This window comes from Haliotis cracherodii, unplaced genomic scaffold, assembly GCF_022045235.1.
Source record: "Haliotis cracherodii isolate W230 unplaced genomic scaffold, xgHalCrac1.p SCAF_1, whole genome shotgun sequence".
In the NCBI taxonomy this organism is placed as follows: domain Eukaryota; kingdom Metazoa; phylum Mollusca; class Gastropoda; order Lepetellida; family Haliotidae; genus Haliotis; species Haliotis cracherodii.
The window spans coordinates 49,460,158-49,604,336 of record NW_027266264.1 but is presented as its reverse complement, the minus strand read 5'-3'; the positions used below and the strand labels follow the sequence as shown (position 1 = coordinate 49,604,336).

Below are 144,179 nucleotides of genomic sequence, written 5' to 3'. Positions count from 1 at the left end.
ACAGACCCATGGACTGACTAGGTTCATTACATGTCATGAAAGTGCCGGGACATAATGTGGTGGCAATTCATTCTCTAATCAATACCTGTCACAAAGGGACGGCCCATTTGGGTTTGTGCTCTGGGAATGTGTTACGCAATATGTGTATTCACGAAACAACATTCAACAAACTATTTACTTAGTCCTGTGATGTTGGCATTAATGAACATGTAAGTAGATACAACACGGGTAGATGAATAGGTGAATTACAATTCGTTCTTAACAGTGTGCGAAATACGCATAATGTCGGAAAGCGCAAGTTAAATCCCCAATTACTCACTTCGTTCTTAAATAAATCACAACTCGCCATTTATACCTGTATTTCTGTCTAGATTCTTATATATTTTAATGATGTAAATCACGAAAAATACGTCACTCAACCAGTTCATGTACTCAAGCTTCAGAAATACATACCCTTTACATGGAAATTGCATCCTTGATGTACTATTCTGTATTAGATATATGCTCCACTAACGCCGCTGGTGGTTTAATTTATGAGAAATAACATAATTTGGTTTGCACCCAACTGGTTTGCGCCTGTGACCAGCATTAGGGCTTTGTATTGTATTCTGTCTAGGCGCCTCAAGACAGTATTTGATGCTGAATGAAAAGCCTCACAACCATAGTCAATTTTTGATCTGATAAGAGATTTGTAGAGGTCCAGCTGAGTGTCCCTCGATGTGCCCCAAGAAGTGCCTGAAATTTCCCGTAATACGTTCAGGTCTTTTTGACATCTGTTTTCCGCCAAGTGAGGTGTTGATCAAGGATCACCCCAAGAAATATTGCAGATTTTTCAAATTTAATAGGTTTGCCTTTTATGGTGACACGGGGTATCATAGCATCTTTCCCCCGCGTTCGAATAGAACTCCAACAGTTATTTCACTTGAAAGGGTGAATCTCCATTTATTGCACCATTGATCTACTTCGTCCAGGGCTGACTTGAGTTTTTTGTCTGATTTGTGAAATATCTCTGTGCTTTACCCATATTGCTCCGTCATCAGCGAATTTAGAAGTTTGGGTAGGAGAGTTGAAATGGTCAAAAAGATCATTGATCATGATATTAAACAGGGTTTGGCTTATAATGCTGCCTTGTGGCGTGCCATTGTCCAGTGCCATAGGATCAGATCGATTGTTCCCTATTTTAACTGATAGCGACCTGTCTTGCAGGAAGCTGTCTATGAAGTTTGCCATGTTCCCTTCTACTCCATTTTGTGCTAGTTTTGAGAGGAGCCCGTCATGCCATACCATGTCGAAGGCTTTGCTGAAGTCCAGAAATACTGCGGCTAGATATTGTCTGTTTAATTGAGCTTTTTTTATTTCATTTTCCAGTCTTAGAATATGATCTAGACACGAGTGTCCCTTCCTGAAGCCACTTTGGTCACGTTTTGTGTCGTTGCCAGTTTCAAGGTGATGCATGAGCCTTTTGTAACCATGGCTTCCATGGCTTTGCACATGTTTGAGGTGAGTGAGATCGGTCGATAAGAGTTTGGTAGGGCTTCGTCTTTCCCTTGCTTTAGCGGCGGGATAACTGCAGCATGTTTCCATGCTTTTGGGACTTCTCCTTTGGACCATATCGTGTTATACAACTCAGTGAGTAAACCTTTGGTTTGATCAGGTAGGTTTTTCAATATTTCGTAGCTGGTTGTGTCAAGACCAGGTGCTGTGCCTTTTCTATGTTGTATCGCATTATCAAACTCTGTCACAGTAGCTGGTATATTGTATACCAGATGCTTGCTTTGCAGCCGTTTTGAGATCTTAAGCATAAGCATTTTTTCCTGTTTGAATTCTTCGCTGCAATTTGTGTTGCTGCTGACAGATGAGAAGTGCTCAGCTAGAATGTTGGCCTTTCCTTTGGCTGTATGGGCGTTGGCTAACTTGGGAATTTGTGTGGGTTTACGCTTACCCCTGATTGCGTGTATTTTGCTCCAGACTGTTTTAACATTTGTTTTCTCATTGAGGGCTTTGCAGAAGGTCTGCCATGACTCTTTTGTAGAATCGTCTATGAGTTGTCTTACTTTTGTCCTGGCTGCTCGGACTTGGGCGAAGGCTGATTTATCCCTTTTTGACCTATTTAGGGCTTTCTTTCTCACTCTCCTAGCTTTTGCTATTTCCCTGTTCCACCATGGTACCGGAGTTTTGCCAGTTTTGTGGTCTTTTTTGGGAATTGATTTTTCAGCTGCGGCAATAATTGCTGAGGTGAGATTTTGGCAAAAAAGATCAGGATTATCCGAGGCAATTTCTGAGGACTTGAATGATATACATTCCTTCCTGAATTTAGGCCAATCAGCCTTTGCATAGTCCCATGTGGGCAGAGGATTGGACTGTTCCTCTAATTGTTGTGGGCTACTTATGTAGGTGAGTATAGGAAGGTGATCGCTTCCCCAAGTATCGCCATGGACTTGCCATTGGCAATGTGAGGCGAGGTTTTTGGTGGCAATTGTGAGATCAATTGAACTCCATGTGTTGTGGACTTGGTCATAACCTATGTGACTGCCGTTGTTGAGATTGTCGTCCTCAACCCATTTCTCTACCATTTTGCCGTACTTGCATGAATCATTCCTGTCTTCCCAAAGAGGGCTGTGGGCATTAAAGTCATTAAAGTATCGTGTTGCAGTGTGGAATGTTAATTTATGGTGACTAAGGCTAATCCCTTACTTCCATATATTAACTGACATGTCTCACCAACAACTCACAGGGGATCAATCCTTGTTTAAACGCGAAGAGATACAGTATACTGCAGGTTAACTATACTAATTAACTAATAGTAATTGAGGGTTAAATGACATTGTTTACTTAGTGCTTACGTGGTTGGGTGCTTAAATAGTGACACATAAATAAACTATTCTTCTTCTTTTTGTTCATTTTCAAGATGCTGTGTATAACTTCCTAAAGTGCTAACATATGTAATTTCTGAATTCTGTTGGAACAATAATTTAATGTCTAATTTAGAAAATATTATATAAATTATCTTCCCTCACGCAGAAAAAACAAGCATGGAATTCTCCGTTCGTTTTCGATAATTGGGTTTGCATAAAAGAGGCGGTTAATAAAATACGAAACGAGCCTATGTTTAATACCATGTTTTACGAACCTTGCGAAACCAAACAGTTGACACCAAACTGTTCACTCGTTTCCTAAAAATGGTACGGCACGGGGGATCATTTAGCGATACTGTTGTTCTCTCCCCTTTTTTCATCATACACATTATATATCTTGAAGCTGCCAATGAAAGCATGAACTCAATTACTGTGCAAGAGTTCATTTTGTATGAGTATAAATATGAAGTTATCATTTTTTAACTTCAAATACTACGATGTGCCCACTAATACCGCCATTATGTTGACGGCCTGATTGTAAACAACCATGAGTTGCGATATGTTATATGATTGCTTTGGTACTTTCATTGGTACTGGATTCTTCTTTGCGCAATAACCAGAGTATTATTTGTTTTAAATGTAAGCAAGTTTTGTACCTTGTGGAATTGTAGATGAAGAAACACAATAAATACAATTCGCATTTATATAAGTAAAGCAAAATATCAATTAAATCTGAATACGCCAATGTGTAAATTTTATTGTTCTAAAAAGTACAGGTATTAGTATTCATATTCCACATGTTCATAATTTGGATTTGTAACATCTTTTCGTTATGAGTTTTTGGAAGCTAAATAAACATTCATAGTTTTTTCACATGAACAACTGTAAAACATCTTATTCATTTATAAAAGACAACGTTATCATAAAAACAAGCCATGATCGGAGTATTTACACTTTCTGTGTGATACCACACCCCTCGTTTTAGTGCAAGTATTCGTGATAGAAAACGTATGATGTCCGGAAACTTAAGATCAGACAATAATAGTATTGTGTTATGAATAATAATAAAGGTATGTTTGGTGCTGAAAGCTCTTATCAAAAACAGGACAACCCGCGACGGTTTTTCGGAGTACTTTTAAATCTTTGATTATTTTTTTACGCGTAGGATGATTTTCCGAGGACTACTGTTTTAAAAAACGCAATTTTCCGCTGAGATTTTACATTATAACAATGTATACCTTACAATTAAACCGTACAAACCAAATTCAACACTTTTAAGTAATAATGATATAGCTTTCATCCTCTGTGCAATCCACTCAGTTGGCTAATCTGCTATGCGCACGAGAGCATGTTACAAATCACTTCGCGACATCCCGTACAAACCAATCTGAGCTCAGCACAAATCGATTTCAACACTTTCAGGTGATTATAATAAAGAATGCAATGCAATCACCCCCGACTGAAAATGAGAACCTATAGAACATTTAAAACAGCTATTTATACAGAGCCGTATGTCCTCCTTCCCCGTTATAAAAGGTCGGTTTTATCATCTTTAAGATGCGGCTCAATGAAGCGCGAGATTGAATTGGGACGTTATTCTAATCCTCCTGTGCCAGTCAACCAACGTTTTTGTAAATATTGCCCTGGATGTGTAGAAGATGAAACTCACTTTCTTCTCCACTGCTCGGTTTATGATGATATTCGGGTTACCCACCTTCCACAAGTATTTGACCCCACAAATGGCAACTTAAATGATAATATTGAGCTTGTATATATTCTAAATGATTATAATATTATTTCAACACTAGGTAGTATGTGCTACAAAATGGCTGTTCGAAGAAAACCTCACTACCAATAACACCATATATATTTATACTGCTTTTTATTTGTTTTAACTCAATTTGTTTTACTGTGCTTGATGTATGGTCTCTTATAACCCACATCGTGGGTGGCAGAGATACTTTATAGTGTACCTTTATAATAATGTATATGCCTACAACCTGTATCTCCGATGAGACAAAAATAAACAATATGTCAGTTGTCACTTGTCACTGTCACTGTTAATCCGCTCTTTGCACTTGACCATAAAGTCTACACACATACTTGTTCTGTTTTTTGCAGTGTATCTAATATACTACACACAACACTCAGGAATAAGAGACATGTAATATGGTATGATGTGTGTGTTTTTTTTATTATTTGTTCCAAATATATTTTATTGTCCAAGGAGACAAAGGGATGGGGCACAAGTGCCATAATTATAGCGTGGAAGTGGCAATACACACACACACACACACACACACACACACACACACATAGACACGCGCGCACACACACATACGGTGCTTCACTCATCACAGAAATCGTTTGTCTCTTTTCCTCATTTGCTTGTAAATATTGTGTTGGAATATGGATGAATATTTTCCACTGTCTGGGAAATGTGGCCTGAAGATACTTGGATACTGAAATAGCACATATTTAGTACATGAGGGGACTGCTACGTCATGCATTTCAAGAACTAATATCCTGAGAACTAAATCTAACAATATAGCTTATCTCATTCACAAACAATCTTTGCACACTGTAGCCATTGAAGCTGGGGTCCCAGGCAGTGTATTGTGTAGTAATTCAAGACTGTGAGTTCAGATTGTTTCATAACCTGAGCCTTATCACCATCTCATTAGTAATCTAATATGATCTCTGTTTTTAAGTAGTAGTTAGCACCTCCTCTCCCCAAAAATCACATACAAACGTCGATCAAATGGATAGCGCGTATTTTTGTGCTTAAGTCACTTGGACATTGTTTAGCTTCATAAACTGTTCATAAGAAACATGTCAGACAGCTTTGACATAATTGATGACTTAGTCCTATGAGATGATGTAAACATTAGGGGAAATGAGCTCAAGTAAATACAGAAACAGAGGGTCTAAAATTGCCACAGTGTTAGGCCCGAAAGTCTATTTAGGATTTAAATTGTGATTAAGGAAGTAGAGGGTAGAGAGAGAACAAGATAACAAATCTTAACAAAACCTACCTGCCAAACAAGTGCTAGTTCGTCCGTATCCGTAATCCGTCACAAACTATGATGAACGCATAGTGTGTTCGATGAAGGAAATACAGCCCTTCACATCTTTGTTTACTGAATACACCTTGACCTATGTTCAGTTTTATAAATTATTAAGATATTGAAGCTACATGGCCGTACATAGTTTCGAGGAAATGTCATGGCTACACTTCATGGTTTCGTGCTCAACAAATATATATGAATGTATATGATGTCTCATCTTGATGTACTTTAATGATGCAATTCGACAAAGAAGATGTAGAGATGCCTCGACAACATTTTTCACATGCGTTCAACTTTGGCAGTCAAGTAGTACAGGTAAACATGGCTATTAATGCTCATGTGTGTCAGGTTGCCCTAACCTCGCCGTCACATCTGTACACAAAACAAGTGCATAGTCTAAACTAGGTTACATATGCATTTTTTCAGCCGTTTCAATAATGCAGTGCACCGTCACACCATGCTGCGTAGGTCTGTACAGCACAATGTATTTTATAAGTAATTGGTCGATCCTTCATAAATCATATTTTTGCCATTCATTTCACATATGCCTCGGTAGAATTGAGGTAGGGGAAGGACTTCTGGTCAGTTAACAAGGTATTCAGATATCCAGAAACTCGTATATCCGGACAACATTTTAGAAAAAGCAATTGTCCGGATAAGCGAGGTTCGACTGTATAGCGCGTGATACATGACAAAACAGATGTGTTAGGACCTGATTCGCACTTGCTGAAGGGATACCAATGGACCCTGATCATAATACATTGGTTGCTTATTATTATTATATAACATATGGTATTGTCCAAAAAGACAAAGGGATTGGGCACAAGTGCAGCACTTATTACCACCTTCTCCCTATATACAGTTATACATAATATTGCATAATGAAAATGAACAATTTACAGTTGAAGCATCACATTGTGGAAACATAGTGCGCAATATAAATTTATATACAGTGCTCATATGAAGGATATGTACAATGTGCTGGAAAGTGAAGACAGTGTTCATCTCATACAAAATTATGCTAATATTATACATGTACATGTCAGTGTTGTATATAGATTTAACAATATTAATGATTAACAGTTTGGAAACAATAATATGCTAGCTACCGAATCTGTTAGTCGTTTCTATAAATTTGTGTACAGACAAGAATATTTTTGTATTCAGGAAAACATCTAAGTTTGGATCACCAAAAAGAATACTATGCAGAGTTTTTTGTCCCCCAAGATTATCGATAGCTGTCAGTAATGTCTCCCTTATATCATCATATAAGGTACATTCGAAGAAGAAATGGAACAAATTTTCACAAGGAGCTCTGTATTTGCAGGAAATAGTATCAGATAAATTAACACGAAACAGGTTGGAATTTAGTGTGCTACAATTGTGTCTCAATCTAGAGTGCAATATGTTTGTAGATCTCTCACCGCAATTAAAGTGCATAGGTGGTGATGTAGGCTGCTCAGATGCGACAGCTTTAAAATAAGATATTGACGGACTATCCCTGATTCCTGATGATAGATTATTCCATTGACCTAATGTATCTATAATATAAGACCTTTTAAACGTAGATGTCCGTGCAAATGGAACTACAAAATCATGGCGGTTTCTGAGATTATAATTGACCTTCTGTGACACAGCTGGTGGTATAAGATCAGTTACATATGAAAGACATTGCTTATTTATTATTTTATACATAGTTACAAGTTTGTTGACGTCACTTCTATATGCTTATATATATATATATATATATATATATATATATATATATATCCGAGTCACACACACCTAGAACAAGCACACTTATTTGAATATTACTAACATTACATGAATGTTACTGAGCAGTCAGTTAGAGTTTATATCTTTGCGCTTAATCAGCAATATTAAGCCTTTCACGTATGTTACAACTTTGTAAGTTAACCTTCCTTTCCAGAAATACCATAGAATGGTGACAGAGATGAACTTCTACCCCAAGAGATGTGTCATTGACTAAAATCTGTTTTGTTAATTTGATTTCAAGTGATAGCCTTCACATGGAAGGAATTTATATTTGTATTATTTCAATTTTTCTTTTCATAAATATCACTCTGAATTTTGAGTTTTGAAATAGCATGTCGCAGAAATAACTCCAGTTGGACCCTTAGACTTGCAAGAATACTCTAATCATTGCCGAAACATGCCCCATTTGTGCTTCTTGCTTTGTCAGACCAAACCCATACAGTTGAATTTTTCAAAAGCTTTAAAAGGGTTAAAGCTATTTTTGGAAGTATAAATGGGTTTATTGGTGACTACGACAGAAGTAGCAAATGGAGTTATGTACGATGAAATGCCCTGTTTTGACTTGGGCCAAACGTTTCCGTGTTTTTCGGGTTTAACAACTAACTTTACATGTGTTTGTTCCACCGGTGGTGCAGGATACGCTCACCTCTATGCAAACACCTGTTATCCTCACTGTTTGATAGTAGTTTATACACGTAAGTATGTATAAGTTGTATGTCATCTTAATATATCACTTGTGTAATCCCTTTTTTGGGGGTGTACTACAAACATAAATTAAAGTTTCTTTTGAGCTAGCATGAATATCATAAAATACTTAGCAAGTCTATGCTTATCATTCCCTCTACACATACCAAAGGCTCTAATTGTGGCTAATTGTTAAATATTCTTCACGAATACTGTACATCATGAAACGTGTAACCAAATTAATGCGAGTTTAGACCGCTGGCTAGACTAATATCTAGTTTCTGAAATGAACATATTTTACGAAAATAAAAACAATTGTTTGAGTATATTAATAAAATATATAACTGCAGTAATCTAGTCTTGCCAAATATGATTGACTTGCATCGGCTGTATTGGATATATTAGTTTCAGGAACTGTATGACAGGCCTAAAATGCGACACGAAAGTAATGCGATTAACTTTGCTTCTGACCTGTAAAAGCTAACCAGCAAACGAAAACACCAAGATTGTCGACATAAAATTCTATGATGTAGTTTTGGTGGCAGTTCGATCGAAAACTACCATTTGCTATGCTCAAAAACTTGACTTCAATTGTTGATCTAACTTCTATTAAATCAAAAGCAGGAAAGTTTATCCTCATCTTTCAGGAAATGAAATATGAAAGACTTCTAGAGTTAATAGCCGATTTCATATTGAATACACTACAAAGGACAACTTTATGACGGGGGTGGTGGGGGTGGGATGGGGGGGGGTGGTTTGGTGTCATATGAGCCTTGATGACAAAGGTATCAACATATGTGAGAATAAAGAAACGCGAACCCAATATTTCAAATGTTGGAAAAAAGGAGAAAAACAGTACAGTCACGGTCTAGTTACCGTACCGTTTCCCTCTCGCTTAATTGTCTGGCTTCCGTCACCATCTGGCAAAGTCCGGTGGTCGTCGTTGTCCAGTGTCTTTACATTCATTGTAAGACACGTAAATTTGGTGTCCTCTCATCTGTCAGACATCCCACTTGTTAGACACTTTTAGTAATGGTTGATTCATTACTAATACCATGCCTGATACCTACGGTTTAAGTGGACTCAGCCCTTTCTTCACCCATTTGTCAGCCAGTAAGGAAAGAACACCACAAACTGTTACTCATATGTTTATTTACAGCACTAAAAATTCAAATGACATGAGTCATATCAACAAAATTAAATCAATGTCAGCACTAAAACACGCATTACAAAGTATGCAAGGTATTAATTTGATATATTTATCTCATACATGGTTGCTACCTTGAGGAAGCGTATTAGGGCCACGGTCTAAGAAAATGTATCATCTACGTAGATGAGAGTAACATCGACGTCGCGATCGATGGAACTGTAATCTACGTAGATGATGCTTTGCTGACTTTTATATGCCAATTAGAGTAGGCTGGTGGCAATGTATCCTACATAATAAAATGATATGCCTTTATGTGGTTTAAAAGACATCGGTGACGAATACCAATATTTGTGTTTTTGTGTTCTACATCTAATAAAACAAGACGTAGATTGTTGACTCATGTCTTCATTAACCAAAGTTCTGTTCTGTTAGAGCGCCTCACTTCTAATTGACGTATAATGGCTGCATTATTCAGTAAATATAATATCTAAATTCGTGTTTGGTTTGTTGTGAATGAGAATGTCTGGCAAATGATTCTCATGTAACAGTTCTCTTAACTCACCAAACAACAATGGGATTATCCTCTTCTCTATCTACTGGGATAGAATATGCTCAGTTTCTTTTGTAACTGCTTCAGTGTAACAAGTTATCATTTTGTCTGTTTGCAAATACGGAAGTTGTACAGCTATATGCATTTACCAAGGGTACAAATCTACGCTTGTACATAACTTCATAAAACATTGATGCATGAACATTTCCATTGGAATTAAACTATCTGAACAGAATAAGCTGTGGATAAAATGATGTTCATGAAATCACCTTCATATAATTACTTAACATTTGTTGTGTTTTCATGTAGTCTATGACACAGTATCATAAACGATCGTATAGTTCATATTATTTAAGTATCTTAACAGACAACATGTAATTGTGAAATAAGGTACGGCGATACTAATGGCAAATCCGTCTTGTCAATATGGAGACCCATTAGAAGATACTAAACTTTTTATGCTCGAATGTATAATATTTCCAATTTTTAGTGAGTGAGTGAGTGAGTTGGGTTTATCGCCGATTTTAACATTATTCCAGTTATATCGCTGCGTGTCAGCTTAATGTGGGAGGAAAGCCCAAAGTGATGCAGGTCTCAGACATTTACCTCTTCAGTGAAACCCACGAGCACGGGTGTGGTGCTAGAAACATAATCAGGGCGAACCGGGATTCGAACCCACGATCAGAGGTTTCTGGTGTGCCCAAGGGACGTAACTCTGCACAGCGAATCACGGCGCCTTAGACGACTGGGCCACCCGTGCCCCCTCCAATTTTTAGAACTGATGCTTACTTTAATCATGATTTTACAATTGGTGGCATTCTTTAATGTATATATGACACATATAGGATTTCCTATGTTAGTTATCTTATATTTATAAACACCAGGAGATTTGTGATTAAATAAATCTTCATTCCATTTAAAAAAAAAATTGATACTAATATCTAAATTATTTTGATACTAATATAGCAAGAAAATCATTCTGGTTTCGATGTGAAAAGAATAATACCTTATATTACCATACGATAATACAATAACACGTTGTCATAGATCCATATCTGACTCCAAGACACGTATTATTGATATATCATATTCTTCCCCCACGCCACTGCTTTGAGGCCATACAAACTAAGACCTACAATTTTGAAAATACCGGTCATGGTTTGTTTCATCCGAGGCTGTAATCTATCCCAGTAAGCAGATGGGCCTTGTGATAACATTGTCTCAATTTAAGTAATGATATGATAAATAAGACAATTTCATTATTGGACAGAGACAAGAAAACTATTTTTAAAATATTTACGTCATGGGGGCTCCTCAACTTTGAAAGGATAAAGGATGAAACATTTCATTTTGTTCTGAGGTAGTTTATAAATTAATTGTAACTGTGAATTGTTCGGTAGGCTTGACCGCCTTTCTACGGATAAAGTACATGTCTATCTGATACGAATATGCATCAATATAAAAGGAATTATATCAAACTTTAGCAAACTAACACTTCTCTGCAATGTGATTGTAGTCGTCTATGGGAATTTCGGGTGAACGACCTGTGCTCACTTAATATATGGATATAGTTAAAACTGCAATCGGGATCTGCCAATGGTGCTGTGCTATGTTCGAATTCTGGTGTGTATGTGCGCGCGTGTATGTGTTTGTTTGTGTGTGAGAGTTTACAAGAACCTTGTAAGTTTTAAAAAGGAACACGAGATTGAATAACTCTAAAACAACACTGGGATATAATAATGATCTGTTGAGTTCATGCTGTGATACAAATCCTCTGTAACAACTTACATAAACACCGATACTACAGATGCTGACATGGATTACTCTTCCTATATTTGGCTAAAATGTTGTTTTTTTGTCCTTATGACAATATCTGTGATGTATATTAATTATCTTGGAAACAAAATCCAGTAAAATACCTCTTGTTCCAAATTAGTTTACCCTTCACAACGCCTGACTGATTATTTATATTTCAGTGTCCTACATTCATAACTACAACATAGACTTAAAACCTAAACAATATCTGTGGTATTATTTAAAATTGCTTCAGTTTAACTGCACACATATAACTTGACGATTTTTCATATCATGGTGACATGCAGTTCATACCGAAATAATCTTCCAGATATGATTTTGTTTCTTAAATGCGTGTTACACGAATATGTAGTGGTAGAAACATCTGCACACAAGTTGCACGTCAAGGTCTTTGCAGCGGGTGTTATTCTTTAATCAAGGACTGTCTCCTTGTGTATGGTCTTCATTGTTAACACATGAGATCTATCTATTGTGGCCCGAAGCTTGTAAATTATAGTGACGTAGTCGTCCTTCTTCATAGGACAAACATATTTTAACAGAATGTTAACAGCACACGACGGCGATACAGACCGTGACGTAGTTTGTCTCACGGTCCCTGAACCATATTATTTTCCCTTCCGCCTAGGTCTTACTGCAATGCTATAGCCCCAAATGAAACAAGCCTGGGTGATCAACAGGTTCAGGCTGAAATTTCCATCTCTCTCTTTTAAATTTAAATATAGTTTCTCGTTGAATAGGTTATATGCGCACGTCAGCGTCGATCCTATAATATCCTTTTGCGCAAAATGCATATATACTGATAAATTAACGTAGTAATACTACGCAAATATATGTCCAGATGTATACATCAGTTTCATCTCGTGATTTTATTCGTGCTTTTAGCTCTTTTTCTACAGGAGATTATGGGGTGTTACATCACACCAGAAAGCCAAATTCAAGTCATAATTTCATGGCCCATCTTGTATGTTGGACACCAATATCGCAATATGGCTGAATATTGCTAAACGTGGTATTTACCCGATTACTCACATAATTAATCCATTTACTTCATGCACGTTCTACAATCACCTACGATCACTACGTATAAGGAGGTATATCTCAGGTATATTCATCCAAATGTCCATACATATATGTCCACATACATATGTATTAAGCATTTTCCACATTCTTCCTTAAAATATGAATGCTGAGCATTTCCTCTGTATGTATTTATATATGTAAATATCGTTTTTATGTCAACGCTGATAGAGTGAATGTATCACAGACCTGATGCTAGAATAACATCTAATCTCTGAAATGAACATATTTTACAGAAAAAAACCCATGTGTTAAACAATAGTTATATAATATAATAAAAAGGAGCCAAGAGACTTTCTTCATTCTGCAAAACAATTTGGGCTGTATTTGACATATTTGTTTCGGGGTCTGTATGACAGACAAACCTAAATTAATGCTTTTAAGTATAAAGATAAGTAAGTATAGCTGTTGTATATATTCAAATATGTTTGTGATTAACCCGACCTTGAAAATTATTGAAGGATGAGTGATAACTATTTATGTCATTATTTCAGATTAGAATGCTAGCACATCACTAAAGCATAGCACTTTAATATACGTACCTTGTTAGCCCAATAGTGTTTTAAGTAAGAGCAACATGTATATATATGTTTGGTGCGTGACTTATCACACATTACTGTCAGAAAGTGTGCATGTTCTGTTTATCGGCAATACATGACATAAGGCGATTCATGCGGATAAATACGATTTACTTCAGAACCAGTATAGATTACTTTAGGTTAGGGGAAAATGTATGTAACTAACAGAACTTTGGATTTCGGCAAGCTTCGTGCTCAGGTGGTTGTTTGGGCGGGTTTAAAGGATTCGGGTCCTGGCTTGGGCTTTGTGTTGGACGTGTAGACGGCATTTCCAGGTTTGACGTACCAATGACCAAAATGATGTCTGATGCAATTCTCTATTTTCACTTGTACCGTGTGTTTCCGAGCCTTTTCGGGTGAACAATTGACTTGCTTTTGCATGTGTTTGTGGCGGGTGCCACTAGTGGATCGGGATGAGCTCGCCTTTTTGTGAGCACCCAGCGTCATCATTTTTTATGGTGAACAATGAAACATGCTCCTGGTGTTGTCGGAATCGTGCAGTTGGCCCTTCTTTTGGCAAGGGTTTCTTGTGATGATGGAACGGCTTATGTCGTTTTTGTCAACTGATAAACGGGTGATATAATGTCAGTGTATATGGTCATGTAATTACGAAACAAACCGCGAGTGGGAGTTGTTTATTGTACGATAAACAACGACCACGACTTGTTTATTTTTTATATGAGATATCAACATTATGTACAGCCTCTTTGAGGGTGTTAAATTAGGAAAAAGTACACGCTTTAAAAGTATTTACCCGTACTTAAATAATGATGACACCCTGAATAGAATCCGACCAGATAAAACCAGATAAATCCATTTTATGAACAGGAGGGTTTGAATTTGGTCTTTCCCGCATATTCTCACAATTTTCTCGTCGACTATCTGTACCTTTTCTCAAATGCCGATTGTCATTTCGCTCTCACTTTCGGATGCGACTGTTCGGGCATTGCATTTATCTACCTTCCCCAGCTACATATATTAGGAACAACTCACTAGACACTTCCCTCTCACAAATTTACGACGTCCTCAAGTAGCGAGTGCATGTTCGAATCTCCATAAATGTTTTATCGTGAAATAAATATCGCTTCCTTATTCTTTGTTCTTTGTGATTTATCGCATAGCTGTCTTATATCATCAAATGTCAATTTATCATTGCTTTATCATGATGTACCCGTGTCATAACCAATCATGTAGCAATAGCAAATATCGTTGACTTCGACATAGAATAGTGTCATGATATATGATTATCGTTTGGTGTGCAATATTTCTGGTTGATAAATTTAACATATGCTTGCTTACATTTAAGAATAGCGACTATACATTTTTATATCACTTTTTCAGGTCTCTGTAACATTTGCAAAATAAAACAAATTTAATAATACAACTGAACCTAAATGTGTGTATTTTGTAATAACCTTAAGTTGCTGAGTGCGGCATTTTAGACAATAAACAAAACATAAAATCTTTATGAATTATGTTAACAATGCTGATGCTAAAAAACAATATCCAAAATGTCCATGCCTCTTTCTCAATGTTTAATATGAAAACATAATGATTCTTTTTAATAATCTGAAGGAATAATAATGACAAAAATATCATAATAATATCATCATTATTTAGGTTACTTATCCTCAACTGAAGTAGTCCTCAACACAATACGTTCAGTGAAGGTGAGGTGAGGTGAAATGGGGTTTAACGTCGCGTCCAAGATTATTGCACTTATATAGCGACGTGCATGCACGTGTATGTGTGAGTGTGGCTGCTTGTACTAGTCCGGACTGATGCCGATTTAAAGTGCTAGCTCACTGAGATACCATGCCGCAGTTTAACATGAATACCCCACTCAGACACAGTATACTGACTCCGAGCCGACCAGTCCTTGTTTTAGCCCCTTAATGCCGAGCGCCAGACAGGGTAACAACAAGTACAATCTTTTAACGTCTTTTTGTATGACGCGGCCCGGGATCGAACCCTGGACCTTCCGCTCTCCGGGCGGACGCTCTACCACAAGACCACGGAGGCGGTCCGTTCAGTGAAGAAACCCATGAACATATTATCTATGTAACATACATTAATGGAAATTAGATGAACAGTTGAAATTATCAAATGATATCATTCGGTCGATCAGCCATTACTACATTATTAAGGGAGGGCCGTATTCCTCCTTGTGGGTCACCTGCTTGGCAATATGGGACGTTACAACTGCAGGGGGTGAGGTAAGTTGATGGTACAGACAGATAACAGATATCATTTTACAAATACGAAACCTCTTTCCACAAAGGAAGAGGCGAAAGCTGAAACTTGGTGAGATTAACAGAACAAAGGCAGTTATTTCTAGTTTCTTACTGACTCTCGAGGATACATTTAAGAAGAATTGTACAGCATAAAAATGGCTGCGTAGTTCGGGTAGATATGTAGAATGCCCGGCCAGTATGACCTTTAAGACACCATATTTTCAGTCATTAAAATGCGTGAAACATTTTTGAGTAAATTTAAAGAAAACACTATAAGTGAGTGAAGCAAAAGACATTAGTACAGGAACACCCAGTCCCAAACCCCAAATCTGCATGTATCAATACTCATACCTGCCACATCCCCAACCACTTAACTTACTTACACAATCATCTCACTGAATGTTCGCCAACCTTCGTATCACAACGCACGTACGCACGTACGCAATCCTCCTACCTCCTACCTGGCCTCCTACCATTCCCCTACATCCATCGCACTATAACTATAACTATAACCGCCTTCATGCATCCGCACTCATGTTCACATTGCATTGCATGCATCTAATTACACGTTTAAAATATCGAAAATATTTTACAATATGTATATAATTATTAAATATCAGCAAACAGAGAGTATTATAATGCAATAGATTTCATCCGGTCAAACATCACACTAAGAAGGGCAGCTTGGAATTTTACATTGGCATCAGAATGCACCAAGACGTTCAGCTGGTCAGGAGGTGAGAGTTGCGGAAAATTGCGATAAACTTCAGTTACAGATCTCCATTACGAATATCTAAATTGTGAATAAAGATCACAGCTTGCTATAAAGTGTACTTCATCCCTGCAGATTTAACAATTTCCTTAGCTTTAACTATTATGTCTAAATGCTCATACAGACAAAGACCCAAATGGTTACAGGAATGACCATATTATAGTCCACGCAAATATCTCCACATTTAAAAACAAATCTAGATTGAGGCTTTGAAGGCATTAAGACGTGATACACATAAGGAAGAAAATGTATAGATGTCAACGTCTTTATTATGAGGAACACAACGTTTCAGAGTAAAAACTCACTCCTTCATCGGGTGAATAAATGCTATGAGGCAGAGAACATATATACTAGTATGTACCTGTAAGAACAACAAAAGTAAAAAGATAGCAAAGGAGGAAACGCAACAAGGGAAGCCTCCCGTTTGCCCATTGTCCATTGCCCATTACCAATAATTCATAAGATAAATTTTGGCTTTAATTTGTCCATTGATAATCAACCATCAACGTCTATTATCTCAACCCTAAAAAGTACGAGAATCTCTACTTTACTGAGAAAGTGTTATCCAAATATAACATGTGTTACATTTGACCACGTTCTTAATGGGACCCGTGAAGATTCAGGGGTAGAATAGGACTTCAGCAACCCATGCTTGTCGTAAAAGGTCACTATGCTTGTCGTAAAAGGCGACAAAAGGGGATCGGGTGGTCAGGCTCGCTGACTTGGTTGATGCATGTCATCGATCCCAATTGCGTTGATCGATGCTCGTTATATTAATCACTGGATTGTTTGGTCCAGACTCGATTATTTACAGACCGCCGTCATATAACTGGAATATTGCTGAGTGCGGCGTTAAACAACAAACAAACCAACCAACCAACGTTCGTAATGGCCTAGTGTGTTCGAAGCTTTCGGCCATGGGAGCCGTGCCATTTTTCACTTGTCAGAGGGGTACACAAAGTACGTGATCTGGACTAACAGTTGTCTCACTTTTATTTTTGGTGGAACCATCGGTGGCTGGGTTAGATCGCTGACTTTGTGTGCTGGTGATTGGGTGCCTCACTCACAGTGTAGATTCAAATACCCGGACGGGCATCTGTACTTTACTAAGAAAGTGTTATCCCTACTATAACATTTGTTGTCAAGAAAGCATAATAAATGTATATTCGGCTTAGGATGGGTAATAATATCACAGACATTTACGGATATTGATAACGACTTGAAGGAGTTGTGTAACGCAAGTCTTCTCAATTCATGGATTGGTAACTCAAAATGTGTGTGTGTGTGTGTGTGTGTGTGTGTGTGTGTGTGTGTGTGTGTGTGTGTGTTCGTGTGTGTGTTCGTGTGTGTGTTCGTGTGTGTGTGTGTGTGTGTGTGTGTGTGTGTGTGTGTGTGTGTGTGTGTGTGTGTGTGTGTGTGTGTGTGTGTGTGTTCGTGTGTGTGTGTGTGTGTTCGTGTGTGTTCGTGTGTGTGCGTGCGTTATCCCAGGTATATACGGTACTCCACACACAGATTAACGAAGGGCATCTATTTGATCAGGGGTTATTTAAATATATATCATAGCTGTGTGTCAGTATATCCAGTTTCTGTCAGTGCAGAAAAATACCAAGTCGGTCAGCTGTGAACACACATCAGGTGATTTTCTTACGTCCTTGACACACAAAGATCTCTTGACATGATGTAACTTACTAGGGAGAGGGGAAAGTCGGATTGCAGACACGAGGTGGATGTCGTCCTAAGAGTGTTACGAACTACCAGAAACCGTTTCATAGATCATGCTTTCTGTCTAGGAAACTATTCATTACTGCTGTACTGTATCAAATATATTCGAACAGTGAAAGAAAATAACTACACCAATTCCCAAACTGTTTAAAATTTTATTCCCAGGATATATATACACAACCGGGCAAAAGAAAATGCCTGCCATTTTAATATCACTCCTGTGTACTGTGAAATTGCGACCCCCGTGTTCGTTAAGACGTCATGTGCACGTCACCTGTTGTGAAACACTCATTGATATGATGCATGTAGTATCGCCTAAGATACCCGAAGCAAATATATCTCCATCGAATAACCATTTCTTGTTTGTTTCATTTTTAGCCACCATTATACACGGGTGTATACTTACTTTTGCCCGGCAGTTTACACAAGTTACAATTACGTTCCAATCGTTCGATCACTGAGACGATTTGAACATGGTGATCGCAATAATTACAAATTGCACAGTCAGGTGAGGTGAAATGGGGTTTTCACGTCGCGTCCGCGATTATTGCACTTTAATAGCGATGTGCATGCACGTGTGTGCGTGCGTGCGTGCGTGCGTGCGTGTATGTGTGTGTGGCGGGGGAGGGGGGGGGGGGGGGGGGTAGGGGAATAGATGATGGATTTAAAATAATTATAATAATCTGTGTTTATTGAAGTCAAAAAGGCCACTGGCCCACAGGACATACATTGTCAATATTAAAAGAAAATAGATAGTTACAATATACACGAGAGGATTAAAACAATATACATGTAAATATACATAACAACAAGTAATTATTGATGAAGTGTAGGATACAGTTTAAAAGCGAAAAATATGTATTTACTTAAATTTAACAGTGTTTGAGGGCATTTGGAATTAATTAGCTTTATAAGTTGAGTAGGAAGAGAGTTTAGAGTTGCCTGTAATGTCTGCTTGCCATTGTTGAATATCTACGTCGATGATACGTTGTTTTATTTCTGATAAGAATACTGATTTATTTCCAGAGTCCTGCATGATCCAGGTGTCTCCAAATCCATATCTAAATAAAGTTTCTTTAACATATGACACCCACGATGAACGGTTTACACTGCCCAGTCCATGTAACACTATGTACGTTTGCTTTGGAAGTCGATAAGTTTAGTCCAAAAAGATAACAATTTCATTACTTGCGTCACGAAGACAGTATTTCTTCCACAGTCACCAAGAATACATGCATTTTGAGGAACAAAGATAATCTTCTTGAAATATTTTAGCTGAACTGTTTCGATACATTGAATCCGTTGAAACCCCCAAATTTCAGCGCCGTAGGTAAGGATTAATATTGGTAATATCATTCCGTCAAATAGGTTTGCAGCAACATTTATTGGCAGTCCACCACACTTAAAATGGAGTTTATAGATAAGCTCGCATACTTTTTTGGCTTGCTGTGCTAATTTCGTTGTTGCTCGATTCCATACTGCCTTAGGCGTGAAGACGAGTCCCAGGCACATATAGAATGGTACAACTTTAACCTGTGTTCCTTTGTAAACACACTTTTCGTAGTTGCGTAGGTATCCTCCATTCCGAAATAGTACAATCTGGGATTTATCTAAATTAAGAGAGAGCCCCCATTTGTCACAGAATGTGCTGAGAACATCAATTTGTTGCTGAAGCCTCCCAACCGTATCTGTAGTGTTTGCCACGTCATCTGCATATAGGAGAAAACATACATTTGGAGCATCTTCTGAAATATATATACCTTTACAGTCTGGTATTGTCATCTCCGTTGTAAGTTCATTTATAAATAAGCTGAAAAGTAACGGGCTTAGCATACAGCCTTGTCTTGTTCCTTGAAAACACTGGAAGAATTCTGTTAAACCACAGGAAGTTCTGACACACGACTTTAATTTGGAATACATATTTCGTAGAATAGTCAAGATGTTACCATGTATATCATAGTTGATGAGTCGGTACCAAAGATGAGAATGGTTTACATTGTCGAAAGCTTTCGAGAAGTCTATGAGAAAACAATAAAATCGTCCACCCGACTTCGAGAGATATTTCCTGATCATTCCATATATAATGAACATGTTATCTACGGTTGCGTAGCCCTTCCTAAATCCAGCTTGATTTTCGTATATGATATTGTTATCGGATGTCCACTGTTGTAGTCTTTCGTTCAATATTTTGTGAAGACTTTTCCAATTATTGATAAAAGTGAAATACCTCTAGAGTTGTTTACGTCATTCAATGATCCCTTCTTGTGGAGAGGACATATTATAGCCTTACACCACTCGTCAGGAAAATTTCCAGTTACAAGAATCTTGTTGAAGAGATTGTAAAAGAACAGGCGATATGACATCAACAGAATGAAGTATTATTTCTGATGGTATACCATCACAACCCGGCGACTTGTTCCGCTTTAATTCTCCAATTGTTCTAGTTACCTCAGACAAAGTTATAGGTGCATTGAGGAAATAAGGTGTGTTATCTTCACAGTCTAGACGTTGGACGTCATGTAGAGATAAGACATTATTTACCGTATCTTCAATTGTTGTATCTTTTCGTTCAATATTTAATAAACTTTGAAAATGATTTAGCCAATCATGTGCAGTTATTTTGTTATTAGGTTTTGAAGTTGTTAGCTTCTTCAGTTCCTTCCAGAGATCGCCAGTATTGTGTTTAACTGTAATGAGATTCTCCGATACACTTCTTTTAAAATCATCTTTTTTCTTTCGGCAAACATCTCTGAAAAGAGATATTTCAATCTTTTATAATCTTGAATATCTTGGTGAAGATTGGTTATCCTGAGTTTATCAAGAGCAAGATATTTTTCTTGTTTTGCTGTCTCACAGTCACTATCCCATCATTGGGGTTGAGTCCTCATCTGCTGATCACGTGACGTTTGTCGTCTGCTCATGCATTCAGCAGCTCTACAGTAGAAGTCGTTAATTAATAGTACAGCCTCTTCTGTGTTGTTTTCAACTTGATTTACAATCTCCGCAATTAATTACGCTGCAGTTTCATCTCTGATTAGTCTCTGGAACGTGTCAGAATATCTAGAATCCCATTTATATTTGGTGTAAGACGCCGTGCTCGTTGAATAATCTTCATTTTCCATACTAGCTTGCTGTTTTGCTACAAATTCACCTATGACTGGAAAATGATCTGAATCATCCAAGTTACCAATCTTGAAAGCATTTATCACTGGAAATAAAGATGAACTAACAATCAAATAATCTACAACACTTTGCCCATTTCTTGAAACACATGTAAAATCACCGTCTCGTCTCAACGTCCCCACACACAGTCACAGTCAACATCGCTATCACGAAAAGCGTGGCCACTGACAACGACACACACATTGTGTTAGTTCTGAACTTTACGCTTGGTTTTCGTCTCGAAAAAGTTCCCATCTTTACTCTCCAGGTATTGATATCTACCTCCATACCTTTCTGAGTGCTTTGCTTTCTTGTTTTGTGTACTTTTGAAAGAAAAAATCAACTCTGCTTGTTTACTTCGTGTCAATAGCAAAGGGGCGTCACTCTATCACCAGTTGATGGGTTTAACAACAAGTAAGGTCATCTTGAGCGGGGCGGTTTTCGTAGATGGATTAGCATATGAACTATGATTCTCTTTAGGGTAGAAAAAAAAGATCCACGATGTTCGGGAAGGGGAAAGGAGCGCAGAGTGATGACAGAAAACAGAATGCTTTGCCGGGCTGTAGATGCTTTCCTCAAAACCCATCTTCACGAGGCAAGGGAGTTAAAACTGACTATAAGTCCAGTTTGCACTCCTGCCGAACTTTGCTGGAATTTCCTGGCTCGATCGTAATGCTACTAGTGACCAAACAGATTCAACCTCTCACTTGCATTTGCTTCAAACAAAATGGCGGCGCTCAGGTCAAGACGACCTGATCGATATTTCAAATCTATATTGTATTAAAACGGGTCTCACTTTGCGAAGTGTGCTCCGAATCAATATTTGACCCTGATTTTGGCTATGAAAGTATAATAGCGGAAGAAAATATTCCATATATTTACACATTTTATATATTTAAGTGTCATTTAGAAGTCCCGTTTTCAAAATACTTTTATGATATATTTCGGATAGGATAAAATGTAATAATAATTATATATGATATACAAGATTCCGCCTTTATTGTTTCAACCGGAATATGAGCCAACATCTTTTCAATGCTTTATCAATAAGCCAGTAGGTGTTTCTATCACCCGTCCAAGGAGGTCGTCATCGGCGCGACGTCTGAGTAAGGACAATACTGGCTCGGGTCAACATTTAGAGAAGCGTTAAACATGGTTGCTTGAATCCGCGTCGGTAAGGTTTTATTTTCGTTCAATGACACTCGATCGCACATTAAAATTTTAGGGGAAGTGCTTTTGACGTTGATTTACAACAGAAATGAGGTCAACCATGACAAGCCTAGAACTGTTAAAATTACGAATTGATACCCGAGGCTAGGGGTGCACTAAATAATTATTTTAGTGTGCGACATGTCTACGATCTGATGGCGTTAACTTGCCCATACGTGCAGGGACACAGAATAAAGTCCTTTCATCTATTTATTTGTAGTTATTCATATCTGATCCTGACGGTGGTTATGCCAGATCGAACTAATCTCAATTACTTAAATCATACCCGCAATATCCCGTTGAACATCAAAATAAGCGAACGATATTACCACTGAGTTAGTCATTTACCATAAAATCCCGTTTATTCAAATGGACATATATTTTCCATAATCTATACCGTCATTATTTGGCAAAATGTGTAAATTAAAACGTACTATGTAACCAAATTAACAGAGATAGTTCTAGTGTATTTAAACATGCTCCGGATTTTAAGTACAGCATGCGAAGTCAGTCAATTCCGTTTCATCGCCATATTGTCAACAGCAGCTTTCTCTCGTGATGACTGCCACCTTCACCACCACATATTTTACTCCATGTATCACAGGGGGCAAGGGTGGCACAATCGTCTAAGGCGCCGCGATTCGCTGTGCAGAGTTGCATCCCTTGGGCACGCCAGAAACCTATGATTGTGGGTTCGAATCCCGGTTCGCCCCGATTATGTTTCTAGGTTTGTCAGCACCATACCCGTGCTCGTGGGTTTCACCGAAGTGGTAAACGTCTGAGACCTGCATCACTTCGGGCTTTCCTCCCACATTAAGCTGACACGCCGCGATATAACTGGAATAGTGTTAAAAGCGGCGTTAAACCCATCTCACTCACTCACCATGTATCACATTGCTTTACAGTAAACATATCCCTGTAGTCAGATACTTGTATTGATCTAGCCGGAGGTGAGTGGTATATTACCTAACGAGGGACGCATTGAAACCACATACCCGAGTGACCCCCTACAACGAACTTATCTTGCCGACGTCTTGTTTCAATCTGTCATTGTAAAAGAATCAAACAAACTGAAAATAGATCGAAAACAGCTGTTCCATTCAACTGAGGTTAACTTGTGCTGTCAAGTAGCTTTCATTGACTCTTATATAAAGGGCATTTTGTCGCTTCGCAGTGGGGTATAAGGGATTTATTCTTCCCCTCGGAACTTTATTTCAGTATCTTATCAAGATCACGTTAACCAATCATTCTGACGTGGAGCTTATATGACCACTTTAACCATGTGCAAATTGAATTTGAAGCCGAACGCGCAGCATGAGGTTTCAAATGTTGAATTTAGCGAGGTTAAATCTACAGGTAACCTAGCTCTACATTGAAAACACAGTATGTTTATCTCCATTCTACCATGACTAAATAAAACGCGAACTCTTTGGTGTTAGAAAATATACTGAGTGAAGCGGCATGGGTTGAGTTCAATGTTTTGAGTGGGTTATCGATCTGAATTACGGAATCACCGAACAAAATATGGTGCTGTATATACTCAATCAGTTTGTTTACTCCGTAATACTTCACTCGAACATATGACAGGCATATAAGCACGGCAACTTGGTAAGCTAACATGAGGTGGCCATCCCAAGGCTTTTGCTCTACATCCCATGTCACCATTATGACGTCACGTCATATCGCTCATTGTGACGCAAAATATATGACATCACAGTCGTATATAGAAAAGCGCCAAAATTTGAAGCCCTCTGTTGTCTCCAAAACGTAAATACATTCCCTTTGTTGATTTCTGTCGTGTTTTCTGCACGAAATGTATTGCCACACATCCTTTGAATATTGTAGTAACGGCATCGGTGCATTTTGTAACCTGTAATTGTAGATATAGTTATTTAAATATGCCTACCGACAATGACTGAAAATAGTACTATTCTATGAATATTAGCTTCCGTGGTGATGCGGCCGTCAAACCAGCTGTTTCAATCAGAGGGGGTTTATTGTGATTTAATACCCTCTGATTGACCAATCAGAATCGAGTAAATTCCAAATTCATGGTAGAATAAGCAATTTATTCTTGTTAACCGTGTCATTCTGTTGTCATAAGCATTTTACACCATATATGGGATTCTCATAGGTCTTCAACAACACATACTTATCATAAGAGGCTACTAACGGGATCAGGTGGTCAGGCTCGCTGACAATGTTGATGCATGTCATCGTATCCCAATTGCGTAGATCGATGATCATGATGTCAATCACTGGATTATCTATTTAGCTGAAATATTGCTGAGTGTGGCTTTAAACAACAAACAAAACAAAAACAATATTTCCTCATACCACGATGAGGAATATATTACCCCTATATGTTTTATTACTTATATGCAATATTTCCAACACCATCACCAGGATACCTGGTCGCAGGTGTTTGCCCGTCACGTCCAAGCACCATATCCCCGGTCGCGGGCTGGTTCAGGCAGTGACGCAGAACATCAAGCCAGGTTACCCTGGTGAACAGGGACTCGTATATTTGCTAACACCAAAGAGTTCGTATTTTATTAAGTCATGGTAGAATGGAGATAAATATACTGTGTTTTCAATGTAGAGCTAGGTTACCTGTAGATTTAACCGCGCTTAATTTAACATGTCAAACCTCACGCTGCGCGTTCGGCTTCAAATTCAATTTGTTACATATACAGGTAACCTAGCTCTACATTGAAAACACAGTATGCTTATCTCCTAAATCTGCGTGACCCTCCACAACATCTACATCAGCGTTACACCTCTACAACATCTACATCAGCGTTACACCTCTACAACATCTACATCAGCGTTACACCTCTACAACATCTACATCAACTTAAATACAAATTACATGGTCGTTTTAACATTTTTATTATCGGAACGACGCCACATACCCAGAACAAGTTTAGGTCATGGAAATGCTTACTGTTTAGAAACTTCCAGGTCATCATGAAAATATTAGGGCATGGTCTCTCACTTAAAGGATTGTACAGTTTATCAGTTCATAAAAGGAGGATTGTGTGGTGTTGCGTCCCTTATGCGTGCCAGAATCTTACGATCAGAGACTCGAATCACAGATTCGCCCTGATTATGATTCTTAGTTTGTCAGTACCATTCGCGTGATCATTGATGCAGTATGAATCCAACAAAACCTGTTAAAGAAGACAGAAATACACATTAACCTCCACTCAGAAAGGCGCTGACAGTGAGACATTTTCATGAACGATCTTTCAGTATTTCAACAAATATGTTATTTGACTCTTTTCTAGTTACAAAGGGAAACTTGACTCTTTGAAGAGAACAACAAAGTGTTGCTCTATATTTCACTAGCACGGGCTTCTTCGGTCTGTGATCGTACGACTTCGACACACTTAGATCAATATCATAATAAACCTCCTACATCTAACGGGTCTCTCTTGGAACTGGCAGCATCATGTCCATGTACGGCCGTTTGATTAAATCAAGCATCACGCTTGTTGAATTTACCTGCCAAGCTACTATTTGGGAGAAATAAAGGGTGTTCAAAATACAAGAATATAAAGAAATTATCCCTTTGAGGACTTTGTGTGATACACTTTCTCGCGTTCTCGCGATCTCGCATTCTCGCGATCTCGACTTTTTGGAAACGAGCTCAATATGCCAAAAGCTAAATACTTGAACTAAAACAATTAGTTTGTGACGACCCCTGTGGTTCTTGTAACTTCTGTAGGTACTGTTGGTGAATATATGTTTTTGCCTGGTTTTCCGTCGTCTTATGTATCACCCTCTACAAGCCAGTTCTCATGTGTCTTTAGGTTAGGGTTGCATAAATCACAACAAGGCACATATACACAGGAAGAGCTGGTTTCCAAAGTTTTGCATAATCTTGATCACTAATCCATACCTGTCGTTTGTACATGTGTTATCAGTGTGATTTAAGGGAGATTAGTTAAGTTGTAGCCCAACGATATGCTGACTTTCAAATAATATGAATTTACGATCAGGTCAACGGTACTAACAATAAATCTCATTTTATTTTCACTGGTACAAACACAAAAGAACATTTTTTTCATCTGCTTGTTTTCGAGGGCGGTTGGCGTAGCTTTGTGCTTAAATCGTTATGCCTTTACGCCCAAATCCAGGGTTTGATTCCCCACATGGGCACAATGCGTGAAGCATATTTCTGGTGTCCCTCGCCGCGATATTGCTTGAATGTTGGTAACAACGGCCTAAAACCATACTCACTCGCTGATGGGTTTTTTTGTATTATTTTAGGCGGATTGTCATTTGACATTCGCTGTGTGGAGTTGCGTCCCTTAGCCATAACAGGATCCGATGGTCATGGATTCGAATTCCTCATTCTCATATTTGGTTTGTCAAACACCATGCCAATGCTCGGTTTACCGAACTGGTAAAAGTCGACGCTTAGACGTCCTATTCAACTAAAATACCTTTAAACCACACTGTTCGTATTTATTTACGGAATCCATTACACTCAAAGTATATTATTTTAATTTGGGTTGTGTTGACCCAGAAATATTTCACCAGTTAGATATTTTCAAACTTCACTTTAATTTAAACTATTTCTTACCTCACCATCTCGAAGTTACAACTTTTTTTCAAAACAAAAACATCCTGCATCGCGATGAGGGCGCGAATATTTCTGACAATTGATCATTATAACACAAATGTAACGATCTTCACTTTCCTCTTCTTGGGGACAACAGTGAAGAACAAAACGACATATTGTATTAATTTTTAAATCTGACAGACACGTTTTCATCTCAACAAAGAGGTTTACCCAACTGTATCTTTCTACTGTCTATATTATCATGTAGCCTTCAGTTACTGGTTTCTTGGTTCGAATCCAAGACATATTCTGATAGTTCATTGTCAGCGCCACACGTCTGTGAGATGAATCGCTTTGGTTGTCTCCATAATTCCGCTGACACATGATGTGAATATTATAAACTGAGCAACAAAAGAATCTGTTCCGCTAAGTTAATTTCATCATGTTTCATTTTCAATTGAAAATATCTTATGTTAGCGAAATTTATTATATCCCAAAAATTAACAGTACTGGCACTTAGTCAGCACTCATTGAATACGTCTACTCGGTTTTAGTTTTCTGAATATAATTTAATTAAAACTTTTAAAAATCAAAAACAAAGTTTTTCGCATTACACACACCTGCTGTTTGATTTTGTCAGGACAAAGTTACAACAGATAAAACATGGCAGCGGTCACGAGGCTGCAACTTCATTTCTTACCCCAGGCTTCAGTGAACCAATCATCTTTTTACACAAACATTATATATGGACGTCAACTTCTTGAATTATCCGTTGAATTGTTAAGTTTCCACCTCAATTATCTTAATTCTTTTGTTGTTCTTACAGGAACATGTACTGAACCGCAAAAGAAACGTCACCATGGATAGATATATGAGAAACCCTATTTGTACAAACACTGTAAACATACTTTGAGACATATTAAAAAGATAAAACTTGGCAAAACTGATCATTAAGGTTGAAATTAAAGTGTCAAATGTTTTTAAAGTGAAACACAACACTAGACTCTGAGGAAATGGCATCACAATTCAGTATCTCGTGTGTCCGCCATGTGCATTGATGACTGCCGTGTAACGTCGATACATGGGATGGATGAGGCGGTTGATGAAGGCCATAACCACTTGAGCCCACACTCTGAGGAACGTCTGGTGCAGTTCAGCTGCAGTTGTCGGCCTTGGTCGGACGTCATTCAGCCGTCTTTGAATCTCGTCCCACAGGTGCTCAATGGGATTTAAATCGTGACTGAGGACAGGTCACTGCATGGTTCTGATGCCATTCTGATGGAGGAAGTCTCTCGTTGCTCTCGCAGTGTGGGCACGGGCATTATAATGATGCTGAAATTTGTGGTTGTGGCGATGTGCAAAATGAGGTATGGCGTTTGGTCTCAAGACTTGATCAATTTACCGAGCTGCTGTGACAACATTGCCTCTCCCTGGACCGATGTTCTGGAAGACCACAGGGCCGACCCTCTGGCACGATCAATTCCACCACCTCACACCATGATGCTCAGAGCACCCCACGAGTCACTCCCAACATCACAAGTTTCCGAAAAACGATCCCCACGGCGTCGCCAGACGTCGCAGCAGTAACAAAGCGATATTGAAGATGCTGTCGCGATCCTGACGTCGGGTGGTGATCCTTGGTCTTCCACTACGTGGTCGGTCATCTGTAGTGTTTGTGGTCTCGTACCGTTGCTGGAGCCTGGATATGGTCCCTACGTGGACTTGAAATGCATTGGCGACTTGCTGAGCGGTTTGTCCAGCTTGCAATCATCCAAGGGCTTGGCTCGCTGTTTTCTTGTCAATCTGGGCATGTGGTGGCAATTCAATAACGAAATGAATGTTATCCGATCTGGGTGGATTTTTATAGGGCAAGAAATGGGGGAACGGATGTGCATTTCAAATTTGCACGGAACTCATGTGCATCGGGTTACCATGGCCGTTGGCGTGATGCGTTTGGGCGATCGGTTTTATTGTCATCTGCTTTGTTTTTGTATCATCAAATTTCATTTTTCCGGACAAAGTAATGTTAAATTTTGGAAACTTTGACACAAATTACCCAGATATTTAAATGACAACTTTTTATTCAATGTTACTTGGGGTGACGTTTCTTTTGCGGTTCAGTTTATATTTATATATATATGTTCCTTGCCTCATGACATTTATTCACCCGTTGAAGGAGTAAGTATATACACCGAAACGTTGTGTTCCTCATAATATAGAAGTTGACATCCATAATTTTCTTCCATGAGTTATAGTTACATTGACATAATCAAATCTAACAACATATCTTTCATTTTTGATTTATTATTATATAAAAACAAACTCGGTGTACTTTCTGTCTTGTCTCGGCCCGGCCCGACACTTTGACAACCCATTATTTAATGAATCACGTCAATCAATGTACCACTTTTAATCGGTAAGTCTTGAAACAACCAGAGTCATTCGCCTATAGTCCCTTTCTAGGTATAGAGTGTGAGAGTATAGAGCTTTTTACAAGCTTTTATTTCATATATATTTACATATGATCCAAACTACTCATTCCATTTTATCATGCAAAATAGATAGTTCTTACATACATATGGATTCATTACAGCCACAACGTCAAGAATGTGCATTCAATGGAAATATCAAGCACAGAATGATTGATTAAAATAAAAAGGAAGTAAAGGAAACCCTGAGAGACGAAACATGCTGAGTGTGCTTAAACTGAAACCGTACATACCAACAACGACATGCAGACACCACATGGGCACGCGGTGATGTTACCAAAGGTCGAGTGCATAAACTCTCTCTCAAATGATCGCCACGATACAAGAGAAGACATTCTCGATATGCAATGGGGAGATATAAGAAACAACCCTATTTTCAATGGAATACAAGAGGAAAATAAAGAAAACACACAAGAGAAACTAACTGATTTTATCAAGGAAACATTGAAGGTAAAGAATACAATACTGCGTCTCGTCTTGCCACTAAATATATACCAGTAACCTTCGTAAATCAAATTTCAATTATAGCCTGACAAGAAAGTTGGCAACAGTCCAAACCAGATACAGACTGTAGCTAACCCCCTCCGCCTGACTGACCTGGGATTCTTTTGTGTTTTGTTGTTGTTGTTGTTGTTGTTTTGTGTTTGTTTGTTTTGGTTTTTTGGGGGGGGTCTTGTTCTTTTTTTTCTTTTTTTGCTTTTTTTTGTTGCTTTTTTGTGGTATGTTTGTTGTTGTTTCTTTTTGTTTTGGTTTTTTTTGGGGGGGTGGCACATTTATATATTATCAGCCACCTTTCAATATCTGTTAGTTAATTACATTGTAGTTTATGATTACAAGTGGGCCAAACTAATTCAGAAGAAAACGTGTAAATCTCGACGGACATTCTTTTTGCACATCCTTTCCAGTTTGTGGTCATTGGTCATCACAGACACATTTAACACTGGCCACTTGCTGATCATGACCACACCATTCCTGTGAAAGGTCGTGACATCAAAGTAAACTCCCGGAAATGATGAACTGCTACTGCGTCAAACCCACTATTAAATTGCTACCTACATATGTTATAGAAACAACCATGATTGCAAACCGCTCAAGTTTGCACCGATAATCATGATGTCAATCTTTTTGTATATTACACAGAAGAAAGACATAGAGAAAAACTATTTTATTAATATGTCACACTTTGCACTTTAAACGTTTGATGGAAATGTAACAAAATTATCATACATGTATGTACCATAGCAAAGTCCAGCCTATAATGGCTTATGAGACACAATAGCATCATAATAAAAAGCATATAAGTTATTAAAACAACAAACATAAAAAAATAAGACGACTGCACATTAAGTGGAATAGCTTTGAGATGGATGTCGTGAGCTTGTTACTCGAGACGCTTTACGTTTAAACAAGCAAAATATTGTGAAAATAGATCGTTAATCATAACATAGGAAAGTTTATCTAGAGGATCTGAATTAGATGACATCTTATATACACAGTTATACATTCACGAATTTCAATCCTCGCCACTTGTCGTTCACATGGATTAAATGGCAGAAACAATGGTTTGCTTTCATGCTTCACCGCGTTCGAAAGTTTTAATGAGTACAATACGTACAGGGCGAAGATATGTTTAATCATCTATTATATTTATGATTCGGAAAATCTGAAAATAAATGCCAGTGAAGGAAATATGAAACGTCAACGCAAGAGAATAACCAGTTTCGAGTATCCGACGAATAAATGGTCGTTAAAAGACAAATATCGGTGAAAAATATATGAATGGAATAGTGAAAATAGTGAAAAAAAAATCGTTTTCCTTATTACCAGCACTCAACGCCACGCAACGACGACAACCAAGCGAAGAGTGAGTGAGTGAGTTTGATTTTACGCCGCTTTTAGCAATATTCCAGCAATATCACGGCGGGGGGCACCAAACATGGGCTTCACACATTGTCCCCATGTCGAGAATCCAACCCGGGTCTTCTGCGTGACGAGCAAACGCTTTAACCAAAAGCTACCCGACCGCCCTACCAAGCGAAGAAATTATTAATATGTATACGTGATTTATGAGAGTGAACATTCTCATAACTCTCTGCAAGTTTATGCAAGTCAATACTGCTCTTGCGCAAGCACTTTCATATGATAAATACATTACACTCAAGAGGGCCCACACGTGTATAAATACACTAGTCTTTCAATTGAACGACACTTTACATTTATATTATGAACAATCACACTGTTTTCTTCTTGTTGTTTTGTCTGCACCATAAACGAATTCAACCTACATGTAAAATCAAGAAATATTGTGTCCAATAATGTCTTACTTCAAAATATTACTTATATCATTTTCCTCTTGTCGGTATCACAGCATCATGAGAACAAACAATTTCGATTGCAATTGGAAAACGTCTGGTTATAAATTGTGTCCAAATCAATGCATGGTACTGAATATATGTTATATGGAGGTACCTCTTGTCATGGAATTTGATGGAATAACAAATTCCAAAAGGAAAATACAATTGCCATAGATAATTTTATCACTAAGATATCCATAAGACATCGAATTTTAAACTAATCCTTCGATTAATTACAGTTGACAACTGAAATTTTCATAGCAGGTAGCAGATGCCAACGATTATAGTGCGTTTCCAGAAATGTTATCTTTACCGCAGTCATTCTCAAAGGGTGTTGATTTATATTTAGGGTACGGGAATTGTTTACAGAGGAACTCGACGATAACGGTTTGACTTTCAACCGTACTTCTTGACCCTTTACAACAAATAAAGGAAATGTGTCATGTTATCGCGTTCGTCAGCTTATCATACGGGAATTGGAAAAACATAGATAATTCACGCATCTAGCCTGGCAATGATACAATACTGTTCACTTGTCCATTCAATAACAAATATGGAACGTCAACTTCAGAGAATAATCAGTCCCGATGTATTCGCAGAATTAGATTCCAATGGGTATAAAAGGCAAATAGTTGTGACAATCCAATGAAACGTAACAGTCGTCATCTACAGTTATCGAAAACTGACAACATATTAATTTTAAAGATGTTGACTATATGGCGTTAACGAATGATCCAACATTTAATTGTGCACACACAAAATACACTTTGACAAACTAGTGTACGCTGAGGGCGAATGAAACGTGTCAAGGGGCTGTGCTCCAGAGACCAGGGTGACATTAAACAAGAGAAAAGTGATAATGAAAACGTGGTAATAGGTGTCACATGTTTATTATTATCAGCTAGTTGTAAGTACAGATGAAAATATAAAGGATAAAAAACAATTTACACTCACAACGATCACTGATGAATTAAACCAGAAAAAATATTACGTTGATTAGCTAAGCAACTGCATAACAATAATAAAATGTGAGTAGCTAAATCAACACTTTGACATGATAATTGACAATTAATCGGCTGCCAACAGACACCTGAGATTTCACTCGACACTCAAATGAGTAATTAACCTTGGCAGGTTAAGAAAGAAACAGAGAGGCCTATCCCTTAAATAAGTCTCGTGGACAGTTAAATAGACGAAAAAAACGCCCGAATGGCAAAATAGTCTTCTTGACTGAAGACTCAGTCACTTTGACTGGGCAAGAAAATCCTTCCCCAAAATACAAGGTATTTGACCTAAGAAGTATCTCTAGATTCCATATCGTAAATAGGTATTTGAAGTTAGGCAGTCACGGGAAAATTGATTGTCCACGAATCACAGGAAAAAAGGAGTTAACGGAAAAACCCTAGCTAATAAGTTTACCTCAATTCAATACAATCAGAGTAAGTCAGTACAAGATAATGACACATGATTCGCCAAGGGTTATATACGAGCGCGTGGACCTCGGAGAGGGCAACCTGTCCCGGTCAGCCGTGAAAATACAATAGCCTGGTGAGGTAACCAAGTCTGTTTCCTGACACAGGGAAAACCGGAATAGCAAACTAAATATTTACTCAATACGGAAGATGTAGGTACCAAACTAAAGCTCTGAACAAAAGGTATCCAACGTTACCACTAAAGATTTACAACCAGATATGTACAATTATTGAGGTGGCAAAAATGCCTATTAATACATGAGATATATCTAAGTAAGCAAACATATATAAGATAACATATATGAAATCAATACATATTAAAAATGTGCGATTAAACCGCTAGAGAAAAAGATTTATGGGTCACCAATTCTCTAACAATGGACGTTAAGACACCGGAGGACGACGGTATAACGAGACAGCGGGGGCACTATAGCGCGGTAATTGAGCAGATGGTAGAGCTCGGGCTGCGCCGGTAAACTGCATTTTTGCCAAAGAAATAAGTCTTGCGTATTGAGCTTAAAAACACAAGGTGACAGAAGAACATGACTTGATGCACTTTTGTGTTTGAATAAAATTCAAGTTTTCAATCATTTATTGTCAGCGAGAGCAATACACCCTAAGGCTCGTGTGCATAGTATAATGACACATAACAACCATGCACAATGTTTACTTGTCACCGTTGTGATAGAAAATATAAAACTGGCATTACCAAAACACGAAGCCTGTTCATTTCTTGGTACACGTACATGACATATTTATTGTTATTGAATATCATATATGTAGAGAAATTACTTTTATTGGTTTTCGGTTCAACATAATCAGTAAAGGCGCTATCGTATGGCAAGCCGTTTACATATTTATTACGGAATTACAGATATCTTCAATTGTTTAAAAGATATCCTGAATTGAATTGAAGATATCTTCAATTGAACTGAAGATATCGTGAATGGAATTGAAGATATCTAAAATACAGATAATTGTAGATATCTATAATAAAATTTAAGATATCACGAAATGAATTAAGGATATGGTGAAGCGTATTACTGATATCTTGAAAAGAATTGCTGATATCTTAAATTCAATTATTGATATCAAAATATGATTTAAAGATATCAAAATGTCATGGGTTTTTTATGATGTCAGTAATTCAATTTCTGATATCTTGAAACTAAATACAGTTGAATCAATTAATGATTGATATCTTCAATTGTTGCCATTACTTTAATATTGTTACTTAAATTAGATAACTGATATCTATAATTGGATTTTTTATATCAGTAACGGTCAGAATTAATGGTATCTTGAATTTATTTAAAGATATCTTGAATTGAATTAAAGATATCTTGAATTGAATTAAATATATCTTAAACGAATTAATGATATCTGTAATGCATTTGTGGACATGTATAACTTATGTCAAGATATCTGGAATTTATTTCTAATATATTTATGTACAGTAGGATGGTAATTGTTTAATGATATCTTACATACATTTAGAGATATCACAAACTAATTTGTTGATATCACCGTAACATTTTAAGATATCAGTAATTGTATTATGGATATCAGAAATGAATTTAAGATATCTTTAATTATTTATTTTATATCTTAAAACATTATTGACATCTTCAAATAAAATACCAATATCTTTAAAAAGAATTGAAGATATCTCTAATTCCGTAATAAATGTGAAAACGGCTTGTCATACTATCGTGTCCCAGGATTGTTTGGTCAAGACTCGATTGTTTACATGCGGCCGTCGTATGGGCAGGAATACTGATGTGTATTAGGCAACAAAGGTGTGAGTGACGGGTGCCGGGACGGGTAGAGAAGGACACACTTGCCTTTTTCGCGAACATTTTCAGTGATCCATTCATATTATTTTCACCGCAATTTTACCTTTTACGCTAAATGAATCTGTTTTTGGCAGATAATCGAGACGTTGACAGTATATATTCTTATTTTGAACAGGGAATATACTGTACTAGTACACAAACCGCGGTTATCGCGAGACAACTTACAGTTAAATATGACTTGAGCTACTTAATCCTGATTACATTAGCTTTGACATGAACAGTAGCTATATAGTGCTAAAAACTTTTGCGGAATCTATGAATTCATGAACTCAAAATTAATTGAAACTTTGTACATGTACGAGAGCCTAATAGCTACTTCAACAGACAAATGCCAATACCAACAGGCACATTATCTCCACCTACTGTGATATTCCAATAACTCATAACCAGACAGGACATGAGTGAATCCTTTAAGTCCTAAACTGTAGAAGGGACGTTAAGCTATCCGTCATTAATGATAAGCTGACCGCCGACATTCAGTAATCCTGAAACGGATTCTGTTATACAGCTTTAAACATATGTTTACATAATGGAATTCGGGTGTACGAGATTCCACAATATATGAAAATTCAGTTAAGAAACTATTGATTAATTGGGCATTCTTATGTACGGCCGCAACCATAGCCAAAGGGAATGCTGCTGTGTTGACCTAACCCCTCACGGGGGAGTAGTCTGACAGGTATATTATGATCGATTAGTAATAACGACGGTTGATACCGACCGTCACCTTCTGGACGAAAGCACAAAAAAGTAAATGTATAAGAGTCAAATCATGGTGATGGGGACCTCAATAATGATTATTTATGCATTGACGGAATATGATCCAGCCAGCTGTTGTTAAAATTGTTACCATTACTTTATTCATAGATCAATGCACTAGGTATAGGATTATTTTTATATTAAAAAAAATGGGACGGCTGTTATTATTTTGATGGAAAACAATTCAACCTGAAATACATTGTGGAAACTCTGTTGAGTTTAGCATTGAATGACAATGCGGCGTGTCCTGGTTCTGATTCTGAAAATATATGTAAAACTGTGCAAAATTATGTCTAAAATGAAACGATTCAATGTCACTAAAGTGCCAACTATTCAGTTTCATTTATTTCCCTAAAGTTGTCTGTTTTCATGCCCATACAAGTAATTACAATACTAATTTATATCGATATTACTAGCTCCCATGACGTCTGTAGAAAACCATTTAACTTTAAAAAGCCATTTAAAGTGTGGGACTTGTCCAGTCAGTACATGGATGTAATTAATAGTGATCGGAAGATGAGATTTGCATCGCATACAGCATCCCACCCAAGTGCCAATGGTACATCTGTGCAAGTGCCACAAAAATACACACATAACATGCACACTCGATTCTTTACATGTATTGAAAAAATTAATTATGTTTCAGACTGTTAAAATAACATACCTGCCTGACACAAAAATTGCCTTGTTGCATTGTGTATTTCCTTTTAAGAAATTCAATGAATTAATAGCATTCATTGTAATAAAGCTGTTTGTGTATATCCATAGCACTATCTCCCTTATTCAGCATATCAACTTCTACAAGTCACTTGAAGACGTCAATTATTGTGTATTATGTATACTTAGATGTCTGGCTGTCTTCATCGATAATTAAAATGCATTTGTTGTTTCATATACGCTTTGGTTGCAGGATATGATATCATCCACTACTTCAATAGATTTGTTATTTGATTCCTTTCGGGTTACAAAGGGAAACTGGTCTTTTAACAGGTGACACGGGAGTTTCACTACACATTTCGATGGCACATCTTTTTCCAGTCTGTGATCATATGAATTCGACACACATAGATCGATCTTGTAAGTCAAATCCAGAACCTTACGAGTGTTCCTTGGAGCTGGCAGCATCATCCCCATGAAGGGCCGTTGGATCAAAGGAAACACATCACTCTTGTTGAATTTCTTTTTTGTGGCTCTACAATCTCGGATGAATGAAGGATGTTCAGAATAAAAGAATATATCGAGGAAGGGCCAATTCCAATGCTTATCACCAGCCTTTGGAGACTTTATGTGGTAAAATTTCCAATTTACCTTCCAGCTGGTGTGATGTTCATATTTTGGCCTGAGGGACTGCAGGAATTTCAGCAATAAAGGTTTGTCTTTTTCCCTGACAATAATGTCCATATCGTCATCCCAGGGAATCATGCCATGATGAGAGTAGGAACCGAGTAAAGCTCCTGCATAGAGGAAGTAGGTGATGTTTGAAGGCACGCCTTTACTGAAAGTTTGAATGAGGTCTTTGAATTCCATTTTTTCTTTCAGTGATAATCGATCATAAAATAAAACCTTTGCATTCGTCTCTGGTGATTCCTTATCATCATTAGCATGCTGTGATGTCAAAGGGTAGATCCCAGAATGTTTTCTTCCGAGTAAACAGTCAAAGCTCTTCTTTTTGCTGCTTCCTGTGATATTTCTAGCTACAAACTTAATAATTTCGTTGGCGATGCCTTCAACAATATCTGTGGTGATTTCTCGTTTCGCTCTGTTCGTCTTGGAAAACGAATAAAGAAAGTAAAGATTGCAGCAGAAGAAGAGGAACAGACATACTACTGTTGTTTTCACGGGTGGCACTTTCATACTTGTGTCCTCTGTATGATGTCTATTCGCTGCAAAACGAAATACGACAAATGAATATTATGTTTCGTTAATTTTAATGTTTTTGAAATACATTTCATGAGGAAAATTTTCAAACTGCCATGGAGAAAAGAGCTGACATTGAGAGGGGGAGCGTGAGAGAGAGAGAGAGAGAGAGAGAGAGAGAGAGAGAGAGAGAGACAAGACGCAGATGTATATGTGCGCGAGAGCGTGTCTGACAGTGTTTGTGGAGGGGTGACCTTCCATAAATCAAGACTGACTCCTTATAGGGTTTTGCTATTGTGTATAGCCATTGTCAAACCGTAAGGCGTTTACATAACATAGCTGTCAAGGCAACAGCTTCGGATAGCTGCAGTGCTTTTATTCATATGATAGCCAAGTACGCTTCCACTTCAAGTCAATGTTTTATGGCCATTTTATCAGTAGTACCGCGATATATGTTACAATGCAATCTATTTCCACATCTGTCAACAATATCCAGTACACGGGATATTGCGAGGTGATTACCAAGATTTCAGTGTCACACGACGTGTATTTCAAAATACAATGCTGCATATATATAAACACAAGAACACAAGTAAACGCCAACATAACACTATTGTTCGTGATAATATTGGCTGACAATAGGAATGTACCTCATAGTTAATAGTTGAGTCAATTACGTTCGTCCAAACCGATCCAATGTTCGTTATTTCTGTAATTATTCAAGGGAATACACTCATTCTTTACTTCACTTAAAACAATATACTCTCAACAACCGAGGTGCCGGGTTGACCATATCATTACAACACTACCCATGTCCATTTAATGCTCTATGCTTGACAAGGAAGTTACATGTATATCTTGCATTGATTTAACAAAAGTACAAAAGTAATATTACCTTACAATATTTGATTTTAAAATGTTTTACTTTTTCTCATTAACTATGTGTAAGTGTACACGTTGTCGCATTTATGTTCACTATACTATATACTATTTACTTAGGGACACGTATCACTGGCTCATTTGACCACTGAATAACCTCACGTGAGGTATATCTGGCTCTTGTTCAGTGTTGACGATGTAGTACAAAACAATATGGTATTGCGATATCGAGAGCGTGCTTACCTTTTCTAGCGTCGAAGCATCTAGCGAGAAGTTACATAAATACGACTGTGTATTTCCGTCACCGCGCATGTACACGTTTGTTATCAGATAACACTATGCGTTGACCTGGTTCTGGAAATGAGGCTTTCGCCATGACTTCACATTATCGTTTTGCGTGTAGGACTGTCTCAAAAGAATATAAATGTTAAGTGCATTATTTTAAATATTTTGCTGTATTCATAGGATTGTCAGTTTAAAAAGTACCTTAAAATACATATATTATCAGGACATATATGACATATTTAGATTTTGTTTACATTAAACCTTCAAGGAAACAATTTCAGACAGGCCTTATTACTATCACTGCCAAACAGTAGTACTGCAGCAGTACCATGTAGGATATGCTATGTGGCCACACCTATTTTAATTAAGAGTATAGATGTCAGAAATGATTCTATATGAACGACATGCTATATTGAGTGTCAAACTGTCATATATTATCTATTAACTCGGAATGGTTAATGTTCTTTTAATTATTTTCCCTGGACAGTACTGAGCCTGCCCTTATCAAACAGCTGTCAGTCATGTGTCAATTTCAATTTCAGGGAAAGCATGCACATGTAACCGTATAGATTTTTTGTTGTCAAATGTCGCACTATACAATATTTTGTCTTTACGATGGTGGCCAGACCAGACAAATCAATGCTTATTGTAATGATAAATGCTATGTTGTTGGGGTACGCGAACACGCAAACAATCAATTAACAAAGCCTCACTCGCCATGCATACACCACTCCCGCCATCTCCCCTTTATGCAGATCACTAACGTCAGCGTCCTCAACGATATTGTGTTTACAGCGACTGCAACGTGACAACACCCCTATGGCCTTGTTGTCCTCTGGGGTCCTGTATTTACCGTTGCCATGATATCTCGTTGCTTATTTTACGATTACGAACGCTACATTTCTCGTTTTTATTGTCATGTCTGATACTTAGTTTGGTATACACTGCTGGGCAAAGGAAATTTATTCCCATGTTTGACAGTGGCTGAAAAAGACATGGATGGTGGTGTATTTGATACGGCTATCATTGTTGTGTTTTGGACCTTAAAGTTTGAAGTGCTTCAACGACTGTTTTCAGCCTAGTAACATCTAGATAACGTTTGGGTCAAGTCCAATGTAGTTAGGGTGTGGGTACATGTGGGTGTGAAAAGAATATTAAGGCTTGCCAATTCTCAAAAGGACTTATTTAGTTTTTACTTTTAATAATTCTTTATACGTTTGATAATGAGTATGTCAAAAGTCACACAACATTGATTTAAACCTCCACAGGATTGCTACTTTTAACCTTACTGGAAGGAAAGCTGGTGCATAGAAGGGGTAAATTAGAGAGCATCCTAATATCTAATTTGTCAGGGGGTTATAACTTTTTAAACTAGACTAGAATCTGGATGATAGCACCAACACATTCCGGTAGACTTGAATCAATTCAATAGTCGATTTGACATATGTGTCTGCGAGTGAACGTTTTAAATGCCGCAGTCAGCAACATTCAAACTACCGTAAGGCGACCTGTACAAAATCGAATCTGAACCAAACAAACGAATGAGTGAAGGCATGAACATCGACTGAATTCGTGGGATTACATCCTGACAATCCAGTCACTCGATCCTTACCATAAACATGGCATACTGATGGCCTATTGTTCCCTAGTGGGGCTAGCATCGATAGACAACAAAATCTGTCAAGTGATTGGTGACTGGAGTTTCTAGGCAACATATATTGATATACTTGAACAACTCAAACAGCTAACTACATCTATAACTATTAATGAGGTTAAGAGAACCATTGACCCTTTTCTAACTGATAGTGGATTTGTGAGTAAGAGTTTTACGACCGGGCATTATCATCTAAAGCTGTATTATCGACAGGCTATATACTCGATCATGGTAACTCTAGGACAGTAATTATTCCAGGCTATATGAATATAATCGACTAGGTCACACATTACTACTTACTATTGTCGATTACCCACCGACGCCGATTTCATTGGGTATCAGGCAAAATAGTCGTGAACATAACATGAATGGATCGCTGAAAATTAGTGATGACACCTTATGTTCCCGAAAGGAGTAAGCATATCCTGCTCTTCAGGTAACACCCGCCACTCACACTGCATTAGAAGTAACGTCACACATCAGGACTCCTGCCAAATTATGGCGGCCAGAAAACAATCGAGTATTGACCAGGCAACCCAGTTATAGGCAAGTGATGGACTGCTGATCGGGGCTGACTGTGTCTGTACTTGAGTCCATGCTTTCAAACAAACAGACATGTCACACAATGTAAACATAGAACGTCAAGGCTAGAGAAGAATCAGTCTTGATTATCCACGAAAACGGATTCCACTGGGCGTAAAAGGTAAAATAACGGTGAAAATTATATTAGAAATCACTGAAAATCAGTGATTACACCAGGTGTTTCGCGAAAATAGTAAGTCTGTCCTGTTCTACCGGTACCTCCCGCCACTCACAGAACTTGCACAACAATAAAGTGGTTGTTTCCTGACTCCACACAGCGGTACTCGGTACGCGGTGCTATGCGACGGCGGCCTGTAAACAAATTTTAAACGAGACAATCAAGTTGTGATATTGCTCGACATTATAGGGAAATTCACGATTGAAAATTAAAATCGTTCCTCTTGTAGTATAGCTTGTACAGATGGGTTGGTTTGTTGTTTAACGCCGCACTCAGGAATAGTCCAGCTATATGACGGCGGTCTGTAAATAATTGAGTCTGGACCAGACAATCCAATGATTGATATCATGAGCATCGATCCACGCAATTGAGATCGATGACATGCATCAATCAAGTCAGCGAACCTGACCACCCGATCCCGTTAGCCGCCTCTTACGACAAGCATAGTCACCTTTTATGGCAAGCATGGGTTGCCGAAGACCTTTTCTACCCTGGATCTTCCCGGGTCAGACAATCAAGTAGGGACCAGAAATCCCAGTGAAATAGCGTTTTAATAGAAAGTGTAATACCTTTGGTTTTACCTGTATCAATAGACGCAACGTGAAAGTATTAATTACAGGGGGAAGCAGGGTTGAGTGTTCAAAAATGTCTAAGTCATGAAACAGACTATGATGCGAAGCAATTGAGATTATGTAACCAACACGAATATAATGTTTAAAATATCCATGCTAGTGTCCCTCGTCATCATTGACACTGATTCAGAATCCTCATAAGAGACAAGTCATAAGACAAAACTAGAAAACACACAATTATTAATTGTAAACAACTGTTTATGTGACTAAACAAAGACACTAAGTCTTCAGGTGTTTCCAGCGTTTAAAAACTATGCCACGACACAGAATCCCTTGTTCTATTCATATGTGGTTTACCCATAGATGCCACTCGTAGGGAAAATGTGTAATAATTAGCGAAAAGGCTAAATATATATGACTTACTGAGTGTACCTAGTATGGATTTACAAAATATTTGACGCCGGTAGTATCAGCTAGATGAAAGTAACTGGTTGTGTGAATTGTGGAACGACCAAGATAACCCCAATGGCAACAAACTCCGGAAATACTGCCTTCCAAAAAAAGACTTGAAAATCTATTCCCTCGATGCGCCAGCCTACAACTAAATATAGTACAAAAACCCAGAATATCAGGGGCGGTGGGGTAGCCTAGTTGATAATGGGTTCCCTCGTCACGCCGAAGATCCGGGTTCGATTCCCCAACTGGTTCAATTCGTGAAGCCCATTTCTGGTGTCTCCCGCCGAGATATTGCTGGAATATTGCTAAAAGCGGCGTAAAACTAAACTCACTCACTCACTCACTCACCAGAATATCCAATGGTCGGTCTCATTGTGGTTGCAAAGTTGGCTTGTATCACATTTATGTTCTTGCTTCGCGGTGTGTATATTTTACGAACGCTTCGAATTTGATGGTTACATTTTCTTTACATCACGTTACACTAAGAGATATCCATGCAATGTATCGTATTTTGGCGGAGACTTTATTGACTGACAGCAGACCATGGGCCGACCCGTACCCCTGCAACGTCAACAACCACGACCTCATAGACATTCCCAAGCGTGTCGTTAATGCAGATTTAAAACAGGATGAGACGTTTATGAGGTAAGACCTGCGCACACAATGCCATTTAGAAAGTGGTTAAGTGTTACAAAAGTTATATTTGGGATAACACTTTCTTAGTAAAGTACAGATTCTAGTACTTTTGGGGTTGAGTCCCCATACAGGGTGAGGCACCTAATCGCCAGCACACAAAGTCAGTCTAACTCATTCAGCCACCAAGCTAAGACCTCTTTTTAAAATGTCATCACTAGAGAACAATCGGTCGCAAATATGAGCCGAAACATTTCATTGCGCGAATTGTGATGAAAATTAAATGAATAGATCACCGAAAATCAGTGATGACAACAGGTGTTCGCGAAAGAGGTATGTCTTGCTCTATCGGTAACAGCCACTCACGCGTTTTTCATTGAAATGTACCAAATTTTTGGTTTGTTGTTTAACGCCGCACTCAGTAATCCATTCATATGACGGCAGCCTGTTAACAATCGAATGTACATCAGACAGTCCAGGGAGGGATATTGCTCGACATGATAGGGAAATTCACGATTGAAAATTATAATCGTTCCTCTTGTAGTGCAGCTTGTACAGAATGGTTGGTTTGTTGTTTAATGCCGCACTCAGCAATATTCCAGCTATATGACGGTGGTCTGTTAATGATCGAGTCTGGACCAGACAATCCAGCGATCGATATCATGAGCATCGACCCACGCAATTGGGATCGATGACATGCATCGACCAAGTCAGTGAGCCTGACCACCCAATCCCGTTAGTCGCCTCTTACGACAAGCATAGTCACCTTTTATGGCAAGCATGGGTTGCTGAAGATCTATTCTACCCCGGATCTTCACGGATCAGCTTGTACAGAGGCTGACATCATTATACATTCCTATACACAGATCCTGAATCTGGATTCTCTGTTGCTACTTTGATTTCTTACTATGAAGGAAAGATAAGGTGACGTTACTCATTACTGTGGCGAAATTCACTCTCATTCCATCAGATGTTTCAGCTTCTGGAAAAAGAAGCCTGAAATGTCGCTCTCGGTATTGTCCGAATATGATACACTAGTCAACAATACATCCAACTTTCAATGTAGCTCACAACTTAATAGTTCATGTACTCTCCTTCCCCAAAACCAACACAACATGTAGCCGGAGGCTTAGGTACCATCAGAAGATAATAAAAATAATAATAATAATAATAATAATAATAATAATAAAAATTTAATCTCCCAGCCATTCTGGTTTGGAGCCCTTATAAATGGATAACAAATGTTCTGTAATATTTTGGGGGCTTATCCGATTTGCCAAGGCTAAATATTCTCTTGAAACACACGTATTATCTGCGCGATATCTATTTATAACAGTGCATTCTGGTAAACTATGTACATGTGTGAATTAGGATCAAACAAACTGACTAAAGACAGTTCTCAAGGTGATTACAAACAAGAGGGATTTCAAAGGTACTGATGTTTTAATTAGATAACCGAGTTATTCGCTATTGAACTATGTGTGTGAAGAAAACATTCATGTTCGAATGCTTTTCTTGTTAGTTCGTTTGGTTTGATCAAAATTGCTTTATATCATGTCGTGTTAACTGAATGTGAGATGAAAGCGAAAGTTATTAGACGTTACTGAACACCACCGGCATATGCATGGTGCAGAAAAACAATAAAATCATTGCCATGGTAGTATTCGAACCCGCGACCATGGGATCCTTGTTCGGTTAAGGGATGCAACTCCACATGTACACGGCGAGTTACAACGCCTCTTACGTACCCGGTGCATCCATGAGCTTTGGGCTGTTCCTCAATACACAAGTTTGAATGCGTATCATTTTGCGCTGCTTATATTTAGGTATTATCACCAGAAATGGGCTTCACACACATAACCAAGTGAGGAATCGAACCCAGGACTACGCATTGCAAACGAACGATACTACCACTAGGCTACCCATCACACCTAATGCATAAGAATGGCATATGTTATGTTGCAAACGCGTGCATGAATGGCATATACACGTGAGGATTCAGGGTTAGAATGGGTCCCCAGCTAACTATGATTGTCGTAAGAAGCGACTAAATGGATCATGTTGTCAGATTCCTTGACCTTTTATCCCGACGTCGCTGCTCATAATATCAATCACTGGTTTGTCTGGGTAATGCCGCCGTCACATACATGTTGCTTAAATTTTGATGTTTCACAAAAAAAACAGCAGATGCCTCTGTGTGTGTATGTTTATTTATAGTACATAACCTCCCGTCATCAGTACTCATCAAAACAGCATTTTGGTAAATGCACTATTAAATCAAATAATTGAAAATGTCGAGATGGATGCTTTTAGACATTTTTACACAGTGTATCCATGAAAATATATTTCTGACATCTATACACCTAATTTATTTTAAAAAATTGGTTATGTGTTTTGTTGTTGTATTGTACCGCACTCAGCAATATTCTAGGTATGTAACGGTGGTCTGTAATAATCGAGTCTGGACCAGAGAATCCAGTGATTGACATCATGAGCATAGATCTACGCATTCTACTTGGTGGTGATAACATTCCTGTTTGCTTGCCTGTTGTTTAACGCCGCACTCAACAATATTTCAGCTATATGACGGCGGTCTGTATCCAGTGATTGACATCATGAGCATAGATCTACGTAATTGGGATACATGCATTAGTCAGCGAGCCTGACCACCCAATCCCGTTAGTCGCCTGTTACGACAAGCATAGTCGCCTTTTACAGCAAGCAAGGGTTGCTGAAGACCTTTTCTACGCCGGATCTTCACGAGTCGATAACATTCCTGACCTAAATATTTAAAAAAAACAGCCACGACTGTCCCACTATTGTTTAGCCGGGATAGCCTCGGCACCTTATCTCAGGGATAATCCGTATCCAAACTTTTCGTTATAACATCAGGTATGCACATCCTTTGGTATGGGCGGTGACCCGCCAGTACACATGATTACACATTACGAATCAGTACATCAGTTTGAGGTCTGACGTACCCTTTGACCAAACGTTATCCTGGTGCATATGGGTGTTTGTGTGTGTACAGTTTTAAATGATTGATCATTCCATAACGCAATATTACCATAATTATTGTTAGTTGTAATTAAGTAATCGATATATATCTATATGATCACTTTCACTTTTATAACAACTGAACAGTGTTGTATCCTTGGTGAGCTCGATGTTTTAGGTTATTACTCTGCCAACGCAGAGTTGACGTGCGAGATAATGTACGATACTGCCTCTATTTGATTGAAGTTATAGTGGCGACAGATGAAGCCCTTATCGTCGAGGCTACTCTATAAACCATATCTTACCCTAACATTAAGACTGACAGCACGGGTTGAGAAACATTTTAAGAAACGCCCTGTAATCGTGGCAATATATCACATTCCTAACAGTTTCGCTTGCCAACCTTTATACGCGATCTGGTTCAAATTCAATGTTGCGCAGTTAACCTAAATCTACATTCAAAATACAGTACATTTATCGCTTAAGTGAGTGAAAGAGTGAGTGCGTTTGGTTAACGCCACCCAGAAAAGTATTCCAGTTATATCACGTCGTTTATCTTAGTAGAGAATCACATATGCTACAATGTATTACAATGAGATTTTCTTTCCACTGACATTTCCTGTCATTTATGTTGTAGACGTAGTTTGTTTGTTGTTTAACGCCGCACTCAACAACATTCCATCTTTGTGACGGCGGTCTGTAAATAATAGAGTCTGGACCAGACAGTCCAGTGACTGACATCATGAGCAATTGGGATCGATGACATGCTTCAACCAAGTCAGCGAGCATGACCACCCGATCCCGTTAGTCGCCTCTTCCGGCGAGCAAGGGTGCTGCTAACCTATTCTAACCCGGATCTTCCCGGTGCTTAGACATGTAAGAGTTCGAGTTTACGAAGTTCGGCAATATGATATTGACCAACCATGGAATATGGGACCTTACGGGCCACATTTTAACGTTTTAATTTTTAACATTTTAATATTTTAAAACTACGGTATCCAAGGTCCACATAAATACCAATTCATAACCTTCAGTTCATATTTATTATAGAGATACATGGCATCCAACATCTGGACTCAGTGTCTGCAAAGTAATGTCTGATTAATTGAAAGTATACAAGTATGCCGAATTGTTTTGAAATAATGTGTTATTACATTACGAAGTAACGGATGAATATAAGAGTTTAGCTATTTTTTGCAGCCCGCACACATGATGTTTTTTTTAACGTCTTTCTTTATGACGTCTCAGCACAATTGCATCCGAGCAGCCATAAGGCTCCTTCGCTCCTCATAGGTCGCAAATATGAAAGTCAACTATGAAATTGTTGTAAACATCGTAAACCACAAGTAATGCCAGCGAAGCTAACGGGAAGTTGACTTAACCTGTCTCGGGGTAGATAACGTACCGCTATACGTTCCATTGTCATCCAGTATACTGTGGAATGTGCCCGGTGTCATGAAATAACTGTCCCCTACACAAGATCTAGTGTGCCCAATTAGCAGTACCATGCTTGATACGAATGATTCTCCAGATTCATGAGGCTTACCAACACAATAAAGTTACAGACAATCAATGTCAGAACATGGTGACTCGGCACATTTACGGTAAGCTTATGTAGACATTGACATGATCTATCCAGCTGATGTTGAAAGTCCACATTTATTGAATGTCCACATTTCAGCTATTATGAGACTGAATGAGTGAGTATGGTTTTACGCCGCTTTTAGAAATATTCCAGCAATATCACGGCGGGGGACACCAGAAATGGGCTTCACCTTGTACCCATGTCGGGAATCGAACCCGGGTCTTCGACGTGACAAGCGAACGCTTTAACCACCAGGCTACCCGACCGCCCCCAGCTGTTATGAGAGGAACACTCATAAGTGTTCATACATTATTCTGTAGAGTTTAACACTATACGACAATGGGGAGCGTCGTAATTCTGTTTATCCGTGAAGATGTGCAAACATGTTTCTAAAATGAAGAAGTTCAATGAGAAAAGCGTCTATTTACTTTCCTTAATTTCGATTTCAGATGTCTATTTTCAGCAAAGAATCATGCAAGTAGTTTCTTGCCATGGATGGCCCAGTGCTCAAAGTAAGGCGTTAACATTTATTTCGAGCTCCCAGCTCACTTGATGTCTGTAGAAAACATTAAAAAGTACAAATCCGCTATTTACATTGTTGGAATTTGCGTCTGACTGTTGTTTAACACCGCACTCAACACTATTCCAGCTATACGTTGATATGTTCGCGAACACCTGGTATCATTGTTTGATAGTTATTCAAAAACACATGGGGTCACAGGTGGCCCTGTCGTCTAAGTTGCCGCAATTCTCAGTGCAGATGTGCGTCCCCTGCTCAAAGCGGTGAAGATTCAAGGTAGAATAGGTCTTCAGCAACCCATGCGTGTCGTAAAAGGCGACAAACAGGATCGGGTGGTCAGGCTCGTGACTTGGTTGATGCATGTCATTGTATACCAGTTGCGTAGATCGATGCTCATGATGTCAATCACTTGATTCTCTGGTCCAGACTCGATTATTTATAGACCGCCGTCATATAGCTGGAATATTGCGGAGTGCGACGTTAAACAACAAACGAACACAAAACAAACATCAAAGCGGCGTTAAACACAACTCACTCACTGACTCATACACACTTGATAAGGATAGTAGCAATTGTGAAATGGATTCATATTCGTTTATGTCATATCATTATAAAATATTTATGAAGATGGATATTCTTGTGTGTGCAATATAAAAGTTATGGTGTGCATGTTTACATATCTATCTTTCGACAGTTTATACAAAATTTCATTGTTACATTAATATACTTTTTTCGTTTCATAAACGCTTCTGTTGGAGGAGATGTTGTAGGGGTCTTCCAATATCTCAACGGTTTTGTTATTTGATTCCTTTCGGGTTACAAAGGGAAACTGGTCTTTTAACAGGTGACACGGGAGTTTCACTACACATTTGTCTGGCACGCTCTTCTCCAATCTGTGATCATATGAATTCGATACACAGAGATCGATCTTGTAAGTCTTTTCCAAAACCTTACGAGTGTTCCTTGGAGCTGGCAGCATTATCCCCATGAAGGGCCGTTGGATCAAAGGAAACACATCACTCTTGTTGAATTTCTTTTTCAAGGCTCTACAGTCTCGTATGTTTGAAGGTTTTTCAGAATAAAAGAATATATCGAGGAAGGGCCACTTCCAATGCTTTTCACCAGCCTTTGGAGACTTTATGTGGTAAAATTTCCAGTTTACCTTCCAGCTGGTGTGATGTTCATATTTTGGCCCGAGGGACTGCAGGAATTTCAGCAATAAAGGTTTGTCTTTTTCCCTGACAATAATGTCCATATCATCATCCCAGGGAATCATGCCATGATGAGAGTAGGAACCGAGTAAAGCTCCTGCATAGAGGAAGTAGGTGATGTTTGAAGGCACGCCTTTACTGAAAGTTGTAATGAGGTCTCTATAGTCCTCCTTTTCTGCTTGTGTTAACCTGTCAAAAAATAGAGGCTCTTTGGCTCTTGTCTCTGGTGATTCTTTGCTGTCATTAGCGTAGTTTGATGTCAACCGGTAAGTTCCAGAATGTTTTCTGCCGAGGAAACAGTCAAAGCTTTTGCTTTTGCTTCTTCCTGTGATATTGCTAGCTATAAACTGAATAATTTCGTTTGCGATGCCTTTAACAATGTCTGTGGTGAAATCGGCTCTCGTCACACCCGTTTTGGAATAAGAATAGAGAAAGTAAATATTGCAGCAGAAGAGGAGGGAGAGACACATCAATGTGCTTTTCACGGGGGACACTTTCATGCTTTTATCTTCCGGGTGATGACTAATTGCTGCAAACCAAAACAGGATATATCAATATTTTGTTATTTTAATTTTTATGTTTTAAACATAAAAGTGAAAAGTATCAAGCAGCTGTGAAAACGAGTATACCACGAGAGAGGGGGTGGGGGGAGAGCCGGAGAGTGCATGAGCTAGTATAAGGAGACTGACCGTGGGGAAATGACCGCACAAGTGAGATCCACAGCTGAAGAGAGGAGGAACAGGGAGAGAAGGACGAAGAAGGATGCGGGAGGGGCGTTAGTGCATGCGTGTATGTATGAGTGCGTGAACGTGGGTGACGAGTGTTCTTGCGAACTCACTGCCCCGATGAGATCCGGGTTGACTTCTTATATTCCCTCGAACCAGATGGTTATTATTTTTAAATTGTAGACTATGTCGTCGTTTTCGTTAGAACTGAACTGCATGGGTTTTCATAACATAGTTTTCAATGTGTCAATTATGTTTGTTTGTTTGTTTAACACCGCACTCAGCAATATTCCAGCTGTGTGACAGCAGTCTGTAAATAATCGAGTCTGGACCAGACAATCCAGTGATTAATATCATGAGCATCGATCCATACAATTGGGATCGATGACATGCATCAACCAAGTCAGCGAGCCTGACCACCCAGTCCCGTTAGTCGCCTCTCACGTTAAATATTTCAAGCCACCTGTTTATAATTTTTGATACTACGTTTAGTGGGATAAGAAAATAAATTCAATGTGCGATCAGTGCACATCAATGAGATGGCACACGGTGTTCTGTACTGGACATAATGTACAAGCTCCTTACGTTTCTCTGCACGTACATTTTGGGGCAAAATTCAATATTTTCTGAGGTCGTGGCATGAAAACTACATCAAACTGTACAGATTTCCAGAATTTTGTGAATAAGAATGTAAATTGTGCATGAGTGAGTAGGATTGACGCCTCGTTGAACCGTGTTTCATCTATATCGTAGCGTTTCATCCTTTTATGGGAGGAAAGTCCAAAGTGATTGATGTTGTAGACGTCTTCATATTTTCGGCCCAAATCGAAAAAACCCGATTAACATCAAATTATAAAACATCATTTCAGAAAAAGACGAGTTGTTTTTTTAACTTCAATGTATTGCTCATTTTGCGGTGGCTCTCACTTCAACAAAATAAGACGTTTAAACAACCAATAATGCTATTGAACAGTTCAAAGAAAGAGAATGATACATGTATAATACCGTACATATATTTAAGAGCTATAGAAATAACCTAATCATAATTATCATTGTGATCAGAAGGTACGTTTCCACAAGAGTATCTGTATTTATCGCATTCATGTTCACCAAATGGATTTATGTTAAATAATGACGCGGACGTATTTAACCAGCTTACTCCTAATTCTAATTCACCACTTCATGACCTCAATACAATATCAGAAGTACAATCATTAATCATAGATACTAGTATTTAATACAGCTGGTCTCAAATAAAAAGTCAACATTGTGTGAGATCTTCAACGAATTATAATTCCATGAACTATTACCTATTCAAAATTGGGATCCAAACTTACAATGATTCAGTTGTTAGCAAAAACGTCGAGCGTCTTCCGTCAGTGTATGCTGCAACATGTGAGCTTTTAATCATATAAAAAGTAAACATAAAGGTCGCTTGTTTCAATGCGGACGAACTGTAACATAATGTTGCATGGAACATACACGTAATTGTTTCAGCAGAAAGAAGAGCGTGCTTACCTTCTGGTGACAAGTAATGTGTGAGGAATTGCAGACGAGTATGTATTTCAATCACGGCGCATGTACATGCTTGTTATCAGATAAGGCTATGCGCTGACCCGGTTATGATAATGTGGCTTTCGGTTTCAATTATCGTTTTGCACGTAGAGTAGCCTTCAATGGAAATGGAGGACAAGTGCATAATTTTCAAAGTGTACTTTATTCAAAGAATTATTTAGTCTCTGCTTCTATGAAATTGAAAAGGTAAACGTACGAATATTCTCAGGACCAATGTGACATTTTTCGACTTTTTTTGCATAATGATCCCCAGTTTAACATGGTTACCCCCCTCATACATAATACAATCACAACCACCTGACCAGTCCTTGTTTTATCTCCTCAATGTCTTAACCAGGCAGGGTAACAAAATGTACCATTATTAACGTCTTTTGGTTTTGGGTTTGGTTAGTTGTTTAACACCGCACTCAGCAATATTCCAGCTATATGACGGAGGTCTGTAAATAATCGAGTCTGGACAAGACAATCCAGTATTTAATATCATGAGCATCGATCCACACAATTGGGATCGATGACATGCATCAACCAAGTCAGCGAGCCTGACCACCCGATCCCGTTAGTTGCCTCTTACGGCAAGCATGGGTTGCTGAAGACCTATTCAACCCCGGATCTTCACGGGTCTATTGGTGTGACGCCGACATCGACCGAACCACATACCTTCCGTACTCCAGGCAGACTCTCTATTCACTGGACCACGGATGCGGTCTTAAGTGTACAAAACATTAATGTAAGTATTCATCTTTTAGCACTGAATAGATAGTGCTTGAAATGTGGGAAAGTCAATATGACCAAGTGGGGAGGTAAATTTCTCAACACATTAGACGAAATCCAGTTCTTTGAGCTGTCTCCCAATGCAGCTCCTCTCTGACCCTTTGCTGTCACACACACCCTGTCTCTTTTATTCTCACGCTTTCTCCCTGTTTCTCATCAGTATACCTATATACTGTATCTTGGGACTAATGCTAGAGCAGGACTTCTCTTTAGTGCCTTAAGCCAACTTCAGATGACAAGTATTTATTATCATACTCCCATAAGTAGAAGAAACATATAAGTATTTCTATATTTTGCTTAACTTACTTTATTATTATTTTATTATTATTATTATTGTTGTTGTTGTTGTTGTTGTTATTTACAGATTATTATTTTTTTGTTTTAAATGCAGCAAAGAGGGTTCGGGTGATCCTGGCACAATCAGGCTTGTTAGGCTCATCATCAGCTCAGGGCCCTTGCCCCCTCTACACGCAGCCCAGACAGCGAAAGGACTTCTCCTAGGAAGCGCTGCCTAGTCAAACCCACCCAGAACTTTTCAGAGAATGTGAAGACTCCCCAAAACTACAGCCTTCTGCATTACCCAGATTGTCAGAAGGGCTGTATTCCTGGTAGCAGACCCGGGTACTCTCCCAATGTCAGTCAACAGATTGGGAGGTACCAGCCTAAGGCACCGACTTGGTTGATGCATGTCATCGATCCCAATTGCGTAGGTCGATGCACATGATATCAATAACTGGATTGTCTGGTCCAGACCCGATTTACTTACAGACCTCCGTCATATAGCTGGGATATTGCTGAGTTGGGCGTTAAACAACAAACCAACAAACAACTAACAACATTGCTATTTTACCCCTCTATTTATGCAGGAGATGTGACCCTGGCTCTTTGGCTCCCGTTTTTGTATATTAATCTACAAGAGATGTGGCACCTCCTGGCTTTTTAGCCTTCCTGGCCGCAGAGAAGTGACCACCCCGGGATATTTAGCTCCCTTATTTGTACATTAATCTACAAAGAAGTGTCCATCCCGGTCTATTTAGCTTTTTTTAGGTCCGTATATCAATCGCCAGGGAAGTGACACCTGCTGGCTATTTAGCTTCCTTTGTGTATATTAATCTAAAGAGAAGCGACTACCGCATGGCTATCAAGCTGCCTTTTTGTATATTCATCTATATATGGCATTTCCATGGACACTTCCAAACTACAGTGAAACATCACTTTCCGAACTATGTTGTTGTGAATAAATATGTAAATTTACAGCCATATAACTCAGCACATTCATCTCCTTAACCCGGAAACTGATCAGTCCGGACGATTTCACCAGGAGCTGTACAGTCCGGATAAACGACGAAACATAACACTGTAACGTGCTTACCTTTCAGTGTGTGAATGTGTCGTCCCTGGTATCAACGCAGTTACCCAAATGGGATTATGTCTGGCAAACCGGCGTTGTGGCGTAAGGTCCTCCCAACAATTTGCGATAATTGGATGTGAGAGAAATGCAGTCTTTTAACATTGACAAGCTACCAGTTTGGACATTATCGAATAAGTTTAGCCTCATATTTCATTATTCTACTTGATGGACGAAATTTAACAGGAATTTGTTTGGAACAGAAGTTCAATGTACATGTTCTGATAGACGTATGCGTTGATATTTTCGCTGTATTGAGAACATATATGATTAATATTATATTTATTATATCGCAGACGCTTAATCTCCTTACTAAGCATTGCATCTCAGCATGTGCATCACATTAATGTTTCAAATATTTCGGCTTCCAATCGTTGACCCCGGTTTGATTTCGGAAAAGAAAACAGTGACAGTTTCCCAATACATCATGCATTTCACTGGAGCCGACTAAAGATGATCGGGTGGTCAGGCTCGTTGAATTGGTTGACTGTCTGTCATCGTGCCCGACTGCGGAGGTCACTTGTTTGTCCAGCCCAAACTCAATTACACACCGGCCTCCGTGGTATTAGCTGGAATAATGCTGCGGCTTAAAACATTTACTCATTAAACTGGGTTTATCCCGACAATACAATGTACCTATCATTTTGTTAACAATCATCACATTTACATATATGTTTGACGAGTTTAAGATGTTCTTATTTATTATTGTTTGTCATAAGCAACAGGATATTTTTTTCACTCATCGTTTCAAAACACGCATGAACCGTGACGATTCGGGTTACAATTGGTCTTCAGCAACCCATGCATGTTGAAAGAGACGAATATGCTTTTGGTAAGAGGCGACTAACGGGATCGGATGGTTAGGCTCGATGACTTGCTTATTGCATTGTTTCCCAATTGCGTGGGTCGATGCTCATGACATCAATCACTGGATTGTCTGGTCCAGACGGCTTATTTACAGACCGTCGTCATACAGCTGGAATATTGCTGAGCGCGGCGTTAAACAACAAACAAACTTATATATCTATGGATACCTACATGACAAAATTGCAAATCACCTTATGATCATTACAGCAAAATTTACGTGTGCCTGGGTGCATATGAGAGGACGGGGCTAGCTTCATGCGTCTGACAGCTTGACACTTCACCAGTCTACCACGTAAATGTGTTCAGACAATAATTATAAGGTGAAGCTTAACAAAACGCAAACCCCGTAAACTTATTTCACCATTAGCGTGCCGGTTGTTGTTATATTTTCAATTTGAGTATGTGTCACCAGCTCTTTCGCAACACCACGTGTGGATACAAAGGCGGGATAGATCACAAGCATCTTATGCTTGCCGAGAGCGATCTGTGATAACAATGGCATCCCCGATAATCGAGGTATTATGAATGCCCTGGACCCATGTGCTGATAATTCTCAGTTCTGCGTGTGATTATAAAAACCTGTCCAATCAAATTACATACATGAGCGAGAGAAATTATGCGCGCAGTTATTGTAGCTGTTCGTTGCTCAACATTTCGCGAATTCCTGGTGTCATCACTATTTGATAGTGATTCATACATACGCTTATAGTGAAGTCGGGATCTTACAATGGCCTCTGCGTTTAGGAAAGACTTCTTATGATTATGGACAGGTTTTCGTCGGTTTAATTTACGTTCATGAAAACGAAGAATACTAAGATTTACTAAGATATATCATGTTCACTTGTAGAATATATTCATACTCCTAAAATACAATTATACCAAAATGCCTTACGATTTCTGTGTCTTCATATATGTACGTCTGTACCCCTGTACGTCTGTACCCCTGCACAACTAACCCCTTACGGCCTTGCTCACTGGAAATGTTATGTTGGTCCACTGCTCACTGGAAATGTTTTGTTGGCCTACTGCTCACTGGAAATGTTTTTTTGGTCTACTGCTCACTGGAAATGTTTTGTTGGTCTGCTGCTCACTGGAAATGTTGTGTTGGTCTGCTGCTCACAGGAAATGTTTTGTTGGCCTACTGCTCACTGGAACTGTTTTGTTGGTCTACTGCTCACTGGAAATGTTTTGTTGGTCAGCTGCTCACTGGAAATGTTTTGTTGGCCTACTGCTCACTGGAATCGGGATCAGGTGGTCAGACTCGAGGACTTGGTTGATGCATGTCATCGTATCTCAATTGCGTGGGCCGATGCTCATGATGTCAATCACTGGATTGTCTGGTCCAGACTCGATTATTTACAGACCAGATTATTAACACACCACGTGATACAGTGAACCTTCACTCACTCACTCACTTTACGATGTACAATACATAATGGAATCATGGTTGAGGACCGGATGAGAACATAACATTATGAATCACAGGTTTTCATAGCAAATATATAGGCATTACCACCAGTTTGTCAGGGTAATAAATTATGGAGTGATATGTACTTGTATAATTTTTTGTTGTTGCTTAACGCCGTACTCAGCAATACTCCTGCTGTATGACGGCGGTCTGTAAATAATCGAGTCTGGTCCATACAATCCAGTGATTGATATCATGAGCATCGAACCACGCAATTGGGATCGACAACATTCATCAAACCAAGTCAGCGAGCCTGACCACCCGATCCCGTTAGTCGCCCCTTACGACAAGCATAGTTGCCTTTTACGGCAAGCATGGGTTGCTGAAGACCTATTCTATCCCGTGTCTTCCAATATATATTGGATATATACTCTGGAAAAATAGAAACGCCGTACGGATCAGAGACGTTTTACAAGCGTCGCAGGGAACGTTATGCCCGAAACTGCAAACAGGAAGTGGACACATTTAGCGGTGGTAGTGAGTTTATGTGGGCTGTCATCATCTACACTGGTAGAACAGACTTGGTGCAAGTCCAAGGAAATTTACCGGCACACGGTTACAAGGGTGGGATTCTTCGGCCACACGTCCTTCCCATTATGCAACAAGCGAACGTCATTTTCCATCAAGACAACGCTCGACCTCACACGACAAGACTGACAACAGCCTTTTTGTGGAATCACAAAGTCCAGGCCCAATCGAGCATTAATGTTTTGTTTCTTTGTTGTTTAACGCCACACTCAGCAATATTCCAGCTATATGACGACGGTCTGTTAATAATCGAGTCTGCTACTCTAAGCTACTGAGAATAAATCCACAATCCATGAACGCGAGTCCTGGTGACGTGTTAATTAGGTAGCCAATCATCTGTGTAAAGACCCTCCCCAAAACTTTGCTATGACACGCTGCAGCTGATGACGTGAACTGGGCAAATCGCTCCGATTATGTGATACTTTATCTGTCAGCAACCTACCTTGTCTCGTGAGATATATGTTTACGATTTGCGTGATTTGCGTGATCCAAAGGCTTGAGGAACCAAAGAAACAGGTGACCTAAAAAAGGACACAATGGAATTCCTTTTCTGCATATATGACAGCAGTGTTGTAACGAATTATGAATTATGGATGGAAAGAATCCTGAACATTAACACGAAAATGTGCACCTCGTTGTGTGATTAAGCCGCGCTTGGTGTGAGACCGGGATGATTCTGTTTTAGGTGACGTACCGAGACACGCTGACATATTGGTAGTCTGTAATACAGACTCTGAAACGAAAAATTCGAAAATATGATAAACCCTTCGTATTATGGAATGGAAATATAAGACGACTCCTCTCCTACCTAATTTTTAATTATGTTTCGTCTACCTTCCGTAGCAAATAAAATGAAAGTACCTGCATGTCAAACAATGAACATGTTTTGTCCCTTTTTTCATAATCTCTTGAAGAAGGTTCGTCCGTGATCGGAAATGTCTGTGATCACTTTGCATGACAGCTAAACCCAGAGAGTTATGTTTAGATTTTTTAAAAACAAAATAATGTCATGATACATCAGTTTAATTGTATCTACAATACCATACCAGAAATAACAATAGTATCCATTTCCGGGTTTAATGAGTATTCGAGGCCCGTACATTTCATTGTCACCGACGGCGTTACATTAAAAATCAAAGAATTAATTCAAAGATTAGATTATGTATATATTCAACATATTCATATTCTAAGGGGATTGTGTTGCAGCCTGTCTCTGTGGGGATTGTATTGCAGCCTGTCTCAATGGGGATCGTATTGCAGCCTGTTTCTGTGGGGATTATATTGCTTCCTGGCTCTGCGGGGATTATATTGCAGCCTGTCTGTGAGGATTATATTGCTGCCTGTCTCTGTTGGGATTATATTGCAACCTGCCTCTGTTGGGATTATATTGCAGCCTGTGTGTGAGGATTATATTGCAGCCTGTCCCTGTGGGGCTTATATAGCATCCTTCCTCTATATGGATTATATTGCAGCCTGTCTCTGTGGGGATTATATTGCAACCTGCCTCTGTGGGGATTATATCGCAGCCTGTCTCTATTAGGATTATATTGCAGCCTGCCTCTGTGAGGATTATATTGCAGCCTGCCTCTGTGAGGATTATATTGCAGCCTGTCCCTGTGGGGATTATATAGCAGCCTGCCTCTGTGGGGATTATATTGCAGCCTGTCTGTGGGGATTATATAGTAGCCTGCCTCTGTGGGGATTATATTGCAGCCTGTCTGTGGGGATTATATAGCAGCCTGCCTCTGTGGGGATTATATTGCAGTCTGTCTGTTGGGATCATATAGCATCCTGCCTCTGTGGGGATTATATTGCATCCTGCTTCTGTTGGGATCATATAGCATCCTGCCTCTGTGAGTGTGTGTAAAGGATACAGCATGCTCCCGATGGAAGGTTTCGTACAAAATGTGAACAGATCCCAATTCCGACTTTTAACATTTGTAACCAAACCCGAGGGAAAGTTTTATCTGCCCTATCAACCAATATTAAAATCTGAAACAAAATTCATTAACAAAAATGTTTCAAACACACTTTCCATGAACGTTATGAAACGGACGTAAAATATATTTTTCTGGCGTACATAAGCGAGTCTTAAAAGCGTAATGATTTAATTTGGACTTCAAGTCCAAAGGAACACAAAGACGTGTGTACAAAGTACTGACTAAATTATTGCAGGCACATGTAGCTAAAAAATATTTCAAGGAATTGTGATTAACTTGGATCCGTGTTAGATGTATTTGAAACGGTATTTTATTTCATTCTTCTTGTAATCGAGTAAACGAAACGGTTGAAACATAAGGGAAAGATGAGATAATTCATGACCTGGAACACATGGTATGTTGACTTGTCACATTAATATTGTTGGTACGTTGTTTGTTCCGTCTACATGGCGCTCTTTTCCAGAGCCATGACTTCATATAGTAAGTTATGACGTCACGTAGAACGTCTCTATATAAACAGTCGAGAGGTTCACGAGGTAGGTATTACGTGAAAATATATATATATTACTTTCCCATTAACGTCTTGTTGTGGCCTTGATGATTATCTTTGTAGAATTTGTTCAAATTGGTGGTTATGCATTCAAGTTCTTCAGTTCATGAAAAGGAGTGCCCTCTTAGGTGCAACAATTCGCTGTGTAGCGTTGCGTCCCTTATGCGAGGATTTTGTCCTTCTCCACAAAAATTGTCCCCGTATATTCTTGAAAATATAATTATCCTTAAGACTGTTATAATAATTTGCCTGCCACAAAAATGACATGGTTGCACGATGGGTTGGGTTTTTTCACACAAATTCAGGCTCATTTGATCGGTCCCTTTCGATCGTGAACTCGATTCGCTTTGGTTTGTTGGTTTGTTGTTTAACGCCGCAATATTCCAGCCATATGACGGCGGTCTGTAAATAATCGAGTCAAGACAAGACAAGAAGTTTATTGTATGAAAGGCCTCCGGCCTATATACAAATACACACAATGTATACATACTTTCAACATATGTGCATTCTAGGAGACATTTGTATTTACAAGTTCTTGGCGAATATTGAGTGCTTGATGGAGAAATTGAGCTAGGCTGTAGATTACATCAGAAGATTGATTAGACATAAGTGATATAAGGGATGTGGTACATTGCTGTTTAAGGTATTTAGCGGGTACAAAACGTTTTCGGATATCTTGGTAAAACTCACAGATAAAAAGTACATGAAATTCGTCCTCAACACCCATATCACATAATGGACACAAACGCATAGATTTTAACGAATTTTGTCTTCTTCCGGTATTTACTCTAATATCACTCAGTCCCAAAAGAAAACGTGTGAATGTTGAACGAAGATTTAAATTACAAAGAACACTTAAATATTTTTCAGGCTCCAGTAAGGATTTTAATTATCTATACACATCATATCTACTACTTGCATTTAAATTAGACATCCATGTTTGATAAAAGGTATTTACAATTCTTTCTTTGAACATATTTACAAACATACAGGTGTTACCAACTCCTTGATAAATCCAAGCATAGCCAAAGCCATTTGAGAACAAAAGTACCCGAATATTTGATGCCCAAATGTTGTAACCCAGATTATCATAGTTGTATAACATATTGTAAGCTTTCCTTGGCAGTCGCTGTTTGTGCATAGTAAGTATTTTTAGCCAATATCTGATACAACGAATATATGAATTAACGTACAAATGATATCTACCGCACTCTCCGTAAACAATATTATTAGGGAAGTTGACACCAATCATTAAAAAAAAATTAAAGGCAAGAAGATGTACTTTTTCGATTGTATTAAAATGTTTAAAACCCTATAATTCAGAGCCATACAAAAGTATTGGTTGTATCTGTGTGTCAAACAGTTTAAAGAATATACTTGGGGATAAAGGCTGGAGTTTAGATAAAGTTGACAATAACATGACCATGGTTTTTTTACCCCTTACAGATAAATCCTAAACAAGATTACCCATACTTAAAGTGTTGGTAAACAGAACACCTAGGTATTTATACTTACTAACACCTTTAACTCTTGAACCCTTATCTGAATATCAGATTCAAGGATTTCCCGATCTATTTCAGAAAAGAAATCATCTTCATTTATAGGACCATATATGTCATCAAAAAGCGTATGATCAAATACGTCATTTGTTGAAAATACTTCTTTAAAAAGAATTGCCCATTCAGCTTTTGAAATGCTACAAGCAGGGATGTTTCTCATATTAATGGTTCGAACCTCTTTCCAAAATTTCTTAGCATTACCCATTGCATTATATAGCTGTCCAATTATATTGTGTCGTATCTTGTTCTTACATAACCTGATTTCGTACTTATATCGATTTCTTAAGGAACAGTAACTCTTTCTGTTATCAGCAGACTTGTTACTTCTAAATTTCCGTAGTGCTCGCCTCGTAGGACGTTTTGCCTGCATACATTCAATGCTATAACGTCTGTTAATCATGTAGCCATTCTTAGAGCATAAGGCTTTCTTCATGCAGCTGGCGGAATTCAGTTAATAGTCTACGAAGCTAGACAAAGATCTATCTATATCAACATGTAGAAGTTCTATTAATTCAGTCAGACAGCTCTTAAGATTATCCAAGTAACGAGATTCGTGAAAATCATTCCAAACATATTTGACCAGAGGCTGGTCACTACACTGGTCAAGACCGTTACTTATTAGTTTTATGTGACAATTCAAGAGGAAAATGGTCAGAGACGGGGTTTTCCCAAATGCATAATGAGGAAATATGATGGAAGAAATCAACTGAACAAATGAAATAATCATTAACGCTACTGGCCTGGTGCCTTACAAATGTAAATTCTCCGTGCAAATCCCCATTCACACGCCCATTAACTAGGGACCAGACAATCCAGTAATTAATATCATGAGCATCGATCCACGCAATTGGGATCGATGACATGCATCAACCAAGTCAGCGAGCCTGACCACCCGATCCCGTTAGTCGCCTCTTACGACAAACATAGTCACCTTTTACGGCAAGCATAGGTTGCTGAAGACCTACTCTACCCCAGATCTTCACGGGTCGAACTCGATTCGCAGAATCACCCTGATTATGATTCCTAGTTTGTCAGCGGTTAATGCGTGATCATTGATGCAGTATGAATGCAACAAAGACTTTTTAAGAGGACACAACTATACATTTACCTTTATCGAAATGTCAGGGCCAAAACGTAAACTGATCATCAAAATACAGTGGCCTCTCACTTACAAATTGTTAAATGACACTATCCCTACTGGCATTTGTGTTTATCACAGATGTTATAATTATAACCAACTGTCATATTCATAGTTAATTTCCAGTATTTCAACAGATGTGTTATTGGACTTTTTTCTGGTTACAAAGGGAAATTTGTCTTTCAAAAGAGAACAGGGAAGTCTTGATCTACATTTCACTGGGACAGGCTTCTCCAGCCTGTGATCATAAGAATTCGACACACATACATGTAGATCGTAATTGTAATGCAAACCCAACACCTTACGGGTCTCTCTTGGCGCTGGCAGCATCATTCCCATAAAGGGCCGTCTAATCAAAGGAAATATATCACTCTTGTTGAATTTCTTATGCAGTTTTCTACTTGTTTGGATGAATGTATCTTTTTCAGAATAAAAGAATATGTCAAGAAACGGCCAATTCCATTTCTTTTTACCTGCCTTTTGGGATTGTGTGCGATAGAATTTCCAGTTTTCTCTCCGCCCAGTGTAAAGTTCATATTCTGGGCCCAGGATGCTCAGGAATTTCAGGAGGGAAGGTTTGTCCTTGTCCTCGACAATGATGTCAAAATCGTCGTCCCACGGAACTATGCCGTGATGAAAGTAGGAACCATATAAAGTTCCTGCATAGAGGAAATAGGTTATGTTTGAAGACACGACTTTGCTGAAAGTTTGGATGAGGTCCCGAAACTCGGTTTTGTCTTTCTGTGATATCCTTTCATAAAATAGAGACTTTGCTCGTCTCTCAGCTTCCGTATAAGTCTTACTGTTTCCATTATCGAGTTCGCTGACGAGACATCCGTCCTTTCCTTCCTTAATGTCTCCCATTGTTGCAATATCTCTTTCGAAATGTTCTTTCATATATTTTCTAAGGTTTCTTGCAGTGTACTGTTTATCAATGTTTCTACTTTCTCCTGCATTATCTCCTGTGAAATCCCCTGTGAAATCCCCTGTGAAATCCTTCCTCAAATCCGTCTTCGTTTTAGAATAAAGGAAGTACGTACACGGTATGCACACAAGGAACCAAACACAGACAAACACACGCTTTCTTGATAGGAATACTGTTATCATTCTAACACGGAGTCGCTGCAAAGACAAAAGCAATGACACAATTAATCATGTAAGTGTAAAATGAATATAATATGTAGAGCATGACATGAATGAAATACCCGTCTTACAGCATCATGCATAAAAGAACAAAAATACCAATAATTAAATTTGTCGTAATTGGTTGAACTGTTTTGAATTTTCGCACACAAATATGCTATTTCAAGCACAGAAAGTGGTTAAGTGTTTTAATTATAATTATTAACATCATTAATTTCGACTTTTGATATCATGTACCAACCTGTATTGCTTTCTTTGTAACCCACTTACTAATAAATTAAATCTTATTATAATATCATTTGTAATTTGATTAATCTAAATGTAGCAACAGCAACATCTATTAATGGCTTCACAATACGTTCAAGGTACTAAAATATAGAATCAAACTAAAATTGATAGGTGAGGTGAAATGGAATTTAACGTCGCGTTCAAGATTTTTGCACTTATATAGCGACGTGCATGTACGTGTGTGTGTGTGGCTGCTTGTACTAGTCCGGACTGATGCCGATTTATAGTGCTAGAACACTGAGATACAATGCCGCAGTTTAACATGAATACCCCACTCAGACACAGTTTACTGACTCCGAGCCGACCAGTCCTTGTTTTAGCCCCTTAATACCGAGCGCCCAGCTGGGTTACAACAAGTAATTTTTTTACGTCTTTTGGTATGACGTTGCCGGCGATCGAACCCCGGACCTTCCGCTCTCCGGGCGGACGCTCTACCATTAGACCACGGAGGCGGTCCTACAATTGATACATCAAATAGATGTAATATCACATGACAAAACGGCAAAAATGTTAACGTTATGCTTCGTCTGTGTGCTTTTAACTGCAGCTAAATGCATCTGCCTGTATCTGCAATTAAAGATCTGGGTTTCACTGTCGTGACATCCTCACTTTCATTTTCAGTGACGATACTCGAAGCACTAAGATCGCTTTGTGAAACGGGTACCTTGTCTCTATACGAAGATGTACGTCATGGGTACAATGTGTGAAGCCCATTCCTGGTGTCCCCCGCCGTGATATTGCTGGAATATTGCTAAAATGGACCAGGCGTCGCACACAGTCTTGTGGGATATCTGTGCATATCTGCTGGAGTATGTTTCGAAGTTCGTGGAGTGTCTGTGGAACACGTGGCTGACGTCGAAGGCGCCGATCCCTCTCATCCCACATGTGCTCGATTGGTGAGAGATCAGGGGAGCGAGCCGGCCAGGGGATGTCATTCACGTTGTTTTGTTGAAGGGAATTCTGAAGAAGTCGAGCAATATGAGGCCGGACGTTGTCATGTTGAAAGGTAATGCCTGGGCCATGACGACCCCAAAACGGTAGAACAACAGGGTCGATGATCTCGTCGCGGTAGCGCTGCCCATTGAGATTTCCCTCTACCACTATCAAACGGGTCCCCTGTCTTGCTGTAATCCCACCCACATACCATAACGCTGCCGCCCACGAACCGATCTTCTTCCATGACACAATGATGGACGTAACGTTCACCTCGACGTCCATCGCTGTGGCTGAGGTGAAAACGAGACTCGTCAGTGAATAGAACTTGTCCCCACTGCATGGCCGTCCAGCGTAGACCCTGTCTGCAACACGTGCACTGTAGACGTGCTTGGCGGTGGTTTCCTGTCAAAATGGGACGTCTGGCGGGTCTTCCGGCCAGGGATGCTTCTTGCAGTCACTGTTGCTGGCTGGAATCTATTTCGTAGGTGTGTTGTTCGAATCCAGTTGTCTTGTCGATTATTGGTTACGCGTGGCCTGCCACTCCGAGGATGATCTCGGACGGCATTCGTCTGTTGCCAACGTTGCCATAAACACCAAATGGTGTTTCTGTCGACGTTAAATTGTCTTGCAACATCACGTTGACGCGATCCTATCCAAGCATACCAATGCCTCGCAGACGCTCATTTTCGGACAGGCGTGGCATTTCGTCATGTTGAATAATTGCGTAATTTTGTTGTTTTTCTGAGTTGTCAGCAGGTGCTAAACAATACATATGGAAGTCAACACACATGTTTCTATACCCATTCACGGTTAGTGAAATGCATGGGGCTTGCATAAAAGTCAACTTTTGCATGGAATGCATGCTTTTCTGTAGCAGCTGCATTTTTGTGACTTGATTCCATACATGTACTACAATATTGAAAACCAAACTTTACTTGTTTGAAAAATACACTAAAATATATGTGTCACAGGAACTTTTGTTGTTGTGTATATATTTAATATAAACTATTGCATACTAACCTTTGCATTTGAAATTTGTTTTGAAATAGAATCAGTTAATCAGTTGTTATAGCAAAGATTTACTTTAATTTTTTATGGTCTGACTCATGACAGATTTGTTGTTCACACTGCAAACATGAACACATCATTTTTTCAAGAACGTAACCGGAAAAGCGTCGATTTCCGAGCACCGTGATATAGTAGGCATCACTCCTACACTGATTATATATACTATACAGTTGTACAAAGTACAGGAGCTAATGATGTTTCTTACTGGGAATATGTTACTTAAGCACCATATAAATGAATGGATAAAATACTTCCATGTATTATATTATAGAGAGATTAGGCGCACATGTTTAACGCTGCACTCACTTATATGACGGTTGTCGTGGTTGATGCATGTCATTGTTTCCCAATTGCGTGGATCGATGCTCATGATGACAATCACTGGATTGACTGGTCCAGACTCGATTATTTATAGACCGCCGTCATATAGCTGGAATAGTGCTGAGTGCGTCGTTAAACAACAAACCAAACCAAAAAGATCGTAATCACAACACACCAAACCTAGCTATATGCATAATTACAGAAATAATACCAAGTTGAGAGATGGTAACGGAGAGAACAATCAAACGCCACTTACCAAGTTCTTGATATCCTTTCCTTCTCTACGTAGTCAGGGAGTCAGATCTCCTGAGGTTCTCTGGCTCTCAACTCGCGATATGCTGCCGGTTCTCCCTTTGCTCTCCACGAGTTATCTGCCTTCCCTGCTGACCACCTCTGTATATGAAGGGTAAGGGTATTTACCCTTTTGACTTGACGGCCCTGAGTTTACAGGTTGTTTACTTGTTTCTGCGTGATGGCCTTTTAATTGTCTGGCCATGTATCAACTTTGTGTAGTAAATAGTCTGTCCAGACAAAGATAATTTAAATAAACAAATGTAAATTGTATATCTCCCTGCATGGATCATTTTTATGTATGACCTCCATATCGTCTTCAGCTTCTGTGCCAAAGAGAAAACTCAGTGCTTTTCCAACAAAAGGAAGTACTGATGTATCTGCAGATAATAATCTCAATACACCATACCTAGCAATATGCACACAGTTCAGAAAATGATACCAAGTTGAGAGATGGTAACGGAGAGAACAATCACTTGATGTCATTCACTTCTCTGCGTAGTCAGGTAGACAGGTCTCCCGAAAATCTCTGGCTATCAATTTCGACTCTCAACTCGCAAAGTGCTGCAAAGCCATTTTTTAATTAGACCACTCTTTCCTTTTTGGCTGATTATTGAACGGGCGGGCGCGTTGCATTATTGCGTTGAACGATGTCACTGATTCGTAATTATGTCTGCTGGGATTTTTTGCATGATGATGATTAAATTAAGCAGTCTGTGTTATTACTGATGAAGTTTTTATTTTCAAGAATTGACTTCAATAACAAAATTCCGTTTATGGTGGTTTATAACGTCACCACCTCCATAAACGCATAAAATATTTATGTCAGTCTCTTAATATTAATACTGTTGAAACTGATTATAGGTTAACGATATCAAGTCTCCCTCCTCACGTTCACGCACATCCACATGGCTTAATGAGGTGTTGGTACTAATATAATAGACTTTGACCTTTTAACCAGAACACAACTCACCCCCTATATATCATCAAAATCCCCCGAAGCGCCACTTCCTAAAACATCCAATGTGACGAAAAGATAAATAGGAGTATTTGTGACAAAACTCAACTGTCTGGTTATCTCTTCAAGAAACGTACCAATGTGTTCAGTCAATATAACGGCATCATAGGTAGGTCGAACGGGTAATGATTTGAAGACACAAGATGGAGGATCACACTTGATTTGTGTAATATGCCTTAATATGAATCGAACAGCCGTTCAGCCTGGTCTTGTACGACATAAAAATGGGCTTACTGCGCGCACGTCAACGACTTCCGTTGGAAGTTGTTTCGCTACAGACAGGGTCTATAGATCAAATGCAAGACGAAACAGATCAGCTGCAAAAATGTCAGAATAAACCAGTCGCCGAGAAATTCATTAAAAGGTGTTACTTTTGGTGAGTGAAAACAAGAAAAACAACAAGGGAATTTTTGTTTTATATACCTGTTAAGGAACGATACAAATATATCTGTAAAGAAGATAATTAAGACACTTAGTAATAAAAAGATGTAATTTAGGATGTTAAATGATTTGCAAATGCAGACCTCTCATTGTTGACCAGTTATATGCAGATAGCAAATTGTTAAGCATCTTAATTTAGCAAGGGTATTTTATCTCAAATTCTATTATGATAAATACACTTGACCGCTTCGTTTCAGAACTGACGTCTTATTCTCTCTTAGCTCTATCTTAAGCAGGAATTCTCTCTGTCATGAGTGTAATTTGTTTTGATGGCTATTTTAGCGGGGTGTCCTTCAAGTACGATTCAAAAGAGGCTGTGCTTTCCAGTGGATCCAAGACATTTAACATAATACATGTGGAACTGCGATGTTATATACTGGATAACTGAGGATGAATGGTGAGGTAGTGTCTTGATTCCTATGTGTATGTCAGGGTGCACACTACATCATTTTGGTGATGAGGAGTCTTGAGGCACAAGCCAATCCATACGCTAGGGCTTTGGAGTAGCGCTCTATGTAGACTTTTGTCTAATACTTCTTTTTTAAATACTAATTTTCCATATTTGACCCCAGGGTTGGCAATGTAAATGATGAAGAGCTGTTAACAAATACCTTGGATTGCTTCCCCACCTCCCCTCTGCTCGTGAATTGTATGCTGAAACTAATTCTGTCCAGTTTGGTGACAGGAGACAGGTGAAGGTAAAGCTCCAACTTATTTGTGTAATATTCTTTCTGGTTATGTTACGGTGGGTAATAATTAAAGAATCTTTTTAGAATTTAAACCTGTTAAAGAAATGACAACTTTCAATGTAAAATCGTTCCTATCTAGTACTGTAGATCTTTACCAGAAGAAGATATTAAATCAATGCCATCTTCAAGTAGTTTTACAGACACGATCACGTCGAAATAAGGACATACATTTTTATTCGATATCAATTTTGAAAATAGATTCAACTTAAGCCATTATGAGAAACCATATGTTTTATTTTACAAATGGCTATGGTATTTTTGAAAAAAAACAGCCTTGTGTGGTAACGTTGAAAAATGTGTACAGGAAAACATAGAAATTGTTTAATCTGTACATATACTCACCGACAAAAGAAACCCGAATACCATACGTGTTGGTGAATATGTGAAGAATTTCTCAGATTCAAGATATTTGAGATTGGTTCGATGCACAAATGAACATTCTGTTATGGTGTGTGAACCGACGCTCATGAATGCATCACATGTGACGTCATAGATCCATAGTGTCATTTGTCTCGTGCAGGATTAGCGTGTAAAGTTTGGAAACCGCGTGCAGCGAATAAAGACACGCTGTGATAACACTTAACTGATTGTTAGTTTTGTCTCTCTCTGTCACCAACTCCATTAGCTATATATTTTGTACCTTTACCAATGCCATTGTCAATACACCATTTACCATATACCATATTCTCAATAACATGCACCCTATTTCCATTACTAGCCACCATGTTCTCAATACCGTGCTCTAAATACTCTGTTCCCGATACCATGCACCCTGTTCCCGATACCATACACTCTATCCCCAATATCATGCGCCCTATTCACAATACCGTTGGCCGGTCACCCTGTATCTCGCACCGTATACACATGCAATGTAGTATTATGATCCTTTGTAAACTGTACCATGTACCCTGTATCCTGTACTTATTGCATGTACCCTGTAACATCTTTTATGTAACCTGTACCTACAGTGTGCACTACATCATTGTCAATGTGTGCCTGGAAAATGACCTAACTACCTTCCCCGGGCTTGCGCCGTCTACACCACACTCATTCTTACTCGACACCTTTAATGCAATACGTGGAAGGATTTAAATATCGGATTTATATTTTACGACGCCATTATCCCAATCTTGAATGAGATTAAACTTTATTGGGTAGCTGTGAAATGTAACAGTTATACTGTTTGCCAGTGTTGTTGACACGAGTGAGGCAGTGAGAACCTACAAACGAATATACAGAAAGTTACCATGGCTGATTCACTGCCTGGCGGATCTAAAGTCGAGTCGAGAGTGCAGCCATAGCAGAGTCAAAGACTGACTAGGACAAACGCAAATCACATGTTGCTTTCACCAGGGGCCGCGGGTGGCCCAGTCTTCTAAGGCGCTGCAATTCGCTGTGCATAGTTGCGTCCCTTGGGCACGCCAGAAACCTATGATTGTGGGTTCGAAACCCGGTTCTCCCCGATTATGTTTCTAGGTTTGTCAGCACCATACCCGTGCTCGTGGGTTTCACCGAAGTTGTAAAAGTCTAAGACCTGAATCACTTCGGGCTTTCCTCCCACATTATGTTGACTCTTCGTGATATGGATCGAATACTGTTAAAACCGACGTTAAGACACAACAAACTCACACACTCACTCACTCAATGGTAAATGAAGTTACATAAAAGTTCAAAAATACGGATGATTGTTATCTTTCAATGTTTAATCTTGACATCCCTGTACATTCTATAGAACGCTACTTATCCCAGGGATGTTCTTTCGATATGCCCGTGGCATATTTTACAGCATATCCTGTTCTGCTTGCAAAGGCATCACGAGAAACGAAGACCCTCACGACGGGAGAATGGTAAAATGGCACGTTATTGTTGTTACCTCCAAAAGGTGATCTGCACTGATGCCCATGCATTGACTAGATAACACACGTCTGCAACAAGATGATAACATGTCTTTATTCAACAGCAGTACATGTCTTGGACGGAATGGTTTTAATGATACTCATCAAATTCTGAATATAAGGACAACCTTTGGACATTTGGATTATAACACGTAAGTGTATTTCTTTCTCCTCTTTATATGCGAGTGCTGGCTGTGTGTGACTTTACTACCGGTGTCACTCACTGACACAAGGAGTCCTTAGGGAGCGAAAACAGACAGAACTGTTGTTACCTGTCACCTTTTACGTACTATTTAACATGTCGTTTCCTGTAACCCGTCACTTAAACATGTCGTTTCCTGTAACCCGTCACTTAATCATGTCGTTTCCTGTAACCCGTCACTTAAACATGTCGTTTCCTGTAACCCGTTACATAAACATGTCGTTTCCTGTAACCCGTTACATAAACATGTCGTTTCCTGTAACCCGTCACTTAATCATGTCGTTTCCTGTAACCCGTCACTTAAACATGTCGTTTCCTGTAACCCGTCACTTAAACATGTCGTTTCCTGTAACCGTTACATTTACATATCGTTTCTGTAACCCATTACATAAAAATGTCATTTCTTGTAACCCGTTAAATATACATGTCGATTCCTGTAACCCGTTACATAAAAATGTCGTTTCCTAGAATCCGTTACATAAAAATGTCATTTCTTGTAACCCGTTACATATACATATCGATTCCCGAAAGCCGTTACATATACATATCGATTCATGCAAGCCGTTACATATACATATCGATTCCTGCAAGCCGTTACATATACATATCGATTCCTGCAAGCCGTTACATATACATATCGTTTCCTACAACCCGTTACATATACATATCGATTCCTGCATGCCGTTACATATACATGTTGTTTCCTGCAACCCGTTATATGAACATGTCGTTTCCGAACCCCTTTACATTATCATGTCGTTAGCTTTCACACGTTACATTAACTTGTGTTACTTGGACTTGCTTTAATTTGTCATAACATACCAACCATTACACCCGATATTTTCATGTATTACACTTTAGCATAATCAAAGCTGATTGCTCAGCTAAAGAAATATGGCATCGTTTAGAATGAGCGATCAACTGTTCATGAAGTTACATGCATATAACTGTAACATTACGTCATCACAATGAAAGGCTGACCTCAGTTAAGGTTTATCATTTCATACATTTTCCTTTATAAAATAACATGTACCAGACATGATAACATCTCTAAACTCTGCAGCCTATGATGTCTCGTGTCTGTGCCTTTCGAAACAGATGATCACACAGTCCTCGTGTCTCGTTTGCTATTCTCTTCGTCACTTAACACCAGGTATTCGATAGAGGACGTGTGGCAGAACTATATTGGGATATGAAGGATATGTGGGTAACTATCAACAAGGCGAAACAGAGCCCCATTGATCTCGCAAGCGTTGCTTTTAATCCCGATAAAGGACTGTGACTCATCCTCTCTCTGTCTTAGGGTACAGCCACGAACAGGGAACAGTTTGTGCAAACTTTTCACTTTCCACTGAACGTCCACGGACCCACATCCCAGCGTCTGTGTAAATATTGACGTATATGCACTGAACGTCAGTCTTGTACAAAGTGCATTGGTTGAAGTGAATTATCAGGGTATAACGGTACTACATGTGACTCGAATGACGAACTCCATTCGGACCAAAGCCTATGGCTGTGCTCTAAGGATTGAGACATTTCAGAGACCAGGTAATCAGATTGCCGTGGCCCTAAATAGCAGATAACACCACTGCGTTGCGTTAAATTCATAACGGGTTATTAAATGATGTTGAGTCATCAAGTACACACACGCACACAGTCCGCAAAGAGTGGTAAGAGCAAACTGATTTTATAATACTAGATTAAATAATTATATTTCTTCATTGTCAGATAAGCAAATTTGTTGGTGTTAACCGTGATACATTTCGATTCTGCCTTTCACAATGCAGATAATCATGTCAGAAAAAATCGTATGGAGTGAAACCCTGTTAAGCCGGACGTTACCGTTCCGAGTTAAATCGTCCGGATTAACAAAGGTCCGGATGAACGAATCATGGGTGCGTGGTATTGTCCTTTAAGTGCATATAAACCACCCCGTTCTGATAACGGTTCTCGGTCTCATCGTAAAGTGAAACACTGTCGACAATCGAGACATCTCGACATCCCAGGTAGGGGGAACCAAAGGGACATTAGTACGTGCACTTGACTCGTTAATCCGGACATTTGTTCATCCGGACAATTTCATTTGGTGTGATACTGACCGGGTTAACGAACTTTCAATGAATGTGCAAAACGTGCATTACAAATGATGATACCAATTGAAATGGTGAATGAGAAAAATATATGGCGCAATGAGCTCCACGTAAGAAAACACAGCATGCGCACATGTTAAAATCTCATGGGCTTGAAACGTCCCTGCAACAATCAAACAAGAGTTTAGCTAACATTTTGGGACATGGACATAGTGTAGATCTTTGGTTCAGGAGACAAACAGTACCTGCGTCACTGTATGACGTGCCTTCTCCAAGAACGGCGTATCAGGCTGTGTCGAGAAACAAAATACTAACACCATCATCAGCACGGGCAGTTATTTACCTGACATTTAGGGATACACAATGTCATTGTTTTTCGTACCTAAGTTAATTAAGACGTCATGCTTAAATCTGCATGAACCTTTCAAATGGGTGAGAACATTTTCAGGGGGCAATGAATGCAATTTCCTTCATTTTAACACATGAAAAACCTTTCCCGATCTTAAGTGAAAGAAGTTGTCTCTTAAATATAAAAAAATATTAAAACTAATCTCCATTACGTTTGACATACCCATCAACAGAATAAGTTAATTGATGCATTTAAGATGGCTGCACGATATAAACAGTGGAGGCGGATTGTAAAAGTGATGTCTATAACCTTTGGTTCAGTCCTTTGGCCAGCTTGCATGACATCTAAGCTGAGCTTACAGTTTAATGTAACACTGTCCTAGGAACCAGCATTTATACACCTGGGAAAAGATACAGCATAACGCCTTCTTAATGTTCATCTTTCACGAACGTTAATGCGTCATTTTAAGTATGTGCATGACATTGATCTTATATGATACATGTACAAAATACAGCAAGAACCCCTTGGCAGTACAAGAACACTGAATGGCCTTCCAGATGGCCTCGGGTACTGAGTCATGTCAAATGACACAAGAGGCAGAGGGAGCAATGGGAAGCATCGTCAAACAGCTAGTGCCAAGAATCAGTTACAAAATATGGCGTTAAGTAAACAATCTTGATTTCTGTATTTCAATGTAAGTATGTCACTTTGTAAACAAAAATAAAAGTGTTTTTGTCATTATGAAAGGATACGATCTTTATAACAAAATGTATAATGAAACTTTACAGTAAGCGGTGCCAGATGCATTTAAGCCTCGAGCAATACATGCTTCAAACGATGATATAGGAACATGTATTGAAGCAAAATCGACAATAAATCTTGTCAGGATTCTGTTGGGACAAAGTTGTAACCGATGGTTGTGAACATCGACATCGATGACAAACGTTGCATAATGAAAATGTACGCGGTTATTACATGATGATAAAAAATGTAATAAAGCGGTGATTGGTAAATTGCAAACTTCAAAATTGCATTCATCATACATGTATGTACACTATGAATATACATCCTTCATCTTGTCACACAAAGTAATGTAATGCTTGCAAGTAGATATTTGAAATATCTAATCTGACTTTAAATACGTTTTTTTTAATTAACGTATGTGGTGAGAAAAGACGGGCGATATTGCAAATGTTGTTTTTCTATTTGAGTTTATCCTTAGCCATAAAAGAAGATAAAGATGCATTTCCAACCTGCTGTGTATGTGTTTGAGGGAGTATGGGTTTATGTGCGATATATTTCCTTACGATATGCCATACGTTCCAGCAATGAAAACCGTGAATGTGTGTGTGTGTGTGTGTGTGTGTGTGTGTGTGTGTGTGTGTGTGTGTGTGTGTGTGTGTGTGTGTGTGTGTGTGTGTGTGTGTCGAAACTGATAACTATGTGAAACTCATAACTTTGATATGTATGTATGTTGTGGTATGTAGTTTAACGCCGCTTTTAACAGTATTACGGTCATAATACGGCGGTCATTTTCACTGTCGGAATAAATCCCGACATGAGGTGGCAGTTGGCTACCGCTCTGGTAAAGCCGTGTGTACGGCCTGGTACATAGTAGCATTGCTCCTGTGAGTATCCGATTCGAACCCTGAAGGTAAGGGATTTATGCTCTCAGTTTTAAACTTCACGTTATCAAAATGAATGTATATTTAATCCATAATAACTACAGTTGTCAGATTTGATAATCATACTGTTAAAGTAAACATAATTGCACGATGCAAGACCATCCCTGAACTGATCATGAGCGAAGAACTTCCATAATTAAGTAATCAATTTCAACAATAGGTCACTACATTACAACTTACTGTAGCTGGAACTGTCCCTCGGTGTATGTACATATCAGTCAGTGGGATGGTGTCAATCATAGCACACAATACAAATGATTAATTACTATTTACACATGCTCGGTTGTGCAGTAGCCGTAATTACTCTGTGTAACCAATAACGGTGGTGTGTTCTGACCCCAAACATATCGTATTGCCTCATATAGACACCAGAGATTCAATGCAAGACGTAGCTTCAATAAATGTCAGAACACCAACAGACGACGGAGCTCCAATAGAGACACGGGAGATCCTATAGACATCAGATAATGGAAGAAAAGGGACAAGATTTTTAACAAACGCTGTGTATTTAAACTTTCTTAAGCCTCAAGCTTGTGAACTGATTTCTTCAGCGAGAAAACGTGAAGACATTGCTCTCCAATAAGAGCCTTATCATTATAATGTCCGAAAGATACAACAGGAAGCGTATATCAGAGGCAATACGGTACTCACTGTACCATCAGTAAATTCACTGCGTAATAACGTATATCAATTGTCGTTTGAACGGAGTGCCATCAAATGTTTGCCTAATCTATAACATTAATTAATAACCTTGTATGTAAATATACCGTATTTACACATGTATAATTATGTACGAAAGGTTTGCAGTCATGCGTTGGAATAGCAGGGTGAAGTGGGATGAGTGACCGTGACATTAGACACGCTGTGTATCATTAGATATGAGTTTTAGTGCAAACATTGAGGGAAATAACCAATATTTTTCATGAATACATGCTCGAAAGCATAATGGCCATTTTTGGTAGTCAAATTAATGGACTTTTCTTATTTCAAAGACGATTTTGGATATGTTTGGCAATTGTTTTTGTTGAACGAAAACATATTTGAATAGTTCATGTGACATCGCCATCGTAGGTATACGATGTGACATGTAATCTTTTCTATCACATGTTATTATATAAAACATAGTCATATAACGACGTCAATACACCATCAATATTATCAGCATTTCAATTGCACAATGTGTTTGTTTAGTGGAATCTATTGCAATTATTCACTGTCAGGGGTTTGGTAATTGTTCAATACATCTGTGTCGGAAATAACCCGTCAAATAACTCAATCTCATTGTCCGCAAGAGATGACACAAAACGATCAATGGCTAAACGTGGTGAGTAATTGATAGCACAACGGTTGACCGATGTAAATTGGCAATGAAAAGAACATGCCAATTACAGAAGCCGATAGAAACATCAGCATCCCTTGTCTGCATCAAGAATGTCGATTCCACGTTTGGTGAAATAGGTTACTCTGTGTCGTCTGGTGCGATGGACGTACTTGTGACAACACGTCTGATTGATGGCCAATTCTCCCATTGTTTCTCATTTTGTCTCGCCATCTGCAAATAGAAAGGATATTGTACTTCTGTACTGAAGAATGAAATAACATTTTGTACCTGCGTCAGAAGTTAGCTGTGTTACAGGTTAGAAAGACGGGACCTGAATAGACGTGTTACAGATAAACAAATATTGTCAGTAGTCAGTCTCACATTTATATTTCGTGTGCAAACATACGTCAGTGATATCATCGGACTGCATCGGAGTTCAAATATTTATAGTCATCGTATTATTTGACATGTTGAAATGCACTTTGTATATCACGATTGCGAATAAATGGAATAGCTTTTAATGTCGAGTTCAAAGTTACACATCAGCATTGTTTCAGCAATATCGCGAATTAAAAAAGATGTTTCAATATATAATATAATGATTTAAAAGAATTCCGTCAAAAACATTTGGATGGCATAATATTTACACCTACTTAAAACATATGCTAAAAACACAACAACCAAACGCAGACCATCGTCATATCCCTGGCCAATATGGAAGTAGAGTAATGCATCGATTGTATTGGTTATATTGGATGGTTAAATAACATCTAATACTTAGATTTTTATATTTACTAGGCTTGAGTAATTTTACTGTTCACCTCAAGATAAGATAGTATAGTTTCAACTGCGTAAGTGATGTATTCCAGTTGCATGACGACGAGTCAAATCAGTGTGTGAAGAACGCCCGGTGAGTTATATAAAGAGGTTTTTGTTCTATAATTTTTTATGAAGATGTACTGCTGTGTCATACTCCCCACTTCAACGTTTAAATAAATCACTATTTGTGTGCTAGGACAAGAATGAAAGTCAACATGAAGAAAGTAATACTACTTGAAAACGGAGGCCCTCTAAGTAGTAGCAGACGTTTCAAGGAGAAACATAATGAATTTGTATCACTCTACAGGTACAAATAAGAGGAATGTTCATATGTTAATATGGACACCAGGTCCTCAGCTTCCCCATAAAGTTTGTATCGTAATGATGAGAACACGACATTAATGGAAATAAATAAATGTGCCTCATATAAAGGTCGATAAAAATTATTTTGAAATTAATGAATGTAATACATATGTCAATACATCTTCATGAAGACTTTAGGTTCCTCGGCTTTAGGGTCGTCATTCATCATTGCGGACTGCGGACAATTTGGATGTTTTGCGTGTTTTCTGGGAGGATGATAGTCACACACGAGTTTTTTTGTAATGTGAACACCACACAATGCTTGTTCAACTATCGAGTGCACAAGAAACACTTTTGTTTAATCGTAAATACCGTTTACGCAAAGTTACGGCTTCCTGAAAATCACCGTCTACGCGCCGTGGGTATGCTGCAGACGCAACGGTGCAAACGAGTTGCCCGGCACCTTAATGTTCATCGAAACGCATTATCATCTCTTTGAAGACGTTATCTACAGCAGAGCAACTCATGACGTGCCACGGGCCGGTCGTCCACGTCACGTCACGTCACGTCACGTCACGTCACGTCACGACAACAAGACACGCATATTCGGTTGGTGCATCTATGAAATCGATACTAAATTGCCAATTCAACTTCTCGGACAATTCCTGGATTGAGACCAATTAGTAGCAGAACCGAACATAACTGTTTGAGGGGGCACAACATCCGGCCCCGACGTCCTGAGATACGCCACATTTTGTTTTCACATCACTGCCAGGCACGCCTAGCTTGGTGTAGACAGCGTGTGAGGTTCAGAAGACAAGACTAGAACAGGAATACTGTTGACAGTCTAGTCCAGGATGCATCTGAAGAGTTCTGATGGTCGGGTATAACGGCGTCCAGGATAAACGTTTAAACGGTTGGAAGTGTTATTGTATGGAGTGCCATCATAATACATCATTGCTAATGACAATTTGAAAGGCGTACACTACCGGGGCGACATCGTTCGATATCATGTTCTACACTTTGTGCAAATTCCCAGACGTTACGTCACGTTACAGAATGATAATGCACGCCAACAAGCATGTGTTGTAACAGACCTTTTGAGACAGGATAACCCAGTCAATTTCCATCTCAGAGTAAATCATTAAAATGTTTTCACTGTGAAACACCACTTTACAGACGGCCAAAGTTCGCAAACGTTATTCCAAGCCCTTCTGAAAATGACGTGGGATTGGAATGTTTGAAATCGGAATTGCACAACACATTATTGCTTGGCGTGTTGGGGTTCAGCATAACACCAAACAGTCACATGGGGTCGGTACCAACGGACGAGCAACACCAAGGAACGACCACGTACTGGACGTCATCGAGTAACGTCACTTCGACACCCTGTACACATGGTCATAGACTACAGTGGACAACAAAACATCCCTTGGCCTGCTGTTGAAACCAGATCTGTCGCCCTTCGACCCGTTCAAACCAACCAGTGACGTTGACCCATCTGCTGCATGCCTTGGTCAAGGTCTGCAATGAAATGCAACATGCTCCTCTCCGCCGTCTTGTATTGCCAATGAGGCGCCCTTGTCAAACTGGAGTCACGGCTAGTGGTGGTCATACACCGACACTGAATTGTGAACTGCCAACTGACAATTAACAACCTGAGATGACGTTTACAGAGGATGTGTTGACACTGTCATGATGAATTCATATCTAACAGCAATCAATATGTGTTCTGCATTTATTATATCGGTGATGCACAGGAACTTTTTACCGCTAGTATATATCGCGTGTATCAGAAGGCTGGATTAACGTGCGACTGAATGATCAAGGCAGCTGATAACATAATAGTCATGTTGCTTTTACGAATCACACACACACACACACACACACACACACACACACACACACACACACACACACACACACACACACACACACACACACACACTAATTATTAATATTAACATGTTGTTGTGTGATGGTTGTTTTCCACTGATATTAAAGTTTCAGAAAGCTCACAACGTACATTCCGTATTCTACGGGAACATTTCTCTAATGTTGAATTAATCGATATCACCACTCGGATCGTCGATAACAATCCTAGATTATGTAATCAATTGACAAAAAATTCAAGGTTCCAAGGAAATAATTCACTTGAGATGTATCTACAGAAGATTTTCCTTCTTAAATGCATGTGTCAAAATATGTAATCAATTGGGAGGACGTTTGTCATTCTAAATTTAATTTAAATCTACACTGTGCATTTGATTTTGAATAGGCAGTATAGGTTACAAAATATCATATTTTCGAATCTGTTTCCTTTCACATCACGAACAACCAACGAAGACGGTGCTTATTAAACCAAGGATCGTGGTTAGTTGGGGGTCGCAACTTTCTGAGCGTAATTTAGCCGTGCCAGTATCTGCTGGTTGTTGTTTAGAAAACTATATTCGTCCTTGTAGGGGCCTAAATACCCGTGGCCATGGACTCCTACATCGTGGTAAATATCTAACCTACTCTTAGTTGCATCATTCTATGGTATGGGCTACTGTTGAATATTCTTTTAAGGCTTACGCAAGTATGCACCGAATAATGGCTGATCGGGGATATGGGTTGGTCGACTTCTGGTGTTAATCAGTGAAGAAGTGTGTCAAAAACTTTATAGACGCTTATGTAAATTAGATGGTAATAGAGCAACTGCCAATTTTTTTTATTTGGAGTTATGATTTAGCAATGAAGAAAAAGCGTCCCCTTAAGAGTTGATGTCGAACTTTGTGATTCTAATTTAGCTCATTTAAATAACATAAACGTTGATTATCATATCCTTTATGCTGTTTTTTCACAAATTACCGATGCTATTTTTAACGATTATGTACATAAACGGAAACATGGAGTGTCGCAAGCAGGCATTAAAACCGGAAGAGGTGGTAATAAACTAAGAACTTAATCCACCTTTAAATATGAATTTGGTTGTGAATTGTATGTAAATTGCAGCATGCCTCGCAATATAGAAGGGCACTGGTTCTTTTTAGCTGTGATGTAGCTCCTAAGTGTTGAAACTGGGAGATATATTTTGGGTGTCTTTTATCAGAAAGAATTTGTTTCTATTGTAAAGATTTTATTGAAGATGAAAGACACGTTTTACTGCAATGTCCATTATATCACGTCGAACGTTTTAACCTTTTAAACAAGTGTACCCAATTTGAAAAAGGCTTCATGTCCTTTTACGATCAAAATAAGGTTCGTTTTATACTGGCATACCCTGGACTGTTCTTTTTAACTGCCCACACCTGCCATAATATCTAAAACAACGTGCTGCCAATTTGTATTTTCCTACTTGATATATATTTTATTGTAATTGTTTACGGTTTTACGGTCCGTCTGTCTGTCTGTCTATCTCTGTCTCATATATAACTGAAATACTGTTTAAAGCAGCGTTTAGACCAAACTCAATTGGCTGGTTATGGATCTATTCTGCTTTTGACTCTGGGGTGGTCAATCAATCCAACTGACCCCTGTGTATGTTGTAATCTGACGACATAACTGGTGTACTGACTTTTAATACGTTTGATATCATTACTGTCTTGACGGTGACCGCCTCCGTAGTGTAATGGATAAGCGTTCTGCCCGGAGATGTGAGATCGATGGTCCGATCTCCGGCGCAGCACACCAAAAGACGTTAACAGATGGTACTTGTAACCCTGTCTGGCGCTCGGCATTCAGGGAATAAAACAAGGATTGGTCGGCTCAAAGGAAATATTGGTGAGTGAGTGAGTGAGTATGGTTTTACACCGCTTTTAGCAATATTCCAGCAATATCACGGCGGGGGACACCAGAAATGGGCTTCACACATTGCACCCATGTCGGAATCGAACCCGGGTCTTCGGCGTGACGAGAGAACGCTTTAACCACTAGGCTACCCGACCGCCCACTCAAAAGCAATATAGTGTGTCTGAGTGGGAATCCATTAAACCGCGGCATTGTATCTCGAATGCTAGAATTATAAACCCTGCATTTGTCCGGACTAATACAAGTAGCCCCGAATGTTCACTATCTGGCATTTGCCGATGTGATGCAGCGTCCTAACGCCAACGCTGACATTTTGATACCATGAAATGTAACATGTTGGTTTAACTTCCAATTGTCTTTACATTTGTCAATGTATTGAACCCTTCGGCGTTACCGTTATGATTCATCATAGCGTGTCACCTGCATAATCCATAAAGCGCTTCTGATACAACTGATTTAATAAGTAATTACGCTTTCATGGAAGCTTCACCGCCGATCCCGTAAATATAACATGTTTATACAAACAGGAAATTTCTCGACACCTAACAGCCGTCTTCCCTTATGATGTTAGATATATACCAAATGAACTATAGGGTTACCATAGAAACGAAAAAATATTTTTACACTTATTGCGTTAGAGCCATTCAAATGTATGGTTATGATATACCGCTGAGCATCTTTGGGTCAGATGGGGTTAAGCTGTCGTCGTTTGTTGTTCCAGGGCAATTTGTATTATAGTTTTATCATATTGATTCTGGAGCTATTGAATCGATACCGACTTTATTGATGTTTCTTCCGTACTTCTAGCGGTTTGAGAGTAAACAGCAGACTTGCATGGACGGTAAAATGGGACTTTTATGTAAACGTAAAAATCTGTAATGCACGACGGATCGAAGAAGTGTGACATTAACAAGAAGGCGTTTATGTTTAAACCACGTTTTGCAAGGCAAGAAGTTCAATATACGTGATTTTCCTCTTGTTACCATGTAGTTGTCCGTGTTTACGTCACCGCCAGGCAACGGTGTTTTTTTCGTCTTAAATTAAAGCGGATTTGCTTTTCGTAAACGCATACATGCAAATATACTATCTGCATTTACTCAGATCAATAAATTTGAGAAGCACTTTAAAGCTATTATTATCATGGCGATATACGAGTGTAAGGAAAGCGGGTATTTGGGTTGCACTCTATCTATTGTTTATGTGAAAGGTTTTGTCGATGATGAGATACTTTTTACTGTTAATGTAAACTAATACATCAGGTTTCATAGTGTCGACACAACACGAAGACATACATTACCACCTGAACATCATCGTGGTATTGTGAGTAGAACATGGTTTGTCAACATCAACCACGATTACGAATACGCACTTATTACGTACTTGTGACATTCTACATTTCGTTACTACGTAACTATCGCCTACTACATATTGCCCAACCTCAACCAGAGTTTCATATTATTGATTTCTTTATCTGGAGACAGTGCCAGAACGCATGCTGTATGGCACACACTTCCTCTCTGATTCTCATCAAGAACATTATGACACAAACACCTGCTGTATGACACACACTTACTCTCTGATTCTCATCAAGAACATTATGACACAAACACCTGCTGTATGACACACACTTACTCTCTGATTCTCATCAAGAACATTATGACACAAACACCTGCTGTATGACACACACTTACTCTCTGATTCTCATCAAGAACATTATGACACAAACACCTGCTGTATGACACACACTTACTCTCTGATTCTCATCAAGAACATTATGACACAAACACCTGCTGTATGACACACACTTACTCTCTGATTCTCATCAAGAACATTATGACACAAACACCTGCTGTATGACACACACTTACTCTCTGATTCTCATCAAGAACATTATGACACAAACACCTGCTGTATGACACACACTTCCTCTCTGATTCTCATCAAGAACATTATGACACAAACACCTGCTGTATGACACACACTTACTCTCTGATTCTCATCAAGAACATTATGACACAAACACATGCTGTATGACACACACTTACTCTCTGATTCTCATCAAGAACATTATGACACAAATACCTGCTGTTGGACACACACTTCCTCTCTGATTCTCATCAAGAACATTATGACACAAACACCTGCTGTTGGACACACACTTACTCTTTGATTCTCATCAAGAACATTATGACACAAACACCTGCTGTTGGACACACACTTACTCTTTGATTCTCATCCAGAACATTATGACACACACACCTGCTGTTGGACACACACTTACTCTTTGATTCTCATCAAGAACATTATGACACAAACACCTGCTGTTGGACACACACTTACTCTCTGATTCTCATCAAGAACATTATGACACAAACACCTGCTGTTGGATACACACTTACTCTCTGATTCGTGAGTCTCTTCCAGAACAATATGACACTAACACCTGCTGTTGGACACACACTTCCTCTCTGATTCGTGAGTCTCTTCCAGAACAATATGACACTAACACCTGCTGTTGGACACACACTTACTCTCTGATTCGTGAGTCTCTTCCAGAACAATATGACACTAACACCTGCTGTTGGACACACACTTCCTCTCTGATTCGTGAGTCTCTTCCAGAACAATATGACACTAACACCTGCTGTTGGACACACACTTACTCTCTGATTCGTGAGTCTCTTCCAGAACATTATGACACAAACACCTGCTGTTGGACACACACTTACTCTCTGATTCTCATCAAGAACATTATGACACAAACACCTGCTGTTGGACACACACTTACTCTCTGATTCTCATCAAGAACATTATGACACAAACACCTGCTGTTGGACACACACTTACTCTCTGATTCTCATCAAGAACATTATGACACACACACCTGCTGTATGGCACACACTTCCTCTCTGATTCTCATCAAGAACATTATGACACAAACACCTGCTGTTGGACACACACTTACTCTCTGATTCTCATCAAGAACATTATGACACAAACACCTGCTGTTGGATACACACTTACTCTCTGATTCGTGAGTCTCTTCCAGAACAATATGACACTAACACCTGCTGTTGGACACACACTTCCTCTCTGATTCGTGAGTCTCTTCCAGAACAATATGACACTAACACCTGCTGTTGGACACACACTTACTCTCTGATTCGTGAGTCTCTTCCAGAACAATATGACACTAACACCTGCTGTTGGACACACACTTCCTCTCTGATTCGTGAGTCTCTTCCAGAACAATATGACACTAACACCTGCTGTTGGACACACACTTACTCTCTGATTCGTGAGTCTCTTCCAGAACATTATGACACAAACACCTGCTGTTGGACATACACTTTCTCTCAGATTCGAGAGGCTTTTTCAGAACATTATGACACTACCACCTGCTGTTGGACACACATGCTGTCAGTTTTAAAGGTCTTCATCGGAACATTATGACACTACCACCTGCTGTATGACACACACTTACTCTCTGAGTCTTCCAGACCATTATGACACTACCACCTGCTGTATGACACACACTTACTCTCTGAGTCTTCCAGACCATTATGACACTACCACCTGCTGTATGACACACACTTACTCTCTGAGTCTTCCAGACCATTATGACACCACCACCTGCTGTATGACACACACTTACTCTCTGAGTCTTCCAGAACATTATGACACCACCACCTGCTGTATGACACACACTTACTCTCTGGGTCTTCCAGAACATTATGACACTACCACCTGCTGTTGGACACACACTTACTCTCTGAGTCTTCCAGAACATTATGACACCACCACCTGCTGTATGACACACACTTACTCTCTGGGTCTTCCAGAACATTATGACACTACCACCTGCTGTTGGACACACACTTACTATCTGGTTCAGGGGTCTCTACAGGTGCAGGTTGTGACTTGGCAGCGGCAGCGGGCGCCGGGGAGGGGCGAGGGGTCATCCGAGCCTGGCGTTTCTGCTCCCTCTTGGTATTGACCATGTCCAGTTGACGCCGCCTCTCTTCCTTCAATTTCTCGTTCTTCCCGTGCAGGTCACTCAGCAGCTGTTCCGTCTCAATCTGCTGGGCCTTCAATAACCGATGTCATGGTTACATCGAGGACACATGCAATCAAAATGTGTTCTAGGTCTCATTTAATTTCTTACAAACATTTATAATACGTACATTGAGGATGGGTAGCGAGTTGTAACATTTATGACAAATGGCCTTTGCATAAACTGCCAAAATCATATCACTTTAATATAAAATCGATATGAACGGTTTTTACAGATAAAAATAAGGATGGGGATCGTTTTACCTAGCGATTTTAGTGCTATAGTATACATTTCCATAGGCCAACGATAGTCGTAGTGAAAAAATCGCTTTGAGGTACAACCCTGGAGGTATATTGTTATTAGGAATTTCGTGTTAAGATGTGTCAACCAGTACACACAGAAGGGAAAACCGGGACTGGATAACTGACCCCTCTGAATAGGTATGAGCGGATCATTGTTTCCCCAGAGGTGATAGGTATGATATACCGAGCAAAGGGAACGTTTGCCTAGAAATCAAACGGCAATAAATTTCAAAATGCAAATATGATATAAGTGCTGTAAGATGACCTGAAATATCAGTTTCCCCTTCAATAAATCGGCGGTTTGGCGGGTAAGCCAGCTACGCGAGTGTCAACATGTGGTGCACAATAGCAAGATGGCACAACCACGTGGGCGTATTACGCACGTGCAGCACGTGCACTTTCATATCCACTGAATGAACTTTGCCAAGTCACTTGGAGAGCCTTCTCCTCTGTGTGTACCGGTACTAAGCAAGAAGCTACAGACCTAACTTGCTACACTTACGGCTGTTATGAAAAAGAACACAAAGATATACAAACCGATTTCTGTCCCTCATCTATGGACAGGCTGATAGGTGAGTTTGGTAGTTCCATACTTTCTGTGACGCACTCCGACACAGTGGTGATACGGGAGCCCTGTAGACTTCGGTTCCATCGATCCTCAGCTGCTGTCTTAGGTTTGTAGCTCGCTCCTATATTTTTATTAGCGTCGGTAGAAGGTTCTTCTTTCTTCTTCACATCTTCTATGACACTGAATTCCCTTTTATTTTTCTTTCTGTTCGCAACGTTAATTGTCAATTTTTTTATAAAGTCTGTTGCTCTCTGATTTTTTAGCAGCAGCTTCCGCTGTAGTTCCTTCCGCTTCTTCTCGGGTAACCGCACCCTTGATTGCGCATGCGCGTAATAAAGAGTAAAGTTATTGACCACGATTGGGACCGTGAAGGCAACTGTTAACACCCCACACAACACACACATAAACCCGATGATGTACCCTCCTTCTGAGACTGGTACCTTGTCACCATAACCAACCGTCGTCATGGTTACTAGAGCCCACCAGAAACCAATAGGGATATTATTGAATGTTGCATTTTCCGCATAATATATTATGCTGGCGAATATTAGAACCCCGCTAAATAGGAATATAACCATGAGACAAAGTTCTTTTGTGCTCACTTTAATAGTGTAGACTAAAATCTTGAAAGCAGTGTAGTGTTTCATTAGTTTGAAGATCCGCAGGACTCGTACGATTCTTAAAGCCAGGACGGACTTGAGAAAATGGCTGGCAGAATCTGCAGGGTTGATGGTCTTGATTGTGATGGCGATGAAATGCGGAAGGAGACACAAAATATCGATGACGTTAAGAGGCTGGCGTATGAATACCAGCTTCCTCGGAGCAAAGAACAGTCGCATGAGATACTCAAATGTGAAGAAAGCCGCACACAAGTAGTCCATGTACTTCATGGCGTCATGAGGTTCGGTGAGTGTACTGGGGAGTTCGTCCACCTTGACCTTGCAGCAGCATGCCCCGTCCCCCCTGCTGGTGACCTCCAATGATGTTGTGTTGGGGAGAGTCACCCCTGGGAGCGGCACTCGGAACCAGGAATGGGTCTCAAGGCAGAACACGGCGATAGACAGAACTACGAAGAACATTGATACGACCGCATACACCTGCAAAAGACAGGATGGAATTAGTTTATTTGTTGTAATCAGCACGCGAAACTTTATGGATGACATTTTGAGGATGCGACCTAATTTTTTCAACTTACCCATTCGCTTTAATCAACTTATAAGGAGGGGCTGCCCTTTACTGAACGGAACTTGAAGTTTAAAGGATTCGAAGGAAACTTCAATTTCAACTTTTTAAGTTAAATGCCTCAAGATAAATAAACGGATAGAAAATATCAGAACATGAAAAGGGATAAAATGCAACATTTATATGTTCCCCTCTTTAGAATGAAAGCATATAGCTGTCCTGACATTCACCAAACGGCGTGGAGAGAAAATACGTGTAAGGATTGGGTTGTATGTACTTTTCCAACTGTGAGTCATTATACACAACATGTAGGCTTAACATTGCCTTAGATAGTCGTAGCGCTAAGATTGATTTGTGAAACCTGGTCTTGGGCAGATGTCCGGGAGAAATACGTAAACTTTAAAAAATCTATGTTCATGAATATGCAATGCTGTTGGAGAATAACACCTTTGCCCATCGTGATGACGCGGGGTCCTCCAGGAACATCCAAATCCGTTTCTTGAATTTCTGCAGTGACGACGGTTTTTCCCCCCACGCCTTCTCGTCTAGTCCCAGGGTGAAGTTCTCGTCAAGGTCCGCCAGAGTGTCTTTATGTTCCTTGAAGCGACTGTAGTTGCCCCAGCAGCATGGCTCTATGTCCAGCTCCGTCAACCCCCAGTACTCCAGCTCCTGAAAAAAGGTCCTATGCGATAATTTGAAAGATAAATATTGTAATTTAGGAGTCATGTCTAATTGCAGGTCTTCTAGCTGTGATTGATAGTCTGATTCGAGGCGGTGATGTACAAATCCGTCGTTATATGTCGTCATATTCGTCATTACATCATATTGATGTACCATCATTAAGTTATGTAGTCTGTTTTGTTCTTGTGGTTAGTTATCGGCCGACCTGTTATGTACTATGGGACGGAATAATAACAGAAGAGAATGTTTGGATATAAAAAGGCCAGTTGTTGAAGGCGGAGACGGGCGCTACACCGAGCAAAGTGAGATAACTCCCAGCAATCAAACTAAGATTACAAGTTATGGTAGATTTATCAGGCGGGCCAATAACCCCATTTAGCTAAATACCACTAAATGACATTAAAGCACCCACCCCATCACGCGCGCACACACACGCTCACACACGCACACACGCACTCACGCACGCACACACACACACACACAGAGGACTACCCGCAAGACTACCCGGACCCGTGGTTAGTCACGTGATATATTGTTTCATGACAAAAAATCCCAATATAATTGCGTGCTTACACGACAATTTTAAATCTCTAATGTTCGCATTTCTTCGTGGCTATGAACACGTCCCTTCTGACTCAAATATGTTTGAACAAAGCTAAAACTTCAGTCAACTTCAGTGTATGCATGACCACATACGTGCATCTAAAAACATTCTGCACGGGCTACTGTCAAACTATTCCCAATCGGACATTTCGTACCTCTCTCTTGACACCAACAGCGGGTACTCGGGTAGGGACGGGTAATGGGGGTGTAGGTACCTGGGTAGTATATTTGGACTCGTCCCAGCCCTAATATATAAACAAGTACATACATACATACATACATACATACATACATACATACATACATACATACATACACACACACACACACACACACACACACACACACGCACGCACGCACGCACGCACGCACGCACGCACGCACGCACGCACGCACGCACGCACGCACGCATGCATGCATGCATACATACACACACACACACACACACACACACACACACACACACACACACACACACATACATACATACATACATACATACATACATACATACATACATACACACCTTACTAACAAACCTTCGGGGAACCTCACTATCGTATGGTCTGTATTTATCATAGGGTTAGGGGCAACACTGTTTCCGTACATATCATCATATTAACAAACTATTGATTTTATTAAACATGCTCACCTTCGGAAATATCAATCGACACCTGCACTACACTACACTACACTACACTACACTACACTACACTACACTACACTACACTACACTACACTACACTACACTACACTACACTACACTACACTACACTACACTATCACTATCACTACACTACACTACACTACACTACACTACACTACACTACACTACACTACACTACACTACACTACACTACACTACACTACACTACACTACACTACACACATGTTGATGGCGGCACGCGTAAAATTGTAATGCTTCACAACAACATGTAATGCCTATTTCCCTATTGTGTTATAAACTTGAGATGAACAAAACCAATATTTCAGAGAGAGGTACCCTAAAATAATGTTATAACTCAACCCTATGTGCATGGCTAATGAAGCTGCTGATCAATGCCCTTGAAGTCAGTTCATGTTAATATTTGACAACATCATCTATTACACAATCCTCGTTATTGCACAACATTAACAAAAGAACGACTTCTATTCCTCAGCTCTCGTGTGTTGTAGTGAGTCATCACTTGTGTCGACCATTTCAAACAGTGGCACAAAGCCTGACCGATAATGTTCTATATGACCCGGGAACTCTGCATCTAGAAGCGATCAATTATTCATTGTGGCAAGATAACAATTGTTATTCTCAGATGAAAGGGAATGTATATATAACGCCTCATTGTAAATGTACGGGAAACATGGTCGGTAATGAACATACTTCCGTAATACTACCGATGACGTCAGATCTCACCAAGTATCAGCCGTCACATCTTTTTTTACTCAAACCCAATCTCATCTAAACCAGATCATTTAGTCCAATACGATAACTCTCTGCATGAACACACGACAATCAGTCCATAGGAGATTGGTTTCTGGTGTCCCCGTGGAACCCAAAAGAAGGTTTCTGAAATGAATCGACTTCGTTTCTTGCTACATTCGATTAAAAATGTCAATCGTACCAAAGGGAAACACACATTGACACAAATATACCATCGAAAACATCCTGTTGGGCTCAGAAACGACAGGGTGTATAAATATATCCACAACACCACTATAGCGCGACCTTTGTTATTTTCCATTGTTAACTGCCCGGTTATGTTCGTTTTCGAGATACAGAAATTAGATATGCTGCTCTGAATGCTACGCTCGTGCCGATAATGAGAAGTCGCAATGCTGACTGGCTGATTACAAAATATACCTGACGCGACCTCCTATGGTATCGTATAGAACTAAAGCAAAACGCATGAACAATTTGATCACTGAAGCGTCCCTGTTGAAACCACATTCCTAATAAGCAAATTAGACAATGTACATATTAAATTGTCCGTTATCTTATTATGTACATCCGCATTCGCTACCGTATGTATTGCACGTTATTAGCCCGCAACAGTATGTCTTTTACATAGTTAGGTATCTTTTAGCATTAGATTCTAGTACATGTTACTGTCATTATCGAACATCAATCAAGTTGTAAAATAACTGAAAATGTCCGTCTGTTGACAAATTGCATGATCAACTCAGTCACACTACAAATTACCTAAACATATATATTATTGACTTATTAGTTCTACTTGTGAAAAATAGACTGTCAATAATAAGTATGAAACACGGTGTTTAGCTTAAACTGACGATACTACACAGTAAATAATGAAACAGAAGTTTAATTCCTACCAGCATATTCAATCAATCATACTAAATACAACAATGAAACCTACAAGTAATTTATATTGTGAATAAGTGAAGTGAATTGAGACTGTAATGTAACCGGATTGAAAACTATAATATTGTCCTTAACATCATCGGTAGCAACACTTGTAAATAGTTCCACGGTGGAAAAGTAATTGATTAAGTGGGAGAGAGTGTATCATTCTGTGTCCCTGACTGACACCACCCCAAATTGATGCTATGTTGCTTAAGACGTTTACAATGGGACTTTGTCTTTCCGTTCATTTTCAAACATACTTTCCAGCAGAACCTATAGTCACCGGTGTAGCGAAAAGTGAATGCTAATGTCCAAGTTTTATCTCCAGATAAATGGATAAATCATTGGAAATGGTGACAACCGGAGTAAAGATTTAAAAAATCAACTCTTTCTATCCGAAATTTGTTATTTGCAGAATCAATAAAGTTAATTTCCACTGCCAGAGGATCAGCAAGGCTAAATAAAATACTTACAGAAAACATTTGTTGTTCATTAAATGCAGGCCGCCATCTGCCTGCGGGACTCATCCTCAACAGTTACAATTCAAATAAACAAAGACATCGCCATGAATCTGTTTGCTTTTATTTCAAACGTTTCAAATTAAATTGCCAAAATGGGATTTAAAACCAATTTCCAACCAATGCACATACCAGTAAATAGTTTCGTTATTTACACATATTTCCATGATAATCAAATAAATATAAACTAAATCAATCAAATGTCATTTATAACAAACGTTGTACTTTTAGACAAATAATATTATTCATGAATTCCATGGCATTACAATGCAATGAAATTAATGCAAATGTTGTTTTTTACGAGTGCATTTATGTTGGTGTGTGTGTGTGTGTGTGTGTGTGTGTGTGTGTGTGTGTGTGTGTGTGTGTGTGTGTGTGTGTGTGTGTGTGTGTGTGTGTGTGTGTGTGTGTGTGTGTGTGTGTGTGTGTGTGTGTGTGTGTGTGTGTGTGTGTGTGTGTGTGTGTGTGTGTGTGTGTGTGTGTGTGACATCTCCTCGACTTGAAGGTCGTGATTCACAGTTTGCAGGTGCATGCATAGCGGACAATTTGGGTATTTGTGTGTTTGTTGGGAGCATGATGCTCACGCACGTCATTGTTTGACTCTCAAGTGCTCACTTTTTCTTAATCGTGCATTACGCCTACGCAATGCTGCAAACGGCTTGCTGCAAACACGAATGGCACAAACGAACCGCTAGATATTTAATGTTCATCGAAACACAATATCGTTGCCTACAGCAGGACAACACTCATGACTTTCCACGGGCCGGTCGTCCACGTGTGACGTTACGCCAATATAACAGGCATATTCGGATGGTGCATCGATACCAAACTGCCACATTAACAGCTCGGACACTTCTGAATTGAGCCGTATGCAACCGGTTCAGGCAGCACTACATCCGGCTCCGACGTCCAGAGATGCGCTAAATCTTGCTTCCACGTCACCAAGATTATGTTTTACCCTTTGTGCTAGACTAACATTTAGTCTATGAAATCTTATATTACACAATACCCTTCTCGACTCTAAAATTAACAAATAATTTTCCCAATACTAATTTCAAGGACTTAACGTCATGTTGCAGCCGGATAACGCCCGCCCATATTGATACTGTGCACGTGTTGTGACATATATTTTAAGGCAGCATAATATTGCTGTACTGCCATGACCGGCTGTGTCTCCAGACCTCAGTCCGACAGACAGGACATTTCTGGGATGGGATTAAAAACGCCTACGACAAGGATCGGTAAAGCTGGCTCAGTTGGGCCAATCTCTTGTTGACATTTTGGACATCATCCCAAGGCTTTTTTCAATCATCTGGTGTTCTCAATGCGCTGCTGCTGCCTCGCCTATAGCAATGCAAATGTTGGTCACACGCAATATTGATATTGTTAATTGTCTCTCTGCCTCCCGTATCAAGGTATTGGTTTTGTTTATTAATTTGTTATTATAACGTCTTGATAAGACAAGTGACCAAATAACGTAGCTATTTTCAGTAACATAATATTTACACCACTTTATACGAAGGACAGTTTTTCCGTTTTAATATATGTTTCATACAAGGCCACTTTGTTACTGACAGGATGTAGCTTAACCACATTATCCTTTCAGTGATTCCCCAGGGGCATTTATTATATCACAAATATTTTATTATGATATTAATCAGCTAATATAAAAAAACGATACTTAGCTTTGGTTAGCCAAACATCCAGTTCCCTTCCACTGATTTCCCCACCTCGACTAGAAATATAGGAGATCAGTGAGACCGCCTCTTTTGTTTCATATCTAGATCTATGCATACAGACCCAGAGTGACAAAACACTCTCAAAAAGACTGCATCACAAGAGGGATGAATTCAACTTTCCAAGAGCCAACTGTCCCTTCATGTCGAGCAATATTCCAGCAGCTCCAGCCTTTGGTGTTAACATCTCACAACTTTAGAGATACAATCAAGCATGCTCATTCTATCAAGATTTCAAAAGAGCGTCATACGACTCTTGATCAGAAGTTGTTTGATCAAGGTTGCAACATTCAATGCTTCAGTGAAGCTTTCTAAAAGTTTTATGGAAGACATGTGGAGGACATTTCCAAATTCGACGCGTCAGTGACAAACATGATGTCCGAGGTAATTCCCTAGTTTGACTTGATCCATATGTTCCCGTGCTTTTACAGGTGAACAATTGACTTGCATTTGCATGCGTTTGTTATGGGTGCCATCGGTGGGACAGGACTATTTGATAGTGATTCATAAACACATTCTCATGATATAGTCGGCATCGTACAATCGACTCTGCTTTATGTAGAGATTTCTATTGGATATGGAAAGGGTTTTGTCGCTTTATTTACAAGTTCGAATAACAGATCATACGATATTTATTTAGGTGACGAAATAGAAAGGCGTATGTGAACAGCATTTTCATGGTATAAATCCCAAACATGCAGTAGCTTTGGAGAACAACATGTGAACATTTGAAACAATCTGAAGTTTTGGAATTGTGTGATTACTCTGACTCGGGCAATAAGTTCATGGGTGATAATTAATGATTACTAACCTTATTGATTGCACAATCCCCTTTATTTTGGTAAACTATTGAAGTAGCGATGTTTATACTGAGATATCCAATGTCAACCATTGCAGACTTTCTTGAAGGCAACACTTCAACAGTGTAACATTGCAATACTTCTACGATCCATCATTTACAACACTTCAACAGTGTAACATTGCAATACTTCTACGATCCATCATTTACAACACTTCAACAGTGTAACATTGCAATACTTCTACGATCCATCATTTACAACACTTCAACAGTGTAACATTGCAATACTTCTACGATCCATAATTTACAACACTTCAACAGTGTAACATTGCAATACTTCTACGATCCATCATTTACAACACTTCAATAGTGCAACATAACAACACTTCAAAGGTTCAACCGTCATACCAAAAGACGTTACACGATGGTACTTGTTGTTACCCTGTCTGGCGCTCGGCATTCAGGGCCAAAACCAAGGACTGGTCGGCTCAGTGGACTAGCACTATAAAGTCGGCATCAGTGCAAGCAGCCACTCACACACGAACACACACACACGCGCGCGCGCAGACACACACACATACACACACTAATTAATATTAACACTCATATGTTCATGCCAACTGTAACGGTATTCCCATGGGTTGAAGGACATTTTAGTGATTGACACACGTGCATGCACCTCGCCATATAAGTGCAATAATCTTGGAAGCGACGTTAAACCCCATTAGCTCACCTCAATAGTTCAACATTACAACAGTATAACATTGCACTTCTACAATCCACCATTGCAACAGTTCAATAGTGCACCATAACAACACTTCAACAATGTTTCTCCCGATTTGTTCAAGGCTCTGTTTCAACATATCACAATTTGTTGCTAGGAAGAAAACCTAAGTTCAGTTGAAGTCAAAATAGAAACCATTTAAACAGTGTAATCTATTCTACTTGTAATGGAAGACGCGATGGATTGGTTGTGTTAGTGGTTATCGTGGTAGTGGTGCATGAAGTGGTGATGATGGGGTAGTGGGGGCTGATCGATGGGCTGCACACACAGTTCCCATGTGGTGAATTGCACGGTGGCTATGGACGTAGTACTGGTATCTTTGTAAAATTAACCATCGTCGTAGTAGTTATGGTGATAGTGGCTATGATAATGGTTGTGGTGGTAGTTGTCGTAGTGGTATATACTATGGTCATTGCAGGAGTGGTAGTGTTGATAGTGTTGTAGTTAGGGCGTGGTAGTAGTTGTTGTGATGATAGTGGTTATGATGGTGGTAGGTGGTAGTCTTGTGAGGCGTCGTAGTGGCTTGGTTATAGTGGCTATGCTCATAGTAGTGGTGGTAGTGGTGGTAGTGGTAGCCTTATAAAGCTTTGTTATAATGGTATGGTCATAGTGGCCATGTTTGTGGTTTTGTTTGTTTGTTTGTTGTCGAACGCCGAACTCAGAAATATTCTAACTATATGGCGGCAGTCTGTAAATAATCACGTCAGGACAAGACAATCCAGTGATTACAATCATGAGCATCGATCCACGCCATTAGGATACGATGGCATGCATCAACAAAGTCAGCGAGCCTGACCACCCGATCCCGTTAGTTGCCCTTTACCACAAGCATTGTCGCCTTTTACAGCAAGCATGGGTTGCTCAAGACCTATTCTACCCCGGATCTTCACGGGTTTGAAGTGGCTGTAGTGGCTGTAGTAGGACTTGTGAAGCGTTGTCGTAGTGATATGGTTAAACTTGCTATTATCGTGATATCGGTAGCGTTGTAAAGTGTTGTCGTAATGGTTGTGGTCATAGTTGCTTTGGTGGTGGTAGTGGTGGTAGAGGAAGCCATGTACACCGTCGTGGTAGTGGTAATGAGGGTGGTAGTTTAAGTGGAGGTAATGTGTGTTATGTAGCCATGAAAACCCAGATTCAAAACATCTTCTGGATGGCTACACAACAACAGCTGTATGTATCGACTTCCTCTGCCCACTTCACAACCAGTTCGTTAAGGATGCTTCTCTTAGTTGTTGTGAATATTTAAACACTGCAATAGATTATGTATTATTAATGTGGGACGTTTCCGCCAAAGAAATTAATAGTCGTCTCACCGACACACGCACCATTGACAGTAAATTGACTGTTTTGCGTACATCATATTTCACTTTGCTCTAAAGCAGTAAACAATTGACCTGACTATGCCTCGGGCTTTGGGGAACAATTCATCCAGAAAAGACTTTTACAGCCGAAGCCATTCATCTAATCAATCATGTCAAGTAAAGGAATCACCGGTTTCCTCAATGGTGGTCTGGTTTGACAGAAACTACACTTGACCATATTTGGGTCCAACTCGGAAAAACAAAGATAGAAAAAGTTCGACTTATATTGGACACAAACAACGTCATCAATACCTTGGACTTCGGAAGATTATTATATAAGAAAAGTTCATGATTTACTTACAATGAAGCGTTTGTGTAATTAAGATAGGGATAATGCGAGTTATGTTCTCATATATTTCAGACAAGAAAAAGACGATGTGAACAGATTATTCAAAATATATGTAATTCGGTTCTTAGAATATATTTGTTTACCAATGACAAAGACGGTCAGTTCATCGAATTCGTGGTGTCGGCATATGATTTAAGTTAAATATATGTAAGACTGTATGGTTTCTTTCCAACTAATGTGCATTTCAGGATCCGAAGGAGTGAAAGTAGTCTTTATGGTAAGACTAGCTGCATACAATGTAAATGAGAGGCTTGCCTGGCGAGCTTTGCTGATATTTTTGGTAATTGTATTTTCAGCCGCGTTCATTATTGATCCTATTAACCCCTATAACTAGCGGAAACAGAACCCATTTAAAGATGTAAGAAACTAACAGAAGTTTCAAAGAGTAAACAAATGCTTCAAACGATTCATCGACAAAACTGTACCGACGGTACTTGCAAACATTTCTAATGTAACGTGAATATTTTTGAACGGTCATTACATAGATATGAATATTAAGACATGAATTTTACATGGTTGTATTACACTGATTATACGAATCTCATTTTTTTCAAGTTCCACTATAATTTTGATTATTGCAGTCGTGTAATGTTATTTCTCCGGTATGAATTTTGTTCCTCGGCAACCTGTGCTGGTCGTATGACACCCCTTTTCCTGACTGCCCGTGACGATCCGGGATGGAATAGGTCTTCAGCAACCCATGCCTGTCGTAAGAGGCGACTAACGGGATCGGGTGATCAGGCTCGTTGACTTGGTTGATGCATGTCATCGTATTCCAGCAGAATTGATCGATGATCATCTATGTTAATCACTGGATTGTCAGTATTTACAGACCCCGTCATAAAGCTGGAATTGTGCAGTGTTAAACAACAAACAAACGACACTACTGTGACCTTCACTGCTGAATGACTCGATTATCATCTTAATACAAAGATTCGATTATCGTCAAAGTACAATGGTTCCATAATCTTAAAGCAAAGTTTCGTTTAATATCTGAACACAAAGGTTGTTTTCCCATCTGAACACATAGACTTGAATACCTTCTTAATATAGAGAAATGACTATCTAAACGCAAACTTGTCCTTTAAATGCAAAGACAACATTATCATCGAAATACAGAACTTGATTCTCATCTCATACAAAGTTTCAACTACCATCTTGAAACAATAAATATTTATCCATCACTCATTTCTGGAACAGTTTGTAAAAAGTAATCTGTGGCTGGGTAATTTTGTATAAAAATTAAGTTTTTCAATGAAGACTCATTTCAGAACTGAATTTGCAACATCATGACCCTTATGTTTGATATTTTGCATTTGCGCTGAAGAAAGGAACATTTTGATTCGCAAAGATACGATTCTTAGATAATCAACAGCAGTTGTGTATCAGCGATATGTTTTTTAGATTAACAAATTATATATTTTAAATAAAATCAAGTGAAATAAATCTTGGACTGCTGACTAAGTGTCATAACAATTCATTTTTTATATCGCTGACTTATGATCAGATATTTTCAATTGAAAATCACACATATGATAAAATCAACTGCGAGGTATAGTTTCTTTTGCTCGTCGGTTTAAAGCAAGTATACAAATTGAATCAGTTACACAATAAATGAAGGGAAGATCAGAATTTGTAAATGGTATCCAGCCTTGAACTGAAAATTGCTGCACATTTTTAGTGAAAAAATATTTGACATCAAGTTTGATATGTGATGTAAAGTGTGGAATTGGTGTTGTGATTCTATTTTTGAATATTAGTTGCTTAAAGAGTGTCAAGACCACATTAAAAGGATCGTTGTTCCTCTAGGGGCTCCGAGCAAAATGGGTTGTTTGGTAAGTTGTGTTCTTACATCTGTTATTGTAAAAAATGTACAGTTCGTGCCAGATTACTCTGCTACAGTCGGAAAATATCTCCGGAGCCTTTTCTGCATTACTTGAACAAATGCAAGCATTATTATCTGTTCTTCACATTTGGTAAAGGGTAGTATATATTAGGTAAAATGAGTTGCAAGATTATATACTGGAACCATTGTAAACATTGTGAACATCGGAACGGTACATATGGTTATAGAGAGGCCAGATTTGGAAACACATCTTATTGTCGAGCATGACCTCCGATTTTCTACCATGTTGATTACTTAATGTTCTGTAGTAATTTTGGAATACCTTTCGATATTTTCAATAGATAATATATGAAAATAGGCAAAACCAACCCTTCATGTTTTATGAGATTAAGGCTAAAAGTTAGTTTTTAATTTATACTTATTCAGAAAACTTTGACTGATCAAGAATTCTCCTGATGTATCTAGAATATCTTTCATATATCGTATTCCCTTTTCTTTCCATTTGGGTAGCAGATTACTCTGCCATCTACGAAAGCCTAATATTGCCATTTTGGTAGCAAAATTTCATTTGTTTTTAAATCGATGTTTCGGGTATTTGTCTCGCTATTTTGATTTATTATTATTTTTCGAAATTTCGATTTTTTTCTCGTTACTTCGAATATAAACGCTAATAAACGGAGGAACAAAAGAAACTATACCTCTCAGCTGATTTTATAATACGTTGGATTTTCAATTTAAAATATCTTAAGTTAACGATATTATGTCCAAAACATGAACTGCACTGCCGCTTGTCAGCACTTAAAGAATACTTCTTCATGGTTTTTTTATGTTTTTAAATATACTTTGATTACATTTTATAATCTGTTCTAGGAATGAGTTATGGTTAAGTCTACATAATGACATTTGATAACAGTTCTTTCAATTTTCAATTACATAAAACACACACTCGGTATACTTTCGTTTGCTCCTCAGTTTAGTTTCCACCGTGTTTAGACTGGCTCTCCGACCAGAGACCCTGTCCACTCGACCACGTGGGCGGTTCAACTGTGACGAAGCAAAAGCCCTAACGGCTGATGACTCAAAACTCTTTACATATTTCCAGACAGTATATCCCTCACGCAAGCTAGCCATCCACATTACTTTGTATATCTTTCTTTTACGCTATTTACCTGTCACTAACATGCGTCATTACTACCATTGTTGCCATAGCACGATGACAAGGATACGGGATTACACTGTGTGAAGGGCGCTGCCGCCTTCAGTATATATACTCCTCGGGGTCAACTTCAGTCCCACAGAGTGCAGTGTTCACTACACGTTCACGACGCAGCCAAGCAGCCTCTGTCATCTTCGAGAACCATAAATATCAAATTAATCTGATATCTTTATATTTTCCATCAGTATAATATGATCAATGGGGTAAACAATATAAATAGAAAGACGATTGCTAATTAACGCATGTGGCCATCTGTTGATCATCGCCATGGTAACATCAGTTACGACAACGCGGGGTCTAGTCTGTTGTAGTGGTGTTTGATCTCTTACATTGATGCTCGATCTGAACAGCTCCCCCGACGTTGGATCTAGTCTGCTTCAGTGGTGTTAAAATTACTCTGGTATTATGGTGCTAGATGTAATCTGTTACAATGATGCTAGATCTATGTACGTTACATGTGCGCTAGTTATAGTCTGTTACAGTGATGCTATCTACTATTTTACAATGATGCTAGATCCACTCTGTTGCAGTGAAAATAGATCCAGTTTGTTACAGTGGTGCTCTTTCCAGTCTGTTGCAGTGGTGAGAGATCCAGTTAGTTACAGTAATACTAGACCTAGTCTGTTACAGTGATGCTAGATCTAGTATGTTACAGTGATGCTAGATCTAGTATGTTACTGTGATGCTAGATCCAGTCTGTTACTGTGATGCTAGATCTAGTATATTTCTGTGATACAAATTCCAGTCTGTTACAGTGGGGCGGATAGGACTGTTGCAGTGGTGCTAGATGTAGTCTGCTACAGTGTTGCTATATCCAGTCTGTTACAGTGATACTAGATCTAGTCTGTTACAGTGATGCTATATCCATTCGGTAACAGTGATGCTAGATCTAGTCTGTTGCAGTGGTGCTATATCCATTCGGTTACAGTGATGCTATATCCAGTCTGTTGCAGTGATGCTACATCCAGTCTGTTACAGTAATGCTATATCAAGTCTGTTACAGTGATGCTAAATCTAGCCTGTAACAGTGATGCTGGATCTAATATGTAACAGTGATGCTAGATCTAGTCTGTTATAGTGATGCTAGATCTAGTCTGTTACAGTGATGCTGGATCTAGTATGTTACAGTGATGCTAGATCTAGTATGTTACAGTGATGCTGGATCTAGTATGTTTCAGTGATGCTAGATCTAGTATGTTACAGTGATGCCAGATCCAGCCTGTTACAGTGATGCTAGATCTAGTCTGTTACAGTGATGCTATATCCAGTCTGTTACAGTGATGCTATATCCAGTCTGTTACAGTGATGCTATATCCAGTCTGTTACAGTGATGCTAGATCTATTCTGTTATAGTGATGCTATATCCAGTCTGTTACAGTGATGCTAGATCTAGTATGTTACAGTGACGATGGATCTAGTCTGTTACAGTGATGCTAGATCTAGTCTGCTACAGTTAAGCTATATCCAGTCTGTTGCAGTGGTGTTATATCAAGTCTGTTACAGTGATGCTAGATCTAGTCTGTTACAGTGATGCTGGATCTAGTATGTTACAGTGATGCTGGATCTAGTATGTTACAGTGATGCTAGATCTAGTCTGTTACAGTTATGCTATATCCAGTCTGTTGCAGTGGTGCTATATCAAGTCTGTTACAGTGATGATATATCCAGTCTGTTACAGTGATGCTAGATCTAGTCTGTTGCAGTGATGCTAGATCTAGTCTGTTATAGTGATGCTAAATCTAGCCTGTAACAGTGATGCTGGATCTAATATGTAACAGTGATGCTAGATCTAGTCTGTTATAGTGATGCTAGATCTAGTCTGTTACAGTGATGCTGGATCTAGTATGTTTCAGTGATGCTAGATCTAGTATGTTACAGTGATGCCAGATCCAGCCTGTTACAGTGATGCTAGATCTAGTCTGTTACATTGATGCTATATCCAGTCTGTTACAGTGATGCTATATCCAGTCTGTTACAGTGATGCTATATCCAGTCTGTTACAGTGATGCTAGATCTAGTCTGTTATAGTGATGCTATATCCAGTCTGTTACAGTGATGCTAGATCTAGTATGTTACAGTGACGCTGGATCTAGTCTGTTACAGTGATGCTGGATCTAGTATGTTACAGTGATGCTAGATCTAGTCCGTTACAGTTATGCTATATCCAGTCTGTTGCAGTGGTGCTATATCAAGTCTGTTACAGTGATGCTAGATCTAGTCTGTTACAGTGATGCTGGATCTAGTATGTTACAGTGATGCTGGATCTAGTATGTTACAGTGATGCTAGATCTAGTCTGTTACAGTTATGCTATATCCAGTCTGTTGCAGTGGTGCTATATCAAGTCTGTTACAGTGATGATATATCCAGTCTGTTACAGTGATGCTAGATCTAGTCTGTTGCAGTGATGCTAGATCTAGTCTGTTACAGTAATGCTATATCCAGTCTGTTACAGTGATGCTAGATCTAGTCTGTTACAGTGATGCTGGATCTGGTATGTAACAGTGATGCTAGATCTAGTCTGTTACAGTAATGCAATATCCAGTCTGTTACGGTGATGCTAGATCTAGTCTGTTACAGTGATGCTGGATCTGGTATGTAACAGTGATGCTAGATCCAGTCTGTTACAGTAATGCAATATCCAGTCTGTTACGGTGATGCTAGATCTAGTCTGTTGCAGTGATGCTAGATCTAGTCTGTTATAGTGATGCTAAATCTAGCCTGTAACAGTGATGCTGGATCTAATATGTAACAGTGATGCTAGATCTAGTCTGTTATAGTGATGCTAGATCTAGTCTGTTACAGTGATGCTGGATCTAGTATGTTTCAGTGATGCTAGATCTAGTATGTTACAGTGATGCCAGATCCAGCCTGTTACAGTGATGCTAGATCTAGTCTGTTACATTGATGCTATATCCAGTCTGTTACAGTGATGCTATATCCAGTCTGTTACAGTGATGCTATATCCAGTCTGTTACAGTGATGCTAGATCTAGTCTGTTATAGTGATGCTATATCCAGTCTGTTACAGTGATGCTAGATCTAGTATGTTACAGTGACGCTGGATCTAGTCTGTTACAGTGATGCTGGATCTAGTATGTTACAGTGATGCTAGATCTAGTCCGTTACAGTTATGCTATATCCAGTCTGTTGCAGTGGTGCTATATCAAGTCTGTTACAGTGATGCTAGATCTAGTCTGTTACAGTGATGCTGGATCTAGTATGTTACAGTGATGCTGGATCTAGTATGTTACAGTGATGCTAGATCTAGTCTGTTACAGTTATGCTATATCCAGTCTGTTGCAGTGGTGCTATATCAAGTCTGTTACAGTGATGATATATCCAGTCTGTTACAGTGATGCTAGATCTAGTCTGTTGCAGTGATGCTATATCCAGTCTGTTACAGTGATGCTATATCCAGTCTGTTACAGTGATGCTATATCCAGTCTGTTACAGTGATGCTAGATCTATTCTGTTATAGTGATGCTATATCCAGTCTGTTACAGTGATGCTAGATCTAGTATGTTACAGTGACGATGGATCTAGTCTGTTACAGTGATGCTAGATCTAGTCTGCTACAGTTAAGCTATATCCAGTCTGTTGCAGTGGTGTTATATCAAGTCTGTTACAGTGATGCTAGATCTAGTCTGTTACAGTGATGCTGGATCTAGTATGTTACAGTGATGCTGGATCTAGTATGTTACAGTGATGCTAGATCTAGTCTGTTACAGTTATGCTATATCCAGTCTGTTGCAGTGGTGCTATATCAAGTCTGTTACAGTGATGATATATCCAGTCTGTTACAGTGATGCTAGATCTAGTCTGTTGCAGTGATGCTAGATCTAGTCTGTTATAGTGATGCTAAATCTAGCCTGTAACAGTGATGCTGGATCTAATATGTAACAGTGATGCTAGATCTAGTCTGTTATAGTGATGCTAGATCTAGTCTGTTACAGTGATGCTGGATCTAGTATGTTTCAGTGATGCTAGATCTAGTATGTTACAGTGATGCCAGATCCAGCCTGTTACAGTGATGCTAGATCTAGTCTGTTACATTGATGCTATATCCAGTCTGTTACAGTGATGCTATATCCAGTCTGTTACAGTGATGCTATATCCAGTCTGTTACAGTGATGCTAGATCTAGTCTGTTATAGTGATGCTATATCCAGTCTGTTACAGTGATGCTAGATCTAGTATGTTACAGTGACGCTGGATCTAGTCTGTTACAGTGATGCTGGATCTAGTATGTTACAGTGATGCTAGATCTAGTCCGTTACAGTTATGCTATATCCAGTCTGTTGCAGTGGTGCTATATCAAGTCTGTTACAGTGATGCTAGATCTAGTCTGTTACAGTGATGCTGGATCTAGTATGTTACAGTGATGCTGGATCTAGTATGTTACAGTGATGCTAGATCTAGTCTGTTACAGTTATGCTATATCCAGTCTGTTGCAGTGGTGCTATATCAAGTCTGTTACAGTGATGATATATCCAGTCTGTTACAGTGATGCTAGATCTAGTCTGTTGCAGTGATGCTAGATCTAGTCTGTTACAGTAATGCTATATCCAGTCTGTTACAGTGATGCTAGATCTAGTCTGTTACAGTGATGCTGGATCTGGTATGTAACAGTGATGCTAGATCTAGTCTGTTACAGTAATGCAATATCCAGTCTGTTACGGTGATGCTAGATCTAGTCTGTTACAGCAGTGTTTGACCTAGTCATTCACAGATGTGGTTTATCTAGTATGTAACCATGCTGGATCTAGTGCATGTAACGACACAACCAGTAATTGAATGCAGTTAGTGACTAGTTGACATAACAACATCGGTTTACCGGCCTGTTACCCCTCATTTCCACTGGCTTTGATATTGTGTAAAAAGTGTCAACATAATTAAGACCTCGTCGATAGGTTGGCGATGTCTGGCAAACATCACAGTGCGCGGGGAAACGAGTGCGCCGGCTAATCGATGGTGAAAGCACTGCGGCTAAATATCAAAAGAATTAGGAGCATTGCAACGATTATTCAATGAAACTTAAAAGGTAGTATAAACATACGTTTGATGCACTTCCCGGTTATGCTAAGCGTACCCCCACCATCCCCCCCCCCCCCCCTCCCCAACACACACACACACACACACACACACACACACACACACACACACACACACACACACACACCCCACACACACACACCAACACACCCCACACACAAACCCGGCTGCTTTATGGGTGCGGGGAGTTTACCTAGCGTTTTTCCCCATACTGTAAGTTTTCCCGGGGTTTGTAAAATCTTCCAGCATTTGTTCAAGTGACGTAAATTCTCGCAGCGTTTGTTCACGTGACGTTAATTTGCCTAGCGTGTGTTCACATGCACTAAGTTCTCCAGACGTTGCATTTCCCTTAGTATGCTTTCTTAACGTGAAGTAAATTTGCCTCACTGATTTGCGCGTGAAGTATTTTCAACTGAGGGATTTCTTTCGATGAAGCTAGCATCCTTTCGGGTTGGTTATACCAAACCTCACTGAATGGTGTTCACGTAAAGTGTAACTCCCCCAAGGGTGTTCACGTGTAGGAAACCCCATGACGGTCGTTATCGTGTATAAAGCCTCCCTGGCGAGTGTTCACGTACAGAGAGCCTCCCTGATGGCTGTTCATGTGTATTAAGCATCCTTTTTAGGGGTGTTCACGTGTAGAAAGCCTCACTGATTGATGTTCAAGTGTAGTAACCCTCACTGGTGGGTGTTCACTTGCAGTCAACCTCCATAGGGAGTGTTCAAGTAATTCGACATTTATTTTCTGTGCTTTCCTGGTGTCAATGCCATCTACATAATGGCTTCTACGCGGGATACAGTAGATGCTGCGCAGGTACTGCTGTAATGAGATTATATAGCCTCGATGTTTTTCGTGGTTGTCCGAATCAATTAGATTCAAGATGTTGACTCCACTCGATATTGCAATATTCCGTTTCAAAACGATTGGCGTTAACTTTTGATCTCCTCCAACAGAACGGTCTGTCATGATTGAGGTGAAGGTTTATCATCGACAAGTGTCATTTAATAAATCAAACAGGGACATTTTCAGGGAGCTAATAACAGATAATTGAGAAACTACTTCGATGCCAAAGGATGATACGCGATACAACGTTTTCCCGCCCGTGGACATATTTCCGCGTGGGCGATGTCGTTCCATACCGTCCACGTTGTCCCCTTGTCAACGCCGAAATAAAGCACGCACTGTATTGATGCCAGGCAAACAAGGACATCTGCATCTTCTTATCGTAAACCCCATCATTCACATTTATACACTGACTTCATATCGGAGTATTTTAGGATATCCGCCGATTTTCAGCTTATTTAGTCACAAAAATAGCACCTGTGACAATGTTGATATATTATAAGAAACAACAGAGCCATCTTCAAAGCTGGGATCGTTAAAACAGTTGGATATAACATCGGAAATATCACAAGCTGTGCTACCACAGTTCTACTCAGATCCCCAAGAACTACTAAGTTCGTCGTTTTACCAACTTCTTAATTGAACCCGCTTGAAATGAAATTTGGAGTGAGTGTGGTTTTACGAATCTTTTAGCAATTTTTCAGCAACATCACGGCGTGGGACACCAGAAATGGCCTGCACACAGAAGTGGCGGGGGCTTTAACCAATTGACTACCCCACCGCGTCTGAAATTAGGAAACTTTAGTTTTCATCGTTCCTCTTAAGATTGGGCTGATTTGTTTACCTGTTTTTTTGTGAGAAACTTTATGTGTTTATAGATACGGCCCACATATTCCTAGGTAATCCTGGTCTGAACTGTCGGGAGCTATTTTGTGTCCGAGATTGAATGTCGTGTTTAACACGGCGACGAGTTTTAATTAGAGATGACGTCAACAACTTTGATTAAACAAAAAACCACGGCCATGATGTTGCCAGATCACAATTAATATTCTGAGTGAATCAGGATTTGAACCAACGATCAATTCCATGATGAACATAATGATCACAAACATTTGGCTCAAACATTTGGCTCTTTCATTTGACGCCGTGATATGGCTGAAATATTGCTGAAACGGCGTGAATCATTCAAACAATCCCCTGGGAAATCTGAGGAATAAGCCTTCCTCGAGCTCGAGCTGGCATTATTATTTTGTGTGTAATATTTCTATTTAGCTGTAAGAGTATATCAAAGAAGTTCTTAGCCATAAAGACGTGTCCACTTTAGATGTGAATAAGTATTGCTTTAGACCGCATTTAGCAATGTTCCAGCAATATCAATGCAGGGGGACACCCGAAATGAGCTTCACGCATTGAATCCATGTGAGGATTCGAAACCGGGTCCTTTGGCAGGACGATCGAACGCTTTAACCACGAGGCTACCCCGCTGCCATCTTTAAGTGTTACTATAAAACTACACAAAACACGTTACAAAAGGTTACCGTTAATGCTAATGGAGGAAACAAAGCAAGACACTGAGTGGTCCTATGCAAGGGAGAGGTTGCTTTGGAACGCCATGCAGGCATGTGTATCTAATTGTAATGCTGGATGTTAATGAACAAGACATCTTGTAATGTTTCTTTAAAGCGTTCTAAATACTCCTACATTACAAAGGGTTAATGGTAATGTTAATAGGGGTTAATCGGGCGGTTACCTTTGTTGTCCTACTATGAATAGTAACACTTAATGGACTGGTGGCAAGATGATGTAATGACATGCACAATGGCAACGTCTCACATGTCGACTACCGCGGGTTACCATCGCAGGAGATATTGACTGCGTGGCGTGCTGGCTGGCAGGGACTGTCATGGCAAATGTGACTTTGCTGCGTCGATGGGGGTATTGTAAACTGGCTAAAGCTGAGTTGTGACGCCACAATCGACAGCCCTGCGGGGGGTCTCCATGCATGGGTTCAGAATTCCAGCGGAACCCGTACGACGCAGATTAGGGATCTGTGCGACGCAGATTGGGGATTTAGTATATAAATAGATACGAGGGTTGGCGGTAGTTTGGGGTGCATTGGGTCAGGTCAGTAGTATAGTCTGCCTTCAGGAATGTTGTTTTATAGCAGTCAGCACTTTTTACAGCTTTATTACGGTACGGTGGGATAGCCTAGTAGTTAAAGCGTTCGCTCATCACGCCGAAGACGTGGGTTTGATTTCCGACATGGGGACAGTGTGTGAAGCCCATTTCTGGTGTCCCCCTCCGTGATATTGCTGGAATATTACTCGATGCCCATGATATCAATTACTGGATTGTCTGGTCCAGACTCGATTATTAACAGACCGCCTTCATATAGCTGGAATATTGCTGAGTGCGGCGTTAAACAACAAACCAACCAACTTACTTATATTACTCACTCCAACTAAACTACATCACGACGAACATCACTGGTCAGCTCCCATCATTCAATTTTCCCCCGGAACAGAGCCGAAAAGAAACGTGTTTATTGACGCCCCTCTGAAAGCACATCTGACGTTCACAGTACCTATTACATGGAAAGTTGATCGATCAGTGCCACAAGATATGTTTCCTTTGTCTACACACAATACAAGCAGAGCAGGTGCTGCACGATACCACTAAAACCGCAAATCCACATGGAATCTTATTCATGGATATCCCTACTGTTTTCCATTCGCTCTCCTCTCCAGGATGTCACTTGTATGACCACACAGCATGCAATGTTCCAGCAATGTTCCAGCAATAGTCCAGCAATATTCCAGCAATGTTCCAGCAATATTCCAGCAATGTTCCAGCAATGTTCCAGCAATGTTCCAGCAATAGTCCAGCAATATTCCAGCAATGTTCCAGCAATGTTCCAGCAATAGTCCAGCAATATTCCAGCAATGTTCCAGCAATATTCCAGCAATGTTCCAGCAATATTCCAGCAATGTTCCAGCAATATTCCAGCAATGTTCCAGCAATGTTCCAGCAATGTTCCAGCCATATTCCAGCAATATTCCAGCAATGTTCCAGCAATGTTCCAGCAATGTTCCAGCAATATTCCAGCAATGTTCCAGCAATGTTCCAGCAATGTTCCAGCAATGTTCTAGCAATATTCCAGCAATATTCCAGCAATGTTCCAGCAATATCATGGCGGGGGACACCAGGACTGGGCTTCACACACTGTATCCATGTGGAGAATCGAACCCAGGCCTTCGGGGTGAACAGCAGATTTTCCTTTTATTTATGTGCGATCTCAACTCTACGACTATCGTACACAGGGATAGGCTTAGTTCAGGACATGATCTCAGCTCTACGACTATCGTATTTGGGACTGAGCTTATTTTAGGGCGCGATCTTAACTCTGCGACTATCATATTTAGGACTGGGCTCATTTAGGGCGCGAAGCCAAATCTACGACTATCGTATTTGGGACTGGGTTTATTTTAGAACGCGATCTATTCTCTACATCTGTCGTATTTAGGACTTAGCTTAATTCAGGACGCAATGACAAATCCACGACTATCGTATTTGGGACTGGGCTTATTTTAGAACGCGATCTATTCTCTACATCTGTCGTATTTAGGACTTAGCTTAATTCAGGACGCAATGTCAAATCCACGACTATCGTATTTGGGACTGGGCTTATTTAAAGGCGCGACCTTCACACTTCGACTATCATATGCGGGAATCGGATTATTCAGGACGCGATCTCAGTTCTACGACTATCATATTTCGGACTTGACTTATTTAGGGTGCGATCTCAAATCTACGACATCGTATTGTGATGAGGTTACTTTATTATTATTGCAAGACGGGCGACAAGAATTATGCCACCTTGTTCCATATCACACAGTGTAGAATGTACAGACATGTATCCTTAGTTACGGTATGATATAATATTATGTTCTCCTTGATTGTGATGCCATGTACATGTGTTTTAATGTTGTCATGGGAATGGTAGTAAGGCCGAGGGGTCAGTTGTGACTGTGGATTAAGTAAAGATACCACGTATTTACTACAGTCATCGTATTTGTATCGCATATCGTATTCGCGACTGGGCTTATTTCAGGACGAGATCTGAATTATACGGTGAGTGAGTGAGATGGGTTTAACGCCGCTTTTAACAGTATTCCAGTCATATCACGGCATGTCAGCTTAATGTGGGAGGAAAGCCCGAAGTGATGCAGGTCTCAGACGTTTACCACTTCGGTGAAACCCACGAGCACGGGTATGGTGCTGACAGACCTAGAAACATAATCGGGTCGAATCGGGATTCGAACCCACACTCATAGGTTTCTGGCGTGCCCAAGGGACGCAACTCTGCACAGCGAATCGCGGCGCCTTAGACGACTGGGCCACCCGTGCCCCCGGACTATACGGGTATCGTATACAGAGCTAGGCTAATGTCAGGGACCCGTGAATACCCGGGGTAGAATAGGTCTTAAGCAACCCATGCTTGCCGTAAAAGGTGACTATGCTTGTCGTAAGAGGCGACTAATGGGAGGTCGGGTGGTCAGGCTCGCTGACTTGGTTGATGCATGTCATCGATCCCAATTGCATGGGTCGATGCTCATGATTCCAATCACTGGATTGTCTGGTTCAGACTCGATTATTTACAGACCGCCGTTATATAGCTGGAATATTGCTGAGTTCGGCGTTAAACAACAAACCAACCAACTAATTTCAGGCCATGCTCTCAACGCGATGTATATCATATACCGCACTGTCCTTATGAGACTAGCATCTAGTCTCTGAAATGAACATATCGTACCAAAAAAAAACAGTTGTTCAGTTATCTTAATAAAAGTATAACAAAAAGGAGCCCAGTGACTCTCTTCATTTTCAGATACCGCAGTGATCTAGACTTGCCAAACATTATAGACTTGCATTGGCTGTATTTGATGTTTATTTGTATCAGGGTCTGTAAGACAGACTATGTCCCAATTTCAGGACGCGATTTCAAATCTACGAGTATCGTCACTCCCGTTCTTTAACAGAGATGTTGATCTAGTCGTGTCTACGATCGGTGTAAGTAACGGAGCCTTGGAACGTGACATGACGTCTCATCAAACGCTTAATAACGCCTTTCCTGTGTAATCAGCATACGTCAGTGGGAGCTAGAGCTTTGGTCAGTGATTAAATATTTTCCATATGCTGAGAAACATAGTGACATAAATCATTATTTACTGTTTGAAGGCGGTAGTGCACTAGCCACTGAAGATAACACAGAGGATGAATACCCCCATACAGCCGAGTTTTTTTTACCATATCGATTGTTTTAAGAGCTGCGTGACCTCCCATTTCTATAAATTATATCGACTAAAACGCTAGCAACCGTAGTTGATCGATAACGATTGTTTAAACCTCAAAAGGATTTATGTTGTTTAAAGAAAAATACGTCGAAAGGTATTCTAGAACATTCTGTATGCAGTGGAGAGTGAGTGAGTTTTGTCGGGCGTAAAAGCATACTCACTCACTCACTAAACGATTGCCTGACGTTGCCGTAAATAATCTTGTAAAATTCTTCACGTCGTACGCCCTAAATGAAGAGTTCACACATAAGCTGCGCGTCTATGTTCTGGAGCTGGTGTTCTATGAACTCTGCGGTAGATGATTAGCTGTATAGGATTATGACCTCGACGGATTATGTGAGAAACATGGAAACAAGTCAGGATAAAGGGATGTCAAAGGGTGCGCCGATTCCCCACATATGTGTTTATTTACTTCATTAACCAGTTTCAACTTGGATCATCCTGGGTACCATATATCCATACTATTCTGATAACTACCCATGCATGAGTGAGTGAGATGGGTTTAACGCCTCCTTGAACAGTATTTCAGTGATACCACAGGTTGACAGATGCATGTGTCTTAGGGACCGACCATTTGATGAGAGGACCTGTAGACTAACAAGACAAAGTTTACCTGACAGGGGCCTTGGATTTTATCACAATAATAAATTGTCCCAGAATTTTGATTTTTTTAAATGATTTTACAATTAAAAAAAAAATTGCCTGGCACAAGAAATATGTTGTTGTAACGTGGTTTTCTTTGAAAAGATATATACGCTTTAATTTCAAAAATCTTCTTTTGAAGCTGTACTTGAAAAAACAAACATCTGTGATCCCCATACAAAATACCAGCACACGTAAGCCTGGGTCATAGTAATGTCTCCCCCGTTGTCTAAGAGGATAAAGCGTTTGCCCGGCGAGTGGAAGTTCGAGGTTCGATCCCCGGTCGCCTCATACCAAAAGACGTTAGATGGCACTTGATGCAAGTTACCCTCCCTGGCGCTTGGCATTAAGAGATTAAAACAAGGACTGGTCAGCTCGGTGTCAGCAGATTGTGTCTGAGTTGGGTATCCCTTTTTTAAGTGCTGCAGGGTATCTCAGAGGTTAAGCACTATAAAACCGGCATTAGTTCTGACTAGTAATAGACAAGAACAGACAGACGCGCACGCACGCGTGCATGTACGTGGCTCTGAACGTGCAATAATCTTGAACGCGACGTGAATCCCATTTCACCTCACTCACCTCACCTCTATATGTAAAATATGCCTGACTTAATCAATTGCATCTAAAGTTTTTAAACAGATAAAACTTGTGAAAATCAGAATGTTGCATGACCATCCTAGTATTTTCCACAAAGTATACATACATAAAAAGAAATGTTTAACACAAATATGTGCTCGGGAAAATATCATCAACGTCCTTTGCTCAAAGTAGAACCACGGAACAGCATTATAAAAACACTTTGAATAACTGGTGACGTTGACATAGTCGTTGACTATGCTGTTCTTGTTGCCCCCGTCACCAAGACGTCAATACAATCGATACACTGAAAATCGTCAAGGTATATAATGAAAGTGAACTTATCAAAAACTAAATTGATTTTAAAAACTAAAATGACTTTGGGGTCTCTTTCATGATACTGTTGTTGAAAGATGTCATGTTGGTGCGGGATATTTCCAGCTACCTAAATCACTCCTTCATTGTATACCCCCGACATTACCGCCATCGACTGAATAGATCCTCTGGCTTGCCTGTCACTAAAGGTTAAAGATTTATTATCATTCGTTTGTCTTGCAACTCATTCAGAAATCTCTGAATGAATAATAGATACCCAGTACCTTGCACTGAGTGTTGATCAAAATGAGAATCGGTTAGACACAATGTCGATTGATTATGGATAATGGGAACCTATCAGTACTGATGCGAGCCCCGTTCTGTAAAGCGAGTTTAGCTCTAATACTTTCGTAACGCATTTACTATAACATTGACAAGAAATAGAGCGATAAGCTCACTTTGCGCATATGGGGTCTGGCTGTCGTTGTGTATTTTCGAACCCTGTTGTTCTAATCCATGCTAACGCTGTCAACGTCTTGTTTGTATCCATGGCGCATTGTATCTTTAAGGTCGACGTGGTACTGATGTATTGATGTGGTTTCGACCAATTCACCTAATGATCGTTCAATCAGGGATATGGGACAAAAGCAACGTTGGTGTAGGTAGAACCATAGCGAAAACAACTATGTAACGTGTTGTTATAAATCTCCCCGTACCTTCTATGTTCTCATCTGGTCACGTGTTTGTCGGTAGGTCCTTGAGCAGTGTTCTCTTATAAACAATCAAGCCTTGGGATCGATTATTGATCTCCATAATCATGTAAATCGACTTGATCCATTTCATAGCGGTTCGAAATCGACCCCAGTGTTACTAAGTGCAGTCAATTGTTTCCTCTTTCACTTGTTTTATACTCTTATAAAACCATACTGATATTGAAACCGCCCCAATTCCCAGCCCCGTTATACAAACTTAAAATTTGTATAAGCAAACGAGTGTTCGAAATATTAAACACAAACCAATTTCATGTAAAGATTGTGATTCGAAAAACAATTCGGTTAATGTTATTATAATTTGGAAAAAATTCAAACAATCTCCAAAATCAATTTGCATGCCATATAGGGATCTCTTTCTGGACGTTGCACGTAGGTAAGTTGTGACATCTAAGCATACAGTATCATGAATGCATGGTTGACAATGAAAGGGCTTTCCCTGGAATTCAAATGCCACTACATACATATCCGCACAATTTAGAGTACACTCCTAACAAGGAAACCTATTTGATCGAGCACAACAGACGAAAAACACCTTAAAATTAATATAAGTCTTGGCAGGGAAGCAAACATCATTATATAAATCAATACGGTAATGTCAATATCAAAACGAGACGAGGCATTAAAACTACTGAATATGGCCGAGCTAATCAATGTTTCTTCAACAATAGTTGACAATAGTTTACATAACAAATGTACTTTGTCCGTCTTGCTGTCATGGTAGAGTAAAGGTTTTGTTGGCAACATAGTAACACTTGCTTGTATGCAATTTTGAAATAATAGGACGCATCATAGCAAAGAGTTGAAATAACAGTAGCATGGCGTCTGGTCATGTATTATATATCAAACAATACAATGCTTTCACTTGTGTGTACGGTTGCCAAGCATGCAATATTCATCTGATGATGTTCATCTGGTGTACGTCTTCAGAATCACCGAGAACACACACAGAATTGTATTGCGTGTAAATATGTCAACGTGTTATGTGACTTGTAACGTTTTCATAATACACAGACAGATGCAACATAGCAAATGGTTTGTATATCATTATTTACAGCAATAAACGTGTACAAGTAAACACCATGATTGCCATGGGAACCCTATAAACGACGTCATATGTATGTGTTCTGACAAAGGATGAGCGACACATCACACATTATCTTAATTGCCTGTGTGTAAATTTTAAGTCGTAATCGATAACTGAGACAAGCTCAAAACAAATTTACTAATAGAACTATAAACATATATCGGGTACATACTGATCTGAATGCATCTGCAAAACGTCCTGGCCAAACAATGAATTTTTAATTTCAAATATTTTATCTGCACAGTAAAACATAGCATTGCAGGTACATTTTAACATTGAACAGATAATAAAATGTCCGAATCATTGAACGATTACTTATAGATGTGTGTAAAAAGTTTATTTTCACCCAATCCAGATTTATCCGCTACGCATGTATCTGTGTTATCAGGCGTTCGCTATTCGATCAACAGCATACGTTATATCGACCAGTGTATTATCCGTGCTTGTACTTAACAATGCCTAGTAACTGAGGATATATTACGAAAGTTGCTCTGAATAATACATAATTGTAAATCGTTTGTGTCGGGTACGAGGGTTTCAGCCTAGCCGGAATAGGGCGCAATCTCGGCGTGTGCCTGCCGAACTCAATCATGCCGAACACAATCCTGCCGAACTCAAGCCTGCCGAACTGGGTCTTACCAAGCAGCTCACGAAACAACGGTGTTCACCATTTCCGCTTCAGGGATCGATTCCAGCTTTTAGGTCTACCCACTCCCTGGTTAAAGTTATAACAAAGAGTGTATCGTGATTTAGGGCTTATCGTGGGATTTAACCTGGTCGATCAATAAGATGGAATCGATTGTCCGAAACGAAAATAAATATATATGTTTTGACACTGTTATACTTAGAAATGGATACATGTTCTCTGAGAAGTTTTATCCTTTATATCTAAAACTATATTGATTAAATCAAAAAGTACTTTATCAATTTCCTTTGAAGCAACTGTAACAGAAAGTGCACTTCTATACGCGTGGATGATTGATATCAATAATTAATTGGCTTAATGTATGATAGAAGAGATCAATTTACAGGATATGTATTTGAAGTGAGTTTAATTAACTGTTAATTAACCCCAAATAGTGTCTTCGACCGCCTCCGTGGTCCAGTAGTAGAGCGTCCGCCCGGAGAGCGGAAGGTCCGGGGTTCGTCATACCAAAAGACGTTAAAAGATGGTACTTGTTGTTACCCTGTCTGGCGCTCGGCATTAAGGGGCCAAAACAAGGACAGGTCGGCTCGGAGTCAGTATACTGTGTCTGAGTGGGGTATCCATGTTAAACTGCGGCATGGTATCTCAGTGAGCTAGCACTATACATCGGCATCAGTCCGGGCTAGTACAAGCAGCCACACACACACACGCGTGCATGCCCGTCGCTATATATGTGCAATAATCTTGGACTCGACGTTAAACCCGATTTCACCTCACCTCACCAAATAGTGTTTTCAAACACGTCACATCAACCATGCCTGTCACTTGGTCTTCTAAGTCCATGTAGGTCAGGGTTGCCTAGACCATCACCACTCACTCTGTTGGTGGTCCGGCGTTTTGATAAAACAACCTGATTTGTTGTTTGCATGAGTAGAATATGATAATGTTGAAGAGATGTTTCCAAAGTTTGAAAAGACACCGGATAACAATTCGTCACGAACCCATGTTCTCTGCATTATTTAGGAGTGAGGGTATGGTTTCACGCCTCTTTTAGCAATATTCCAGCAATATCACGCCGGGGACACCAGAAATGGGCTTCACACATTGTACCCATGTCGGGAATCGACCAAGGGTCTTCGGCGTGACGAGCGAACGCATTCACCAAAAGGCTGCCCCACCGTCCTTTTTTTCGTGAGGAAGAACATCTTAATTACACACTAGACCACCCGTCTCTCCGGCATTTAAGTACACAGTGTGCCTATACACAAGCAGTACAACACAGCAATCCCAACGCGCAAAAAATATGCACACACGAACATGTCGACATCACTTCATATCATGACAATTCTTGTTTTGTTTGTTTGTTTGTTTGTTTGTTTTTTAACGCTGCACTCAGTTATATTCAAGCTATATGTCGGCGGTCTGTACATAATCGAGTCTGAACCAGACAATCCAATGATTAACATCATGATCTTGAGATACAATGACATGCATCAACCAAGTCATCGAGGCTGACTACCCGATCCCGTTAGTCGCCTCTTACGACAAATATGGGTTGCTAAAGACCCAAGTCTTGTAGAGATGTCAGCACCAGCCATTACAACAGACAAAACATGTCCCACATCACAAGCACCAGCCGAAGTGGAAGCAACAAACAACAGCCGGGCGGGTAGGGCATTTACATATGTCAGACATGTTGCCATCACATCTAGGACGATATCGACGTCGTCAACACGACATTGACGACATTAAACACGCAAGCTGAACATACGTCACCTGCAGCCTTCATTAATACCCATACGGTGGTCCCTGGCTCTGAAAATCTCCGATCAATCCGGATAGCGAAGCGTAAACGCCCAGCACTGAGCGCAGCTAATTTTCAGAAGGAGCACTTATTTGAAACAAGAACGGCTTGGCATATGAATAAACAGCGGAATATGGCCAGTGACCTTTACTACCCTTGTTTCATATGATCGTTCTAGACTGTGATATCCAACAATAAAAAGGTCGTTGTTATATTCACGGTAATTGGTCTGTAGTGCTTCAATCTGAAGATGGTCAATGACCCAGTAGGTCTTTTGTTGTGTTTTATGCTTCAGTGTCTATGTTAACCATTTTACACTGGTCATATTATCGGACAGTACACATACCAGTAAGACAATGCCTGAATTCGCGCCGTTGTAACAAAAGCATTACTTCAGCACTAACACATTAGTCTTCATAGGAACAATCCGACTGACTGAAACATGATTTGACACTATAATTAAGAATTGAGTGACCCGAGACAACCGAGGTTACCTCAACAGGGTTGACTAGATTGACCTAGAGTTAACTAGTCGTGTTAATCAAGGATTTCTTAGGACAGTATCCGAAATAAAACACGTAAACTGAAACCTTAGATGTAATAATGGCTGCCAGGAGACGGAGAAACAACAAACATGTGCAACAATACACAACAATGAGAAGTGGTTCTTTGCTTGGCAAAGCTGCCATTGTACCTTTTCTATTCAATGAACATAAAACGACAAGAAAAAACCAGAATTAAGGCTTATAACATCAAACGATATGCATTATCAAACGAATCATCATCAAAGTTCCACTAAGAATTCTAAATCTTAATGTATTTATGTCAACAATCGGAAGTTAAACTTCCCTGACGCATATCAGAATAGACATATACATGTGGGGTGAGGTGAGGTGAGGTGAGGTGAGGTGAGGTGAGGGGAAAGAATCAAGCCCATTGATATCCCATGTCGCAGTTTCACATTATTACCCCACTCATACACAGTATACTGACTCCGCCATCATTCCTTGTTTTAGCCCCTTAAATCGGAGCGCCAGGCAGGGTAACAACAAGTACCATGTTTTAACGTCTTTTGGTGTGACGCAGCCGGGGATCGAACACCGGACCTTTCTCTCCGGGCGGACGCTCCACCACTAGACCACAGAAACGGTCACATATGCATATACTTTCAATTCCTGGTTAATTATATACATTAGAATGTTTTATTCTTGATTGGGTGGGTGAGTGAGTGAGTATGATTGTACGCCCCTCCAGCAATATTCCAGCAATATCCCGGCAGGGTACACAAGAAATGGGCTTCACACATTGTATCCATGTCAGGAATCGAACCAGAGTTTTCGGCGTGTCGAGCTTACGCTTTAAACCACTAGGCTGCCCGACTGCCCCTATTCCTGATTGAATCAATAGATGTAACTATTATTTTTACAGATAACGTCACATGGAGGCTGCTGGCCAGAGTACCGAACCGCAAAGGTTCAGTAGGTGTGGGCAACTTAGGTCAACCCAAGCATGACAGTTAACACTGGTCAACCAAGGCTAGACTCGTCAACACGGGTCGTCCGGGGTTTTCAAATCGAACGCAAGCACTATCAGACGCATGGATGACCAACAGAACTGTCTCGTGTCACTACCAATGTCACACAAGTATTGTCCCATCACATCACATATCTATTCTCAGCACGTTTCTCAATACTAACGAGAACAAGAACAGCACTATATAATGTACAGACCGGGTCCCAAGGGACACTATCAATTTCTATCGGTTCCTGCAAACCCGGAGCAATAATGATGCATAATTTCAAAGGAATAATTATTTTGCCAGAACAAGGCCGGCAGTAGAGTACAGCCTTGGTCAATTCAACACTGCTACTACTCTGTGTTGTACAGATTCTTCTATTTGTCTGGCATGGGGATAGCTAAGTGAAACACGCTTTTGATACACTGGGGGTTGTTATATTAAAATATCAATTGTCGTGGAGTTTTGATACATGAAGAAAAAACTGATAATCAATAACTCCACAGCTATATAGTTTGTGCTGCTATTATTGGTTTTTCGTTCGAAATAGCTTCCTCGTGACTAGAACTAGGCTAACCTGCTCAGCTCCCTCATATACGCCCCCCCCCCCCCCCCCCCCACAAACCCAACCACCTCCCACCCCCACCCCCCACCCCCCACCCCCACCCCAACCCCAACAAAATAATCTATTCTCACAAACGAAAATTGTTTGTTTCCCAATGAACTAGCTATGGACACACACACACACACACACACACACACACACACACACACACACACACACACACACACACACACACACACACACACCTGGGTCAACAGTGCTCCGTGAAGAATGTCAAAGTAGGGATGAAATAAATTAATAATTAACACGGAGTATTCTCTGTGATCAGTTGTATCCTATATCCGCTACAAAAGCAGGCAATTTCCTCAACATATATGTCGATCATGTGAGCAATGGTTATACTCGCTCCTACTAATCAGAACGTCGATGATCCAGCGTTAGTTATACTCGTATCTCAGACACATGAAAAGAAACATGCTCTGAAGAATGAAGCGATCAATGTTTAGTGAAACAATCATGACACTAGGTGTTCACTAAACGAACAAGCAGGTTCTATCCTACCGGTAGCGTCGGCTATGATTTTTGGCGGGGCGGTCGGGTAGCCTAGCAGTTAAAGCGTTCGTTCGGGTTCGAATCCCGACATGGGTACAATGTGTGAAGCCCATTTCTGGTGTCCCCCGCCGTGATATTGCTGGAATATTGCTAAAAGCGTCGTAAAACCATACTCACTCCCTCGCTATGATTTTTGGCCTATCAGTCTCATGTTGTCACCAAGGTGGTAAATTTATTAAGACACCAGGTGTTCACAAAATGGACAAGCATGTCGGGTCCTACCTATGGTGTTGGCTATGATTTTTAGAATCTAAGTTTCATGGTGGTAAATATTTAAGACCTGTCTAACATTGGGCTTTCGTACCACTTCCCGTTGACACATCGTGATATAGCTGAAAAAATGGTAAAAGCGGCGTTCATCCTACCTTACCCGACCACTGCAGCTCCTCTTGAACTAATTGTGGTGTGAAATCGAACAAACAATATCATGGAGTGCTATCTTTAATTCAAATAATTCTCTAAATAAAAAAAATACATTTTGTCTTAATCACCACAATAGCACAATTACGAATTGCTTTGCATCTTATATCAAGTCAACAGGACTGCCTCAATTCGGACACTTGGTTCACAAACTTCCCCGTTTTGCCTGAAAAGTTTCCACTCCGTGACTTGTCCCACGTTGAAACTCAGGTTATATGTAGCGTTTTCTTATGCAAGAAACACAGGTTATATGTAGCGTGTTCTTATGCAAGAAACACAGGTTATATGTAGAGTGTTCTTATGCAAGAAACTCAGGTTATATGTAGCGTGTTCTTATGCAAGGAACACAGGTTATATGTAGCGTTTTCTTATTCAAGAAACTCAGGTTATATGTAGTGTTTTCTTATGGACGAAACACAGGTTATATGTAGCGTGTTCTTATGCAAGAAACACAGGTTATATGTAGCGTGTTCTTATGCAAGAAACTCAGGTTATATGTAGCGTTTTCTTATGCAAGAAACTCAGGTTATATGTAGCGTGTTCTTATGCAAGAAACACAGGTTATATGTAGAGTGTTCTTATGCAAGAAACTCAGGTTATATGTAGCGTGTTCTTATGCAAGAAACACAGGTTATATGTAGCGTTTTCTTATGCAAGAAACTCAGGTTATATGTAGCGTGTTCTTATGCAAGAAACTCAGGTTATATGTAGAGTGTTCTTATGCAAGAAACTCAGGTTATATGTAGCGTGTTCTTATGCAAGAAACTCAGGTTATATGTAGCGTGTTCTTATGCAAGAAACTCAGGTTATATGTAGCGTTTTATGTAAGAAACCGAAATAGTCCCCCGTTCACGCAGCGGGGTACCAGATAGGACAGTAAACGTTCCAACGCATTCGATACTCCCCGCAAACATGAGAATAAAATTTTAATCCACACTGATCAAAAGACCGGGGTAATAATAATGTAGCGCCGTGAGAATTAACTATTATTATTGTTGTTGTTGTTTTAAAATATTTTAAAATATTGGAGAAGATTGTGTATTTCTGAGGAGTCCGGGCAACGAGGTTTCACAGTTGCAATGTCAGACTTTAATTGCGGACTCGGAGTTTGCCCCAACTTGAAAACATGACACCACCCCAACCTACCCCACCCCACCACCATGACATTAATATATTGATTCAAGCACATTCATTATTGTGGGCCCGCCATGCAGCACAACATCGGTCAAGTGAACACAACAGGTATCGACCGCTACATCACACAATGCAGGAAACAATGGTGAAGCCAGAGTGCTAGCAGACCATGCATCATAACACAGACAAATGCTGTTTTGTACAATAAGAATCTTATTGCCAATTATCAGGTGTTAGATTAAAGACACCATCAGTCACTATGGGTTAAAAAAAGCTTCTTGAAGCTTGTTATGGCGAAGTGTTTCTCTCTGCTTGAAACACCTTTGAAGTATCATTAGCAATCGTGCAAGTACTCGCATTTCTGAATACAGTTTATGATTTTGTATCAGACCATCGCACACCGATGTGTTGACCCACCTTCATTGAAATCATTTACTATAAGTCATTTCACTTGAGAACATATTTGTAACTCATTGTTTTCATTTTTCAACAGAAAATCGATCATGTCCTATGTTAAAGTGTTGTTCTCGGATTCCATTTGTGAGTGTTGTTTCATTTAACATAGGACATAAATTCTTTGTTTCGCGTTTTTGTCCTTTTTCGTTTTAAGCCCTGGGTTTAAATTTGGATAAAAAAATGTTACTTCATTGAAATGGTAAAAATCCGTAATTAAGAGAGGGGGTTTGGGGGGAGGGAAGTTGAGTAATACTGTCCGCGGAGTCTTTCCTGATAATGGCATCTGAAAGACATACCCGTGCACTCAAAATGTTCTTGTAAGTAAAACATATTATATGAATATACTCAATCCGACCAGCGAAGAAACAACTTTGCTCCAACTTTTAACAAGTTAAACAACTGCCCGATACAACAAGACGTCTTAATGCATAATGGATGCCTAAGATGCCGTGGGTGGTTAAAATCCTTAACTGAAATGGTGATCAATAACTCAGTCTGTTAAAGCGTGTTAACTCGGCACGCCAAAGGCCCGGGTTGGATTCACCACATGGTACAATGTGTGAAGCCCATTTCTGGTCCCCCGCCGTGATATTGCTGGAGTATTGCTAAAAGCGGCATAAAACAATTCTCACTCTTATATCGGATATCTATAAATTGTAATAGATAAAAAACAACGGAAGGTTATGCACATGCACAAGGACACACAACCAGGCGCAATTCGAATATTCTTTGTTTGATGAATAATGTAATTGCAGCAAATGCAAATGGTTGTGCGAGCAACGAACTCCGAATGTAACGAAACAATTTCAACAGTGTTGAACCGAAAGCTTCACACCTCATCCAAACAAAGTGAATATCATCTTTGTATCACACCTGTTGTTACACGATCAGCTGATCGTTCTTGAAGTCTTTATTATCTTGATTGCCAAACTAATCGATAGTTATCTAGATATGAACGCGATGAAATAATCACTTTTATAACGATTGGGTAATCAGCGTTCTATTTTCTTCCTCGTGTCGATAACAAAAACAATATTTCAAATGTACCGATAAATATGTCATCGATACTCCCATTTAATGCACGGGAGCATTATTGATGGAAATATTGTCCGCCATGGTAGAACACTATATTTGATTGTGAAACCACGCGTACGTTAGATATGTTTGCTAAGAGGTACCGAGAATAACGAGACTAGGGCTCTCCGATCATATCACCAGTGAACATAATCTCGTCGGAGCTATATAATGTTTATACACCATGAACGTAACTATAGATGTCTTTCATCTTCAATGTAAAATGTTTGTTCAAAATGGTTCGGACATCTGATCAAAGACTATATCGAACATATTATGAGGCAAGATCAAACAGAACGGTACAATTGAAAAATATTTAACGTACACGTATTGCAAGGTGAGATAATACAGGGATCGGTGATACATGTCAAATTATTCAAAACTATAAATAGAAGGATAACACGTGGTAATAATGTCATGGGGAAATGTAGTAATATGTCATGCCAAAATGTTGTATTATGTCATGTCGAAATGTAGTAATATATCGTGTCCAAATTTTGTAATATGTCATGTCGAAATATGTAATAATATAAATATCGAAATGTGATAATATGTAATGTCGAAATGTAATGCGTAATGTCAAAATTTGATAATACGTCATGTCAAAATGTGATAATATGTATTGTCGAAATGTGATAATATGTCATGTCGAAATGTGATAATATGTCATGTCGAAACGGAGTAATATATCATGCCGAAATGTAATATATCATGTCAAAATGTTGTAATATGTCGTATAGAAATATTGTAATGTGTCAAGTCGAATTATGATAAAATGTCATGTCCAAATGTGATAAGATGTTATGTCGCAAAGTGGTAATACGTCATGTCGAAATATTATAAATTTGGGATTCATGTTAAACTGCGACATGGTATCTCAGTGGGCTAACACTATAAAATCTGCATCAGTCTGGACTAGCACAAGCAGCCACACACACAAAGGCGAACGCAAGTCGCTGTATAAGTGCAACCATCTTGAACGCGACGTAAAACCCCATTTCACCTCACAAGTTGTCAAACTTTTGCAGCGTTCAACATGTAGAAGGCAATGGTTCGTGACGAAATATGCTCCAACAGTTTGGATATTGTCCTGGATCATGTCAAAGTCTGTGGACCAGCAACTGATTTTATACCTAACTAGTGTATATGGGGATATTATCCACGTTTCAATGTATAGAGTATTTTGTATCATGATATTTTACAAAATGTTCTTTTATCATAATAGAAGTAAATATGCATACCATAACTTGATTTTTGTCGTAATATTTCATGTGGAAAGATAATCCAATAATACGTATTTCGTAAAAATATTGCAAGTTGAAGTCGGGGTGAGGTGAAACGACGCGTTAAAGATTATAGCGACGTGCATGTTTATGTGTATATATCAAAGTACATCAATATTCTTGGAGACATAAACCATGCTTATTTCTTTAGAATTGTTGATGTTCGGGTAAATCCAAAACTTCTATAGGGGGTAGAAATATGGAGACTAAATCATTTTGAACAAACAGAACGTGTACACGGAAATGCATGGAAAAAATTCATTTGTTTAAAAACAAATACATCTTACATCATGATGCATGTTCATGACGCAGATACATTAAAGTTATTAAATCTTCGCTGATGTTATTACATATGCCATCCTATCGGTTACCTACGAAATGTTATAATATGATGTTACAACATGATAAAAATATGAATACACAATGTCATTTATCCCAAATATAACATTTTTTACATGATAAAAATAGGCAAAATAATGGGGCTACAAGTGTAAAAGATTTATTGTTTAAGGGTGGGTACGGTTATATTTGGCAAATCCAAATTTATAAAAGATTTAAAGACATATATCAAGATTGTTAGAAATAAAAATCGGAATCAAATAAATGGAATAGCTTTTTAATGTTTAAAGGTTATATAAACATTAACGGAGGAGAATATATAGAGAATCTCATCCGAGTGTCTTTGATATCAAATATATCAACACGAGTTGTTAAAAGTGGAAAAATTCCGAGGCTTGCCGAGGATTTTTGCCACTTTTATCAACGAGTGTTTATATATTTGATATCAAAAGACACGAGGGTGAGATTTTATTTATCATCCAACATCATTCTTCAAACATTTTGTAGACAATAATTAGCAGTGTCTTCAGTGTAAAAAGTACTGCTAACAGCTTCAGTAGCAGAGCCATTAGTGATGTCATTTGATTTTGACGTCATTGTAACCAGTGATGTCACAATGGTCTGCAAAGCATTGTGATGTAATTTCATTGCAGCGATATCTACAGTGTAGATATCGCTTGATCTAATCCAAGCGTGATTTCCTGTGGGAGCCAGTTTTGGATGATAAATAGACATTTAGAATAAGCTTAGTTCGTTTTCGATGCTCATCGCATGATTTATCAATTGAAAAGGAAGCTCTATGGATGTTAGAGAGAACTAAGAATTAGCCAACTCTGTGATGTAGATGCAGTCGAAGATGAGTACATCCTTGTCACAACGTCAAGAAATAGATACATCAAACACAATTATTCTGACATCAAAATATAAATACAGTACAGTACAGACTATGATACACAGCACAATCTTACATAGAAAATATATCATGCTTTAGTAAGTGCATAACGGTATGATGTTATATAATAATGTTTGTCATGTACTTAAATCATGTGGTATGTTAAGTACTCAAATAAAGATTACGCTCTCGCATCGTAATATTAGTTGAAGTATTATCCAGTCCCTTGTATATGGTCATACGTAGAATGATATTCCAACTGTTCTATAGTGACGTCATATGGTTTGTTCTATGACGTTTCCATATTTGTAAAAGTGGGTCAGTGACATTCGTGTTGCACAACTTTTTCCTAAATATGAACTGATCGCCTCCGCGGTCTTGTGGTAGAGCGTCCGCCAGGAGAGCGGAAGGTCTTGGGTTCGATCCCCGGCCGTGTCACACCAAAAGATTATAAAAGATGGTACTTGTTGTTACCGTGTCTGAGGCTCGGGATTAAAGGGTTAACACGAGGTCGGCTCAGAGTCAGTATGCTGTGTCTGAGTGGGGTATTTAAGTTAAACTACGGCATGGTATGTTAGTAGGCTTGCACTATGAAAACGGCATCAGCCCGGACTAGTACACACACACACACACGCGCACACGCACACACACACACACACACACACACACACACACACACACACAAAGTGCATGTAAGTGCAATAATCATTTCACCTTACCTCGTAATGAACTGGTATCGATAAGGTATTACTCCACCGCGAAATATACCTAAGCTGTTGATAAACTAATATGAAATATTATTTAGATATTTTGATATATATTACAGTATTTCTTGAATCCAACATTGCTAACGTTGACAATGGAACCATAACATCATGCACGTTACAGCTGCGTACTTCCGCGAACACCTGGTGTCATCGGGGATTTTCAGTGATCCATTTATTCACGGCTATTTGTACATTACGCCCATTGGAATCTGTTCCGGCAGAAAAGCGAGACTGGTTATTCTCTGACTTTGACGTTGAACATATGTGTCAAATCAACAATTGCAATTATCATAATCAGTGCTGAAGAAGTATAGACAGGTGCAAGAGATACGTGATGCATTTCAAAAGCGATAAGACAACCTTTGTTCCCTTTAAAGGCTTTCAAATCAAGAACTGCATCAATTGATGACGAAGGTTCATGAAATATACATGTAGGTTTCATTTTCCAGTGGGCATTCAACAACAGAAAGCCACACTGGTGTTATAGCTTCATAGACATAACCTGTTTCTCAAGAACAACGTTGATTTAACCAGCGTGCATGGAAAATCATCAAAAATAATTTTGTCAAAAACAATACATTAGACTAAAATAACGAGTATTTTGAAAAAAAAATACAATTGAACTCAAACATAGGACTATACTTGAAGTTTATCAAAACCCAACTATCTATGTTAAACATTACATAATTATATGCGTTTCAGGTGTTAACTTCAGCCATAGTGAGTGAGTGAGTATGGTTTTACGCCGCTTTTAGCAATATTCCAGCAATATCACGGCGGGGGACAACTTCAGCCATAACACAAGCATCAACAATTTGAGGCTCATTACAAATAGCACCAAACGCCTCTTTCTTTTCGACAACAGAGGAAGCAACAAACATCATTGATGCTGCTTTTACAAAGAGTCGATGTTATTGCGAATAGCATACATGTATCATTCAGCCTCTAACTGTTATACGAAAGGTTACATAAAATGATACTAACTACCCATTATAATAAAGTAGCAAGATACTTTTTATCACTTTGTGTGTATACCATTTGTAAATAATATTATATCACAACACAATATAATTGAATAACTCACTATTATGTTCAAAAACATTTTGCTCAGACAATAAATGCCAGAAAACATTTGTAATATGACTACATTTTGTTATAATTACCATTTTTTAAATCCTTTCTATCTATCGTTTTACATTCAATCACGAACGAAGAAGTGTGAGGAAGAGGAGAAGGAGGAGGAGAAGAAGAAGAGGAAGTAGAAGAAGATGATGAAAAAGAATAATAATGAATAAATATATTATAATATTGCCATGGACTTACCCCTCGTATGATATTGCCACATATGTTATGATCAGTGTGAAGCTCGTCCGTTCTGTAGTAGTGCAGGATAGACGCGAACACCCCCGGGTGTCTGTCATAGAAGAACTCCTTACAGTCGGGGTCCCAGCTCTCGTCCCGCTCGTGAAGGATAGCCATGGTGGCAAGACGGGTGCCCGGCTTGCGCTCCAGTGTGCTCCTTAGGGTCTGGTAGGACACCCCTCCGACATTGATGGTCAACCGCCGGTCAAGCTTCCGGGCCCTGCTCAAGAGGGACTCCATGTCCAAGTCCGATATGGCTATACGAACTTCTTTTAGCCGGTCACCATGGTCCTTTGAGATATCCACTTTGGGTTTGGTTTGGTTCCTATGAATGAACACCTAGCATCGTGTTTTAAAGAACATATAAGTTTTAAACAAGTGTTCGACGACAATGGTACTAACCCGTTACGGTAATACTTAAAACAGGTTTGGTCCATATGATATTAGTGTATTTTTCGTTGCTCCGCACGTTTTACGTGTTCTGGTTTTACCTTGGTTCTGGGACTATGAACTGAACACTGACTTGTTCCACGTGGCACGACAATACCCACACGTTACATCCAGGTTTGTTCTTACTACCCATTGCCTGATTAAATCTTTTCAAATCCGATATGTTCACAATCTAAAGCCTTTGCACCACACTGATTCCAATAATCCAATTCCGTCCAGTAGGAGCACAATACCAAACTGCACTTGTAAAGCTGAAAGCTTCACAAATTGTTGTCCTAACTTAACATGAGACCAGGGCCAGGCTGCGTGTTGTCTGAGTCAGCGCAGCGATTGACAGTAAGTATTGAACTACCTAACGACTCCCCACCTTCAGGCGTGGAAGAAATCTACCTGCGCTATTATCCCTCCCGCTATTGGAGTCGACCATATCCACAATGGGCACCAGCCCAAGCGCTTTCCCCTGAGGATTATGACAATTGCGTCCCACCATTAACTGACTAGCAATCAATAAATCCCGAGTCCTGATATCGCTCCCAATACAATCACCGGTCGCCATTTAAAGCTCCTGCCATCAAATAACTAAAACTTTAAGGATGCTTTTAGGTATATGCAAGTTACATCCGAGTGTCTGGGGAGTGAAAGGCTATTTATCTATAAGGGGATAGATATTATTAATGGATAGTGTTACAATTTAATGAGAAGCTGTGAGACTCAAGCTCACTGAACATGTTTTGCGGGTTTTGAGTCTAAATAGCCCAAATCGAATTCTATTAAACAACGCCATCGGATATTGATTACCTTAAATGACTACAGCCATTTTAAAAGGAGATAGAATTCTGAGTAGGTTATGTGATAGTTTACGTGTATGGCAGTGACCACTGAAGTGTTACAGTTTGGCGGAGTGTTCACTTTGTACCTGTCACTTCGTGTTTAGATGCAGACGATTTCCGGTTGCTGCTTTGGCTGCGCATGCGTTACACAACTTGACAACCTGAACATGCAAATGCAATTTAGAAAAATCCTCTATATTTCATATTTTATTCATGTTTTAGTAAAAATATCCACACGGGAAATTGAACAACGATTGCCCATCAATATTGGTTGACATATAAAAAAACCAATTGGACACTTTGTCTTGACAGCGCATCGCACATTATTTATTTCATTATATTAAGTCATGATCGTGTATGTTTACACGTTCAATAAACTGCAATTACCTTTACCAGGATGAAAAGCATATTATTTAAATTACACAAGAGGGTGATTTAATGCCAGTTTATCCCTGAAGCTTCCAGGATCAGTGTTCTTATTCCCAGATTCGGCCCAATTATAGTCCTTGGTTTGTCCGCACGTGCTCCAGGTACGGGCGGTATTCATGGGGCATGCCACTCATTTACCACCAGCTGTACCGCCAGACTCCCACTATCCGCGGTTTGTTAGCGTACCGTCAGACTCACACTATCCGCAGTTTGTTAACATACTGTCATACTCACACTATCCGCGGTTTGTTAGCATACCGTCAGACTCACACTATCCGCGGTCTGTTAGCATACCGTCAGACTCACACTATCCGCGGTTTGTTAGCATACCGTCAGACTCACACTATCCGCGGTTTGTTAGCGTACCGTCAGACTCACACTATCCGCGGTTTGTTAGCGTACCGTCAGACTCACACTATCTGCGGTTTGTTAGCGTACCTCTGCTTTGATAAATACAGCAGCAAGTAGGATTCGAGCAAGGATTGAAGAAATGCACATATTTGATCGGACATGTTTTAGCTCTTGCTCGGTGTTGATGTTGTCGCATACAATTTAAAGGGTTAGGAGGAGGGGTGGGTGGGATGAGAATGTCTACTACTAATATTATTGACACAGATAATATTAGATATTAATTGCTGAGATGATGATGAGGATAAGATCTTATGCAAATTATTTGAACAGTCTGGTATCACTTAACGATACATTGGATGGGGCCAAGCTTCAGTAGCGTAATTGTATAGAGCTGAGATAATCGAGACTGGTTATCCTCTGTCATGTATTAGTAAGTGAATGGCAGTTGCCTTCTGCTGATTGTAATGTAGAAGAACACTGTGAAAAAATATGTGATTTTCTTAGGGTGATGTCTTGTCATGCATTCATAGAAGACAGCTTTCTCAACATATCTGACACATACTGAAATGTTGAAGAACTTGAATGTCAGTTTGGAATGAATCCCCTAGAAGTGCCCCAAAACTCTGCTAGAGCATTCGTCCTCCTGCTATACAAGTAAAAACATCATAGGCCCTGGATGACCTAGGCTATATTTCAGGCCTCCAACACTGACAAGACAGACACAATGCTCCCACCTACAGAAGATGTTTTCAAGCAACACATATTTGGGGCTATGTTTCAGACGACAATATGGCCGCACAGTCCTGTACCAAACCCTAGTTCGGAGAATCCAGTGGGAACAATGTGATGATGTAGGCGTGAACCCAGACACAGCAGTTATCTCATCTACAGTGCCAGATCATGTGCCGTCTCCAGAAAGAGTCCTGGGCTTCCATTTACTGAACACTGCCCTGCTCTGCCCTACTCTTCACATGATGGTGACAGTGACAAAATACATCTTACTGCATTTGAGAAACATTATGGATTTGTTAATGAGTTACTGACAATATTGAAATAATTGCAGATTGATAGTTAGTAAGTGATAATTAGTAAGGCAATATGATCAACAATTATAGTATAAAACATTGGCGATAAAAACATGATAGATGGAGTTCCTGGTCAAAACCAAACTTGACATTCAATATCTCATACATTCCGAAGTGAAGACGATAATTTTCCTGTTTTGGCCATCTTGGGGCCATTTTGTTTGCCATATTGGATAAATCAAACCTCTCAAGCTCATATATGTAAGATACTTAACCGATTTATGTGTTCAAATGAAATTTGGTGTACAAGAATGTTAGTGTTGTAAAAGTAAATGGTTTTGATATGTAATTACATATTTGTGGTTTTTTTTAACAAGATGGTGTGTGTGTGGGGGGGTGGGGGGGGGGGGGGGTGGGGGGGGGCACAATTACTCAAATTTGATACATTATATTATACCTACATTAACTGTTGATTTTTTTATAAGCTCCTAAACCATTCATCCACATTTTGAAATATCACACGACATGATTGTCAATATAGACGTTACATTATCTTCAGTTTTGTAATAATTTGAAAATGAAAATAGAGTGATTCTTTCATGTTTTTGACACATTTAGGTTATAGCTCGTTTTTTTAAAAATCTGCTTTTTGTTTATTTATTCTGTTGCAGGTTTCCTATGTCCATTGATTTCGTGCTAAAATAAGTATTCCAGTATGCAAACCGACTTGATTAGAGTCATTTATTTGAATTTGACACAATATTTCCATTTTACCACAACCAGGATTTTCTAATGCATAAATGACATTTTGTGAAGAAAAATGTGGTTGTGGTTTATTTTACTGTGGGGAGGGGTTGCTCCTTAAATAAGCCGCGTTTTAAGTGTTGGCTGCTACACAATAGGGCAATGGCGTCTAGCGCGTCTCGTACCTATGATATATCTATGTACGTTTACACGAAACCATCAATTATTCTGGTATAGATTCAATACGCTGCTTGTATTTTTTGTGTGATGCGCAAGATCGACCATACACTGATATGTTGACATCATTCGTTATTAATCAGAAGAACGTGCTTTTTTACACCTTCTACTGAAATGGAATTGACAGAAATATTGAATTCCGCATGAAATCTATCCTCAAGTACAGCTACTCCAGCACGTGTAAAATGTGGCCTGTTTTTCTTCATTGAACTGTTGGATTACATGTCCGTACAAAAGATATAATCCTAATTTGAAAGAGGACATATGTTTATGGGATTCGCGGTTCATTTTTCAACAATATGTTTTAAGCCTTGGAATATATGCAATGGTTTTGGATAGAATTCTTTAAGTGGGCGAAGGTTAATGTACATAATCAGATTTATGATAATTACAAAGATATTGTATTGTATGGTATAGAAGGAGGCACAGAGGAGTGTACTTTGATGAATTATTTACTACTGCAAGCAAAGTATATTGACTACAGATGTAAAGTAACTGAAACCGATTGCCTTTTTAGAATATTTAAAAGCGAACTAGAAATACAATACAAAGTCCTACAGTATAACAATGTTAATCTTGCAGAAAAAAATAAATGTGTACTGAATATCTAGATGAGTATTATTGCTTTAAGCAACTCAAACCCAAATATAAAAATATAAACCCTGATATGCCAGTCCACGTGGCAATGTACAGGGCCATGTAAAATCGTGGACAATCAACATGAATAAATGATGTCAACAACAACAACAACAAAAAAATATGCAATGGTGTCGAAATTCCTAGCTTGAGAAAATTAATTTGCTAAAAACGAAATTATGTTGTTTCCTATTGCTTGTATAGCGGATCGCTTCCGCGGCCTGGTGCATTGAGCGTCTAACCGGAGAGCGGTCGTTCGATCAAACCAAGAGACGTTAAAATGTGGTACTTATTGGTACCCTGCCTGGCGCTCGACATTAAGTGGATTAAAAAGGGGCTGGCCAGCTCGGAGTCAGTATTCAGTATCTGAGTGTGGGCTAGCACTATAAAACCGGCATTATATAAAACATATTACACGCAGCCACACACACACACACACACATCTTGAAGTCCCATTTCACCTCACCAACCGTTGTGTAGAGCTATAAGCGTAGTAAACAAACGGGGTTCGAGAGCGGAGTCATACGATGAGGGACCTACCATTTGATATTCTGGGGAGGCCTGGGATTTTGTATTGAGATTTTCTGCTACAGCTGCAAAACTTAAGGAAGCCTTTTAGGGCCATTTTTTTATATTTATTTCGATACAATCTTGAAATTTCAAGATACTACGTTGAAATTTTAAGACACTAAGTTGAAATTTCAAGATACAGAGGTTGAAATTTCAAAATAATGATCTTGAAATTTCAAAATAATGATCTTGAAATTTCAGATAGTATCTTAGAATTACAACTCAGTATCTTGAAATTTCAACTTCTGTATCTTGAAATTTCAATTTCTGTATCTTGAAATTTCAACTTTGTATCTTGAAATTACAAGATAGTATCAAAAAATGTTTATAAAAAACAAATGGCCCTAAAAGGTTTCCGTAAAAAAAACAGATATATTTTGTTAATTAAAGTTATTAGTCAAAATATTGTTTTCTAAAAGCCACATTGCAACAATGTGGGTTTTTTTTTAGACAATTTCTTTTTTTTCCAACAAGATAAAGCAAATTTATTTTTTTCAAGAATTTTCGGGGACAATTTATTCTTTTCGATAACATCCCAGCTCCCAATGTGCATAATACGTCACAGGCCTCATTGATCGCCAGAAAAGAACTCGCTTTCGTTTCCATAAAAAACACACTCACATAAATATTTATGCAATGCTTGCTTTGACGTGGATAGGCACACGGTGGAGCTCTAAAACTTCAAATACTTAATTAAGTTCTGTAGTATTCAATTCTCAATTAATAGCATTTGTCAAACTGGTCAGTAATATAGATTAGGGAAATACGCGAAACTAAACGATAGGCTTTGATCTGCTTGTGTGTAATGAATGGACGGTTATTTGATGTCAGTTAGGAATGGCCTGATGTTTTATAATGGATGAAAACTTTTCAAGTCAGACATTCGATCATCCATGACATGGCAAATGTAGTATCTTCTTCATACAAAGGCGGTGGAACTTGAGTCCATGTATTTTCCAAATAAGATATATTTTTGTTAAAGAAACAACAACCTTTACTTGTGTGTCGGAAAATTTGATAAAGAATCCAATTTCCCCAAAAATAATGTATAACAGATTTTAACAAAACAATTACTGTCACTTGGGGAATACTTGAAATAATCAATAATCAATGCAACATTACATGTGACTTTCATACAACAGGGTATACGACTAATAGGATTATGATGTTTAAGACATATCAAATACATGTAGCACTGGTGCAAAAAAACAAATGAGACAAATGAGACTTACAAAAAATATATACATATTTCTTGTACCTGAATTTATTTAATTAAAGTCTACAGAAAGATAATATTACTTCAATTTAAAAATCAACCTGAAAAATGTAGGGGTCCTAGTTATAGCGACCTTGAAACAGCAAAGCCCGCAGAGAACTACACTTTTTTCTGATTTATACCTTTGGACCAGTGATTGATATTATGAGCAACGATCCTTGCCACCGGGCTACGATGACACGCAATGAACCAAATCACCGAGTCTGACCACCCGATCCATTTTCGTCGCTTCTCAAGACCAGCAAAGGTTGCTGTGGATCAAGTCTAGCCAGGAAAATTTATTTTGTAAGCGTGTTACAATAAACATTTTTACGATATGTTTCGGCCCGTTCAAAAACATATACGTATTTGAACCCAAATCCTATTTATCCAATTTAAGAAAAGAGATCGAATTTGATAATTTGCTTCTTTAATACCACCAAAGCATGATAAAATTTACAATATCCGGCTTGATTTGAACGCCGTTATTTCTCTGACATCCTGATCGCGTGCATATTGCGTAGCATCTCTGTCAAACGACCTTTAAATTCTAAAAAGGAAATTATTATTCTTCCTTCAATAAGACATTAAACACTATGTCAGGGAGATAGTGCCCTGTCTTCTCTTAATAATGGCATTAATGTCACCTACGGGACATCGATATAATCTATCGACATCAAAACTTGGCGTGGGGTCTGCCTCTTGACTTGGGTAAAGACAAGCGCCAGTCTTCATTAGATGATTATCAAGTTGCTGGGTCTTTTTGCACTACTTTCACTAAAGATCCGGCCGGATCACAACGTTTTGACGTCATTAAGGAATTAAGACCTCCATATACATTTATAACCATGTGTCATTTATGACAGAAATCGTTAGTAACACACATGAAAGGAAGCCGGTTATTTCTCACATGCATAGTGCAATGTCCCTTGGCCCATGAGGGATGTCTGCATTGATCTTTAACCTTTTTTTATTTTGACGTAAAACATACTTAAAATCAGGTTAACTGTTCTTATTCACTTTGTGTTGTTTAGAAGGACTCAACACACGTCTCTGTTTCCTTGTGATGACATATTACCTATATGAGAATGAAAGACAGGGAAGATCAGGATCATGCGAGGTGCGCCATTAAGACATGTACAGGAACATGCACGACACTCGGTGACGATGAGGAACCAGCAGACACAAATGGTGCTAGGTTCGTCAGCAGACTGGGGACAAGAGACGGAGAAGCACCGACCCTACTGATACCAGCTCCCCACCAGGACGAAGTGCTCAAGTACGATCTACAGGGCACACCTTCACTTCAATCATATTCATCCCTTGACAGCGCCCTCTACAGACGTAGAAGCCACATCATTCCCAGACTGTCACAGAACCGTGCTGATGTTGAACAGGAGGGGAGGTGGACACAAACTCTGGATGGAGACAGGTTCCTGCTATTTACGGATTTGATGAAGACAAGACGGTGCCCAGCTGCGAGCTCTACAGACAACATCGGTTATCCACATGGATGCACAAAGACAGTGGAATATATTCATTTCAAATTTATTTCATTTATTTCATTTAAAAAAACACAATCTAGAAACGTATACAAAATCAAATCTTGCCAGCTCTAGCTAGCTCTATTCCACATGAAATCGGCATCGGGAATTTTTTATTTTATTTTTCGAGTCAAGAAGGGTATTGTGTAATATAAGATTTCAAAGACTAAATGTTAGTCTAGAACACTCACTGCCAGTCCTGATATGAGGAATCAAGTTAATTCTATTCATGCCAGAGTAGGATCATTATGTATCATTATCTTGTGTATGCTCCAGAGATGCCGTGGCAGGCTCAAAGACCAGATGGCGCAGGGGGTCAAGACCCCGATGCAATATTTGGACGCTGTTAGCAGACTTGGGAAATTGGATTGACTCTGGTAGTCGGTTCCAAAGTGCTAAATGATGTATCCATGTAATATACCTTGATGTAGCAATACATTACACCTTGTTGAATTATTTATGTCTATGAAACACAATGAAAGTGTTTTTATTGATTTATTATAAGTTTTATATTCTTCATGAGGTATCAGACAGATAGGGTATGATCGGGACTAATCCGTTAACTGCATTGCATTGTGGGAGAACTCAACCGTGGCATTTGTGATTTTAAGGTATCTGACAAATGGGTTGCGACTTCTTTTGAGTAGTATATATTACGTCCTTTATCATAGGGGCACGGTGGCCCAGTCGTCTAAGGCGCCGGGATTCGCTGTGCAGAGTTGCGTCCCTTAGGCACGCCAGAAATCTATGATTGTTGGTTCGAATCCCGGTTCGTCCCGATTATGTGTCTAGGTTTGTCAGACACCATACCCGTGCTCGTGGGTTTCACCGAAATGGTAAACGTCTGAGACCTGCATCACTTCGGGTTTTCCTCCCACATTAAAATGACACGCCGCGATATAACTGGAATACCGTTAAAAGCGGCGTTAAACCCAACTCACTCACTTCTGTATTATAACACGACAATGGGACTGGCACGTTTGATATTAAGTGGATATTTGATATATCACGAACTTCGTATAAATAGATGGCGTGAATCCCATTTATAGACGTTCAGTGTTTTCACAACTTTGGATGGAAGATGATAGTGAGATGGACTTAACGCAGTTTGAACTGGATTTCAGTCACACTGTGTGTCGGCATCGGGAATTTTTTATTTTATTTTTCGAGTCAAGAAGGGTATTGTGTAATATAAGATTTCAAAGACTAAATGTTAGTCTAAAACACTCACTGCCAGTCCTGATATGAGGAATCAAGTTAATACCATTCATGCCAGAGTAGGATCATTATGTATCATTATGGGGAAGGGTTCCGAGCATGGCACGGGTCGTATACATTTACTCTGGGGAAACCAACGACCATAGGAATGGTTCTGGCAACCAAAGATCAATATGGGATTCCAACCATTGTCGAGCTCATTCTTGCATCATAAGATACATAATAGGAAACTGTAGCATCTTAGGTCAGTGGAAAATATATCTGAATTTGTAAATAATCGAGTTTGGACCAGACAATACAGTGATTGATATAATGAGCAACGTCCTACGCCGTCGGGACACAATGCATGCATCAACCAAGTCAGCGAACATGAGCACGCGATCCATTTGGTGGCCTTTTACGACCGGAATAGGTAACTGGGGACCTATTCTAACTAGACTTCACTGTCGAATTCACATTGAAGCACTGTATACCAAGATTCGCTTATCATTGCTGGCAACATTTGTTTGTTTGTTGTTTAACGCCGCACGCAGCAATATTCTAGCTGTATGACAGCGGTCTGTATAAAAAAATCGAGTTTGGATAAGATGATCCTGTGATTAATATTATGAGCATCGAGCCACGCAAATGGGATACGATGACATGCTTCAACCAAGTCAGCGAGTCTCACCACCCGATCCCCTTAGTCGCCTCTTACGACAAACATGGGTTGCTACTCTCTACCCGGATCTTCACGGGTTATACACTACTGAACGTTTTAGGTATTCCTGTCTTTCCATGACGCACCGAACTATTACATATATTACATAAATTACATGGTACATGTAATAGAAATTACATGACATGTATATATAGTATCATTTCTCTGCCATTTTAGTAGCTTTTTAATATTCCAGCTCATCGAAACACATTTTTAGTTTTGTTTAAATTTATTTCCATTCCAGTGGAGATGCAGAGACATTTTCAAGAACGTTATTTATATATGCAAAACGATGTGGTATCTTACTACCATTATCATCAACCTCCAGTAATGTCATGCTATTGTTCTCCAATGGGTTTTTAATTTCATAAACAGGGCGGTTATATTATATGACATCCCAGGGATATTTGAGAAACAATATTTTGTTATTGTCACGGGGGGTTATATAATGACTGTTTCTCGCTAGAAATATATTTTGCGTTTGAGCACAATGTAATGAAATGTAAAATCAAATGACAAATGTTTTCTCTATATTCCCGAGGACGGTTCTCGTGTCTGTAGCCCAGTGAGTGTACCACAAGGCTACAGAGGCGCTGATAACTCACAATGTTTTTTAGAATGTCTTTTTCCAAAGTACCGTTGCCAGGAACAGATATTTTACGTCGGGTTCCCGAAGGTTCATGGATATTTTACGTCCGTTCCCTAAGGTTCATGGATATTTTACGTCCGCTCCCTAAGGTTCATGGAAGGTATGTTTGAAACATAAAAATGTTGATAAATGATGTTTTCGGTTCATAAGTGAGATAAAACACCTCTCCTCGGGTTTTAATTAAATTAAAAACCCTTATCCTTGGGATAAAACCACGGATGCGGGTTTTAAATAGCATAAAAACCCTCAGACGTGTTTTATCCTACTACACATAAAATATGCCTTGACCACTATTTTTTTCTAATATCACTCTGAGTTCATTTAAAAAGATAATAAAAAGTTTTGGACTAAAATCGCATGATGGATAAGTTAGTAATCGATGTTAGTAATCGTAGAAATTTCCCATTTATTCCCACTCGATTTAAGCTTTTTAAAAGTAAGTTGTGGTTTACTCTGTCAAAAGCCTTGGAAAAGTCAATAAAGCTGCTGTAGAATGTACCCTTGGACTTTGACGTTGAATGAGGGACTTCATGGACTTCACAGATTATACCCAGGTAAGGAATCGAACCCAAGCCTTCGGTGTGACACGCGAACACTTTACCCAACCTCCCCTTGTTTGATCAGAAGTTTTGTTTGTTTGTTTGTTTGTTTGCTGTTTAACGCCGCATTCAGCAATATTTCAACTATATGTCGCCGGTCGGTAAATAATACAGTCTGGACCAGACAATCCAGTGATTGACATCATGAGCATCGATCCGCGCAATTGGCATACGTTGCCATGCATCAACCAAGTCAGCGAACCTGACCACCCGGTCCCGTTAGTCGCCTCTTACTACAAACATTGTCGCCTCTTATGACAAGCTGAAGGCCAATTCTAACCCAGACTTTCACGGGTCTTTGTCAGAAGTACATGCCAATCAACCTGTCAACACCACTGTAGATATTAACAACATACATACCTGTTACTAGTTGTATCAAAATATGTATCTGCGTCAGTTCGAGGCAATTACTTTCGTGTATTCGGGAGATATTCCAAGGAAGTGTTCTGTAGATGGAAAAAATGAAAGTTAGCTGGTGTTCCTTTCTACATTTCTAGTTATTTGGCTCTATAAATGGCGATTCAGTCTTCCAGTGATTGACATCATGAGCATCGATCCACGCAATTGGGATTGATGACATGCTTCAACCATGTCAGCGAGCCTGACCACCTGATCCCGTTAGTCGCCTCTTACGGCAAGCATAGTCGCCTCTTACGGCAAGCATGGGTTCCTGAAGACCTATTCTATCCCGGATCTTCACGGGTCCCGTCGCTTGGCCCACTCGACCAAAATTGTCAACACCGTCAGCAAGTTAACATGGTAAAGGGGTCATCTGAGGTATATATACTATAAATATAAACTTAGTTTTTGTAATTACTATTCACAAGGTTTATTGATGACGATGGCGATCAGCATGTCAGTTGTGACACACACTTGGATCATGGTACTGACAAATTCAACACCAATACATACTTGTATTATTCATGACAATGTCTTATCATAGTGAACGTACAACTCTATGACATACTACAACACAACCTAGTAGGATGGGTGTGCGAGAAGGTCTTTTTGGCACGCTGGAACATTCAAAGTTTAAGTTAGTGAAAACTTTTTTATATATAATGAAAATATTTGAACATTTCCATATAACTGACAAATTGACTATGTTCTTTGTTACAGTCATAGAGAGTAGTCGATAAAATGAGTGAGGAGGCAGATTTTTTTAACTTCCAAATTCAAAAGGAGACCCACGATGATATTTTTACCATTATAGATACTGGATAAAATAAGTTAGTGATCATGAGTATATCTAGGGATATCTTTGTTAAAAAGGAATTTTAACAAAATATCACACACAAAATTTATGATCCCTAACTCATTTGTTCAGTATTATGTACTGTCTTTACCAACTCCTGAGACACTGAACTTGGGTCAAAGACGTGTTTGCATACTAGAAAAACGCTCCTTGAAAACATCATAAACCTGTCCTTTACTTTGTCCGGAGCCCATTCACAGGAACACGTTTTAACGTTAAGGATTTCTAAGGTGCAGCTCATTTCTTGAAATATGTAGTTATGTGTGTCAGAAAGGGTCCTTACCCTATCTTGTCCTTCCAGTTCTGTGCTGTCGGAGAACTCCACGATACACGAACAGATTGATCCTGTCCAACGGCGTTAGATGACTTGCATATGTGTATAAACTACCTTGTCCTTCCAGTTCTGTTCTGACGGAGAACTCCACGATACACGAACAGATTGAGCCTGTCCAACGGCGTTAGATGACTTGCATGTGTACGTGTATAATCTACCTTGTTTCTGTCGATATGTGTGTTGTTTGACTGATCCGTGTGTGGCCTGCACTCTTGAAGGATAACTGTGTCATTCATCAAACGTGTGATTTTATTCTCCAACACATATAGGTTTTTTAAATAGATGTGCCAGAAATATCCGCTGCATTCTGTCACGTACAGTGCCTCCCAGCATGAGACTGAATTGAGGACATTGCCACATGCTGAGGTACATCATAAACCATGTATTGCTGAAATGGACTTGTTACGACGTAAATTGTAATAAAAAGGTAAATTGTAATACTTGCAGCAAATTGTATTAATTTTGACGTAAATTGTAATAACAACGTAAATTGTAAAAACATTTGACGTAAATTGTAATACGCAAATTGTAATAAAAATTGACGTAAATTGTAATAATCTCTACTTGCGGTAAAATGTAAGGCGCCTCCAGCGTTTATGCAATAATGAAAGAGAAACATCTTACACGGCACTTGATCCGAGAACTTTCATCGCGAACTTTGTCAACATGTTTTTCAAGCGTAGTCTGAAATGGAAATCGCCAGTTTAAAACTCGTGAAAACTGCTTTCTCATTGGCTAATGTCGACTTCTTGTTTGTCATTTCATTGGCCTGTCAAAGTTCGCGAAAGGTCGTTCTGACGTGACCTGTATGAGATGTCCTCAGACCTTGTTCAGTGATCGCGAGAACTAAGATCTGATTTGAATGAGATTGAGTCGAATCTTTCCAATGTAAGGGCGTAATTGATTTTAACGATATCGATTCTATTTCCATGGCAACAACAGGTTACCTAGCGACGGACAATGCATGACAGTGTCACCTTGGACTTATACTAAACCAGTGTCTATTATAGACTGAGAGTGAAAGCTGCAAAGAGTGTCAATTAAGGTGTTCAGACACATTCGCCCGTGGTGTGGCTATGTGGTTCTATCTCCCTTACTACTTCTCGTATTATAGGAATTCTTGTGGTATCCTGTTTCGAACATCACCGCTGAACACCTCCGACACACTCTGAAATATTTCAGCAGTATGATAGTAACCTGTTAATAATCACGCCCACAAAATACAAACCAGTGACTAATATTATGAGCAACGATTCAAGCAATCGAACGCAATCAATTAAGTCCTATAACCTGTCCACCCGGGGTCGGTTGGGAGGGCCACACTTGATATTCAGGAAGTGGCGCTCCTTGGATCAATAAGGGCTAGGATATTGGATGCGGCGCTCCAAGTACAAGGCAAATCAAACGAGAACAAAGGTGTGCCGCCCATCAATTTCAATACCGTAGTAAAAGAAGTGTACCTGCATGTTGCGGTAAAATGGACATATTAAAGTGATGATCAGTGGGATTAATCCAGATTTAGTAGTTCAGACACATGTTCAGTGTAGTCTACGTCAGACAGATGAGGGTTGCCGATGTCGTCTTTCCGTGATCTGAGACAGTAGCGCCGCTTATGGTAAGAGAGGGGAGGGGGTCAGAAAGATGGCCGTCCAATGTCAGGACGCTGACTTCTGTGTTCGACTGCTCTCTTTAGAATAGCTGCACCATCTCGTAAATGTAAGGGTGGCTGTTCCTGCCAAGGTGGCCACCTTCAAGATCGCTGTCAGTCCGATGTCGAGTGTCGACATGGGGTGAAACCTACACTGTAACAAATGTCTTTAGAATGTAAACACAGACAAGACATGTTAAGATTTAAACATGATTTGGGATGTATTTCAATTCTAAAAGGAAAACATTGATGTGCTCTTTCTAAACGCATTTAGGTCTAAACACATGAAATGAGCTATCGCCTTACAGCCTAAACACCCCCTAAACACAACATCCCCATAATCTAAACATGTTCAGAATTTAAACTCGTTAAAACATGTTTTTACATGAAAATACCACATTTAGTAACACATGCCCCACAGTTCAAGGAATGGTGTTTATCGTGTGGAATAGAGGGGTGTATAAAGTTGGAAAAAAATCAAATGTTTTGAAATAATCGAAATTCAGGCAAATCACCTGATATTTGTAGAATCCACATGGTGTTAATTCCACTTGTCTCAAATACTTTCTTTGAACGTAAGAAAGAAGTCCTTGACAGTATTACGGGTCGTGCTCAGTTAATCTTTTGAGACAGAGACTTGGTGGAACATGTGCTGACCCCGGCAATATATCTCTCTTTGTACGGCTGTTTATGGAGCACTGGAATCCAGTACAAAAGAGGAATGGACATGTCTTTAGGTTTAGATTCGAGTCAAAAGTTGATACTGTTATACGGATTCGTAGATTTGGCAGATGTTTTCCTCAATTGTAACATACGGGCCTTATTCAAGTATGTAGTATTATTTCCTATGGCGCTTATGCAAAGTTCTTTCGTACTAAATACCAATTTGACATCATTCTTTTTCTTTTAGAACCATGGACATTGAGGCAATTAATTAGTCATGTGTGTCATGACATAATTGTTTCTGTCATTTCTAGAAGGATAAATATTCTCAATATGGTGTCATATTTGGCTTACCGCTTATTTGAAAGGCGGGAACAAGGCAGGAATGAGATGCTGTCAAGCTACCACGACAATCAGCTCATTTAGGAAACGAACAACCTAGACAGTGTTGAGTCATCTACCATCAACTCGTACACTATTTTGTTTTGTTGTTGGGTTTTGTTTTGTTTTTTGTCTTGGTTTTCTTCTGGTTTGGGTTTTGTTTTTGTTTTTGTTTTGTTTTTTCAGCGCGCATTCGTCTACCATCAGCACTAACACCGTTTGACAGAATGAGGATGCAGGTCACCAGCAAGAGGTCCAGTGATGACTCAACCTCGCCGTCAGAACAGACGTCATAGTGCTTTGAACCATGTCAGTTGGCGTCAACAACAATGGAGGCGGGTTCTTTTCTCTGATCTCTGCAGATGACCGTGAGACAGGGTGGCGACGTCAATGAGAAAGATATCGTGGTCAACGTGTGATCCAAACGAGGTTGCCAGACATTTTAACGTTCATCGTTAAACAGTATCATCTGTTTGGACACGGGCAACAGTCATGACTTGCCATTGACCGGTCGTCGACGTGTGATGTTACGCCAACAGGACAACCATGGTCGGTCAGTGCAATTACGGAATCGTGCCACGTTAACAACTCGGACAATTCCTGGCTTGAGACCAATTAATAGCAGAACCGTACACATCTGGTTGAGGGAGCACAACATCCGGCCACGCCGTCCAGCGATACGCCCAATGTTGTTTCCACGTCACCGTCGGGTACGCCTATCTTGGTTGTAGACAGCATGTGAGGTTCAGAAGACAAGGCGCGGACATTACACTGTTGACAGATGAGTCCAGGTTTCAGCTGGACAGCTCTGGTGGTCGTGCAAGGGACTACAGAAGAAGGTGTGAGAGACGCTTGCGTTACTCAACGTTCAGTTTGTAGGTAGAAGTGAAATGGTATTTGGTGGCATCACAGCTCATGGGGGGAACACAACTCATCATGGTTAATGGCAACTTTAATGGCGTACGCCACATGGATGACATCGTTCGAGATCATGTTCTACCCTTTGAGCAAATGCAGGGACGTGGTTTCTGAGAAGCTGTTCGCCACTATACCACACATGGCTAATTTTATTTTTCAACATAATCTCCCTGCTTTTCAATACACTTCTCATACTGATAATGAAGCTTTTCAATTCCATTCAGGGTGAGTGAGTGAGTGAGTATGGTTTTACGCCGTTTTTAGCAATATTCCAGCAATATCACGGCGGGGGTCACCAGAAATGGGCTTCACACATTGTACCCATTTCGGGAATCGAACCCGGGTCTTCGGCGTGACGAGCGAACGCTTTAACTACTAGGCTACCCGAACGCCCCCCATTCAGGATGAAGTTTTCTGAAGCCACTCGGAAAAACCCATTCACGGCAGCTTTGAGGTCTTCGTTGTCGTCAGAGTGAGTGAATGAGTTTTAGCAATATGCTAGCAATATTACGGCGGGGAACACCAGAAATTTGCTTCACATTGTACCCATGTCGGGAATGGAACCCGGGTCTTCGGCGTGACGAGCAAACGCTTTAACCACTTGGCTACCCGACGGCCCCGCCTTTCTATGAAGGCGTTCTTGTAGTTTTGGAAACAGGTGGAAGTCCCTTGGTGCCAGGTCTGGCGAGTATGGAGGGTGAGGAAGGTGTTCTAATCCACATTGTCGGACAGCAGCCTTTGCAAGTCGAGTGGTGCGAGAAGATGCATTGTCTTGAAGTGAGAGAGTGAGTGTGGTTTTACGCTGCTTTTAGCAATAATCCAAGAATATCACGGCGGGTCACCAGAAATGGGCTTCACACATTGTACCCATGTCGAGAATCAAACCCGGGTATTCGGCGTGACGAGCGAATGCTTTAACCACTAGGCCACCCGACCGCCCCTTTGTAGAACTCCAGTAGTCATCATTTCTCGCCGCTATTCTTTGATAGAATATTTCAGGCGATAAAGCAATTCAGCATAGTAGGTACCGGTAATCGTCTTTTGACTTTCAAGGTAATCAACACGGGTCACACCC

The 144,179-nt window shown here is 39.5% G+C and overlaps 4 protein-coding genes across 4 annotated transcripts; all 4 read right to left on the bottom strand.

The window, feature by feature from the left end:
* Positions 1-35,219: 35,219 nt before the first annotated feature.
* Positions 35,220-38,029, bottom strand: LOC139465083 (uncharacterized). The gene has a single exon (XM_071246780.1). It carries the CDS (start codon positions 38,004-38,006, stop codon positions 37,023-37,025), a length of 984 nt encoding a protein of 327 aa, XP_071102881.1. The 5' UTR covers positions 38,007-38,029; the 3' UTR covers positions 35,220-37,022.
* An 11,039-nt stretch (positions 38,030-49,068) lies between these two features.
* LOC139465072 (uncharacterized) lies at positions 49,069-50,079 on the bottom strand. The gene has a single exon (XM_071246773.1). The coding sequence runs from the start codon at positions 50,059-50,061 to the stop codon at positions 49,069-49,071; it is 993 nt and encodes a 330-aa protein (XP_071102874.1). The 5' UTR covers positions 50,062-50,079.
* A 12,101-nt stretch (positions 50,080-62,180) lies between these two features.
* LOC139456130 (uncharacterized protein RT0683-like) lies at positions 62,181-62,954 on the bottom strand. The gene has a single exon (XM_071237667.1). The coding sequence runs from the start codon at positions 62,952-62,954 to the stop codon at positions 62,181-62,183; it is 774 nt and encodes a 257-aa protein (XP_071093768.1).
* A 7,370-nt stretch (positions 62,955-70,324) lies between these two features.
* LOC139479005 (potassium voltage-gated channel protein Shaw-like) lies at positions 70,325-127,536 on the bottom strand. Its single transcript, XM_071261735.1, has 5 exons — positions 126,630-127,536; positions 87,352-87,573; positions 85,692-86,819; positions 84,682-84,886; positions 70,325-76,118 (listed from the first exon to the last, which is right to left on the bottom strand). Exons 1-5 carry the CDS (start codon positions 126,906-126,908, stop codon positions 76,102-76,104), a joined length of 1,851 nt encoding a protein of 616 aa, XP_071117836.1. The 5' UTR covers positions 126,909-127,536; the 3' UTR covers positions 70,325-76,101.
* Between the last annotated feature and the right edge of the window lie 16,643 nt (positions 127,537-144,179).

Bases quoted from the DNA above. Each gene is read 5' to 3' on its own strand.
- LOC139465072 (XM_071246773.1), bottom strand. From the start codon at position 50,061: ATGAAAGTGTCCCCCGTGAAAAGCACATTGATGTGTCTCTCCCTCCTC.
- LOC139456130 (XM_071237667.1), bottom strand. From the start codon at position 62,954: ATGGGAGACATTAAGGAAGGAAAGGACGGATGTCTCGTCAGCGAACTC.
- LOC139479005 (XM_071261735.1), bottom strand. From the start codon at position 126,908: ATGGAGTCCCTCTTGAGCAGGGCCCGGAAGCTTGACCGGCGGTTGACC. The intron at 87,574-126,629 runs GTAAGTCCATGG...ACCTTTTTTCAG, and splicing joins GTGGCAATATCATACGAGGG to GAGCTGGAGTACTGGGGGTT. The intron at 84,887-85,691 runs GTTTGTATATCT...CGGTTATTGAAG, and splicing joins TAGATGAGGGACAGAAATCG to GCCCAGCAGATTGAGACGGA.
- LOC139465083 (XM_071246780.1), bottom strand. From the start codon at position 38,006: ATGAAAGTGCCACCCGTGAAAACAACAGTAGTATGTCTGTTCCTCTTC.